A 144,179-nucleotide genomic window follows, 5' to 3' on the forward strand; every position below is an offset into this window, starting at 1 on the left:
AGTTATTTAACAGGCATTTGCCAACCCCCAGGTATATACTGTCAGTTTCTGAATTTATTGACAAGAACAGTTATGCATTACTGTAATATTTACTTAGAACATGTTAGTTTACAGGACCTTAGTTTAAAATTTGCTTTAAAATATTTCATTAGTTTGTTGCTGAAGATGATAAAATCACATCTCTGAAAAATCCTTGAAGAGAGCCCTTAAAGGGACAACACCCCTTTCCTGCCAGATAACTGGACAAATGAGTTTTCCTTCTTTACTTCCGACTAGTTGATGAACTAGTTTTAAGAGAACCCTCTAGCAAAATCTATACCTTAGGGTACATCTATACTACCCACCAGGTAGTGTTAGAGGATTGATTTATCATTTCTCATCTAGACCGATAAATTGATCCACGAATCGATGACCGCACTCCACCTCGGCAGGAGGTCATCAACGTGGAGTCAACGAGGGAGCTGCTGCAGTCGACTTGCTGCCATGAGGATGGCCAGGTAAATTGAACAAAGATACTTTGCATAGCTGAAGTTGCATATCTTAATTTTAACCCCACGCTAGTGTAGCCCAGGCCTTAGTAAGATATAAAATCCTTTGTTATGTCTAAAATCTTTGGAAAGCTATTTTTTTAAGTTGGTGAAATTTCATAAAGATGACTATTGTTATGGAGATCACACAAAGTAAATTAGTGTTCCCTTTTTCTAAAGCAGTGAATGTTGTTATGAACACACTAAATCTTTGTGACTGATTGTTTAAAATAATGTCTTTGTTTCAGTGAGTTAAATATGTAGTAATCTGGAATGATTACTTTATGAAGGCTTAATAGTACCTTTAAAATATAAAATCAGCTTAGAAATACTGATTAAGAAAATGTAAAACAGAGAAGAGCTGCATCATGTATTCCATAATATTTAATGTTGTACTCAGCAGGACAGCTGACTTGCTCTTACGACGAAGTTTTTGCAAATAAATCTCTGACAAATTTCAGAGTATATCAAAAAACTGTGACACTTTTTCTTCCCAAGTTTAGTGCTTTCAATTTGTTGCTTTCTGCATGTCCAGTTTTCACTTTCTGTCATGCAGTGGAAAACATGCTCCATTTTCTTTAGAAAGAAATTGCAGAAGAGTGGTTTTTTGGTTGTTTTTTTTTTCCCAAATGTCATTTGCTTCATTTGAGTTCAGGGATTTGAGTGGAAGGGGGTGATCATGGAGGAGTAGGAAGATAGTGGGGAGAGGGCAGAGCCTGGCCAGAGTGGAGGGCGGGGTCTGGGACACAGCAAGGGTGGAGTATAGGCAGGGTCACAGGTGGGCTGGGGAACTAGCCTCCCCAAGCGGTAGCTTCACTCACTGCCCATGACAGCAGGTAAGAGCGGGTTGGCTCCCAGACACCCAATGCGCATTGCAGTGTCCTTAGGTAGAGGCCATATTCACAGAGCTGAATGCATTGACGCCACGCATTCTGCATGAGGGAGAGAGGGTAAAGGGATCTCTGTGGGGAACTGTGACTGTCTGCCACCATGAGACTTGGTATCCTTTGCTGCCTCGTCCCTCCCTCCCAGGCTGCGAGTCCGGGCTACTGTCGGGCATAGGGGGACCAGTTTAATAATACTGAGTAGGGTCCCATAAATCCAAAGGATGGCCCTTCCTACTCTTAGAAATCTCCAGTGATGGAGATACTACAGCCTCCCTAGGCAATTTATTCTAGTGCTTAACCACTCTGACAGGTAGTTTTTCCTAATATCCAACCTAAACCTCCCTTGCTGCAATTTAAGCCCATTGCTTCTTGTCCTAACATCAGAGGTTAAGAAAAACAATTTTTCTCCTTCCTTCTTGTAACAACCTTTTTTTTGTACTTGAAAACGTTGTCATGTCCCCTCCCAGTCTTCTCTTTTCCAGACTAAACAACCCAATTTTTTCAATTTTCCCTCATAGGTCATGTTTTCTAGGCCTTTAACCATTTTTGTTGCTCTTCTCTGGACTGTCTCCAATTTGTCCACATCTTTCCTGAAATGTGGCACCCAAAACAGGATACAATACTCCAGATGATGCCTAATCAACGCAGAGTAGAGTGGAAGAATTACTTCTTGTGTCTTGCTTACGACACTTCTGCTAATACATCCCAGAATGATGTTCGCTTCTTTGCAACAGCATTATATTGTTGACTCATATTTAGCTTGTGGTCCACTGTGATCCCCAGATCCCTTTCTGCAATACTTCTTCCTAGGCAGTCATTTTCCGTTTTGTATGTGTGCAACTGATTGTTCGTTCCTAAATGGAGTACTTTTCATTTGTCTGTATTGAATTTCATCCTATTTACTTCAGACCACTTCTCCAGTTTCTCCAGATCATTTTGAATTTTAATCCTATCCTCCAAAGCACTTGCAATCTCTCCCAGCTTGATATTGTCTGCACACTTTTTAAGTGTACTCTCTATGCCATTATATAAATTATTGATGAAGATATTGAACAGAACCAGACCCAGGATTGATCCCTGCGCGACCCCACTGGTTATCCCCTGTGAACCACTGATAACTACTCTCTGGGAATGGTTTTCCAACCAGTTTTGCACCCACCTTATAGTAGCTCCATCTAGGTTGTATTTCCCTAGTTTGTTTATGAGAAGGCCATGAGAAACAGTATCAAAAGCTTTACTGAAGTCAAGATATACCACATCTACTGCTTCCCCACTATCCACAAGCCTTGTTACCCTGTCATGGATGGATATATTGAAAGAGATTATAAGTGCATGTTACTGGCCACAGCTAATTTTGGGCTAAATTCTGGTTGGCCTTTAAAGTCTCTATCGCTATAAGCTATTCTTTCTATTGCCTGGTTACCCTTTACATGATACATGTAAGGGACTAAATGAATTCCAGTCATTCCCTACTCCTGCAGGGCCACATAGCACCCTAAAGATGGAGGCACAGCCAAAGCTCCACTCACTGATGCTCTGGGCAGTGGCTTTGGCTAGCAGCATGGAGGGTAGCAAGCTGTACCTCACAGCTGTGTCTCAGTGAACATGCACAATTCATGAATAGGAATTGTCAGGATAGGCTGTTTTTAAAAGGCAGTAATTTGAAGAGTTAAATACCACTAAACAAAGCACAGGATCCCAATTTTTTTAAATAGGCTTTGCAGCCTTGCTGTTTTGAAGGATACAAAGCAGCACGTTATTCTGTCCCAGAAATATAAAAAACCTTTGTTATTCAACAAGCTATATGAATTCATTCATATGCCCCTATAATTAAAATAATTCATTTTTCAAAGTGTTTTAATTTTCCTTTTCTAATACATTTCAGACAAAACCAGAATGGATTTTGTGATGTTAATTAATTATTGAACAGTTTGAGAGGCAGCTGAAATTCAGCCCCAAATGTCTGATAATCAAACCCACTATAGACCATCTTTTTGATTATAAACGCATTCTATTCAGAACAGATTTTTCTTGTCGTAAGTCCATATGCATATAAAATCAACAAGAAATAAGCTTGCAGTGAACATCAAGTTTAAAATGTATTATGATGGACACAACCTAGCTTATCCCTGAGCTAGATCCAAACTGAATAGTGTAGATGGAACATATGGGAACTGGATAGCACCCAGATGCTACACTATATGGCACAGCTATTCTGTTTTATTTTTAACCACCAGACTGTTATTTGAACTGCAAAGATAATATGTAGGAGAGGAAAAGAAAGATTACCTTTCCAAGCTATGATTTGCTGTTTTATCCCTGCAAACAAGAAAAATGGAATAACATCTAGCTCAGATACAGCAGTAAGTTTATTTTTCCCTTTTCTAACAAGGAACCCTACTAAATTTGGTTTCTTGACAGAGAAGAAGTTTCATTAGTAATAGGTTTCTTTGCCATCAGTGGTTATGATTTTGATAGGGAGAGGGATTTTTTTTTTATTGAGACATTTTGGATAAATTATGAAGTTCTGATGTCGTGAAAATTAACATTATTTGGCTAGATGGTAGTTTTGCCTAAGTCATAGTTCTGTGTGTGTGTGTGTGTCCCAGCATTTCCACACTTCTACTTAAAATGTTCTTGTCTTTGCTAGTCAACTTTTGCTGTACATTGAGTGTTACAAATGAGTCAGAAGAGTCTCTGCTATATTGTGAATTTGTGTATGTTTGTGTGTTTGTTTGCGTGATACGATGCTCTTGGAATGCTGGGCTACACACACAAAAACACAAATTCACAATGTAGCAGAGAAATTGCAGATGCTCCTCTGACTCATTGGTCACACTCAATGTACAGCAAAAGTTGACTAACAAAGACAAGAACATTTTAAGTAGAAGTGTGGAAATGCTGGAAAAACCCAATTTATGATAGCAGCAAAGAATCCTGTGGCACCTTATAGACTAACAGATGTTTTGGAGCATGAGCTTTCGTGGGTGAATACCCACTTCCTCAGATGCATGTAATGGAAATATCCAGGGGCAGGTATATATATGTGTGCTAGCAAGCAAGCTAGAGATAACGAGGTCAGTTCAATCAGGGAGGATGAGGCCCTGTTCTAGCAGCTGAGGTGTGAAAACCAAGAGAGGAGAAACTGGTTCTGTAATTGGCAAGCCATTCACAGTCTTTGTTCAATCCTGAGCTGATTGGTGTCAAATTTGCAGATGAACTGAAGCTCAGCAGTTTCTCTTTGAAGTCTGGTCCTGAAGTTTTTTTGCTGCAGGATGGCCACCTTAAGGTCTGCTATAGTGTGGCCAGGGAGGTTGAAGTGCTCTCCTATAGGTTTTTGTATATTGCCATTCCTAATGTCCGATTTGTGTTCATTTATCCTTTTCCGTAGAGACTGTCCAGTTTGGCCGATGTACATAGCAGAGGGGCATTGCTGGCATATGATGGCGTATATTACATTGGTGGATGTGCAGGTGAATGAACCAGTGATGGTGGACTAAAGGTAAAAAATCCACTGCTATCTACATACTACACGGACCACAGTGAGAGAATATGTCATACTCTATCAAAAAAACTGAGGAACCACCTGATCAGCATCCTATACAGCAAACAGGAAAACATCAAAAAAGAGCTCTCCAACCTGGAGACTCTCATTAATAACCAAACTTCTATACAAACGGACTTCACTAGAATAAGACAGGAGATCTACATTACTCACTTCACCTCTCTTCAAAGGAAAAAGGACTGTAAGCTGTCTAAACTCCTACCTGCCACATGGGGCCACAACAGTGGTACCCCTAACCCACCCAGCAATATCGTCAATCTATCCAACTACACACTCAGCCCAGAAGAAAAGTCTGTCCTATCTCGGGGACTCTCTTTCTGCCCTGCCACCCCCACCAACATGATACAGTTCTGTGGCGATCTGGAAGCCTACTTTCGTCGTCTCCGACTCAAAGAATACTTCCAGGACAACACTGAACAGTGCACTGATACACGGGTGCCCTCCCACCAACAGCACAAGAAAAAGAACTCCACATGGACTCCTCCTGAGGGTCGAAATAACAGCCTGGACCTATACATTGAATGCTTCCGCTGGCGTGCACAGGCAGAAATCGTGGAACAACAACATCGCTTGCCTCACAACCTAAGCCGTGCAGAACGCAATGCCATCCACAGCCTCAGAAACCACCCTGACATTATCATCAAAGAGGCTGATAAAGGAGGTGCCGTTGTCATCATGAACAGGTCTGACTATCAAAAGGAGGCAGCCAGACAACTCTCCAATAACAAATTCTACAGGCCACTTCCCTCAGATCCCACTGAGGAATACACTAAGAAACTACAGCATCTACTCAGGACACTCCCTACACTAACACCAGAAGACATCAACATACCCCTAGAGCCCCGACCAGGGTTATTCTATCTACTACCCAAGATCCACAAACCCGGAAATCCTGGACGCCCCATCATCTCGGGCATTGGCACTCTCACTGAAGGACTGTCTGGATATATGGACTCTCTACTCAGACCCTATGCCACCAGCACTCCCAGCTATCTCCGCGACACCACTGATTTCTTGAGGAAACTACAATGCATTGGTGACCTCCCAGAAAACACCATCCTAGCCACCATGGATGTAGAGGCTCTCTACACAAACATCCCACACACAGATGGAATACAAGCTGTCAGGAACACCATCCCTGATAATGCCACAGCACAACTGGCTGCTGAGCTCTGTGCCTTTATACTTACACACAACCATTTCAAATTTGATGACAATATATATCTCCAGATCAGTGGCACTGCTATGGGCACCTGCATGGCCCCACAATATGCCAATATCTTCATGGCCGACCTGGAACAACGCTTCCTCAGCTCTCGTCCACTCACACCCCTTCTCTATCTATGCTACATTGATGACATCTTCATCATCTGGACCCATGGGAAGGAGACTCTGGAAAAATTCCACCATGATTTCAACAGCTTCCACCCCACCATCAACCTCAGCCTGGACCAATCTACACGGGAGGTCCACTTTCTTGACACCACGGTGCAAATAAGTGATGGTCACATTAACACCACCCTATATCGAAAACCCACCGACCGCTATGCCTACCTTCATGCCTCCAGCTTCCATCCCGGGCACATCACACGATCCATTGTCTACAGCCAAGCACTGAGGTACAACCGCATCTGCTCTAACCCCTCAGACAGAGACCAACACCTACAGAATCTCCACCAAGCATTCTCAAAACTACAATACCCGCATGAGGAAATAAGGAAACAGATCAACAGAGCCAGACGTGTACCCAGAAGCCTCCTACTGCAAGACAAACCCAAGAGAGAAACCAACAGGACTCCACTGGCCATCACATACAGCCCCCAGCTAAAACCCCTCCAATGCATCATCAAGGATCTACAACCCATCCTGGACAATGATCCCACACTTTCACAGGCCTTGGGTGGCAGGCCAATCCTTGCCCACAGACAACCTGCCAACCTGAAACATATTCTCACCAGTAACTGCACACCACACCATAATAACTCTAGCTCAGGAACCAATCCATGCAACAAACCTCGATGCCAACTCTGCCCACATATCTACACCAGCGACACCATCACAGGACCTAACCAGATCAGCCACACCATCACTGGTTCATTCACCTGCACATCCACCAATGTAATATACGCCATCATATGCCAGCAATGCCCCTCTGCTATGTACATCGGCCAAACTGGACAGTCTCTACGGAAAAGGATAAATGGACACAAATCGGACATTAGGAATGGCAATATACAAAAACCTGTAGGAGAGCACTTCAACCTCCCTGGCCACACTATAGCAGACCTTAAGGTGGCCATCCTGCAGCAGGACCAGACTTCAAAGAGAAACTGCTGAGCTTCAGTTCATCTGCAAATTTGACACCATCAGCTCAGGATTGAACAAAGACTGTGAATGGCTTGCCAATTACAGAACCAGTTTCTCCTCTCTTGGTTTTCACACCTCAACTGCTAGAACAGGGCCTCATCCTCCCTGATTGAACTGACCTCATTATCTCTAGCTTGCTTGCTAGCACACATATATATATACCTGCCCCTGGATATTTCCATTACATGCATCTGAGGAAGTGGGTATTCACCCACGAAAGCTCATGCTCCAAAACATCTGTTAGTCTATAAGGTGCCACAGGATTCTTTGCTGCTTTTACAGATCAAGACTAACATGGCTACCCTCTGATACTTGACATCAATTTATGATGAAAATTAAAAATTTGTCCATTTTTGCCTGATTGTTTTTTGGTTTTTACATATATATATATATATACTTGGTGACTACTTTATTTTTGTAGAAGTATCCAGTCAGGCATGTAGTAAGGTAGTGTAGGTATTTCATCTCTACCATGATCTGCTGGCTTCCTGGGTGGGTGTATTTGCATCTGCATAGGTTACAAAGGCCAATTCCCAGAAATAAGTAACCTAAAAGATCATTCTTATTAACCAAAAAAAAGTTAATTAACAGTAATTAATTGAGCACATCCATTCTGTGTATTGCATAAGGGGGTCTGGTGGAAAAAAAGAGTGTGATCATGTAATTAAATAATCTTTCATATATATACACAAGAGGGTTGAATTAAGGTTGCACGAGCATCCTTAATTCTGGCATTTCCTAACTTTTGAGTGCTTGACTTTGCAACCTTAACATTCTTTTAATGTAGTATTTTGTGTGTGTGCATATAATATTTTATTACTTTCTATTCAGTACTTACTGGCAGGTTATGACTGAGCCTGCACAGAGTACAAAGGGTGAGAGGGAAAAAGGTCCTCCTCTGTCCCATTACACTCTTCTGTAAAGACCAAGCACAATTTGGCGGTGGGACACTGTGATTGCATTAGCCACCCAAAAATGGAAATGAGGCCACAACCTGGTGCAAAGAGTACCATACACAGCATTCGCTCCCAGGATGGCGAAGTTTCTGCTGCAGAATGTGTTGTGTAGAATTCCCTGTGAGCCTTCTCTCTGAGTCTGCCAGAATTCTTCCTGTGGAAACCTGTTCTGAGGCAGTCCTTCATTCTGTCCTTCACAAGATGCATCTATTAACTATAATCTAACTCTCATCTTCTTATGATTTTCTTTTCTCTGTGCTGTTCATATTCTCTACGGTATTTTGCAAATTCAGTATAATGTTTGAAAAAAGCACTTAATTGACATTAGTTAGATATTTTTATTAAAATGAGTATTGCGATGTATTGTGTACATATTTTCTGTGAAGGAACTAAGTTTTGTCTGTATAAAATGACTTGATGCTCTTAGGGCATTCTCTTCAAAGATCTTTGCTCCTCAAGCATACTAACAAACAAGTGGGAAAAGAACAGTAACAGGAAACTTGGAAATGGCAGAGCTGCTTAATGACTTCTTTGTTTCGGTCTTCACCAAGAAGTCTGAAGGAATGCCTAACATAGTGAATGCTAATGTGAAGGGGGTAGGTTTAGAAGATAAAATAAAAAAAGAACAAGTTAAAAATCACTTCGAAAAGTTGGATGCCTGCAAGTCATCAGGGCCTGATGAAATGCATCCTAGAATACTCAAGGAGCTAACAGAGGAGGTATCTGAGCCCCTAGCTATTATCTCTAGAATCTCTCTTGTGTCCCATGATTTTCCAGAAGACTGGAAAAGGGCAAATATAGTGCCCATCTATAAAAAAGGAAATAAAAACAACCCAGGAAACTACAGACCAGTTAGTTTAACTTCTGTGCCAGGGAAGATAATGGAGCAAGTAATTAAGGAAATCATCTGCAAACACTTGGAAGGTGGTAAGGTGATAGGGAATAGCCAGCATGTATTTGTAAAGACCAAATCATGACAAAACAATCTGATAGCTTTCTTTGATAGGATGACAAGTCATGCGAATAAGGGAGAAGCGGTGAATGTGGTATACCTAGACTTTAGTAAGGCATTTGATACGGTCTCGCATAATATCCTTATTGATAAACTAGGCAAATACAACTTAGATGGGGTTACTATAAGATGGGTACATAACTGGCTGGATAACTGTACTCAGAGAGTAGTTATTAATGGTTCTCAATCCTGCTGGAAAGATATAACAAGTGGGGTTCTGCAGGGGTCTGTTTTGGAACCGGCTCTGTTCAATATCTTCAGCAATGACTTAGATATTGGCATAGAAGGTATGCTTATTAAGTTTGCAGATGATACCAAACTGGGAGGGATTGCAACTGCTTTGGAGGATAGGGTCATCATTCAAAATGCTCTGGATAAATTGGAGAAATGGTCTGAGGTAAACAGGATGAAGTTTAACAAAGACAAATGCAAAGTGCTCCACTTAGGAAGGAACAATCAGTTTCACACATACAGAATGGGAAGAGACTGTCTAGGAAGGAGTATGGTAGAAAGGGATCTAGGGGTTATTGTGGACCACAAGCGAAATATGAGTCAACAGTGTGATGCTGTTGCAAAATAAGCAAACATGATTTTGGGATGCATTAACAGGTGTGTTGTGAGCAAGACATGAGAAGTCATTCTTTCGCTCTACTCTGTGCTGGTTAGGCCTCAACTGGAGTATTGTGTCCAGTTCTGGGCAGCACATTTCAAGAAAGATGTGGAGAAATTGGAGAGGGTCCAGAGAAGAGTAGCAAGAATGATTAAAGGTCTTGAGAACATGATCTATGAAGAAAAGCTGAAAGAATTGGTTTGTTTAGTTTGGAAAAAGAAGACTGAGAGGGAACATGATAGCAGTTCTCAGGTATCTAAGGGTGTCATGAGGAGGAGGGAGAAAACTTGTTCACCTTAGCCTCTAAGGATAGAACAAGAAGCAATGGGCTTAAATTGCAGCAAGGAAGGTTTAGGACATTAGGAAAAAGTTCCTAACTGTCAGGGTGGTTAAACACTGAAATAAATTGCCTAGGGAGGTTGTGGAATCTCCATCTCTGGAGATATTTAAGAGTAGGTTAGATAAATGTCTATCTGGGATGGTCTAGACAGTATTTGGTCCTGCCATGAGGGCAGGGGACTGGACTCGATGACATCTCAAGGTCCTTTCAATCCTAGAATATATGAATCTATGAATCTGACATTTTTGTTGTAATTTTCATAGCTAAGGATCCAAATGAGGGGCCAGATCTACCGTGCAGCATCTGCTCCCCTTTGCAATTTAAGTCAATTGGACCTCAGAATTCAGAGAGAGATCTTGCAGGATTGAATGCCAGCATTGTGTATGAAAATTATTTCATTATAATGAAAATGGGAATAGATTTTTCTCCCAACAGTTAAGGATTTTCTTTTTATTTCTTCCATTAACGGAGTCAGGTAACTCTTTTGGGGGAAAACCAAAAAGGGTTCTGAAGATTCCCTTAACATATCCACAGATCTTGTGATAGATACTACAACACATGCAATACTACCTTTTTATTAACAGTATTTATTTTATAAATGTTATCTGTACTTCTGTGAACAAGGAATTCTATACTGGCTCCATGGGTGAGGATTACTGAGCTTCATCCAGGAGCTAAAATCAGTAGGGGGTAATTACTACAGACCTGGGACAGATAAGCAATTCCAGAGAAGTCCTGGTGGGGAGGGGGATTGCATATACTTGTTCAGACTAGGTTCAAGAAGCCCAGGAGACATGAGGTTATAAACAATAGGGCAAGCACTGCTGGAAGGATTTGAAGTATTTTAAACTCTACCAGATTCCATATGTAGAAGATGGGTGATCTCTGGTAAATTTAGCATGAGTGTAGACCTTTTATTGTTTTATAATATGTTTTTTCTGTAATGCTTATTTCCTAAAAATGAATGTGCTTTTCTTTGTGAATGCTGGCTGGTCTCTGCTAACGCTGTAATCGGGTCCGGCTGCAGGCACCAGCGCAGGAAGCAGGTACTTGGGGCAGCCAAGGGGGAGGGGCGGCACATCGGGCTCTTCAGTGGCAATTCGGCGGCGGGTCTCTCAGTCCTTCTCAGAGGGAAGGACCTGCCGCCAAATTGCTGCTGAAGAAGAAAGCAGCAGCGGTAGAGCTGCTGCTGATCACGATCATGGCATTTTTCTTTTCCACTGCTTGGGGCGGCAAAAACCCTGGAGCCGGCCCTGGCTGTCATACCCCCAAGAGAAAACAAAACTGCAGGAGCTGAGCTAAGGTTAGACTGCTGGGAAAATCACAGTGAATTGTGGGAGATGGGGCAGAAGCCTAAATTCCTCCTGTGGAAGGAGAGGAACACAGTTCCCTGCCATAGGGAGGTGGCTCTGGTGGCTAAAAGCCTGAGACCTAAGGGGCCTCCCTTGTGCAGACCTCACAGGGTTAAGAGGTACAGTTACTCTGAATTGTGACAGATCTCAGGGATATTTAGTGCAGAAGTGATTTGCCACTGTGCTTTCTCTTGGGCCACTACAATTCTCCTCATACTTTGGTATTGTTGGGAGATCCAGTTATATTGGGGTGTAAATGTAATTCATCAAGCTATTATTTTACTCAGCTATTGAAATACACCGAAATGTTGGGTTTTAATCTCAGTTTGGGCCTTTTTCAGGTACAGGAATCAGTTTTAAGCATCTGAAAATGACTCTGATATTCCTTTATAACAACAGTAAGGATTTATTATGTTAATGCCTTTTTCTACCTCCTTTCCTATATGTATCACAATATGATTTATGAGAATTGGTATGTCTGCATATTCTGTGAAATATTATAACATACAACAGACAACGAGGAGGAGGAGGTCTGATGATCTTAATATTCCACATTGCAGTTGGCCTGTTCTGTCATCCTGTCCCCCCATATTCAGGAAGTTGTGCCCCTAGATAGCAGTAGGCGTAGGAATTGCCAGTGGAACCAAATGCAGAATATTAAAAATGACCCATAAACTTACAGATTCTTCATTCTTCTGCCAAGGCTTATAACTAGAATAAAAAATGGCAACAACATATTTTATTGTAATGACAGACTGTAACAAGGGGGGAAAAGGTATAAATCTCAGTCATTATTTTGACAACTTCAGGGTCATAATCTTTTTACTTGCCTTCAGATGTTGTAGGATAGAATTAAAAAATTATACTGAAGTTGTCATATAAATTAGTTAATTTTATATGATTTTTACATTAAGGCTGCAATGCTTGTTACTAGAATAGAGTGTGTGTTGTATTTTCTCCACTCATTTCAATTTTAAGACTGTCATACAAATAGCTTACATTGAAGAATGAGAACTGATTTTCATTCTTTCTTGTTCTCATCTTCATTCGTATGACAAAAATCATCCGCAAAGCAGAAAACAGTACAGATGTAATCCATTCTAATGTCACATGTAATCCATTCTAATGTCACAAATCATAAAAAGAAAATAAGAAGGTAGCAATTTATGTTTATGACATGCCTAAATTACTCATGAGAATAACTACATTTTGTATCATTTCAAATTCCTATATGAACCTCAGAATGGTTTTAAAGTAATTCATGTGCAAAACATTGTAACAGGAATACAAAATAGTAGCTAACTATTCAGTTTGGGAATATTTAAAACTGCAAATATTAGGGCCTCCACAGATATTACATATCTGGTTGGTATCTGGCAGGGTATCGTAAAGTATGTGGAAAGTTTTGAAGAACATTAATTTTATAAATAAGAGCCCTCATAACAAAATCCTTGAAAGTGTGCAGGAATATCCCTCTGAAATACATAGGCCCAAACATATAGATTTTTATATTTTGACTTGTGCCAACTGGAGATTATTAAGTACAGTAAAGATACTTAATCACTCCAGTCTTCACTCACCTTAAAGTGGAGTTTATTTAAAACAAAAAATATTTAGGCCACACAACTAAGCACTCATAAATTAAGAAATAACAAAGTTAAGGTTATGCATACCTCAGGAGGAGCATGCATTATGGTAATATTTCGTTACACAGTGACATATTTATCAAATAACATCATATTATATCTTTTTCCCTTTATACTTTCCAATGGCACTTCTTAGAAATGGTGACATTCATGATGGGACACAGACACAGAGAAGTCCTCCCCTTTCACACCCTGCCCCACCTCCAAAACCATGGCAGCTACTCAGTAGTACTCCAAATGAAGAGCTTCTGAAGGTCCCCAGGGAGGGTTGGGGAGCAAGTATTTCCATCTCTTTTTATATATACATAAACACACATGCACAAACTCCCTCTTCTTGCGGTAATAGAGAGGTCATTCAGAGTTTATGAAAACAAAATGAGTAGATTTATGTGCTTACTCTTGATTAGATCATTCACACTTCAAGCAATTAACCGCTATTCCTTCACTTATAGTATATAATATTTCATTAGTTATTGTTTGACAGTGAACTCAGACACCAGAGCTATTGTGTGTTCACAAGCTTGTGAAATGTTGACTAGCCTGTATTTTATATCTAGCTCCTGTCATAACTTTAGTCCCAGATTTGGACCTTAGCGTCCAAAATATGGGGGTTAGCATGAAAACCTCCAAGCTTAGTTACCAGCTTGGACCTGGTACTTGCTGCCACCACCCAAAAATTTAGAGTGTTTTGGGGCACTCTGGTCCCCCTGAAAAACCTTCCCTGGGGACCCCAAGACCCAAATCCCTTGAGTCTCACAACAAAGGGAAATAATCCTTTTTCCCTTCCCCCCTCCAGGTGCTCCTGGAGAGATACACAGACACAAGCTCTGTGAATCCAAACAGAGTGACTCCCCCTCTCCGTTCCCAGTCCTGGAAACAAAAGCACTTTCCTCTTCACCCAGAGTGAATGCAAAATCAGGCTAGCAAATCCAACACACACAGATCTCCCCCTGATTTCTTCCTCCCACCAATTCCCTGGTGAGTACAGACTCAATTTCCCTGAAATTTCCCAGAAAAGAAAACTCCAACAGGTCTCAAAAAGAAAGCTTTATATAAAAAGAAAGAAAAAATACATACAAATGGTCTCTCTGTATTAAGGTGACAAAATACAGGGTTGATTGCTTAAAAGAATATGAATAAACAGCCTTATTCAAAAAGAATACAAATCAAAGCACTCCAGCACTTATATTCATGCAAATACCAAAGAAAAGAAAACATATAACTTACTATCTGATCTCTTTGTCCTTACACTTAGAAACAGAAGATTAGAAAATAGAAACTACTTCTCCAAAGCTCAGAGAAAACAGGCAGATAGACAACAAAGACCTCAGACACAAAATTCCCTCCACCCAAAGTTGAAAAAAATCTGGTTTCCTGATTGGTCCTCTGGTCAGGTGCTTCAGGTGAAAGAGACATTAACCCTTAGCTATCTGTTTATGACACGCCCCCCAAATTGCAGACAGTGGGGAAGCTCACTGGCGGCGATTTCCTTCTAGAACTTTAAAATAAACAGATTACTACAACACATGCACCTTTACATATACTACTAAGTATATAACTAACAGACTTTTACATTTTAAGAACACTTTTTAACTACTGAATTCTGGGAAACTCTGATGGGAGAGTGCATCAGCAACTTTGTTAGAAGCTCCTGTGATGTGTTGAATTTCAAAATCAAAATCTTGGAGAGCTAAACTCCAACGAAGAAGTTTCTTGTTGTTCCCCTTGGCAGTATGAAGCCACTTTAGTGCAGCATGGTCAGTTTGTAGTTGGAACCGCCGTCCCCAAACATATGGGCGTAGCTTTTCCAGGGCGTACACAATGGCATAGCATTACTTTTCACTGACTGACCAGTGACTTTCCCTCTCAGACAGTTTCTTGCTGAAAAACACGACAGGATGGAAGTTGTGATCTGTTGCTTCCTGCATGAGCACTGCTCCTATACCACGCTCAGATGCATCCGTGGTTACTAGGAATGGTTTGTCAAAATCCGGGGCCCTGAGCACAGGGTCAGACATGAGCGTTGCCTTAAGTTGGGTAAAGGCCTTTTGACACTCATCAGTCCACTTAACTGCATTTGGCTGGGTCTTTTTGGTCAGGTCGGTCAATGGGGCAGCGATTTGGCTGTAGTGTGGTACAAATCACCTGTAGTATCCGGCCAAGCCGAAGAAGGATTGGACCTGTTTCTTTGACCTTGGGACAGGCCACTTTTGGATAGCATCCACCTTGGCCTGTAGGGGGTTTATGGTTCCTCGACCCACCTGGTGCCCCAGGTAAGTCACTCTGTTTTGGCCTATTTGACACTTTTTGGCCTTAACAGTTAGTCCGGCCTGCCTGATGTGCTCAAAGACCTTTTCCAGGTGTAGTAGGTGTTCGGGCCAGGAGTCTGAAAAAATGGCCACATCATCGAGGTAGGCAACTGCAAATTCTCCCAGTCCAGCAAGTAGACCATCTACCAGCCTCTGGAAGGTGGCGGGTGCATTTCGAAGGCCGAAAGGAAAGACATTGAATTCATACACCCCCGCATGGGTGACGAATGCTGACCTCTCCTTGGCAGGTTCATCTAGCGGTACTTGCCAGTACCCCTTGGTTAAGTCTATTGTAGAGATGAACTAGGCACGTCCCAACTTCTCCAATAGCTCATCGGTGCGTGGCATTGGATAGTTGTCCGGATGAGTTACCGCATTTAGCTTACGGTAGTCCACGCAAAAGCGTATTTCCCCATCTGGTTTGGGTACCAGAACCACTGGAGATGCCCATGCACTGGTAGATGAGTGGATTATACCCATCTGTAGCATGTTCTGGATCTCCCATTCTATAGCAGCTTGGGCATGAGGAGACACCCGGTAGGGTGGCGTTCTGATTGGGTGAGCATTACCTGTATCAATGGAGTGGTATGCCCGTTCAGTCCGTCCTGGGGTGGCTGAGAACAATGGGGCGAAGCTAGTGCACAGCTCCTTGATTTGTCGCCGCTGCAGACATTCCAGGGTGGTTGAGAGGTTCACCTCTTCCACGCCACCATCTTTTTTCCCGTCGTAGTAGACACCGTCAGGCCACTCAGCCTCATCTCCCTGGACTGTAAACTGACAAACCTGTAAGTCTCTGGAATAGAAAGGCTTGAGAGAATTAACATGGTACACTTTAGGCTTTAGTGAGGAATTGGGAAATGCTATGAGGTAGTTTACAGTTCCCAGGCGCTCTTGGACCGTGAATGGCCCTTCCCATGATGCTTCCATCTTATGGGCCTGTTGCACCTTCAAGACCATAACCTGGTCTCCTACCTTGAAGGAACGTTCTCTGGCATGTCTGTCATACCTTTTGCTCTTCTTGAGCATCCTTTAGGTTCTCTCTAGCAAGGGCTAAAGAGTGTCAGAGGGTGCTTTGTAGGTTGCTTACAAAGTCCAGAATGTTAGTTCCTGGAGAAGGCGTAAACCCCTCCCATTGCTGCTTCACCAACTGTAATGGCCCCTTAACCTCGTGACCATACACAACGTTCAAACATTGGAAGAACTGCACCTCCTCATACAAATGGAGCAGTTCTTGGATGGTGTTCCTTATTGTTTGACAGTGAACTCAGACACCAGAGCTATTGTGTGTTCACAAGCTTGTGAAATGTTGACTAGCCTGTATTTTATATCTAGCTCCATATCTTCTTTTTGTGTTATAGTGGAACATGTCAGATAAGGCTTGTCTTGCTTGTCACTTTTATTAAGCACAATGATTTTTATGACAATTAGATGCCTTGATAGATATTTTACATGAATAGTGCTTGACTCTGATTTTAGGTTAAAGTATATATCAGTTTCAGGGCTACTAATTTTATTGCTGTACTTTAACGTGTAATACATAACATTAAATACCAATTTTCTAGAGTCTCCTGTTTGTCACTGGTAATTACAATTTGCTGACTTTCTCCTAGGTTGAGGATAATTATTTATTTTGTGAGGTTTGTTTTTTTCAACGTGGTAATGATTGCCAATCTGGCAATGATAAGCTAAAGCAATGAAGAGAAATAATCAAATGATTATTAGTTAAAAGGATACTGGTATAGGGTAGACTGAAAGTTAAGTTGAAATCTAATTTCCAAAGCAGGTCAATGATGACAGTTCAAGCCCCAAAGACTAAGGGGAATTTTAGGGTCACACACACTTCTGCACACACAGAAAGAGAAGACAGCTAAATCTCTGTTAAAAAGAATGGGGGTTAAATCCTGTCCCTAATGAGGGGAAAGGGAGTTTTTCCATTGAATTCAGTGGAGCCAAGATTTCAGCCTTCTGCCTTATTCCTCTCCCATTCTGGCCTTTCCCTGATCTTCATTTTTGTGGTGGAAACTTTTTGCATTTTAGGTCACATGGGAAAACTATGTATGCATCGTCTTACTGGCCTGCTTTAGGTCTCTGATATCCCAGGTAGATCAGCAGGGTTGATGGAGTCATAAAACCAAGTCCTGGTAATTCATACAATGTTAGGAATCTCATCTGTAGTCAGGTAGCAGATGTTTGATAAACTTTATAATATGTATAATTTGGCTATATTAACATTGTAAAAGCAGTCTTACTATCTGGAATTTCTTCCCTTTGCTATATTCAGCTTAAATTGTGATTCTACCTTTTGTTATTCTGTAGAGATGGCATTCAGGGCTTTTATATTTATTGTTCTCAATGACCTCATATAGAATCTCTGTTCAATTTATTATTTTAAAGATTATATCTGAGATCTTCCTACCCTTACAAACTCAGCCAGGAATTTGAAAACTGAAGCTGTTTTGTTTGTTTGTTTGTTTGTTTGTTTGTTTGTTTTCTCGAGCTTATGCATCACTGATCATGAAGATTCTGCCTTCAGAACTCAGTTAACAACAATTCTGTTGAAACAGAAATTCAATCCACTTCACTTTCTTAGCACTCTATTAGCTCTGCAGTGCTAACACAAAGTAAAAGTAGATGCCATTTATTTTAGATATTTTAGTAAATTACGGTAATCAGGTACGATTCTGAATGCACTTGGGTAGCAAATGAGAGTAAGGAGGTGTCATGTTTTATAACAGAACTAAGCTTTAATGCCGAACAAATGCTAGTTTTTCCTTGTTTACCTGTCTGTTTGTATGTCTGTCCATCGTAAGTATTTTCAAGTGCCCACTGTCAAAACATCTAGTGTGTGTACATACACATAACATTTGAGATTAATTGAGAATTATGACTTTTGTAATAAACAATACTTTGAACTAACACATTTTTTTCTTATTCATAGAGCCCTGTTCATATTACAAACAAATATTTGAAGATCTCTAAATTACAATATGTAATATTTAGTCAAGGCTATTCAGAAAGCTATAGTAAATTAGAATCTCCTGTTTTGTTAGTAAACTGTTACTATTCCCCTCTTGTTGTTTTATGACTAATAGAGATTATCTTCGGCTATCAGACTACCCTATGTATTCCCTGATTGAATTTTGGCACAGAAACTCTATAGATCGAGTGGATGAAATATACCACATGATGTCATCTTATTTGCCTGAATTTCATTATTGTAACACTCATGCTTTGTTGAAATCACAGTTACTATGATTTTTAATGTATTTTTCCAGTTATAGAAAAACAAAACTAAATAACAACAAAACAAACAAAAACCAGAATACACCTTGAAATTTAACAGCAGAAGGGGTTGTTCATTGAATACTTGAAGTCCATGACAGAAATGTAAAGAAAATATGAAGAATTTTAGCCCGCTACTGTTTCTTACCAGTGATTGTCCGCACACTGTCTTATCTGCAATATATATAGTAGCACTATGTATGTTTTGATAGGTAAGGGATTTAAATCATAAATGAAATGTGCTAAAGCTCACGTGGTCAGATAAACAAGTTAATTAATCTAATGGTTAAAAAGCCATGTTGTTTTATATCATTACCAATTACTTTGTCTCCAATATATAACTAATGGAACTATATGTCAGGAGTAAGGGCCCTCAGCTAGACTGCTTACCTGATAGCTTAACCTGCAGGCAGTCTAATGAGTGCAGCTGGGCCATAGCTGAGTTGTCTGATTGGCCCAACCACCTGACTGGCTGAAGAGATCAGCAGATCTGCTCTTAATACCAGCAACAGCATTAGGGCCCTATGTGCTTAAAGCATTTGTCTGCACCTGTGTTTGCTCCTGCTGTGTTCCAGTCCAGTTCCACACTCACTGCTACCTGGGATCCAGCTCTGCTCCTGCCTTCCCTGAATCCCAGTAAACTGGTTCTGATCCTTAGATCAGGTTCCTGGCTCTGATTCTGGCTTGACTCTGGTTCTGACTCTCGCTTTTGTTTCGCTCCTTGGACTACCTACTCTGACCACTAGACAAGATTGCCACAGCCTGGTACCTAACAATTTACACTAGCTGAAGCTCTGCTCCTAAAATTTTTTAGACTCCATCAGCAGATTGTCCTGAAATTGCAATTTTAAATTTTAAATACTATGTTATGAAATAGAAGTGGATTATTAACTATATCAATGAAGCCTATTTTGTCTAGTATTCTGATCATTGTTCTTTTGGCAAGTACTATGCATCTTTTCACAGAAGAAATGGGCCTGAGCCGCAGCTCTAGCTCTGAGCTCCTGTTCTGGGTTTGTAGAATAGTTTATTCAAATCTACCTTTACAGTAGCCTCAGTCTCAACATCCCCAAAGATTGGGAAAGTCTGGCTCCTGATTTCAACCTCCAAGTTCAAGACTGTTTGGATGCTGTGGTTCAGCTGTGCCCTTTAGGTAGACAGGTCTGATCCAAACAGCATATCTCTAGCATTCACATAAAATTTTACAGACATTCATTAATATTCCTCATAACACCACTGTATGCTGAAATTGTTTTCCATTTGACAGATGAGGAAAACCTGAGGAAAAGAAGTATGTAAAAGACTTAATGCCAAATGGGGAGTCATTTCTTTGCTCTGACCACATCCCTGACAAAGACACAGTCTTCCTGGTGCACATGCATTGTGTCCAGACTGCAATGTATGTTAGTCCAACACTACCGAGAACTAAAACTCTGGCTGCCTCATCTTTCCTACTACTGTATCAAAAGACTGGCAACTATAGAGCAAGGCTTATACTCATTCACTTTTAGGTAAGTGTTTTCTGATGAGACAAATTAGTATTGGAATTCGGAGGGCAGCCTTGCTTTAAGGAAACTTAAACAATCCAATACCCTTTCTTTGGTTTGACAAACATCTGGGTGCCTGAACTCATAGGCCATGTCTACATCTAAAATTTTGCAGCGCTGGTTGTTACAGCTGTATTAGTACAGCTGTATAGGGCCAGCGCTGCAGAGTGGCCACACTTACAGCAACCAGCGCTGCAAGTGGTGTTAGATGTGGCCACACTGCAGCGCTGTTGGGCGGCTTCAAGGGGGGTTCGGGGAACGCAAGAGCAAACCGGGAAAGGAGACAAGCTTCGCCGCGGTTTGCTCTCGCGTTCCCCGAACCACCCTGCAAACCGCAGGGAAGGAGACCTGCTTGCTCGGGATTCCGGGAATGAGAGAGCAAACCGGGAAAGGAGACCAGCTTCGCCGCGGTTTGCTCTCGCGTTCCCCGAACCACCCTGCAAACCGCAGGGAAGGAGACCTGCTTGCTCGGGGTTCCGGGAACGAGAGAGCAAACCGGGAAAGGAGACCAGCTTCGCAGCGGTTTGCTCTCGCGTTCCCCGAACCACCCTGCAAACCGCAGGGAAGGAGACCTGCTTGCTCGGGGTTCAGGGAACGAGAGAGCAAACCGGGAAAGGAGACCAGCTTCGCCGCGGTTTGCTCTCGCGTTCCCCGAACCACCCTGCAAACCGCAGGGAAGGAGACCTGCTTGCTCGGGGTTCCGGGAACGAGAGAGCAAACCGGGAAAGGAGACCAGCTTCGCCGCGGTTTGCTCTCGCGTTCCCCGAACCACCCTGCAAACCGCAGGGAAGGAGACCTGCTTGCTCGGGGTTCAGGGAACGAGAGAGCAAACCGGGAAAGGAGACCAGCTTCGCCGCGGTTTGCTCTCGCGTTCCCCGAACCACCCTGCAAACCGCAGGGAAGGAGACCTGCTTGCTCGGGGTTCCGGGAACGCGAGAGCAAGCCGGGGAAGGAGACCAGCTTGATTACCAGAGGCTTCCTCCTTCCACGGAGGTCAAGAAAAGCGCTGGTAAGTGTCTACATTGGATTACCAGCGCTGGATCACCAGCGCTGGATCCTCTACACCCGAGACAAAACGGGAGTACGGCCAGCGCTGCAAACAGGGAGTTGCAGCGCTGGTGATGCCCTGCAGATGTGTACACCTTCAAAGTTGCAGCGCTGTAACTCCCTCACCAGCGCTGCAACTTTCTGATGTAGACAAGCCCATAGTCCTTTTTCTGTCACCAGAGAATAAGTGTCCATGTGTGAATGGTCATAGCTCATTTTGATTTACTTGGTCTGTAGGGCTTCTTGATGAACTTACTACCTTGCTTTATACAACTGGGCATTCATTATTGCTTATATTGTATTTATTTATGCACAAACAGCAGACAACAATTTACTGTGGCATTACAATGACATCAAAGAGAAGGTGAACTGGCAGTAACATTATTGGGATATTATTGTTACATAGCATGCACATTACATTATAGTAGCTTTATTGATAGTACAGTCACTGTACATTATGATAACACTTGCAGACATATTGCTGTTATAAAGGTAGTATATTGCCATTATGCTGAAGATAAAATTTGGTCAGAACATATTCCAAAACAATAAATAAAAAAAATCTTCATAATTTACTAATCAATGAGTGGCAATACAGAAACTATAGTCACTCAATACCATACTAATGGGTAGCCTTAAGAAAATCTGGATGGATAATTTTACATGCAAAATGTACAGTAAATCAATGCCATGTTTGCAGTTTTAAAAGCACAAAAGTCAATATGTGCTACCCATAATAAATAGAATTTTATTACTCTGTATGGCATCACATTTATTGCCAGATCTGGTGAGTGTAATCCAATGTGTAAATGACACCATGATTTAAAATATCTTGGGGAGGGAAGGGAGTTGCATAAGTAAAATCTTGGCCATAACAATTCATTAGAATTATGTTTCTGCACTTGGAGGTGGAGGAATTTGAAGAAAACAAGGAAACGACATAGCAAAGAAGTTGGAACTCTTACAACAAGAGTCTGTTAAAAGCTGCTCTTGCCATTTAATAATAGCACCCACCATAAAGGCTCTAGGAATAAACAAACTTCTAAAGTCTGCAATGTTTTAACTATGGAAGGTCAGGTAGCATTCACTACATCGAAATGATATTTTTCTTTCTAGTTGGCTTTGCCACAGAGTAATGATGAACCAGACCCAGATCAATTCAGCATTCAAAGATATTCAGTAAATACAATCAAACATTTCACAGTCTAGATTATATATGAAACATCTACTTTTAGTATTAAAATTTCAAAACTGGTCCCCCAAGACTCTTGTGGGCTGCACGCTATATCAGACTGAATACATATAATCAAATGCACATGGTCAGTGCAGAATGTGGTTTTGACTGAATCATGCAGACTGGCATAGAAGTTTTGCAATTTTGGAAATACTGAAAGTTCTGTTCTATCCTGAGCCATGACTCTGTAGAAATGACGCTGGGGAAGGGTGGTGGCCTGGGGTTTCCATGTTCAATGCAGTGCAATGATTTCTACCTCAAACTTGCTCAGTTTGCAAGTAAAAAGATTTTTTAACTGTGTGCCCAATAGACACACCCCAGGCTCTGACAGTCAAATTTGATTCTTTCCATCTCTTGTCACATCACCAGTAATAGAGCTTATGCCATTAGCAACATCTAATCATCATCATCTTCAGATTATGCCTTCAGTGGCTCCTGCAAACTGCATTAGCCATCAGCATAGCTCGAAAAGGTGTCACTGAAGGCATAATCTGGAGACAATGATGTTGCATGGGTGTCTCCATAGGCATAACTGGGCCTGCAGAGCCTCTCATGCTGGTGATGTTGCACGAGATGGAAAGAATCCAATTTGACTGTCAGATTCCAGAGTCATTTTGTGACTGTTAGAAAAAGCAAGTTTTACATGCAAATTGAGCAAACCTAATAGTTAAATCTCTAGATTGTAAATGTGGTGAATACTCTCATAAGCTACATAGAAATTAATGAGTTACACTGAATATGAGCCCTAATGATGTTAATTACCTACTTGACAATACTATATTTAATTTCCTGTGAGATCCTTAAATGAAAAGTTTTACAATAAGTGCAGAGTAACATTATGGGCCCAGTTCTTGAATCCATTCTGGTTTCTTTGAACTGCTCTCTGTAAGGCCCCTGGCAAGCCATTTCACCTGACTTTGAGAATTTCCTTGTATATGAGGAAATCTCCCGAGTGGTGTATTTTATCCCAGAATTTGACATTCCTGCATGTACCCCAGAATTTGACAGTACTGCAGTCAGCAATTTTGTATGTTCAGCCACTGCCAGCTGAAAACCAAACACTGCATAGCTAGGAAAATCTTGGTCCTTTGTGAGACAAGGTCCGACAGCTGCATACTTTCAGTTTAATCAGAATGGGAGGATGGGACAGAAAGTTAACAAGCATGGAAAAGAGTGAGTGAATAGCAACCTCGGTTTTAATGCCCATGACATATTGTTGTTATGACTAGAAAACTTTTGATAAGAGATAATGAGTAGTTTAGCTGAAATTAGGAGAATTGGTGACCCACTAGGAATCACTATAGATTATGTGCTTAGATGAAAGAATATGCTTTGGAGCAGTCTGAGGAGCTTTCTTTGGGCAAGGATTGGACAGCTAAGTTCCTGAGCAGCTAGCTGGAAGGTGACATGACTGGAAGGCTGACTGCTAATACCTCAAAATCATTTCTGAACTCTAGATAAATATACTTGTTTTGAAACGCTCTAGTATCAGAGGGGTAACCGTGTTAGTCTGGATCTGTAAAAGCAGCAAAGAATCCTGTGGCACCTTATAGACTAACAGACGTTTTGGAGCATGAGCTTTCGTGGGTGAATACCCACTTCCTCAGATGCATGTAGTGGAAATTTCCAGGGGCAGGTATATATATGCTAGCAAGCAAGCTAGAGATAACGAGGTCAGTTCAATCAGGGAGGATGAGGCCCTGTTCTAGCAGTTGAGGTGTGAAAACCAAGAGAGGAGAAACTGGTTCTGTAGTTGGCAAGCCATTCACAGTCTTTGTTCAATCCTGAGCTGATGGTGTCAAATTTGCAGATGAACTGAAGCTCAGCAGTTTCTCTTTGAAGTCTGGTCCTGAAGTTTTTTTGCTGCAGGATGGCCACTTTAAGGTCTGCTATAGTGTGGCCAGGGAGGTTGAAGTGCTCTCCTACAGGTTTTTGTGTATTGCCATTCCTAATGTCTGATTTGTGTCCATTTATCCTTTTCCGTGGAGACTGTCCAGTTTGGCCGATGTACATAGCAGAGAGGCATTGCTGGCATATGATGGCGTATATTACATTGGTGGATGTGCAGGTGAATGAACCAGTGATGGTGTGGCTAATCTGGTTAGGTCCTGTGATGGTGTCGCTGGTGTAGATATGTGGGCAGAGTTGGCATCGAGGTTTGTTGCATGGATTGGTTCCTGAGCTAGAGTTACTATGGTGCGGTGTGCAGTTACTGGTGAGAATATGTTTCAGGTTGGCAGGTTGTCTGTGGGCAAGGACTGGCCTGCCACCCAAGTAGTTCTAGATTAAAGCACTCTGGTTTATATCACTCTATTGATATATTTCTGTCACCACCTAGAGAGAACCAGTTAAGTTACCGCTGTTTTGGGTTCCAAGAAAACCCAGGTAATAGTGTGGACCACCATTGCAGCAACTAGGTCACCCTCTTCCCAATCCTAACAAGACATGTCTGGGCAAAATGGGGTGATCCACAGTAGCCAAACATTGCTTTGGAACTGCAGACAGCCAAATGCAATTCAGAGCAAGACTGATCCGCAGCATGACTCCTGCCAACCCAAACTGTGGAGTAATGCAAAGGAGCTTAGAGCAGATGGGCTTGAGGGAAACAAAGTTAGCTCTAAGTCTGTCTGGGCAACAGCTGAGATTCTGACTGTGTAACATATTAATGTAGTTGCACCTCCCTAGACCTTTTGAAGAAAAGGATTTGGGATTGACTGTAGCTCCTGGTAATTGAGAACTAACTTTTTTTGAAAAAAAGCGATTTGTGTTACAAGTGGTGCTATGGGGAAATGGGAATGAAAATATCTGATTGGAGACAAGGCTCTTGCAGTGAAGTACTGTCTGAAAGTGACAGTTTAGTGTCAGTTTCGATGTGCTTGTGCTGCAAAGAGAGAATCCAAATGGGAAAAAAAATGTGGTTGAAGAAGGAGAAAGCAAACAAAGAGAAACAAAGCACCTTCACTTTCCTCTGCTGCCTTCAAGCAAGCCTTGAGCCTGTCTTCTAAGAGAAGAATTCAGTCAGTAAAAATGAAAAATATTGACAAAGGGCTACATCACTTCCTCCCTATTGCTCCCTCCCATGGGGGGGGGGGAAATGCAAGAGGCCACTAAGAGAGGGGAATAGTTTTTTCAGTCACAGATTTCCTCAAATGTGATGGTTTAATAGCTTTGGGTTTTTGAAACTGCATCCCCTCTCAATCCCATAGTTACAACTACAGTCTTACTTGGCTTCCTTTCCATGATATCTGATGGGTCCATTTGCAATAGTTCAGGTGTAGCCACAGAGGAGACCTTCAGGAAGTAACAGATCTCAGCTGTATTTTCTGCCTGGATTTCCACATAGAAATCGAGCCACAGAATAGACCAACTTCTCTGTGCTCCAAGCCCATCCCCTTGAACTCTGAATCACCTGCTTTATGGTGCTCCTAGTAAATTTCACCTATGCAGGGCCAAGCAAGCTGCCAGGATGGCAGCCATAAACTTTCCATGTTGCAAAGGGAAGATGCATGCCCAGAGGGCTCCTCTAGTCACCTAAATCAGATTGAAGGGAGAAATGGTCTTCAGAATAGAAGTAATGTGTTAGTTAAAACCCAGACCATAGATTTGTCTTTAGGATGTTGCAGCCCGCTCACTACAGTATACCCAGGCTGCAATTGTGGCTGGTGCTTATGCAAACTGTATAGGAGGAGGGCTATTTACCTCTCTTCTGTGCATCCACATACCAACCCGGATTGTTGTGGCTGATTCTTATTTCTGTCTCTAGGGCCAGCAGTTGTATAATCAATAATTTACTGAATGTAAGGCTGTTTTATAGCTGATCGGAAAATGTCAAAATATTGACATTTATACACACAAACATACACACACACTAATAGGCAAAAACAGTTTCATGGAACGTTTTTGCAGATTTGTTTGTTTTCTATATTTTGACCAGCTCCTCATTCTTACATTGCTCTATTTTGCATGGAATAAATCCTTATTATATTGTATTGGATTACATTTGAATAGAAGTTTTGCCAGTAAATTATCTCTTAATATTTGATAATGTTAAAATTCACAGATGCATAGTCTAGACTTTCAAGAAATTCTAAAACTAACGATAATATTTTAATCCCAGGAGACTCAGAAATTAGATGGAATTCTCCCATTGTTCTGAAATGCTTGTAAAAGCAAAGCATTTTTCATAAACATGGCATCAAACAGAGTTAGGGAAATATAACTGTCATGATGCCATCCTCCCCTTCCTCCCCCTGCCCAAATAGAATAGTAAATACAAAATTTCAGATTACAGAAAGCTCAAAGACGAATAGAGTTGTATGTATGCCATGGAAATAATTTAAGTGATTGAGCAAAATGTATTCAATCTAGGTATCAGAATTATTTGTTTCATTTCTTAACCAAAACATAACTGTAGTAAGTAGAGGCCCTAAGATATAAACCTTGGTATCAGAGGCCCGGTATGAGGCCTGAGGCCTAAACTAAAGTAATGGTCAAGACTTTGCTAACGTAAAGCAAAGTGAAGCTGTGAGCCAGAGGCAGGCCCTGCTCACACAAGCTGGCAAGGAAAGGGCTGATGCTGCAAGAAGATACGTACCTAAAAGGTATTGAACACTAGATATCAGAACATTCACATACTTGCACATTCCACACAGATAACAAGGAACAGGCTGATCCATCCCAATGACAGGGCCAAAAGGGTAATATGATGGATAGCATTGCTTTGTTCCAACCAACATGTACAAAGTGAGAGGTGTCACCTTACTGCGTAGAGGGGTTGTACCTTGCTACGTAGAGGGGTTGCACCTCAATATGTCAGGAGTGATGTGTAACTTGTTTGTACCTGTGTATAAGAATGCATCCCTGGGGCGGTGTCTTTGTCCAGCCAAGGAGGCAGTGGAAAGTCCCACCATTGACTGAGCTGAGTCCATTGTCAGGGAGCACATATGTACTGGCTAGCTGCACCTTAGTAGCACCTTGGACTATGTTTGCCGGGGAGCTGGAGACTGTGTTTCTCTTCTACAATAAACTTGGCTGATGTGCCTTCGTACCTTACTAGTGTCTGTGGTCATTGGGAGTTCCTTTCGGGTCTGCTGTGTCAGCTATCTTCGAAGAGCTGGGACAGCACACAGAGGGAACACACGCACGCAGCCGAGTGATATCAACATTGAACAGAGCAGAGCACCACACCGGTAGCATCTGACGACAACAACAAGTTTGTTTTTATCTGAAGCATCACTGATAAGAAACTTAATTGAGCAGACATGGCTATTGCTGACAGTTTCTTCATATTCTTGAATAGCTTTTGCTACTGTAATATTTTGCTATTAAGCATTTCTATCTACACTCCACCTTCTCAAATTAGCTTTAAGGACAGAATTGCAATTAGTAATAATATTATTGTTCAGTATCATTTATTATTGCCACCTTATGCCTTGATCCTGAGAAGAGCTTTGCATATTCTTAACTATATGCATCAACTTAAATTTGGACTACTCACAGTATGTAAAGTTAAGCACATGTCTCTTCTTTGGTGGTGGATAAGTGCTCCTTGGGGACATCTGCTTCAGCTCTGTAAGCAGCAGCAGCAGAAGCTGCCACCATGTCATACACCGCTTGCTTACTTTTTTCCTTTGAAGCAATTTTCTATGAGGAATCTTCATATTTCCCTGCAAAAACACATTCCCCCTCTTCCATTTTTGTGTTTTGTTGTTGTTTGTTTGTTTTTTGAGGAGTCAGGAGCATTTTTGCATGATTTTTGCTGGACAATTAGACTGAAAGTGAGAGATTCCATAAATCTCTGCTACGTCACTGAGCACATCACCTGACCTTCAGGTATGTATTTCTATTTGAGACATTTCCAATGCCAAATTAAGTTGTGATCATATGATTATACTGGTATTCCTACTATTAATTGCAGCACTAAAAACATTGCGCTAGAGGTTGGTTGTCCCTCCTCAAAGACACCACCTATCTCTTATTTTCTAGACAACTACAAATGTGGTTGTCATAATCTTGTATGTTTAATTATAATACAGGATAATACAGGAATCTGTAAATTCTGATTTCAAATGAAAAAGAAAAATCCAAAAAATGTTATTTGAGGTGAATTTATTTTCACCAGTTGTGAATAAAATAATATACATCACAGACCCATCCATGGTAATAGATAGCTCAATATCTAAATAAGTACTTTGCCTCAGTTTTTAATAAGACTAGTGAGGAGTTTAGCGATGATGGAGGGATGATAAGCGGAAATGTGGATATGGAGGTGGATATTACCGCAACTGAGGTAGAGGCCAAACTTGAACAGCTTGATGGGACAAAATTGGAGGGCCCGGACAATCTCCATCTGAGGATATTAAAGGAACTGGAGCGTGAAATTGCGAGCCCGTTAGCGAGAATTTTTAAGCAATCGATAAACTCGGGGGTTGTGCCGTACGACTGGAGGATTGCTAACGTAGTCCCTATTTTTAAGAAAGGGAATAAAAGTGATCCGGGTAATTATAGGCCTGTTAGCTTGACGTCTGTAGTATGTAAGGTCTTGGAAAAAATTTTAAGGGAGAAAGTAGTCAAGGACATAGAGGTCAATGGTAATTGGGACGAATTGCAACATGGATTTACTAAAGGTAGATCGTGCCAAACCAATCTGATCTCCTTCTTTGAGAAGGTGACGGATTACTTAGATAAAGGAAATGCTATAGATCTAATTTACCTCGATTTCAGTAAGGCGTTCGACACGGTTCCGCATGGGGAACTGTTAGTTAAATTGGAAAAGATGGGGATGAATATGAAAGTTGTAAGGTGGATAAGGAACTGGTTAAAGGGGAGACTCCAGCGGGTCGTATTGAAGGGTGAACTGTCAGGCTGGAAGGAGGTTACTAGTGGAGTCCCTCAAGGATCGGTTTTGGGACCGATCTTATTTAACCTTTTTATTACTGACCTTGGCACAAAGAGCAGGAATGTGCTAATAAAGTTTGCGGATGACACAAAGTTGGGGGGTATTGCTAACACGGAGAAGGACAGGGATACTATTCAGGAAGATCTGGACCACCTTGTAAACTGGAGTAAGAGTAATAGGATGAAATACAATAGTAAAAAGTGCAAGGTCATGCACTTAGGGATTAATAATAAGAATTTTAGATATATGTTGGGGACGCATCAGTTGGAAGCGACGGAGGAGGAGAAGGACCTTGGGGTATTGGTCGATAGCAGGATGACTATGAGCCGCCAATGTGATATGGCTGTTAAAAAAGCAAATGCGATTTTAGGATGCATTAGGCGAGGTATTTCCAGCAAGGATAAGGAGGTGTTAGTACCGTTATATAAGGCGCTGGTGAGACCCCATCTGGAATATTGTGTGCAGTTCTGGTGTCCCATGTACAAGAAGGATGAATTCAAACTGGAACAGGTCCAGAGACGGGCTACTAGGATGATCCGAGGAATGGAAAACCTGCCTTATGAAAGGAGACTCAAAGAGCTTGGCTTGTTTAGCCTGGCCAAAAGAAAGCTGCGGGGGGATATGCTTGCTCTATATAAATATATCAGGGGGGTTAACGTTAGGGAGGGAGAGGAATTATTTAAGTTTAGTTCTAATGTAGGCATGAGGACGAATGGGTACAAACTGGATATTAGGAAGTTTAGACTTGAAATTAGATGAAGGTTTCTAACCATTAGGGGAGTGAAGTTTTGGAACAGCCTTCTGAGGAAAGTAGTGGGGGCAAAAGACTTATCTGGCTTCAAGACTAAGCTTGATAAGTATATGGAGGGGATGTTATGATAGCATAGTTTAATTTGGGCAATTGATCTTGGATTATCATCAGATAAGTCTGCTCAATGGTCTGCGGGGAGATGTTGGATGGGATGGGAACTGAGTTACTGCAGAGAATTCCTTCTTGGATGCTGGCTGGTGAGTCTTGCCCACATGCTCAGGGTTTAGCTGATTGCCATATTTGGGGTTGGGAAGGAATTTTCCTCCAGGGTGGATTGGCAGGGGCCCTGGAGGTTTTTCGCCTTCCTCTGCAGCGTGGGGCATGGGTCGCTTGCTGGTGGATTCTCTGCAGTTTGAGGTCTTCAAACCAGTTTTGAGGATTTCAATAACTCAGTCCTGGATTAGGGGTTGTATAAAAGTGGATGGGTAGGGTTCTGTGGCCTGCCTTGTGCAGGAGGTCAGACTAGATGATCATATTGGTCACTTCTGGTCTATGAGTCTATGAGTCTATGAGTAATAGCTGTGTAGCCGATAAGTGTATTGCTGACAACAGCTTAGTCTGAAAACTTGAGTTAAAATGAGTCAAATGAAAATGTCAGTATTTAAATCTAAGATAAAATATCTACTAATGAATATTTTAAAGCTGAATGTGGCATCCTAATCTGAAATTATGAAAACTAAGATGAGATATGTATGCTCTGGATTTGGTATTCTCTAATGAAAAAATAATGAGCATCCTGGAAGCTAATGTGATTGAGTTTCAAAGACACAGAATATCTTGAGGACAGTATTTTCTTTCGGTATCTCAGGATATTAGGTAAGCAATGGTGCTCAGGGAATGGAGGAAATTCAGTTTGCAGAAAACTGGATCCACAGATTACTAGAGGTTGAATCTGACAGGGAATTGGCGATAGAAAGGGTTCACATTATAGTGTCATTTTGTATCAATCTCTTCTATGCTACTTATTTGAATCCCTCTCGGTATCCTAAAAATAACCCAGAAAGCAGCATGTACTCATGCCTCCTTAACTGGGATGCTCAGGATATCATTAGATATCTGAGAAAGGTACAGTTCAAACATGAAATTCCTTGATACGGGATTCTTCAACTAGCAAGGTTCTAGGTTACTGTCTTAATGAAAATACACAATCAGCAGAGCAGTCCACTTTGGCAAATGAAATTTCTCCATTGTCACAATAGAGTAAAGGCAGGGAATCCAGATTGAGTAGGCACTATGGAAGATGCCATATCTGTGTAAGGTGTTTTGTTTTTTTTTCCACTGTGGATTTTACTTACCACTGTTGGGTTGGGGTTTTTCTGGGTGGTAGATGGAATCATTTAAAATTGAGATTCTGGCATTAGCATTCCTAATGGGAAATTGCTATTTATTTCAAATGTTCACAGAGAAGAGTGATTTGCTGAAGCTGTTAGTGGTGCAGGGTTTTTAATTTCTTCATTTAACCTACTATGCACTGCCTTGTGTGATAATAACTTGATTAAACAATGGACCATGGTGGGTGTTTTTCCAAAAGTTCTGAGAGTTGAAAGAGGTTTGGTGGCAGAACATAAGTGGCCTAGGGAGAAGCCATAGTATCTGTAATGACATGGACCACTGGTCCCAGGATCCTCATTTGGTCAATGAAGATTTTATTTTATTATAGATAACAATAAATCATGTGCCTAAAATTACATGTCTCTCAAAAGCACAAAATATTATCTATAAAAATACTTTGAAAGTCTCGGGCAGCTGGAGATTGACATGGCACTTGAATTTTTTTTCTTCTGAACTCCATAGAGCTAATTTCAGAACAAATTAATTTTTTTAAAGTTAAATAAGATCCTTGTGTAGATAATATTCACTGCCATAGATCTTATTATGACATATGACTATTCATGTGTGCATATAAATTTGGAATTAATGGAAACCAGAGAGATGAGTCAGCACTGGAGATTTATTTCTTCTCCAATACAGTATAAAGGAATCTCTGAGAAAACAGAAAAATGCCTATATGATTTATTCTCAGTTTAGGAAACCCCACTTAGCCTAGGCCTGGGTGTCTTTTAAGAACACAAAGTAGGACATATAAATAATTTTGTGTATTTTTGTTTAAAAATTAGTAATTCACAGCTTTGTTTTATCTTCCATGAGAGATTCATAGATGGTGGGGCAGGAAACTCCATGAGATTCTATTATCTCCTCTTTCCTTGGTACCCTTTTCCCCATGGAAAGGGCAAGGCACAGAAGCTTGATCTCCAAAACCTGTGAATCTTGCATAGCTGTCCTGTTGTTCCTATTCCTAAAACATGGGTGACTCCTTCATTGGCTAATTCCCCCACAGTTGTGCAAACCACAGTTGCGACTGTTTAAAGAAACAACACTACCTTCCAAATAGCTATTGATTGTACTTTTATGGCCCCCAATATTGTAGCATCTCAGTGCCTCGCGATCTTTAATATATTTATCTTCACAATAGCCTTGTAAGTTTGAGATACTAGTGCTCAGGCTCTAAGGGTGTGTCTACACTGAAATTAAAAACTTGTGGCTGGCTCGTACCAGCTGACTCAAACTCATGGGGCTTGGGCTGAGGAGTTGTTTAATTGTGGTATAGATGTTCAGTTTCAGGCTGCAGCCTGAGCTCTGGGATCTTCCCACCTCTTAGGGTCCTAGAACCTGGGCTGCCTCCAGCTCAAGTCTGAACATCTACATAGTAATTCAACAGCTCATGAGCCTGTCAGCTGGCATGGGCCACTCACAGCTTTTAATTTCAGTGTGGACATACCCAAACAATCTAAATGACTTACCCATGGCCACATAAGAAGTCTATGGTAGAACTGGGAAGATGCATAACCTGTAGATATCCAAGTAGGTAAGGGCACACACTGCGGAAAGCAGCTACTTCCTAGCTGAGCACTTTCTCAAATTCCCCTTCAGGCCTACCTATGTTCAAAGATTTCCATAAAGGAGCATCTGCTGATTTTAGAGATGCAGGGAGCATACTGTGGAGTCATCACCTTAATATATAGCTGATAGTGCAGAACCATTATTAGAGGAAGCAAAGATGAGGAAAAAATTAGATAATACCTTTTTTAGCTCTGGAAATAATACATTGAAATATGACATTAATTCCATCTTTAGCAGTAGAGAAGGTAACATCTTATTTCCAAGCCAAACACTATGCAGAAATTAAATCTCAAATTGCATGTCAAGTATTTTCAATCCAAGCAAATCAGATTGAAATTAGGATTTTCTGCTGACAAAGGAGAACCCACAACCAGAATTTGAGGCAGGACTTGGACTTGGAAATGAAGCAGGAATTATTAATGGGAAATTCTATGGCTTGTGTATTATACAGGAGATCAGCCTAGATGATCAAAATGATCCCTTCTGGCCTCTATTGATCTTCCAGCAGTTTGGCCATATGAGTAACTTGGTTTAAAAACAAATCCATAAATCTCCATAAAGACTCCTCTATCCTAGACACCAGTTGCTTTTGTCAGAAGAGCCACTACCATCTCCCTTACATCTGAAGGCAGAGCCACTACCAGCAGAAGCACAGAAGTAAGGATGGCATGGTATGGAATTGCCAACCTTACTTCTGCGCTGCTGCCTAGAGAGCTAGTCCCTCAGTCAGCCACTCTCCAGCCACCCAGCTCTGAAGGCAACAGCGCAGAAGTAAGGATGACATGGTATGGCGTTGCCACTTCTTAATTCTGTGCTGCTGCTGGCAGGGCACCACATTCAGAGCTCGATACCTGGCCAACAGTTGCTACTCTCCAGCCAACCAGATCAGAAAGTGTAGAAGTAAGGGTGGTAGTACAGTGACACCAACCCCCCAAAATAACCTTGTGAACCCCCCCTCCCCCCGCAACTCCCTTTTAGGCCAGGACCTACAATTTGAGAAATGCTGATCTCCTCCATGAACTCTGTATAGTATAGAGTAAAAGCACACAAAACACAAGTTTTCACAGGGAGAGACCTATTTAATGGTCTGTGACACATTTTTCATGGTCATAAATTTGGTAGGGCCCTATTGCTGAGTCTGTATCTCACTAAGCTGACTGAAAGTATCAGCTGTCTCTTAACTAGTGAAACAACGTAAGTTCTCTTCAGTACATAGCATAAAAAGGAGAAGAATCAAAGAGGTTGCTTTGTTCTTTTTATGTATTAAATCTGTGTTTCATGGATTCAATATTGAATGGAAACTGCAGGAGGTTGATTAGGCAACGACAACATATAATAAACAAATTCTATATACTTCAATGAAAATTGTTACTATATAGTGACTGCATAATAAGACCCACTGCCCAAAATATTTAGGAGTCCATTATCACTGAGATTTAGAAAGGTACTTAGTTCATGCTAGCAGAGTCTACATGGGACAGTTACAGCACAACGCTTTAGTGCACGCTGTGAGGCTGTATACACAAATCCTAAATCTTTAGTAAAGAGCGCTAAAACCTATTTCTGACACAATGCCTGTAAAAACAAAATCCAGCAACAACTAAACAAACAAGCATAAATATACCAATAATTAGCAGTGCTACCTGTCTTCTCCATATCTGTCTTTTAAGATGTAAGCTTTTTGAGGAAAGAATTGTCTTCATCTTTGTTTTGTATACTGCTGAACACTTTACATTAACAATTATTGATATGAATAATTAATACATTTCTTGTCAGCTTGTATTCATTTGGTTCCACTATAAGCTTTGCACCTATAGACACAATTAGCAGTTAATCATAAAAGTAGCAAAGAATCCTGTGACACTTTATAGACTAACAGAAGTTTTGGAGCATGAGCTTTCGTGGGTGAATACCCACTTCGTCAGATGCATCTGACGAATGCCACAGGATTCTTTGCTGCTTTTACAGATCCAGACTAACACGGCTACCCCTCTGATACAGTTAATCATATTTAACATTATTTGTACTACCAGTAATGAATGTCTCTGAAAGAACATTGCACAGCATTAGTTATAACTAAACATTCTATGACTTACAGCCGGGGTGTTGCTATGATAATCCTCCCCCCACCCCACCCTTCCTGGAAGGTTTCCAAACATTATGGATGGCAGTACAAATCCCTTAAGCAGAACTGACCTGAATAATTCAGCTGGTGCAAATTGTTCTAGATTCTTGACTTTAGTGTGACTCTACTGATTTATATCAGATGAGGATCTGACCTAATTTGCATGTTTTTGTTTCTTATAGAACTACTTATTTATTGCAGAACATTTTATGTACTCAGATAAGGCAGTAGACTGATAAGATAGTAGGAAAAATTAATGTTGTTCACTAGTCTCCTATTGACAACTCCAATTAAACCTATAATAGGTTTGATCATAAACATGTTGTCAATCTTAATTCCATTTTTAAGGGACTGTAATTGCATAGTAAGACTTTGAATGAGGAAATGGGTTTGAAATGGTGATAGGATATGAAGCAAAAGTTTCTAGATCCCCAGTGGGAATGATATGAAATTCTTCTTTTCCTACTTCTGCAGCTAGAGAGAGAGAAGAAACTCAATTAAGAAAGAATTGCGTTTCTCACATGAAAGAGTATATATAATCTCCAGAAATTAGTTATGCTTTTTGCTTTCTCTCTCTCAGCCCTTGAAATCCTTCTGCTTGAAGGTCAATATGAGCATGTTATCTGCTACCTGTCCTGATGAGAGAAATTATGAGACTCAATTTAGTGCCGGAATGTTTTATTAATAGACTTTTCAGTAGCATTTCTCACAGATATAAACACTTGACAGTTATTAGTGAATTATTTTCACAACTCCTCTGCGAAATAAGGATGAACTACTATTATCCCTATTTTACAGTTGCAGAATTGAGGCACAGAGAAATTTGGGGGGCTGCTCTGCAGCCCATTGAAGTCCAATAGAAAATCTGCCTTTGGCTTCAATTGGCTTTGGAGCAGGCTCCAATGGGCTTTATCTAAGGTCACACAGGGAATCTGTAGTAGACGCAGACATCAAACTCAGATCCCTTGAATTACTGCCCAGTATCTTAACCTAAAGGTATATCTACACTACAGGTGCTATTAGTGGCAGTTGCAGCACTTCAACTACCCTGCTGTAGCACTGTAGTTAGACAGTATAGCAACAGAAGGTTGTTTTTTCCCCATTGCTGTAGTAAATCCTCCCCTTTGAGAGGTGATAAGTAAATAAATGCAAGAATTTGTCTGTCAACTTAGCTGCATCTACTGTGGAGACACTTCTTATCAAACTGTCTGTACTGCGCTATCTTGATTATCACTTCAAAAAGTTTTTTTTCTCTTACTTATTTGGCCTATCAGAGTTGGTAAGACAACTCCCACTTTTTCATGCTCTCTGTATGTGTATATCTCCTCAATATATGTTCCATTCTATGCATCTGAAGAAGTGGGCTGTAGCCCACGAAAGCTTATGCTCAAATAAATTTGTTATTCTCTAAGGTGCCACAAGTACTCCTGTTCTTTTTGTGGAGATTAGGTTGACCTAAGATGCAAAGATGTGAAATTTTTCACAGCCCAAGGCAATGTAGGATGACCTAAGTTTTAGGAGTATAAGAAGATTATGTTCACCCCGGAATATGCTGCAGCTCCTTAGGAGGTGTCTATACAGTGCTTCCAGCCTGCAAAAACTACTCCATGGAGCAGACATTTTATTTTAGCCTGTTTAGTTTCCTAGGATGCCCTGTGTGCTCCTAGCCCACTTCAGGGTATCAGTCCAAAAACTTGTCCTGTCAAAGATTTGAGGCAAGTGACACTATTTTTCAGAATGGTTACTTTGTAGCCTGACTAAAACAGCTCCACTGCTCAAAATTTGTTTTAGCCAAGAGCCAAGTAAAAATTACTATATACAAACATCTTTTGTCAAACTCCATGCTAGGATCAGAGGCCACTCAAGACAATCTGGCACCTTAGAGCAAATTTCAGATTTTAGAGATTTGCTCTTCCGAATATGCACTGCTGCATCCATGGCAGTAACAAAACCACAACTTGGTGGCAGCCTACAGGAGAGTTCTCTCAGGGAAATAATCAAATATCACCTTTGGGGTATTCTCTTGGGGCTTAAAAGACATGGAGCAGTTGCACTAGCTTAACTAAAGGAGTGGTGTTGCACTGAGCTACTTCAATTGTTGCAACATATGTGTGTATGTTTAAATCTGGCTTGCATCAGTTTGGCTTGCCCCTGTTAGCTGTTTGACAAGCTAAGCTCCTCTATACTTGGTTTAAGTTGATGCATGAGTGTCCACATACAAAGCTGAACCAGTTTAATTTAATCATGCAGTCTCACACATTTTAGTCAAGATGATACAACTGTGTTGTAGACCCGGATTGGGGGCACATCTACTAGGGTGACCAGATGTCCCGATTTTATAGGGACAGTCCTGATTTTTGGGTCTTTTTCTTATATAGGTTCCTATAACCCTCCATCCCCTGTCCCAATTTTTCACATTTGCTGTCTGGTCACTCTAATGTCTACACTGGCATAGTTACAGCACCAGCAGTTACAGCGCCACTGAGAGATCACAGAAGGAAAACTGCTGTTGTGTGTTCACATTGACAGCTGCATGAGCAATAGTATGTTCACACTTTTGGCACTTGCAACGCTATTTGGAGCGGTGAACTCTGAGCAGCTATTCCACAGAGCACCTCTTTCTCTTTTGCCACTAAGACTTGTGGGAATGTGGAGCGGTTTGCTGCAAATCCTGGGTCCAGTCCCAATGCCCCATGATGCATTGCTTTGCATCACAGCAATCCCTGTGCTTCCATCTGTATTTGGCACCATCTTTCAATGGTTTTTGTACTGCGTGCTCCGCCTCTTTCGGGCTGCAGGAATGGATCCCGAACCACTGACCAGTATGCTGCTGGCTCTGACCAACACGTCACGAGTGGCAGTGGAATTATTCCTTAAACTGCAAAGGCAAGAGGAGCGCGACATTGATCTCGCCACACAAAGTAACTACGATATTAGATTGCTTGTGGCATTCATGGAGGTGTTGACCTCAGTGGAACATCACTTTTGGGCTCGGGAAACAAGCATTGAGTTGTGGGATCACATCGTGATGCACGTCTGGGATGATGAGCAGTGGCTGCAGAATTTTCGCATGAGGAAAGCCACATTTATGGGACTGTCTGATGAGCTCTCACCAGCTCTGTGGCACAAGGACACGAGAATGATAGCTACCCTGTTGCTGGAGAATTTACTGAAGTATCTACCTTTTCCCAGAACAGTGTTATAGAATCAAAGTTTATGAATAAATTGAGAATAAACTAGTGCAGTGAGGTCTTTCTTAGAACCTGAAACAATATATCTGAGAAGTGTGAACTGTCTTTCTTATGTGATATTGACTCTAAGACTTAAAGATGCAAATTTCATTGTTGTGTTAACTATTTCAGTGCTGTCATTTTAATACCTAATTAAGGTGCTTGTTCTACAAATGCAAACTGCCTCTCATACCTTTGCAAAATGCTCAACTGTCTCATATCCAGATGCCAAATCCTCCTGCTTCCTTCAATAATTTATATTATTTATTTAAGTATTTTCAATACTAATGACTGCAGCACATTGACAATTACAAATTTAGGAGTAACAAACTATTTAATTAACTATTAAATTAATTGGAACTGTCCATATTAATTAATAGTTACACATAGTTACAAACTATTTAATTCCAATTTGAATAGCACAAAGAATGCTATCCTTGTATTATTCATAATCATCTTTAATTTAATGGAAATTTTTTGTTGTTGTTTTTTTTAATCTGAAACTACTGCAGAAAGTTAAGTCTTGGTGCAAAACTTAGGTCCAGCTTGATGCAGAGCCCATGGGGTCTTGATTTTGGTCCACGGGCAGGAGGTAATCATTGATGAATGAGACCATAGCATTCTCAGTGATATTCCCAGGTTTAAAGATATATGTAAACCTAGGAGCTACCTCAATTGCTTTTCTGTCTTCTTCTCTATCTCATTATTAGTCCTGTGTCACCCCTAAGTCTGTATCAGCATTACTGCATTCTATTATCCACCCTCCCATTGTATACCTGTGTTTTGGATTAATACCTTGCCCCTCCAATAGATACATTTGTATCTTTCATAAGGTTAAAGAATCACACAGTGTTCCCACTAACTTTCTGATATAATACAATGAGCATTTTTCCAGCTTCTAGAGTTTCCTTTCTGTTTTAAATTCTGCCTTTTTCTCCTGTTCACCATGATGCTTGTGGCTAGGGTACTTTTGTTGCTAATTCTCTTTCTATCATTATACTCTCAAGAGCCCTTTGCCCCTAAAACAAGCATGCTTTCCACTTAAAAAAACAACCACCTTATTACTTAAGTCCAGCCACCAATTAAAAAAACTGACAACTATGTAAGACAGGTCTGTTGAAATATAACTAGTATTGAAATTCATGTATGCTAGACTTATTTTCTGCTAAAATCTATCAGGAGCATCTACAGTATCAACAAATAACATCCAGTAAAATAGTAGAACTGCAGCTGATACTGCCAAAGCTTTAATGCTCCATTTATATTTTTCCTTACAAATATATGTCACATTTTTTTGCTGTTTTACTTGTAATGTAAAGAAAAATGTGTAATTTTAGAATATTTACATAGTCACGAGTAATGCAGAAGCAAAGACAAAGCCTTCATGAATTGGAAAAACGTTAGATTAATTGCAGGCCCTAGCTCACTTAGTTACACATCAATATTGAATCACTACTTCACTCTTCCAAATGACTGAAGGCTCTCCATTATTCAGGGGACATCTTTAGCTGTCTCTCTTGGTAGCAGCAAATGACATTTATAGGTCTCTGCTAAAAAGCTGTCTAAATCTGAAAGCAAATGGCGCAACAGCACCATGACAGACCCAGAAGATCATTGGGAAGTACCTAATCAATCACATGGGTGTGAGAAGAATGCATGATCTCTGAATTCACTTCCAACAAAATATATTCATATGTAACATCCTCACAGGCCAAATTTTGATGTCACTTGCCCACAGATATAACTCAATTTAATTTGACGAAGTTAATCTAAATTTACACTGGTATAAATGGTATCAGACTATGGCCAGTTCTCCACATGGTAGTCTACATTCTGTCATTCCTAGGGCTCAAATAAACAGCTAACAAGGAACTACCTTTCCAGTCTGATGGATCTATCCATCTAAAGGCCGTGAATAATATTGTATGTGTGGGTGCATGCACCAACATGTATACTCTTCACTTTCTTTTAAAAAGGTTGGTCCCACTTCCTTTTCAGTTGGTGCTTTTCAGCACTTTCAAAAGTTACATGAATTGTCTCTGCCTAAAACACAGACATACTGACAGAAAGAACAGTCTGAAAGGGGTTGGGGTGGGGGGCACTCTACTGAGCTGCTGCCGTAGGGTTTGAGAGCAGAGAAATAGTTTTTCTCTCTTTCCCCATCAGTGTGTCCTGGTTTAATTGATGGGTCTGGGTGAGATGCATTGCAGATCATGTTGAATAGAGAACTGAATCATTCAAGCTGGCTGAGTCTTTTAAATGGGCTCAGTGAAGAAAGGGTCCCAAAGATACACCTTTTATATTTTAGTGGGACTGAATTAACAAATTATTAACTGCTTATTATTTCTACTGTGGTAGCCCCAATAATAAATGTTGAGCTGATTAGTGTAGAGCTGGTCAACATGATTTGAATTTTTCAAATGTTAACAATTTTTTTCAGAGTTTTCGGGTAGGGTGTAGTTAAAATTTTTTCCATTTTTTGACCTGCGTACAGAGCTGGCCACTTTTATTTTAAATTCAAACATTTCATAATTTTTTTTACCATTTTTAAACCTGCTGTAAGTTAGTGTAAATGTGTATGTACCTCTCCTTTCTATTGGATGGATTCAAAACTACTAAACTTTTAGTCATAGGTCCCTAATGCCAACAGCTAATGATGATTTTCCCTGTATTACAAGCCCTATGTTTCTGGAGCAGCGGGACCAGGGTTGTATCATCACTACTGCCATGAAGTTCCAAATGGCCATAGGGCCTGATTGAAGTCAATATAAAGGGTCATATGGACGTCAGTAGATTTTGGATCAGGGCTTTAGTGTGCTGAATAGTGACCTCCGTTAAGAATTAGGTGGCTGCAGATGTGCTACAGTATCTTTTGTATACTCCTATTCAGTAATGAAACTTCAAACTGCTTGTAATTTGTTTTGTCTCATTATAGATAACTATTTTGTATCTTAGCCATTACTCTTGATTTTCAGTAAATGAGCAGACTTTACATTTTTATTTGATTATTTTAATCTATTTGTAATAAGAATACAGTTGTGTGGGTTTTGTTTTGTTTTTCAGATATTGCCATTGGAAATCTGAATTCTTCTTCTAAGTTACTATATCAGGTAGAAATTAAACAGGTAATGGATATAGTAATGATCACAACATCATATAGCGAGTTTAGAGATTGTACTATGCCATGCATAGTTAGCATACAGCTAACTGAAAATGAGGACTTATGGATAATATATCAAATTCACTTTAACAAATCAGTTACTTACTGCAATGGTACACGAGCTGTTAAGGATTGCTTTCAAAACATGTCCTTCTTCCCTCGGAACACAGGTAATTATCAAGACAGGCAGGGTGAAAGTCCTAAACCATGAACTCTGTGGTCAGATTTCCTAGACCAGTGGTTTCCAAACTTTTTTTCATTTACAGATCCCTACAAACTTTTGAATGGACTTGCAGACCCCTTTGGAAATATCAGGCATAGCCTGTAGACTGTAGGGGTCCACATACCACAGGTTGGAAATCACTATCATAGACATGTTTGAAGACTGATTGGTCTTTTGGCCTTATTTTGTATGACAAGCATTGTTGTTTCTCTTTAGTATTTGTATAATGGATACAAGCAAGAAATAGAAATTTCTAAAACTTTCCCAAAACTGGAATGTGGAGACATCAAGATTTTTATTGTACTGTCTACTTGAAATGAAAAGAGATCAACCCATTGGTGGATCTAGAACTGATCCTGTGGTCCTGGTGTTGGCGGACAACCAGTATTCACAACTGAGACAGGACATTATTACAATCCTAGAATCCAGTAGATTTCAGTATAACATGGAAACTGCAACTGGCAAAGGTAATATTCCAAGTCTTATCAGTAAAGGAAGGGGGAAATATGCACTATTTATGGAAAATATTTTAAAATTTGTAAATATGGATCTATTGCACTGAGACATTTTGGACAGACAGTATGTGGATTACAGTGTTCTCATGGCTGGTTTTCATAAAGCCAATGAGGACATTTTGCTTAGTGCTCACGTAAAAGGCTTTCCATTGCACCTGTATAAGAATTTAAGCCTTAAGGACTGTTGTGTAAACCACTGTTCTCCTTTACTTCATATTACCAAAGCTTCAGAAATTGTAACGGGTCTACTGGCTGGAAAGGACTGGACAATTTCCAGATTAACCATTTCCCATTAATCAATCTTACTAGCGCAAATAAAATCACCGGGACAAGTCCCACAAGGCATTTCCAGAGTTATTTTACATGCTACTGTTGTTTGAGATTTGGGACCTCATGATGGGATTCAGCGAATTGTCTTTGGCAACAACTTGAACTTTTGGCTGCACAAGCTAATCTTTATAGATGCTGTCTCTTTCCTGTCAGGGAAAAAACTCACATTGTCCTTCAATGGTACATCCTTGAGAACATAGATGACATCTTTTTTGGGAAGGAGGGTATGAGGATATATGTCAAGGAAGTGATGCTAAGAACGAGAATTTATTAAAGAGTATAATCTTAATTGCTGTGGCTTATAGAGTAATTACATTTTACTGCAAAAAATATAGTGCCAAGCAGTGATTGTGAACTATCAACTATACATACAATGACTACCTCTAGCAGTAATGTCAAAGGCACAGATCCTTAGCTTCATGTTTGTCTCTTCATGTTTGTCAGCTGAGGATCTGGCCCTTGCTTGCCTAGCTGTATCTAGAATTTAAGAAGCCATACATCTTTGCTTACTTTCTGTTTATGTACATACAGTTAAGTTTCTGATAAATTGTAATGTTCAAAATTCTGTATTCTTACTATCACCAGAATAAATTAATCTATGCAAATTAAATCCTGTTGAAATAAATGTTTTTTTTTTCCCCTCTGACTTCAATAAAGCAAGATTGGAACTGTCTATATTAATGTTACATACATTTAACAAATTACATAAACTAAAAATGTTGAGCATAAATAGATAAACATTGTACTCAGGTTGATATTCATTCAATATAAAGATTGCATAGAGCCTAGAGATAATATAATTGAAGCATTGCTATTAGGTTTTTAAAAAATTGCAGTGATAATATAAGAACATTTGTTGTGCCGAGTTCTCATAAGCTAATGACAGCTTCACTTATGTAAAAAGATGTGCACATTTTACAGTAGTTTGCTAAAATAAAGATGAGGTAACATTTTCAATTTTATTCAGATTAAGATCATATATATGCACCTTGAAATTCTCACATTAGTTAATTTTAACAAAATTAACATTACTCAGGAACCAACCTTCAGCCTTTACCCATGTAAGTAATCCTTAGTCAAACAATAAATAATGGACTTTTCAAGGACTAATCATGTGAAAATTGGACTTCTTACATGGGTAAGAATTACTCGTGAAAAATATCAACTTAATCCTTCTTTGTTAATTTGTTTTCTGACAACCATTTTATTAACACAGCTAGTTATTTGTGCAGTGCTAACAGTGGGCAGATTCCTTCCTAGGTGATCAGTTTATTCCCCAAAACTTAATATGAATCAAATCATGTGACTAGGGACAGGAAAAAGTATGAGTTGGAAAAGATCAGAAGTTATTCTTCCACCTTGAGAAGTAGACTCAGTCCTTATGTTAGCATGTGTCAGGAACATTTTTCGAGCCCTGGCGATTAAGAAAATCTCTTCAGAAAGGCCTTGTCCTATCTGTCTTTCCTCTTTTTTGGTCCTTTGGAGATAACTGCCAAAACCATTGATAGTTATTTTAAAGATTATAAAGCAGCTCAAACACTGATTACTTCAACAGAACCAATTCCTATGAGTAGAAGTGTCAGCTTTTGGAGAATTTTATAAAGTATTTTCAGCAAATCAGTTTTCCCTCTGCCAGGCAAAAAGAAGCCTACTGATACTGAGTACCTCATTGCTGCATGTGGGTTTGGGGACCAAGGGCCTTATCTTGAATGGGCAGGACCTGCACCGTTTCAGAGCCTCTTTGACTCTATTAAGGCTGCATGCAAGGATAAAGTCCGACTGGCAGTCTTGGGGCCTTAGAACGTGACATGTCCTAGAAAAAACTCTTGTCATGAGCCATGCCCAGGTATAGCTTGTTAGGTTTGGACATCTGGGGTGAAATTTTCCACTGAAGTCAGTGGCAAAACTCTAGTAGGAGTGCAGGATGTCAACCTTCATATTCAGTAAAGATATTCTTTACATTGGATGTCTCCTCAAACAGTATTTTAAAGTAGCATTGTTGCTATATCACAGAGAGATATGTACAGCAAAAATCTAATATTTGAACTACAAAAATGAATTTAAGGATGAGAACGAAACAATATTTAAGGTTCTCTGTATCAGTACTCTTACTATCTGTTAGTTTCTCAAATTAGCCTTCAATGTTGTGAGCATGTTTGGCCTTATCTGCATTGTGCACTAGCACTGGTTATGCGTAGCACCGATGGCCAGGTTGTCTAAATGCTGAACTCGCTAGGGTTCTCAGACTGATGATCTAGTCCTAAAAATTCAATTTATACATAAACTCTGCATTCATATGAGCTGCAAAAATTACAGATAACAGACAAAATGTTCAAGAGCCTAAAATTAGGGGCCTAAGTCTATATTCAGACATCAGAAGACTGGATTGTCCAAAATGCTTGAGTGATTTAGGAGCACACATTGAATTCAATAGGACTCGTGCACCTAAATTATTTAGGCACTTTTTAAAATGTCATTTTTAGCTGCTTAAATGTGGATTTAGGTGCCCTAGTTAGGCTCGGGCTTTTGAAAATTGTGGCCCTTTTCTTCAAACCTGTATGACTCATGCTCTAATATTTTGACCTGTGCTGTATTTCTCATTACTATTTACATAGATGCATATGTTCATCAGAGAGATCATCAAGAATGGAAAAATCATGAAAGGGACTCTTTGGGTTTCCATACTCTCTTGTTAAAAATCTGCCACCATGCTGAAGAGAAGTTTTGGATGTTTTCTTGCCTGTCATGTAATTGACCCTACTCTGTGGACTGTTAAATTATCCTGGAGATTATAAATATCAGAGAGAGAAAAATATTCCCCCCCTCTTCCTCCAAAAAAGCAGTTTGTTGCATTTATAGTGGACCAGATTGTGTCCAGATGGTAGAAACTTAAAAAACATCGCTGGAGGAGAAAAGCCCCAGATCCTCCCTAAAAGGTCTTTTCCTTCTTTTTAAGTTCCATATGTTGAACACTCTGCGGAGACTGTCGGAAGCCTGCATCCCGAGAAGGGGAAAAAAACCATGGGCAGGAGTCGTAGGCCAAACTGGATGAGCAAACAACTCAGAGAGGGGATTGGACAAAAGCAGACAGCTTACAGGGAGTGGACGAAGGCAGGATCAGTAAGGAAAGCTACCTTGGTGAGGTCAGAACATGTAGGATAAAGTGAGGAAGGCTAAAAGCCGCATTGAACTGGACCTTGCAAAGGGAATCAAACCAATAGTAAAAGGTTCTACAGCCACATAAATAAGAAGAAAACAAGAAAGAAGAAGTGGGGCCGCTATACACTGAGGATGGAATGGAGATTAAGGATAACCTAGGCATGGCCCAACATCTAAACAAGTACTTTGCTTCAGTTTTTAATAAGACTAGTGAACCTTGTGATGATGGAGGGATGATAAACGGGAATGTGGATATGGAAGTGGATATTACCGCAACTGAGGTAGAGGCCGTACTTGAACAGCTCGATGGGACGAAGTCGGAGGGCCCGGACAATCTCCATCCGAGGATATTAAAGGAACTGGCGCGTGAAATTGCGAGCCCGTTAGCGAAAATTTTTAAGCAATCGGTAAACTCGGGGGTTGTGCCGTATGATTGGAGGATTGCTAATGTAGTTCCTATTTTTAAGAAAGGGAATAAAAGTGATCCAGGTAATTATAGGCCTGTTAGCTTGACATCTGTAGTATGCAAGGTCTTGGAAAAAATTTTAAGGGAGAAAGTAGTCAAGGACATAGAGGTCAATGGTAATTGGGACGAATTGCAGCACGGATTTAGTAAAGGTAGATCGTGCCAAACCAATCTGATCTCCTTCTTTGAGAAGGTGACGGATTACTTAGATAAAGGAAATGCGGTAGATATAATTTACCTAGATTTCAGTAAGGCGTTCGACACGGTTCCGCACGGGGAACTGTTAGCAAATTGGAAAAGATGGGAATGAATATGAAAGTGTAAGTTGGATAAGGAACTGGTTAAAGGGGAGACTCCAGAGGGTCGTATTGAAAGGTGAATTGTCAGGCTGGAAGGAGGTCACTAGTGGAGTCCCTCAAGGATCGGTTTTGGGACCGATCTTATTTAACCTTTTTATTACTGACCTTGGCACAAAGAGCGGGAATGTGCTAATAAAGTTTGCGGATGACACGAAGCTGGGGGGTATTGCTAACACGCAGAAGGACAGGGATACTATTCAGGAAGATCTGAACCACCTTGTAAACTGGAGTAATAGAAATAGGATGAAATACAATAGTGAAAAGTGCAAGGTTATGCATTTAGGAATTAATAATAAGAATTTTGGATATACGTTGGGGGGCGCATCAGTTGGAAGCGACGGAGGAGGAGAAGGACCTTGGGGTGCTGGTTGATAGCAGGATGACTATGAGTCGCCAATGTGATACGGCTGTTAAAAAAGCAATGCGATTTTGGGATGCATCAGGCGGGGTATTTCCTGCAAGGATAAGGAGGTGTTAGTACCGTTATACAAGGCGTTGGTGAGACCCCATCTGGAATACTGTGTGCAGTTCTGGTGTCCCATGTTCAAGAAGGATGAATTCAAACTGGAACAGTTCAGAGACGGGCTACAAAGGTGATCCGAGGAATGGAAAAACTGCCTTATGAAGGAGACTCAAAGAGCTTGGCTTGTTTAGCCTGGCCAAAAGAAGGCTGCGGGGGGATATGCTTGCTCTATATAAATATATCAGGGGGGTTAACGTTAGGGAGGGAGAGGAATTATTTAAGTTTAGTACTAATGTAGGCACAAGGACGAATGGGTACAACTGGATATTAGGAAGTTTAGACTTGAAATTAGACGAAGGTTTCTAACCATTAGGGGAGTGAAGTTCTGGAACAGCCTTCCGAGGGAAGTAGTGGGGGCAAAGACTTTCCTGGCTTTAAGACAAAACTTGATAAGTATATGGAGGGAATGTTATGATAGGATTGTTAATTTGGGCAATTGATCTTGAATTACCACCAGATAGGTCTGTTCATGATCTGCGGGGAGATGTTGGATGGCATGGGAACTGAGTTACTGCAGAGAATTCCTTCTTGGGTGCTGGCTGGTGACTCTGCCCACATGCTCAGGGTTTAGCTGATCGCCATATTTGGGGTCGGGAAGGAATTTTCCTCCAGGGCGGATTGGCAGGGGCCCCTGGAGGTTTTTCGCCTTCCCCTGCAGCGTGGGGCACGGGTCGCTTGCTGGTGGTTTCTCTGCAGCTTGAGGTCTTCAAACCAATTTTGAAGATTTCAATAACTCGATCCTGGGATAGGGGTTGTTATAAAATTGGATGGGTGGGGTTCTGTGGCCTGCCTTGTGCAGGAGGTCAGACTAGATGATCAGATTGGTCCTTCTGACCTATGAGTCTATGAGTCTATGAGTCTATATTGTCAGTTTTTTCAGCATGTTTTTCAGAAAAAAACACTCTCAGTAAAAGAGCAGCTTCATATGTTTGTTGCCCAGTAATATTGCCTCCTTCCTTGGTTCTCCTTTCTCTACAAGTACATGCCTCAGATTACATTGGTTTGTAACAAGCTAAGGAGGAAAACATTTGTTAAATTACTAGCAGTATTTCACTGTTGTGATCTTTCCCTACTCTCACTTGTGGAGCTAGAAGTTTAGTTCCAGAGCCTTCTGTGGTGAATATTTTCCAAGATGGTTTGCTAGCTTTCCTGGTGTATTCAGCTGCCAAAACATCGTTAGTTTTCCAAAATGAAAACAACCAGTAGTTGGTTGAAGAAGTTCCTTCTTTTTGTTCAAGGGCAATAAGATTGCTTGATCAGAGATTTTTTTTTTACAGTGTTGTTGAATATTATAAGGTTCTCTGCACCTGTTCAGCAGCTAGCTAAGCAGCCTCCTGTGGAAGGAGTTCCATAGGATGCCCTTTAAAACCTCACCCTTTGGTGCCAGGTAGTGAGAAATAGATGGTGCTATAATAAAGTTGATAATATTGGTCTATGTAGAGAAATAGAGAAGTCATTACAGATAGTCTTATAAAGAGGCTAATACATTTTATTAACACGTAGAAATAAAAAAAAACACTGGATGGAATCTGACAAGATATGTGAAATTACTTTTTGTCATTTTAATTAATTTGCACCCATGTTTGGTAGATAATTTCGTGCCACAAATAATTGATCAGAGACTGAAGTAGAAATGAACAATTCAGGCTGTGGTTTAAAGGGAATTAATTCTTAATTAAGTTGGCTTACTTTGGATTTTTATCTTTAGGGAAAATCAGCTGCTAAGCATTTGAGATATCTTCACTTAATTTAATATGAGGAAAAGCTTTCATGAGAGATTTAAGGCACTTTGCACATTAAGTAGATCAGGATGAAGTACCTGAATCAAAGGTCAGGAACAGAATTCATGTTGACATTTAGGAGTGTAGTATATTACACTTTTCAATATTACAGAATCACCACTGGATGGGGTCGATCTCAATTTATGCCAAGGAGTGAAGTAAAGCTGTGAAGTCCAGAAGTCTGTGTTTGTAAAGGAAGACATGAATTAGTCCAAAAGAGATTTTTGTGTGTGAAGAAATGCTCTTTTTTGTTTTCCTTATATATTTCTATTCAGAATTTCCAGAAAATTGTAAATAAATTTTTGTCTTTCAAATACAATATGCAGATATCTATTTTAATTTTTTTTTTACTGGCACTTTAGACATTGCTCAGATAAGTATTACTTCCTTAAATTCTGCATTCAGACTTATACTTATTCACTATCACTTGTTAACAAATGGATTTTTGTGCTAATTTTCAGACCTACTTTACAACACAGTGGCATCCCTTTGACCAGATCAGACTCTTGCAGGTTGTTTCTGTTAGGTAAGTTAATGATGGAGTTGGAGATCTTTGATGCAATCCTTTTATTTACAAAAAATGTACAAGACGTTTTTTCCCTGAACACAAGAGGAATCAAACAGCAGGAGACAGTTTCTTTGCTCACAACTCCAAGCCATTTTTAGGCAGCACTCAGCCCTAAAAGTTCTGTTTCTCAGCTTTTCTTAGGGCCATGCTCCCGCACATAGGTGCTGATTCTGAGAAAAATTAATGGGTGCTTAGCACCCACCAGCAGCCATGCTCCTCTCCCTTCCCCCACTCCTGCCCACTGGCAGCCCCTGCTGATCAACTTCTCCCCCACCTCCTGAGCACGGCGGAGCAGCTGTTCAGCAACATGCAGGAGGTGCTGGGAGGGATGGGGAGGAGCAGGAATGGGGCACACTCAGGTCAGGGGGCAGAATGAGGTAGGGCGAGGGTGGAGTAGGGCCAGGAAGAGGCAGGGTGGGGGTGAGTCCTTGGGGGGAATGAGTAGAGTGGGGACAGGGCCTGGGGATGAGTGGGGGTTGAGCATCCCTGGGGAAAATTAGAAGCCAGCGTCTGTGATCTAGCACTTATTTAGGCTGTGTCTGGTGTCCCCATGCTGCATCCTTTCTCAGCTTCTCTGGTCTTCCTGATATTTCTCTCACAGGCACACAAACCTTTACAGGACAATAGCCAGCAAAACCCCTTCACCCACATGTGCCTTGCATGGGCCATTGTTTTGGGAGGTGAGCTGCCCATGTTCTGGGTGGAAGTTCCTATTGTTTAGCTATCTAGTTATGTAAGGGAGGTTAATGGTTCTCACAACTATTTTAAATGAAAGGTGGTGGTTCTATCTCTGTTTCAAAGAGGTTTAACCCAACCATAAACCTGGAAAAAGACTATCTAAAAATGAATATGAAGGGAGATTTAGATATGTATTTCAAGTAATTGCAGCATTTTCTAATGATACATTTCAGAATTTATTTTAAGCTATAAATATATAGATCTCTAAAAATCTAGTAGCATCAGCCAAGGTGAAAAAAGAAGTACACTGACGGATTTACAAGCTTTTAATGTGTAATTATGGACCATATTTTTAAATGTATTTAGGTGCCTAAAAATTTAGATAGACTTGCTAAATTGACCCCCACTGCATCGATTGCAGCAGCGTCGATCCCCGGCAACTGTAGATATGGCCAATTGTCTATGATGCTTACCTTCCACCCTGAGGAATCCCTTTGCAAGAAGTCCCCACTATTCAGCTGAAATGGCACAGGTATATTAACATTGTTGCATGCACAGAGGTTAGTACTGTCCCTGTTGTTTTTCTGTCCTGATGTATTCGCCAGCACAAGGAGAGGGTTGTGATGTAGTTGATTCTGATGTGCCCTCCCCCTCTTGCTCTCTCATCTCTGTCTAGACCACAAATTTATAAAATTAAGTGTGTAACATGATTAATTTCTTAAAGAGTTTGCAGAGATCAGGAACTGGGGCAGTCTGCCACTTATGATTTTATTGCATGTGTCTTGAAGTTATGTATTAAAAAACAACAAACCCTGTGAACATTTAAAGCAGAGGTAGGCACCTATGGCATGCGTGCCAAAGGCAGCATATGAGCTGATTTGCAGTGGTACTCACACTGCCTGGGGCCTGGCCACCAGTCTGGGGGGCTTTGCATTTTAATTTAATTTTAAATGAAGCTTCCTAAACATTTAAAAAAATCTTATTTACTTTACATACAACAATAGTTTAGTTATATATTATAGACTTTAGAAAGAGATCTCTAAAAACGTTAAGGTATTATTGGCACACAAAACCTTAAATTAGAGTGAATAAATGAAGACTCGGCACCACCACATCTGAAAGGTTGCTGACCCTTGATCTAAAGTATGCTTCTAGCCCTCTTGGTTGTGAAGAAAGGCTGGGAAATGTGAATCCTAAAGACTCAAAAGACAGAAGGCAAATAAAAAGACCCAAACTCTATATTTTTAAAAATCTTATGATGTTAAGATAATCTCATGATTTTTTGGGCATCACCCAATTTCTTAACTCTTGGGTTGTCAGCACTGCTGAGGACACAAAGAGAAGTTTAAGGAGTCTGAAGTTGAAGATGTTTCTTGGCGCTTCCTGGATAAAAGGACATTTTCTCATTGCCACCAAATGTGTTCTTGTAAGTGGAAGGCATTGAATGAAATTATTTCAATAGATACAAAAGCAATTTTAAAACTTCTTAGAAAAAGCACTCTTTTCATTTGTTCCTTTTCAGGCTGCAAGGCAGTTGCAAAATAATAATTTAAGAAGGAAAAATAAACGAGATAATAATATACCATCCTTTCTTTCACCATATGAGAGTGGGCCCTTTTAGTTTTCATGTTCTCCCCTTGACTGACAAAGGAAGTTCTTGTATTTTCCTTGGCACTTATCAGCCTATTAATGACTCCAGCTAGAGGTAGTTTAACCTTTAATTAAATACAATTTTCAGTTTTTTTAGTACGTTAATGAGACAGCAAAAATGAATTCATTGAGAGAGGAATGGATATCTAGACCTTACAGCAGTGAAAGTTAGAGGCTCATTAGCAGCTAATTATGCAAAACACAGTAGATAAATAAACCTATTATGATGTAAAAAAAGCCTCAGTGCATTACCTAATGACATAAAATGTTTACAGTCTATATTGGGTAAGATATAATGTCTTACTGAAATTATTAATGACAATATTTAACAGTAACACAGCTTGAATCACAATTGCTTTACAGGTACAAGCTTGAAGGCAAGGAATATAACCACAAACTATAGTTGCTGGTTCTGTGGTCAGTATGACAATCTCAGAAATATTAGAAGGAACTTGTATGTTTTATGGATAGCAACAGTCATTTCTGAATAGGGCAGAGTTAACATTTGGTATTATAGCCAAGATTTTCAAAAGTGACTAGTGATTTGGAGCTAGATCAACAGAGGGAGTTAGGTGCATTTTGCCACTTTAGGCATATAAATTCAAAATTTAAATCCTCAAAAGCCCCACTCGTGTCACCTAACCTTCCCAAGCTCCTAAGGGATTTCATCAATGGAAAATTATTTATTTAGTTATTTATTATTACATGCGCACAGTCCTCACACCCAGGCCTAAAACTAAGCCCAGGCAGGATCCTCACCCTGCCTATTTTGCCTATAGGGTCCAATCCAGTAGCCAATCTACTGAGACCACCTAACAGACTGGGCTCCATACAAAATGCCACCAATGCTGGAGGACGAAGTGTTGGTGGTACCCATTCCACCTTATTTTAGCCCAGTGATTAGAGCATTCACTCAGGATGTGGGAGACGCAGTATCTGTTTCTCCCTCTGGCTGGTGGGAAGCAGGGATTTGAACTCATCTCCCACAGGACTACAGAATCATTCTCACTCTGTCTCTGCTTTAATGCATATTTAATTATTTATTTATTCAAAGTGGAATGGCCTCAACAGAACAGATTGGAGAGAGCCCCACATTAAAATATCCCATAGTCCATTGGGAAGTGGGAAACCCAGTTCAAATCTTTCTCCTCAATAGGCAGAGGGGGAAATTAGATAAGGGTCTCCTATAACCTGAGTGAATGTTCTAATCACTGGGCTAAAAGTGATCAGGGAGGAGTTGTCATGTCGTCCTCCTCAGCCATTTTGTGTAGAGTTAGGCAGGTGCCTGCATTGTTCTTCCAAGAAATGGTAAGGTGCCTCTATATCTGGAGAGGGCACCTAATTCTCCCTATGCATTGTATCATGAGCATAGCGACCTAATTCAAGGCTGTAGATTCCACAAGGTGGTACAGTGCCTAGAAATTAGGTGTTTCAATGCTGGGTGAATCTAGCCCATGATGCTGTTTTTGGGTCCAAGTTGATATATCTTAAAAGATCCTGATTATCTGAAAGTACTGAGCAGCCACCCTCTGAAAACCAAGCCCAGGTGTCTCAAGTCTGGCACCCCAAATCACTAGTTACTTTTGAAATCTTGCCCACATGTGACTTAGAAAAAAAAGTGGTTCAGTAGATATAAATAGCCATAAAAGTGTACACAGCCAGACTGAAATGTACACAAAACACAAAGTTGTTAAAGGTAATTATTAATTTACAAAGGCACACAGATGCTTGAGGAAGATATAGTTGAAACAATGGTTTCCATAATGGGTTCAACAACATCCTTGGTAAAACAAAAACTAAAGATTTTTTTTCACTGCCAAGCAGACAAGTGGGAGACTAATAATAATAATTATGAAGAAACAAGATTATGGAAGTCCCACTAAGATTAAAGATGTAAACTACAATATTAAAATATGAGGACATAGATATAGTACAGTGAGAAACAGTCTCAGTAGTAGTGGAGGTATGACTGAAGGAAGATATTAAATTTAGGGAGACAAATAATATACTGAATGTGGAGCTGATCTAGCACATCACAGTTAATTTGGATATAAGTAGGAAAAATATTGTGGGGGAAAAAAGAGAGGGTGAGAAGGGAGATGAGAGGTTTATGCAAATAGAAAAGGCCTGTAAAATGACTTGACCATTAGTCATGATGATTCCAACTACCATTATATTGACTAGGAACCACAGAATAAAATAGATGTTTAAAAATACAAAAAGAGCTATTTCCTTGCTCAGTTTGTTCAGAGTCAACAAGCTCAGAGCCTGTTCCAGAAAATTGTTTTTTGGTGTGAGTACCAGGATAGAAGCAAATGATGGTCTTGTTATGGGTACGTAAACTGAACTGCTTTTTAGCTGTTCTGTGCTTTATTTTTCACCTGTAACATTTGGTTGTCTTGTCTATAGGCATTTTTTGTGCCACAGAGTAAGTCTTCCATTCTTTATTGCATCCATTTATTTTTCTGAGAAGCACTGCATGCTGGATAAATTAAAAAAAGGAGACCAGAACAGCCTCAGTTGTAGGCTACAGCTAGGAAATAGTAGAAGTTTTGTTACTTTGTTTCTGTACATAAGATAAATGCTTTATTAGGAACTTAAGATCACTATTGCTGATCAGTAAGATATCATATTTTTATGCTATATCTTATGGCATTCTCCAGCAGAATTGATATTAAATTCTGTGGAATGGTGTGAAGGGACATGCCCTCACTCTGATGGAAGAAGAGACTAATGAGCTCTTCTGGGCCGTTAACAAGGTACACCTGCAAAGTTTGTTCTGCCTAGAGGTAGAGGAGCTTAAAAGTGAAAATCTACCATGTGCAAAAAAAAGGAGGAGGGCTGCCCCACTCAGAGACTAATGACAACAGAGATAGGTCAGCTGAGAAAGAGACAGTATGTCCCCAGAGGAGGGACTGGAGATAGACCCCACTAAGACTCTGATAGAACAAGCTCATACAGCTGATTCCAGAAAGACAGCCTGGGAGACAGGCCACCTTTTCTTTCTCTGTTTCCTTCTGATTCCCTCTCTCATAAGGAAAAGAGAGAAGAGAGGATCTTTGTGTCTTTTTATTTGACTCAGGGAACCCCTCATGTGCTATGAACTGAGGGGAGAGGACAGCATAAATGACTAACAGTGGGGTCAGCAGGGGGTGTGAGGGATCCTCAACACCCCACAAATGGTCCAAAATATTACCTATAGGCTATTTCTAGAAAGGGGGTTCTGTGATATGGACACTGTAGATATGTGCTCTGCACGACATTGTAATCTGTCCCCAAAAGGCTAACTATGTCTGATGAATTAGTTCAAACTCACGATGAGTTAGTTCAAACATAATTTGTGCTTGTATTCCTGTTGTCTAAAATAGACAAAATATGTACATTTTTGCTTGTAATATTCTTCTCTGCCTCTGTCAAAATCTGAAGATATTCTTACTGAACGAAGAGCTGGTTAGACTGCTGCTTTTTATCTAATCAAATCCTCAGAGTTTCTGTGTTTTTAAATAAAAGTTAAGGATTGGCTAAGGAATTCCAGGTAGGTGCTTTGTGATTCTTCAACACACAACAGGCAATTTAGATCTGGCCTACCAGGGAAGTTAAGTTTCAGAGTGGTAGCTGTGTTACTGTGTAACAGCAAAAAGAATGAGAGTACTTGTAGCACCTGAGAGACTAAAACATTTATTTGAGCATAAGCTTTGTGGGCTAAAACCACTTCACTGGATGCATGCAGTGGAAAATATAAGAAGAAGATATATATAAACAGAGGACATGAAAAATGAGTGTTACCATACTAGTTATAACAAGAGTAATCAATTAAGGTGGGCTATTATCAGCAGGAGAAAAAAAACTTTTGTAGTGATAATCAGGATGGCCCATTTCCAACAGTTGACAAGAAGATGTGAGTAACAGCAGGGGGAAAAATTAGCATGGAGAAATAGGTTTTACTTTGTGTAATGACCCATACACTCCCAGTCTTTATTCAAGCCTAGTTTAATGGTGTCCAGTTTGCAAATTAATTCCAATTCTACAGTTTCTCGTTGGAGTCTGTTTTTTAAGGTTTTTTTTTTGTTGGCGTATTGTGACTTTGAGGACCAGGGAGGTAGAAGTGTTCTCCGACTGGTTACTGAATGTTATAATTCTTGACTTCTGATTTGTGTCCATTTGTTCTTTTGCATAGAGACTGTCCGGTTTTGGCCAATGTACAAGGCAGACGGGCATTGCTGGCACATGAGGCATAAATCACATTGGTAGATGTGCAGGGAAGTTAGTGTGTAGTATGCTAGAGTGTGGATTTAAAGCATGCTAGCTACTTTGTCCTAACACCCTGTGTGGACGCTCTGACTGTGCACTAAGAATGCCGTCAGGCTGTTTAGTTTAATACACTTTAAAAGTATATTAATCTAATATGCACAAAGGCTTCACTAAAAGGTTCCCTGTCTCATAACAATATTGAGCTTAATCCTATACACTTCTCGTGTTGAGAAAGCAACTGAATCAACAGAGTACAATGTGGTACAAATGAGTTTTAATGAACAGTTTTAAAAACAGAAATAATCTCACAGCATTCCTTGATTATGAGTACCTGCATTATTAATCACTGTAATTATGTTGCTATTTTAGTAGCACCTATATACAGTATCACAATCCAATACAGGGGTCTGAAGGTGGCTGGGATTCATTTAGTGCCTGGAATTCTCATTTAAGACACCTCTTTCCTGGAGGCAACCATACATTGGCCTGCAGCCCTTTTTCCATAACCTGCAGTGGTGTTCAGGTCCTTCCATATAGTACCCCTATTACGGGCCACTGCAGGCTGTCCACCAGTTGCAGCTACCACTGGTCCCTTTGCCAGCGACCAGCTGTTTCCCAGCCTGGCTCTCAGCTCTTCAGTCTACCTCGAAGCTGCTTGGGTTTCTTTCCACAGCCAGATTCCATGATTCTGCCTCCACATCCTACTCAACTACAGCCTTTGTCTCCCTCCTGAACCAGGTCCCCCTGACTTTGGCTGGAGGGATTATGGTCTTCAGCCCTCTGCTAGCTGGATGTTGCGATGGGAGTTAACACAATGCCCACTAAGGAGACAAGAGGTTCATTAATATATTGATGCTAACTTTGCAAAAGAAAAATTCAGAAAGTGAGAATTGGGAAGAGGTAGAGAACAAAAGGCAGCCAGATAACTAGAAACTTTCTAAATGGGAAAAATACACAGACTGGTATTATAAAGTTTGATGTTAGAATACTAATTTTTATTGTTTATGGCTGATATGGAAGATGGTGCTAGAAGGCAAGATACTTCAATTTGAAGACAGTAGTATATGAGGATAGCAAACCAGAAGAAGAAGGCATACAGAAAGATTTAGATCATTTAAGTATCTGGATTAATAGAGTGAAAATGGCTAACTATTGGATAAACAAAGGTAAATGTTGAATAATGAATCCTCTTAGATCAAGGAATTAAAGATATGCTATCTGCTAAAGAGAAATGTGCTGTAGTATTCTGGCCAGGAAGATGATTTAGCAATTATTAAGTCCCTCAAATCAAGAAAGTATAAGCATTAAACCAGACTGACATATACCAGAACATACAGTTTATTTTTTTTAAAATTCAGTCCAATGACCGATTAGAATATTTACACAAATTTGTAATATGCAAACCACAGACACAAAATGATTGATAAATTTCTGCCAGGCTTTTCAGAGTTATCATTACTAATTGGCTGTCTCGTGAAATAAAGTAGAGGGAGGGGGAAAATTCCCAAACTTCTTAGTTTTGTGGAGAAAACAGATACGATATAGACCATTTAAAGTTCTTAAAACATTCAATATGGAAAATGTGCACAGTGGAGAATCTTGCAACAAAAGCAATAAGAATGCAGTGTGGCTAGGTACAAGTCAAATGGAAATAAGGAAACTAAGAGCGGGTACCAATGGTCCCAGGAGTGTCTCTCTTACCAGGATATGTACAAGACCTATGAGATATGTATATACAAGCGATTAGATAAAAATCTACAACTTCAAAGTTAACCAACACAAAGTCTTCACATAGATCTCATCAGAGAGACATGTACAAACAGATGTTCTTTAGTTAAATTAATCCATAGCATTATAATTAGCTCATATTTTTTTAAAAAAAAAGGTTTTAATCTTGTTCTTTTATGTTGAAAGTTTCCCTGAATGAATCCACTGTTTTGTTTTTTTCATTCATCTACATTTTTGCTCTGCATCCAGTAATTAGATTTTTCTTTAAAGACTCCAGTCCTTCAGTTCTTGTTTACAGGAGTATCAACTATTGGTTTAAATATTCCTGCTTAGATAAGGGCTTCAAGATCATACATTTAAGGCTAGATTGGCCTTAGCCATGGTGGGTGAGCAGAGGGAAGAAAAAAGAATTATTCCCCCACATATTCTTTCCTTTCTGCTCTACAAGGAACATGAACAATTTCAGTGTTTGTGGGACTGAGCCTCCTGACTCCTTCATAGCTGGAAAACGTTCAGAAGGGGTTTGAGAAGAAGGATGCAGCAACATAGAGTGAGCCAATCTCCATACCTTCTCCTGGTGGTGATGACACATTATACATATTCCCCCTGAGTGCTGGGGAGAGATTATGTTCCATTACTGAGGGCTGGTGCCTCTCTGCCCTGCCTCAGTCCAGCCCTTAATCTATGACATGATCTTCTGGTAAGTGTGATGTTTTGATTGTATCCAATTTCTTGTTCATTAGTTAAGTCACTGAAATATTGTCTGTGCAAATTCACTTCAGAGCAAGCATTGGGGCGAATTTAGTAGTATAGTAGTACTATATAGTAGTAACTCATATTTTGGGACACTTATGTAACTCCAGATTAAAAAATTGCATATACAGCTTCTAACAGTACTGAACAAATTGCATTGTATGCCCCATCTGTTTTTTTCCCTCTGGATTTAAAGGAGAGGATACACATAGGATGGGGAATTGTTGGAAGTATTATGGAATATTTTGTTTTAATCAAGGACTGTTGGTCTATAAAGACCGTTATCCTCCTCTTGATATAGGAGAGAAGGAATCACCTTCTACAGCAGAGGAGGAGAAGCCTCTTACCCCTAAGGCTAGGAGATCTGCTGCCACCACTGCAAATAGGAAATGTAGAGTAGTGGTGGCTGGACACTCTCTGCTGAGGGGGACGGAGGCACTCATCTGTCTCCCTGACATTCATCTCGAGAGGTATGCTGCCTGCCGGAGGCCTGTATAATGAGATATTACAGAGGCATTGTCGAGGACTATCCATCCCTCTGACTACTACCCCATGCTATTCATCCATGTGGGCACAAATGATATTGCAAGGTGTGACACTAAGTGGATCAAGAGTGACTACAGGACTCTGGGAGTATGGGTGAAGGTATGTTGGAGCACAGGGGTATTCTCTTCAGTCTTTCCTGTCAAAGGTAGGGGACCGAGCAGAGACAAGTGCATCATGGAGGTGAATATCTGGCTGCAAAGATGATATCACCAGGATGGCTTTGACTTCCTTGACCACAGGATGCTATTCCAGGAAGGACTTTTAGGCAGAGATGGCGTTCACCTTCCTAGGAGGGGAAATACCCTATTTGGACACAAACTGGCTAACCTAGTGAGGAGGGCTTTAAACTAGGTTCGACGGGGACAGTGAGCAAAGACCACAAGTAAGTGGAGAACATGGAGACCTGGGAGATGGGTCAGAAATAGGAGGGAACGTGGGCTATAATGGCAGAGAGAAAGGAGGGTCAGGGCAAAACTGGGAGGTAAGATCAAATCAATATCTTAGATGCCTATATACAATGGTAGAAGTATGTGTAATAACAGGAAGAACTGGAAGTGCTAATAAATAATACAACTATGACATTGTTGGCATCACCAAAACTTGGTGGGATAATACCACACGATTGGAATGTTGGTATGGATGGGTACAGCTTGCTCAGGAAGGATAGACGGGGAAGAAGGGAGGAGGTGTTGCCTTATATATTAATAATGTTATACACTTGGACTGAGATGGAGATGGACATAGGAGACGAAGTGTGAGAGTCTCTGAGTTAGGCTAAAAGGGGTAAAAATCAAGGGTATGTCATGCTAGGAGTCCTACTACAGGCCACCTAACAGGTGTAAGAGGTAGATGAGACGTTTTTTAAACAACTAACAAAATCATCCAAAGCCCAGGATTTGGTAGTGATGGGAGACTTCAACTATCCAGATATATGTTGGGAAAATAACACAGAGGGGCACAGACTATCCAATAACATCTTGTTCTACATTGCAGACAACTTTTTAGGTTGAAAAGCTAATGGGGGGAAGCTCTTCTAGATTTGATTTTAACAATGGGAGGAACTCATTGAGAATTTGAAAGTGGAAGGCAGCTTGGGTGAAGTGATCATGAAATCATAGAGTTCACAATTCTAAGGAAGGGTAGAAGGGAAGTACAGCAAAATAGATATAATGGATTTTGGGAAGGCAGATTTTGATAAACTTAGAAAGCTGATAGGTAAGGTCCATGGGAATCCAAAACTGAGGGGAAAAACAACTGAGGAGAGCTGCAGTATTTCAGAGGGACACTATTAAGGGCCCAAAAGTAAGCTATTCCACTGGCTAGGAAAGATAGAAAATGTGGCAAAAAACCACCTTGGCTTAACCATGAGCATCTTGCATGATCTAAAAAATAAAAAGGAGTCATATAAATAATGGAAAACTAGGACAAATTTAAAAAGGATGAATATAAGCAAACAACACAGGAATGCAGGGGCAAGATTAGAAAGGCAAAAGGCACAGAATGAGCTTAAACTAGCTACAGGAATAAATGGAAACAAGAAGACTTTTTATCAATGCTTTAGAAGCAAGAGGAAGACCAAGGACAGTGTAGGCCCACCGCTCAGTGAGGAAGGAGAAACAGTAACAGGAAACTTGGAAATGACAGAGATGCTTAATGACTTCTTTGTTTCGGTCTTCACCAAGAAGTCTGAAGGAATGCCTAACATATGTGAATGCTAATGGGAAGGCGGGTACGTTTAGAAGATGAAATAAAAAAGAACAAGTTAAAAATGACTTAGAAAGTTAGATGCCTGCAAGTCACCAGGCCTGATGAAATGCATCCTAGAATACTCAAGCAGCTAACAGACGGAGATATCTGAGCCTCTAGCTATTATCTTTGGAAAATCATTGGACACAGGAGAGAATGCAGAAGACTGGAAAGGGCAAATTAGTGCCTGTCTATAAAAAGGGAACTAAAAACAACCAGGAAACTACAGACTAGTTAGTTTAACTTCTGTGCCAAGGAAGATAATGGAGCAAGTAATTAAGGAAATAATCTGCAAACACTTGAAAGGTGGTAAGGTGATAGGGAATAGCTGGCATGGATTTGTAAAGATAAATCATGTTAAACCAATCTGATAGCTTTCTTTGATCGGATGACAGTCATGCGAATAAGGGAGAAGCAGTGGATGTGGTATACCTAGACTTTAGTAAGGCATTTGATATGGTCTCACATGATATTCTTATCAATAAACTAGGAAAATACAATTTAGATGGAGCTACTATAAGTGGGCGCATAACTGGCTGGATAACCGTACTCAGAGAGTAGTTATTAATGGTTGTCAATCTGCTGGAAAGGTATAACAGTGGGGTTCTACAGTGGTCCTGTTTTGGGACCTGCTCTGTTCAATATCTTCAGCAATGACTTAGATATTGGCATAGAAGGTATGCTTATTAAGTTTGCAGATGATACCAAACTGGGAGGGATTGCAACTGCTTTGGAGGATAGGGTCATCATTCAAAATGCTCTGGATACATTGGAGAAATGGTCTGAGGTGAACAGGATGAAGTTTAGTAAAGACAAATGTAAAGTGCACCATTTAGGAAGGAACAATTAGTTTCACACATACAGAATGGGAAGAGACTGTCTAGGAAGGAGTATGGTAGAAAGGGATCTAGGGGTTATAGTGGACCACAAGCTAAATATGAATCAACAGTGTGATGCTGTTGCAAAAAAAGCAAACATGATTTTGGGATGCATTAACAGGTGTGTTGTGAAAAGACATGAGAAGTCATTCTTCTGCTCTACTCTGTGCTGGTTAGGCCTCAACTGGAGTATTGTGTCCATTTCTGAGCACCACATTTCAAGAAAGATGTGGAGAAATTGGAGAGGGGGTCCAGAGAAGAGCAACAAGAATGATTAAAGGTCTTGAGAACATGACCTATGAAGAAAGGCTGAAAGAGCAGGCCGCAGAATCTCACCCATTCACTTCAGTAACAAACCCCTAATCTATGTCTGAATTACTGAAGTCCTCAAATTGTGGTTTGAAGACCTCAAGCTGCAGAGAATCCTCCAGCAAGTGACCCATGCCCCATGCTGCAGAGCAAGGTGAAAAACCTCCAGGGCCTCTGCCAATCTGCCCTGGAGGAAAATTCCTTCCCAACCCCAAATATGGTGATCAGTTAAACCCTGAGCATGTGGACAAGACTCACCAGCCAGCACCCAGGAAAGAATTCTCTGTGACATGATAGCAGTTTTCTGGTATCTAAAGGGGAGAAAACTTGTTCATCTTAGCCTCTAAGGATAGAACAAGAAGCAATGGGCTTAAACTGCAGCAAGGTCGGACATTAGGAAAAAGTTGCTAACTGTCAAGGTGGTTAAACACTGGAATAAGCTGCTTAGGGAGGTTGTGGAATCTCCATCTCTGGAGACATTTAAGAGTAGATTAGATAAATGTCTATCAGGGATGATGTAGACAGTATTAGGTCCTGCCATGAGGGCAGGTGACTGAGTTCAATGACCTCTCAAGATCCCTTCCAGCCCTAGAATCTATGAAAGAGGTGAGCATATGTGATTTTTGATTATGTGAGAGAGACCTATTTGAAATGTTGTAACGTTGATCGGGTTTTTGTCTTCATATAAAGCCTTTCAGGAAGATCCCCTTTTTAGTTAAACACAGAATTTTTGAATCCAATAATTTATGTCCGGTGCTATACAGGTCAGCCTAGATGATCTAATGCAATCCTTTCCAGGCTACTGTACTCCATTCAAGAGCCTGACTTGACATGCATACCCCAAGTTTCACCTCACTTTAAAACTCAGACTTTGGCTTCAGCCCTGCATGGCAGGCCTCAGGCTTTGACTTTCTGCCCTTGGCCCCAGCAACTTTAACTCTGGCCCTTGCAACCCCATTAAAACAAACTAGCCCACAATCTTAGAACTGCTGATATAGTATGTAGAACAGTATAAACAAGTCTGCATGAAATTTTAGTTTGTACTGACTTCGCTAGTGCTTTTTATGTAGACTGTGGTAAAACTAGGCAAACAATTAGATGAGTAGATATCCTACCTAGAAGACCTCTACATACTCTGAGAGGTACACATACCCCTAGTTGAGAAGCACTGATCTAATGGTCCCTCTTGGCCTTCAGTTTTTTTCATCTACTTTGCATAAGAGTATATTCTTTTGGAATCCCTTTTCTAGATTACTGTATCAATGCTAAGCGCTAACCTGTGGCAGTGTTAAAGGGAAGCATGACCATGGGATAATGTGCACTCCTGGGGAACACAAGGAGGGGCAGTTTGAGGGTCTCCTATCATGCTTTGATCCTTATGTGCTCTCCATTCCCACACCTTCATTAGGGTCACTAACGATCTGTCTCCAAGGCAGTGCCTCAAGATACAAATGATGTAGCAGCCAAAATTGGAAAGTGATTAAATATACCCTTAGCTGTCTTGTTCCACCAATTCAAAGAATTCCCCACACATTTCACAGTTGTGTGGCTTGAGGAATGAAATTCAGTGGTTTTTTTATTATTATTATTGTTTATTATTATTTTTCTTGCAATCTCCCTTAGCCTTGTTGTAGAATACTGTGGTACCAATAAAGTCATTTAGGTAGCTTGCTCATTTTCAAAACCTGTGCAGTTAAATTATTTTTACAGCTTTTAAATTGGATGTTTTGGAAACAGTTTTATAATTTCTGCTGAAGTTAGAACAGAAAGGCAACACTTGATATTTTCCTGCTTTCATTTCTAAGTAGAAAGTCTGTTTAAATGGTCAGGTTGTGGTTTATTAATGTAAATTACTTTGTATATTCTGTTTTGAGACCAGCAATGGAATTATCTGGTGAAAAAAGCTCTGTAGATTAATCTTGATTAAAACAGTGATGGATAAAAATGCTCTGGGTGATTGTAATATGATGATGCAAATATTATCTACATGAGAAATCTTAGCTAGGATGAAGCTCAAAGTCCTTTCCTTGTGATTTCTTCATTGTCATTTATTTATTAAGAAAATATGCTTCTGTTTTATTGCCATGAAATGGATTGAGTAGAACAAGGTCTTTCTCAGCAGTGTAAGACTCGTAGCGGCTGCAGCTGCACACAAGTTATGCATGGGGCAAAGCCAGGCAGGCACTGGGGTGGTGATATGGTCCCTGGTCCAAGATGATGACAGTGACTGGGAAAACTAGAACTCTTGACTTCTGCCCACTCGCAGCAGTATATTTAAATTGGAAGTTTGATCACACGACCCCAGAACGTCCCAGTTATTCTCTGTGAAGCAGATACAGATACTGGTAAATTTTCGGTAGCAAATATGATCTATCTCCTACCTATTCCTTTAATTTTCTGTTATCAGTGTTGATGTAATGAAAAGCTAAAATAAAACTATATTGATCAAGAGATGGATTTTTTTATGCTTGGAAATTTGTTAAAGTATGCTTACTAATCTGGACTTTGTTGCAACCTTTACTCACTGTGTAGCTTAATTGAAGTTAATAGAACTATTCACATGAGATAGGGCTCAGATGAATAAAATGTACACCATATAGCCTCTCTTTTGTAACAAATAAAGGTATGAATGTAGGTACCTTAAGAATTAAAATTAAAATATTTTTAAGGGAGATTTTTACATGGGCAGTATAACATTTTCACCTGGATTCTGTTGTAAACTTTATTTCATAGGCAGTGCTTGAAACTCAATTTCACTTTCAGTCTGATATTTTAAGATAAGTTCTATCACACAGGCAAAATAACATGAAATCATGTATACCTTTATTTACCTTTCAGTCAAGATTTCACATCTACTATATTTGCTTTCTATATTTACCATATTAATACTATGACAAAAAGCTAGAGAGATCACACAGTTTTATATGATCTTCAAGTAGTGCTTTCTTTTTCTGAGGAGTTCATACTTTTTCATTGATTGCTTGATCTGAGAATTTTCTCTTAAAATTATGATACAATAATCAGTTCTGAAATTGAAATCCAGCACATTAACAGATAAACAAAAGCAACAAAAGCCCTCCTCCCCCAAACCAACCAACCAACCAAAACCAAACAAATAAAAACCACACACACCAACCAACAACTCCTGAACACTGTGTGACATTTTGGGAGGACATTCTCAATTGTTCACATCACCAATGCCAAGGAAATCCACAAGGAGATGGTTAAAATGACTGTACATCTGCTTTGTATTTCAAGAGTGTCACAAAACAGTCAGGGTCTAGCCCACATATATGGTAATTGGCTAATAATGATAAAGCATCATGTAATAAATATTATACAAGAAAAATAAATTGAAACTGAAGCAATGAAATTTACAAGTTTCACTCTAAATTATGGAAACTATTTTAAGAAACTACAGGTGATTTTTTTGTGTTTGCCATGTATTAAATGTTTGACCCTTAGCTCACGTAATGCATCCTGATCAGGGCCGGCGCTTCCATTTAGGTGGCCTAGGCAATCGCCTAGGGTGCCAGGATTATTGGTGAGCGGCGTTTTGCCGGAGGGGGCGGCAGGCAGCTCTGGTGGACCTACTACGGTCGTGCCTGCGGAGGGTCCCCTGATCCGTGGCTCTGGTGGAGCTGCCGCAGTTGTGCCTGCGGACAGTCGGCTGGTCGCTCGGCTCCGGTGGACCTCCCGCAGGCACCACTGCTGCAGCTCCACCAGAGCCGCGGAGCAGCCGACTATCCGCAGCCACAACTGCAGCAGCTCCACCAGAGCCCCGGGACCAGCGCGTGGGGCGGCGAAATTGCCGTGTGCCTAGGGCACTAAAACCCCTAGCGCCGGTCCTGATCCTGATGCCCTTACTTCTATGTTTATCTACTCTGACATTAAGGCCAAAAAGTGACTGGCCAGTGAATGTGCCAGTGTGAATGTGCCAGTCAAGGAGTGGGGAAGGATTTGCCAGTGAAAATTCAGAAGATTGATATTATTCCTAGTAAATAGTTATTGTAAGCCCCATTTTACAGATGGAGAAAACTAAAGATCTTAGAGAATATGTACTTTTCAGTGCTGCATTCTTCTAGTTGTTTAGGCATAGGTCTGGGACTCAGGAGATCCAGGTTCTGATCCTAGATCTTTTACTGACTTGCTCTAGAATTCTAACCATGACACTTATCCCTTCTCATACTTAGTTGTCTTATCTGTAAAATGGGGCAAATATCATAATAGTAAATCTAATAGACTTTGCAAGATCAGGCAAATGGGTTCTAGAGAGGACCTGAGGTTGATGTGTTGTTTTGGCCCAACTATAGCTGGAGAAGACACCATCAAATTATAGCACCTTGATAGAGCTGGATTAATTTTTTTGTATCATTTTTTCAGCCAGCTCTGTTTACAAACTCCTTTTACCCAGCTTTCCTCACGCAGTCCAGGAGACCTTGTACTATTCTATTGGTCTCATTTCTTCCAAGTCTATAACAAAATATTCAAATCATCTTCACTTGTGAGCCATATAGAATGTCAAGCTGCAAAATTAAAAAATAAATTCACTGGAGTCTCGGCCTCTACCTGCCTGAACCGGAGAAAAGATTTCAAAATACAAAAGGCAAATGAGAGTTTTAGGTCTGAAAATTGTCAGGCTGTAACTGATACTTTGAGAGGGAGACATGTCACTTATCTTTAGATAAACAACTTTCTGACTTGCCCAGTGAAGCAACAATTGTTAGGTTCTTATAAATGTCTCATCCTTTTAAAAGTGGTGTTCAAGTATTTGCCTAAATAATTTCCCAAGTAAATGAATTCCAAAGGTTAATTGGACACTATAAAATACTTATTCCATTATAGTCATATTATTTTCCCCACTCACTCTTGCGTTCGGACAGAGTGCATATGGGAGCTCAGTTGCCTTTTCCTATGCCATTTATTGTTTTGTATATCCTTTTCATGTTCCTGCTTTCTCTTTGCAGCAGGGTAACTCATAGGAGCATTTTTTCATCTCTCTCCTACCCCATGCCGTTAATCATTTTATTTTTCCATCTCTGGAACTTTTCTATTTCAGCTACTGTTTGCCCATATCCCATTACAGACATAGGTGAAATAGAAAAAGCTAAGAGATGAAAAAATAAAATGATCTTTCAGGTGTGATGAACAAAATTGAATGCTGTTTCAAAGGTGAGCAAGGATCATTGATTTATACTATCTCACCCTTTATTAACCCACAGAAACACACTATTAGCCTGCTTCCCTACAATGGAGCAGTGATCTCACTGAGTTTTCAGCAGTGATTCCTAGATCCATAACCTAGAAGTTTCACCTAATGTATGTGAAAAGTTCAAATTGTTTTTTCAATATGAATTAATTTGCTCTTATTGTCACTGGACAAAATTACAGCAGATTTAATACAGAGAGCCCTTTTTATGAAATCCTTTTAAGATTCCTCATAATCCTGAAATTTGCACTAACCTGAATAAAGCAATGTCACCAGCACATTTCATCACCTCACCACCAAATTTATCTTTCAGGTTATTAATAAATATATTGAATAACATTTGCCTCACTGCTAATCTCTGAAGTAAGCCACATGTGATGTCATTATTAAAGAGGGAAAGATATTTATTTCTACTCTTGGATTCCTGTGTCCCCAGTGATTTAGCTGTGACTGTAACATTAGAAAAATTTTAATGAAATATATGAAATTATTTCAAGGGAAGAATCTGAGTAGCCAGGTTTATCTAATGGAGACGTGGTTGGAGACCTTTTTTGGGTGGTGAAACGGAGTTTATACAGAAGAGGTACAGGGGACAGAGCAGTTTCATGAACTAATCTATTTTCTTTGCCTGTGTCATAGACAGATAGTAAGAGTTAATAGAACAGAAGTGCTTCATATCTCTTTGCCTGAAAAGAGTTAACAAGAACAGTGAGCCTGGCTGTCACCTGATCAGAGGGCCAATCAGAGGACAGGATACTTTCAAATCTTGAGGGAGGGAAGTTTTTGTGTGTGCTGTTAGTTTTGGTTGTTGTTCACTCTGGGGGCTCAGAGGGACAACACGTGCAACCAGGTTTTTCTCCAGTCTCCCTGACACAGATTCTTATAGATCTAGAATAGTAAGTACTAGGCAGATAAAGCAAGTTAGGCTTATGTTTGCTTTCTTTATTTGCAAATGTGTATATGGCTGAAAGGAGTTCAAATTGGTATTTTGCTGAAAAGATTTGAATTTGTTCTCGTATACTTAGGCTTGGAGGGTATTCCCAGTGTCTATAGCTGAAAGACCCTGTATTTATTCCATTTTAAATTTACAAAGATAATTTTTACTGTTTTTCTCTCTTAAAAGTTTCTTGTTTAAGAACCTGATTGTTTTTTTTTTTTTATTCTGGTAAGACCCCAGGGGACTGGGTCTGGATTCACCAGGGAATTGGTGGGGAGAAAGGAAGGAAGGGGGAGAGAGAGGCTAATTTCGCTCTGTGTCAGGATTACTTTCTCTCTCAGGAAGAGTCTGGGAGGGGGAAAGAGAAGGAGGGAGGAAGGTGAATTGTCCTCTCTGTTTAAAGATTCAAGGAGTTTTGAATCACAGTGATCTTCCAGGGTAACCCAGGGCGGGGAAGCCTGGGAGAGGCAACGGTGAGGGAAAGGGTTTTCTTTCCTTGTGGTAAGATCCAGAGGGTCTGGGTCTTGGGGATTCCTGGGCAAGGTTTTGGGGGGACCAGAGTGTACCAGGCACTGGAATTCCTGGTTGGTGGCAGTGGTACAGGTTCTAAGCTGGTAATTGAGCTTAGAGGAATTCATGCTGGTACCCATCTTTTGGACACTAAGGTTCAGAGTGGGGAATTGTACCATGACAACCTGGATATAATAACATGATGGCAATATCTACATTTTATTGTGAACACTAATATATTCATGTTAGTATTAAATACATCAAAGGAATAAAGAATCCATAGTCTATATGTTCAGCTTCATAGTGACCATTCCTGTTGTCAGAAGCTCCCTAACAGAACAAGACTGGATTGATTCTGTTCTCACACCAGTTAAAATCAGGAATAACTCCACTAAGTGTAATGGTTTTACACCATTTTACACCAGTGTAAAAATGGTATAAATAAGAGCATGAATCAGGCTGAAGATGTTGCAATAAATTACTCGGAAACTTACATCATCTGTAATATTACTAACACATTTATTTGGTCATAAGCTTTCGTGGGCTAAAACCACTTCATCAGAAGATAGGCAAAGGGTGGGGTAAAGAGACATAACAAACAAGCAGAGTGAACAATGTGATGGATGCCAAACAGCCACACTAGGCCCATGTGAATACCTGCTTACATTACTAGATCCTTAGTTTAAAGAAGATTCAGGTGCTCAGGATCTGATTGCAGCTGTTGGCTCAGGTTACTATGACTCAGGCCTGGTCCACACTACAGCGTTAAATCGATTTAAACAGCATTAAATCGATTTAATGCTGTACCCATCCACACTACAAGGCTCTTTAAATCGATTTTAAGGGCTCTTAAAATCGATTTCTGTACTCCTCCCCAACGAGAGGAGTAACCCTAAAATCAATACTACTATATCGATTTAGGCTTAGTGTAGACGGAAATTGAAGTTATTGGTCTCATTCTTTTACTGAGCTACCCAGAGTGCACCGCTTCGGAAATCGATGGTAGCCTAGGACCATGGACGCACACCACCGAATTAATGTGCCCTAGTGTGGACGCGTAAAATCGATTTTATAAAACCAGTTTTATAAAACCGGTTTTAATAATTTCGATTTTATGCTGTAGTGTAGACGTGGCCTCAGTTCTGTTATCCTTTTCTTTTAAAGAAGGAGAAATTTGCAGTCCTCAGAGCACTGAATACAAAGCATTCGGAAAGCATTTGTTGCTTTCAGACCAGTCATACAAAATGTATATCTTTTTCATATAAAGATTCAGAAATACTCTCGTGTGAACAGATCCTGTACACTACGGATGCTTAGTGCGTCAAGTTTACTCAGCTCTGAGGATCCCAGTAATGAGTGAATGGAATGGGAAATGAGGCAGAGGCTGAAAACAACAGGAGAGGGAAAGTGGTACTAATTATGGGCAGCAAGAATTTTTCCAGTGCTTCAGGTAAGCTGTTTCCACAATCTCTTTATTATATTTTTCGATTTTTTTTAGAAATATCTAGCATTTTTGGTCTTTGCATTACAATATTACACATTGTTGTGTCGGCTATCCCCAGTTCCATAACAATAAATCAGTTATTTGTCTTATTTTACAAGTGAAAGACATACTGAAATGTAATCATGACAAAAGTCAAAGAATTCTCTGAGTAACAAGTTTTTCAGAATTGATTTTAGGGAACTTTTTTTCTAACCACATTTTTGAGGGAAGTGTGTGTGTACTTAAAATGCTTTACTTCTTTTATAGCTCCTAATGAAGAGATGCATTTGTAATATCCAGGCTTTTGAAGAGGTGTTTTTCAGTTTACACCTCAGAATCAGCCCCATTATGTTTTTTTATTATTATTATTATTATTATCAGATTAACTTCTTCACTGTTATTCTCTGCTGAAGCCTTTTGTGGGTGACAGCACTTTGGCAGTTCTTATGGGAGTAAAGTATTAGATACATTGGACAGCACCAGATGTGTCTGCCATACTATACATATGATCCACCTGGATATAGGGGAGTCCCTAGTGAATGTAGAGCAGGCTTCTACATTTTCTTCCTCACAGCTGCCTGAACAAGGGGTGTATCAGAGTGGGTGTTGAGGAGATGTAGTGCTGATGGTCCCTTGGGATAATAGCAAGCTGCCATATTTTGGAGAACCCTCAAGGCTTTCCTAACTTACATTCAAAGCTGAAACCAACAGAGAATTGGGGAATCATCACCTGCCTTAAAGCTCACTTAGTCTGCTGCCCCCTGCAGAGTCTGGAAGCAGCTGAGAATCTAGATCTGCTGTGGGGTTGTTGGGAGTTTGGTTTTATATATCAAACTATATTCTCTTTTATATAGTGATTTATTGGTCTGTCTTGTCATCTAGAAAATCGTATACCTCAAATTCCAATGACAACACAGCTAATGTTTTTATTAGTTCTAATCATTATTTGACCTTTGCAAAAGAGGACTTGGGAATATTGCAGTCAGAGGGTGGCACAAATAAAATTTTTTTATACAAACCCAGAGAAGAGGAAATGGACATTTTGAGGCTGACTTAGAAAGAATGAAGAAGACTGAGGTTGTATAGAGGGCTGACATGTGGATCTTACCGCTCTCAGGGATTCCTGGAGCCCTTGGTTCTGTCAGGAACTGTAACTGTTGAGTAATGATTTTCCCAGAGCCATCTGATAATGGAAGCAAACAAGGGATCTTGAAAGAGTTCAGCTAACTGTTTGCTGTATATTTCAGGAACATGGTATTCCGACTGAGATTTGCTATGTGGTTGCTCCACATGACATTGAGGTCTACCCTGTACAAGTTCAGCTTTACAAGACCTGGAAGAAAGTTGGGGGTATCAAAGTCACGGTACAGAAGAGTGTCTGCATCTGAAACCAGAACAGCACTGTCAAGGTTCCTTCCTTACTCTGAACTTTAGGGTACAGATGTGACGACCTGCATGGACACTTCTAAGCTTAATTACCAGCTTAGATCTGGTATCACTGCCACCACCCCCAAGCACTATCTTTTCCTTTGGATTGTTGTGAGGGACTTCACCAATTCCCTTGTGGACACAGACCCAAACCCCTTGGATCTTAAATCAAGGAGAAATTAACCATCCCCCCTCCTTTTTCCCACCAACTCCTGGTGGATCCAGATCCAACTCCCTTGGATCTTAAAACAAGGAAAAAATCAATCAGGTATTTAAAAAGAAGGCTTTTAATTAAAGAAAAGAAAGGTAAAAGAAAACTCTCTGACCATCTGTCTGTCATGTTCCTTTTGGATCTCCTCAGCCCGGAGTTTGGCTAATTCCAGCTCCTGTAGTATGTTTTTTTTTTCTTTGCTTGACATGTTTCCCTGCTCTGCGTGAGCTATCTTGGTTTGCGAGGTAAAAAACAAACAAACAAACCAACCCACAGATTTTAACTGGACTCCTCAGAATGAGAAGAGACCAGAAAAACTGGTTTGCAACTTGTCTTTTGCAAACTGTTAATTACCCTCCAGCTAAGCCCAGCTGGAAATCCTTTCTAACAAAGCCTTGTTAGAAAAACCTTTATCTGTTTGCCTTCAGGGTATCTCTCCTTCACTGCTTCCCCAGCATCTCAAAGGAGGAAAAAAAACCCTGGCTTTTGGTTCCTAAAAATCCCTTACCATTGTTCACCATGTCAAGGTTCCTTCCCTACTCTGAACTTTAGGGTAGAGATACGGGGACCTGCATGGACACTTCTAAGCTTAATTACCAGCTTAGATCTGGTATCGCTGCCACCACCTCCAAGCACTACCTTTTCCCCTGGGTAGTCTTGAGGGAATTCACCAGTTCCCAGGTGGACACAGACCCAAACCCCTTGGATCTTAAATCAAGGAAAAATTAACCATTCCCCCCTCCTTTCTCCCACCAACTCCTGGTGAATCCAGATCCAACTCCCTTGGATCTCAAAACAAGGAAAAATCAATCAGGTATTTAAAAAGGCTTTTAATTAAAGAAAAGAAAGGTAAAAGAAAACCCTCTGGGAGAGATTAGCATACCAGCTACTCCCACAGACACAGATTCAAAACACAGGATGTTCCCCTGGGCACAAATTTAGTTACACAAAAAAAATACCCAAATACCCAATTTTGATGATTCCCTTAATGGTACCAAGACAAGTTACAAAGAAAATAAACATAAACCTATTTATCCCTTTCTAAAACTTACTACTCTAATAAGAGGCTGGTTCCTTGATCTTTTTCACTCTGGCTGAAACTGAAACTCTAAAAACAAAGGAAAACTTCCCTCCTTCCTTGTGAAACATCTTGTTCCCCATTGGTTCCTCTGGTCAGGTGTCAGCTAGGCTAGGTGAACTTCTTAACCCTTTACAGGTAAAAGAGGTATTAACCCTTAATTATCTGTTTATGACAAGCACAGACAAGGTTTTATCCACAATGGCATCATGGTTAATTATCTCTACATATGTATATAGTTTTTTCACATGTTGACATGTTTTCTTGATTAGAAATTTTTCATTATCTTTTCAGCATTTTCCTGAATCATTAATATTATGGGATGATTGTGCAGTTCTTCTCCCTTTGCTCTATCTTTGCCATGTATCTTTCACATACAGTATGGGAAATAGCCATTTAAAAATAACTTTTGTTATATACAAATGGACATGATTCATTGCACTGAAGGAAACTAAAGTCTGCCTTTCATTGATAGTTAGTGCAAGCTATCTGGCATGGTATAGAGATAGGTATGCACAAGTGACAATGATTTAGTACATACTCTAGGTAGCCTTATGTGGTGGCTCAGACATAAATTAAAAATGCTGCACCCTGGTTGGACCCCCTGAAGTTGGGCAGGGCCCCCCAGAGGATTCACCGATGGGCAGCCTCCGCTGCCAAATTGCCGCCGAAGACCTGGCACTTCGGCGGTAGGTCCCGGGGCGGAAGGACCTCCCGCCATGGGTCTTCGGGGCACTTTGGCAGTGAGTCCCGGAGCAGAAGGACCTCTCCCCTCCAAATTGTTGCCAAAGATATGGAGCGGAAGAAGCTCCGGGGGCCTGAGCCCTGCAAGAGTTTTCCAGGGGCTGAGCCCTGCAAGAGTTTTCCAGGGCCCCCAGAGCGAGTGAAGGACCCCGCTCCAGGGGCCCCGGAAAACTCTCGTGGGTTCTACTGTGGGGCCCAGGGCAAATTGCCCCACTTGCCCCCCCCCGGGTAGTCCCAAAGTTGGCAGTACTGCAAACTGTTCTCCACATTTGGGAATCCTCACTGGTGCAGCTGCCTTTGTGGGTTCAGGAGGTTGCAATTTATACCTTTTTACCTCAAAAGGTGAATCCAGTCCAAATATGCTTAACTACCCATAATGGCTTTTAAATCCCGATTATCCATTTCTTAAAAACACCAGGGGAGAGTTCTGGGGAAATTAGGGATGCTGTTGTAGACTGATTCAGTCCTAAATTTACATGCATTTATAGATTTTCATTGCTATTTCTTCAGGTACTTCCCTAACAAACTTATGATCCGTTCACACATGTGATATCCACAAAGAATACGTTGGTGGTCCAAAAGAACTAGACAGAAGCATCCAGGGAGGGGAACTTTTCTTTCCAATTGTTCTTAACCCAGTAAGTATTTCAGATTTATTTATCTCAGTAATAATTATTAATGGTAATTAAAAATACCACATATGGTGTAGCATACCAGTGAATGATATCAAAGTTAATTCATCTGTGCACCTGGCCTAAGCATCTCTCAGAATGTTAGGATGATACAATGGCAAGCAAATTGCTTTTCAAGGGCTGTGAATCAAGATTGTTTAGGGGTGTTATTTAAACTGGAAGCTGAGGGAAACCTGATATTTACTTAGGAATACTCAGATGAAATGATGAAATCTGCTTGCCACTGCATGAATACAAGTGAAACTGTGTACATTCAGTAATAGGGGATAAATCAGCAATTAAGATTGCACAGGGGAAAGTAGAGGAGGAATTCAGTAAGGTCACATAGTTTCAGCAAAAAGTACAAACATTACAAATACAAATATTAGTTTGTATTTAGATTCAGCTTACAGGGTCCCAAAGTGCTTTATAAACTTCCATAACACCACCATTTCCTGCCAGAGAAGGGACTGAAAGACAAAATGCGGGATCTGCTGAATTACAATACTGCTAAGCCATTATGACAATCAGGCTTGTGTTAACAAGGAATGGAGGAAACACAGTTACAACAGTTTTCATTTTTTCTGAAGGTGATTAAATGCCACCTGAAATATCAAAGATTAAAACAATAACTTAAAGGATTTATACAGTGCTCGTCAAGTGTAATAATTTAAACCAAATAAGATAATCTATTATGGTAATATGCTGGCCTTCCTACTAGAAGCCACATATAGGGGAAAAGTCTGCCACGCAGTGAGTTTTTTAGCCATTCTTCGAGTTCTGGGCAGTTCAGTTTAAGGAGGCCATGGGGGACTGGGAGGAGGAGGAGGGAGTCTCATTCTGGAGTACATTTTACTAATGATCCAAACCAGTTTCCACCTATTGCATGATGGGCACTATAGCATATGCACAGAAAGGACATCTCCCCTTAAATGTTTTATTAGGTATGGTGTCTACTGGAGAGCAGGGCCAGTGCTTTCATTTAGGTGACCTAGGCAGTTTCCTAGGGCACCAGGATTTGGGGGGGTGGCATTTTGCCATCCTGGGTGGCAATTCGGCAGCGGGGGGTCCTTCCATGCTCCGGGGCTTTGGCAATTCGGCTGTGGCAGGTCCTTCACTCGCTCCGGGACCAGCCGATGAAGTGCCCCAAAGACCGGGAGCGCGGAAGGACCCCCCCACAGCAGAATTGCTGCCAACGACCTGGGGCGCGGAAGGACCCCCGCCTAGGGTGCCAAAAACCCTGACGCCACTCCTGCCGGAGAGGACCGTTATCAAGAGTCCAATTTAGGAGTAATAGGATTAAGCACAAGGCCACATGATAGAGTGTATTAAATTAGAATTCAAGTAAGAGGCAGCAATTAGCTGTGCTGCGCCAGGAGCAGGCTACAAAACAAATTGTGACTCAGAGTCACATTCCTCCCTGCTTTCTTATTGTCCTGCAAGAACAGTAAATTCCATCAGTCCTTTTAGTAGCTTAGTTTATTCCTCTGCTTCCTCTCTGCAGCTGTCTACTTCTCTGTGCACCCAGCCAGGGCAGTTCCCATTCTGCATCCCTGCTCCCCTCTCTCCCTGGCCACTTACTCATATTTGGGGACTGTTAGATAAGTTGCACTTGTTCTCCTCCCCAAAGCCAGTCACAATTTGGACAGGACTGAGCAGAGGAGTTAAAGGTGACCTTTTGCCTTCTTACTTCCCGGTGCACCTGAGTACGGGCTATGAACACCTTCAAATTTGTCCATGTATGCACATGCATTCAGTAATGTATTGTTTAAAGGTTAGATAAATCATGTTTTAATCCACTGGCAGTCTGAAAGGGTTAAACTATGAATTACATCTTCAAAAGTTTATTAAATTGGTCAGTGCATTCTAGTTCAGTTGGTTCAAGCATTTACAAATAACTCTGACTGCCTTGCTTTCTGCTGAACTCATTTAGTTTGCATATGTGACACTGAAAAGAGGAACATTTCAGACATTTTAGGTCAGATTCCCCACTTCCATAAGCAGATACAGTAACAACAAAACCCCAGATAAAAACAGCATGTGAAAGGTGCAAAGTTTGGAGGCAGAAAGCAAGAACCCGCATGCATTGTTATACTTGTATCATACCATAGCACCTAGGACCTCCAGTCATGGACCACTGTGCTAGGAGCTGTACAAACACAGAACAGAAAAAAAAAACCCACCTGGACATTTTTATGTGAGGTGATCTAGCAATACCATACAGGAGAGACTGATGAATAGATGGGTAAGAGAGACATATTACATATAGCCTGATTTCTGTTTTCATTTACATCAACACAGAGCAGAGGAGAATTGACTGAAGTCAAAGGGGAATCAGGCCCAGAGAGTTTAAGAACAAAATCTAGATCCTAGAGATTAAAAGGGTCCTTCTCACATAGTAGGACAGGCTTGTAAAGGTCAGTGCACCAATAGAAAAAATAAGTGCATTTTGCAAGAGGTGGAATACCATTATAATGAATGTTCCCTGTTGGAGTACTAAGCAGCTGTGGAATTTTCTCCGTATATTGCTGGAATGAAATGCATTATGATATAAACTAGTATTCTATTTTCTGCAGTGCAGTTTGTCATGGTGCAGTACCTAATAGTCTTCAGTGTAAATGCATTTTATATCCTTGTTTTAAATTAGGAAACCTCTCATATCCCCAAACTTCCTTTTGGTTTTCTTGGAAATGGTAAGTTTTCAAGTTAAATTATTAGTTCATGGTGTTACTAACTACCTTTATTTCTTGGGGCAATGAAGTCATAATTATTGGTTTGCCCAAAATAGCAAGATATACCCAAATTTCTTTCAGTTTAGTATAAGCAGGTGACTAAAAATGCACAGATATGTAGCCTTTCCATTTGTTTAGCCTATACTCATAAGAAAAAATATATGCAACAGTAACCTTTATTCATAAGAAAAAGTATATGTGACAGTTTGGGATAAGAGAAATATTGAAACTCAACAATATTACCCCAGCTTTTTAGGCTTTTTATCATATCAGTCTCATTTCTGAATGGTTTAAGTTAAGTTAAAACTGACTGCATAATAGTCTCCTCCCGCCAGTGTTTGTGTTTATATTAGATTCATTGCTTCTTGCAAGCTTTTACTTACTGTCATATTATATTTTAAGTGTCAATAAAACAGGAGAGTATGAATTATAATGTAATCTTTCTCCTTTTTATATTGTAGCACATTAAATACTTTGACATTATATGTATGAAATATACCAATGTAATACATTGGCATTGATCTGTCTAATTTTGCACAGTATTAACACAGTTTTATTGGAAGAATATGGGTCAAGATGTCCTTAATCTTCATTATGGCTTTGATATTGGTGTATATGTAGGTAGAGCATGACTAATTTATATGTCACTAAACCATACACATGCAAATCCACATTGACAGAAAATTGTCAAGTCTTCTAGTTCAGTGAAGCAGCAATCAGTGAAGTGCTATAGCAAATATTTGGGCCAGGACCAGGCAGAGCCAGTTCCTTGACTTCAGGTTCCTGTGGGCAAATGGGAGAGCAGTATATAACTGGCCTTTCCCTGACAGTGACTTAAACTGGTGAGAGGATTATATGTCGTGAACATGCCATCTCCTACTTAATGCTGCTGTCACAGAGGCACTACTATGCTCACTCCTTTGATGGCAGGCCCACTGTGAGAGGGAAGGGGATCTCCATGGCCTGTTTCAAGAGAAAAAAAATGGAGAGGTCTGTAAGAGAGGCCCCCAATAGTGCTCTTATCAGTGGTGACTAGGACTCATTCTTGCCTCTCTCTACTCATGATGGTAATACAACTGCTGCAGGCAAAATCATGTCCTCAGTTACCCTATACACACAGCAACATTTTCAAATTCTGCTCCCAGTTTCACTTGTGGTGCCCAGTGGGTCTGAAGAACTTGAAGGCAATGAGATTACATTATAGTAACTGATACATGCATACAAAAACTTCGAGTAACTCAATTCCTATGCTTAACAATGAATAAAGAGGAAAATATTTTTCTGGCTTGTTACCAAAATGAGAATTGACCACCGTGTAATGCATATACCTGGCCACATTAATCTTTAGGGGAAAATTGTACTTATGTACGTGAGAGCAGAATTTGTCTTATTGTCTTAATGTATGAAACAAGACGTACTTTTATGGTACGTATTTAAAATGGGAATATTGTCTGCATCATGATACCAGGAAAAAGCTCATACAAAGCAAATTGGTTATGTGCATAGAGAAGTTGTTCTATTGGCAGGTAGTATTCTATGTAAGGAAAAGTGTAAATGTTGATATTCTCTTCAGAACAGTGTGTTAAATCGGTTAAATTATTTCCAGCCATAAATCACATGTGCTGCAATATTCAAGAAGTGGTTTAGGAGGGAGGGGAAAGAATAATTCTTTGTCAGTGAAGTACTGCTATTAGAAGAGGTTGCTAAAGCATATAACAATATAACCATGGGGATCCATTTTTATCATGTGCAGAATACCCAAGATATTTAATAAGTCATTACAAAGATTGATTAATTTAATAAAAATGCAAGCTCCTGTGTAATATTTTATTCAGCTCACTGTAGCTTAAAATTGCATTTTATTTTTATTAGCTATATTACTTAATTATCCTCAAAATTGCTCATTTTGTTTAAATTAAAATATTTTTTTCCAGAGAAATATAATAGGAGTATGTTTTTTTTTTAAATAACACCCAATTATAAAGGCATTTTGAAGTTTGCTATTTTACCATGTACAGGTGCCAAATCAGTGGGCCTGATTCTGCTCTATTACACTGGTTTACAGCTTTGCCACTAGCTCTGAGCAAGGCACAGTGAGTAGCTGCTCTGCCCCAGAAGCAAGTGGAGAATCAGATGCCAACTCAAAGGGGCTCCAGCCCTTGCTCTGGAGTATGGGGAAGAGAGAAGGTTGTCTTCCCTACACCTGTATCACCTGATACATATTATTTCCCCTGGGTTCCCACTCATCTTTGGTGACTGGTATATTGGAACTGGGAGGAGTGGAATCAAGGCTCTTCCAGTTCTCCACTCACCCACCCACCCACCGATGCAGGATGGGGGCTAGCATCCCTGGGGAATTTACTTTCTCTGCTATGATGCAGGGGAGCAAGTGAATGCCTAATGTCTGCTTATTCCCTTGTGTGGGCATGCAGGATGTGTCATACCTGGCCCTAAATCAGGAGTAACCTAATGAAGTCAGTTAAGTTACCCCAGTGTAAAATTGTTATAAGTGAGCACAGAATCAGGCTCACTGTTTTGTACTTTCTCCTAGTATTTTAGTATAGACTCATTGAGGTATATTAACATAAACAGAGATTTTCAGAAACCAAGTTAAGTAAAATCGCTTATGAAGAGTCCCAGATCCTCAGCAGATATAAACTGGCATATCTTTATTACTTCACTACAGCAGCCGAGGATCTCACCTATATCCCTAATACAGTGGGGGAGAAATATATAATATATATATATAATCAGTGATTTTTGAATTTGTTAAGGCAAAATGACTTTAAAAATCAAGCCAGTATATATGAGAGATTAGGGCTAGAAGACACTTCATATATGATTAAAATAATCCCCCTACGTTTCACTTAAATTTTCCTTTGCCTTATTCCTTTTCATGTGTTTATCTAATCCTTTATTAACACTTCAGTTGGTGTAAACAGGAGATTCTCTATACACCAACTGAGGATCTGGCCTTTCTTTTATTCTTGATGCCTTACCACTCAATGCTGTTCCACTGTGAAGTGGCTGTTATGGATTATTACAATTATAAAATTTCATATACTTATGATGTTGTGACCAGGGTCCCAAGGAGTCACACTAAGGTTACTCAATTAGGGTGAACTGCAAAGGATGGGGTAGACAATCCCCAAATCTGGTGGATAGTCCAACACTTAGATTTACCAAGACAGCATAAAACAGCTTCTATAATACTTTACTGGTTACCCAGAAGCTAACAACACAGTTCCCTTAAAGTATCCCAGCTGTAAGCCTCCACCAAAACAAGTCAAATATGATGAGGATTACTGAAAATCTTATTCCTCCTATAAGAAAGTTCTACCAATCTCAAAGGATTGGACACATTGTCTTCCAGGATAGTGAATATTCCAGATCTTACCCAAATACACGCTTACAGCCAATTCTTATTAACTAAACTAACATTTATTAAGAAAATAAGAGGGAAAGAGAATTGGTTAAAAGATCAATATACATACAGACATGAGTACAGTTCTGAGATCAGATTCATAGTAGGGATGGTGAGCTTTGTAGTTGCAAGGAGTTCTTTCAGAATTAGTATATAGATTATAGTCCAATGTCCATATTCAGGGTGATCCAGGTGAGACTGGAGATCTCAGTCTTAAGACTTAAGCTTCCCCTGCATGAAGCAACAAGCAGATCTGAGATAAAAAAGATCAGGACCCAGGTGTTTTTTATACAGTTCCACGCCTTCTCTTGATACCTCGGAGTCCTTAGGCAAACAATAGGCAATTGTGGAGACTTTGAAGTAGACCTATTTCCTAAGCATCACCAGTGATTTGCTACAGGGATTTGGCAATTGCCTGTTTTTTCCATCATTCACAGGTGATTTGCTATACATTTCAAAGAGAGATGTAATATGTCACAGTAATATTACTATGCTTACAGTTCATTTAAATGTTAAGATTTCCTTTTGATCTCTGAATTAACAAAATACAACATAGACAGGGACTGTTTGATTACATTGTTAACCTCCAATATATATATATGTAAACATAAAAAATACAAATGTTCTTTACCAATATGTCCCTAAAGGTTAAATCTGGGTCAATTATCCTGCATGATGCTTAACACTTTCTGGCTATGTGTCACTTACTTCATACAGTAAGTGATACCTTCTTTAAAATGTATGCCAGGATAAGGGTCAGTGTACACAGTAACTACTTCTTCAATCTCAAGTTACAATTTTTGGTTAATCACTACTTTGGGAATTTGTAACTGACTTTTGGTTGATGTGTTTTTTGAAGTTCTGCGGTGATCCTTAGTAGCAATTTTACCCAAGGGAGAGTGCCTTATGTCAAATGTATTCAGTTACCACTGGGTGACAGTTTTACATAATCAGTGAGTTGTTTTAATCATTTTTATAAAGTCTTTGACTTTGTTTTCCAGAGACTGGCTGTTATGGCATAAAAAACTGGGAGTACTTGTGGCACCTTAGAGACTAACAAATTTATTTCGGCATAAGCTTTTATGGGCTAGAACCCACTTCATCAAATGTATAAAGTAAAAGATACAGGAGCAGGTATAAATATATGAAAGAAAGTGGGGTACTTTACCAAGTGTTAAGTCAGTCTAAGGGGATAAATCAATTAACAGCAGGATACCAAGGAAGGAGAAATAACTTTTGAAGTGGTAAGAGAGTGGCCCATTACAGTTGACAAGAAGGTATGAATAACAGTAGGAAGAAATTAGTATTGGGGAAATTAAGTTTAGGTTTTGTAATGACCCAGCCACTCCCAGTCTTTAGTTAGGCCTAATCGGATAGTATCTTGTTTGCAAATTAATTCCAGTTCTGCAGCTTCATGTTGGAGTCTGTTTTTGAAGTGTTTTCCTTGAAGAATTGCCACTTTGAGGTCTAGTATCAGAGGGGTAGCTGTGTTTGTCTGGATCTGTAAAAGCAGCAAAGAATCTTGTGGCACCTTATAGACTAACAGACGTTTTGGAGCATGAGCTTTCGTGGGTGAATACCCACTTCGTCAGACGCATGAGTCTTTGAGGTCTGTTATTGAGTGACCAGAGAGATTGAAGTGTTCTCCTACTGGTTTTTGAATGTTGTTATTACTGATGTCAGATTTGTATCCATTTCTTCTTTTGCGTAGAGACTGTCCGGTTTGGCCAATGTACATGGCAGAGAAGCATTGCTGGCACATGATGGTGTATATAACATTGGTAGATATCACACTTAACACTTGGTAAAGCACCCCACATCCTTTCATGTATTTATATCTGCTCCTGTATCTTTTACTTCATACATCTGATGAAGTGGGTTCTAGCCCACGAAAGCTTATGCCCAAATAAATTTGATAGTCTCTAAGGTGCCACAAGGTGGTAGGACTGGATACAGAAACTAGGGCTATTTTTGATTCACATGTGCCTTTGTTCATAGATAAATCAGTTTAATAAAACTTCTTAATAATGTAAAGTGAATGTATTTTATTCCTGCAGGCTGAGTAGGATGGAGAGTAAGAGGCTCCAGACACAGTTATTTGAGAGCTACAATTTAACTAATCAGATTAGGCAGTATTTTATCATACAATTATTGTTATACACCTACAGGCACTTTTTTATTATTATTAAACAGGTGCGCCATTGTACCTATGAAAAGTGCATATATAGATGAGGTTGATTATCTGAGTTTCTGAAATAAGCTGTTGCATGGGAAAGATAAGCTTTCATGAAAAATCATAATTGCAAAAAATTATGTACTGCCACTGCCATTGTTTTTGCCTGCAAATGTTGTGGCCCTAAGGCCCTGAACAGGTAAGCATCACCATTGAGAAAAGATCTTTAAGCACATGCTTCAATGATTCTCTGAATTATGACCTAGCGTAGGTGTTTATTTCTCCATAACATAATAAATTGTCATCCAAAATGTTATTTCACACACACACAGACACACACGCCCAATCTTCCCCAATGCCATTATAAGTTACTTCACTTTACCTAGAATTAGGTTGACCAGATGTCCTGATTTTATAGGGGCAGTCCCAATTTTAGGGTCTTTTTCTTATATAGGCTCCTATTACCCCACACCCCTTGTCCTGATTTTTCACACTTGCTGTTCGGTCACCCTACCTAGAATCGGGAGATAACTGATATTTCAGATAATTCTTTGGTGTCCTTGGTAAATGTTGACTTTCATTAAATGCTGATTATTATATTCTTCATTTTTTAAACACTTCCACCCCCTATTACACTGTTTTCTGAAAAGGGTTTGGGTAGATTAGCAATGCAAGGGAAGACTTTCAGAAACAAAAGAAAAAAACCCTAAAGGTTCTCATTCACTTTTAGTAAGATTCTGAAAAAGATTTGGGGGTTGTTGTGGATAATCAGCTGAACATGAGCTCCTAGTGAGATGCGTTGGGCAAGATAGCTTTTGTGATCCTGGGATGCATAAGCAGGAGAATCTCATGTATGAGTAGAAAGGATATTTTACCTCTGTATTTGGCACTGGTGCAACCAATGCTAGAATACTGTGTCCAGTTCTGATACCTTCAATTCAAGAAGGATGTTGATAAACTGGAGAGGGGTTCAGATAAGAGCCTTAAGAATGATTACAGGATTAGAAAACGTCCCTTATAGTGATAGACGTAAAAAGCTCAATCTATTTAGCTTAACAAAAAGAAGGACAAGGGGTGATGTGTATAGAGTCTATAAGTACCTACATGGGGAACAAATATTTGATAATGGGCTCTTCAATCTAGGTGAAAAAGGTATAGCATGATCCAGGGACTGAAGCTAAAGCTAGACAAATTCAAACTGGAAATAAGGTATACTGGATACTCCTATTCAGCTGAGTATCCCTGATGAGCTTCGAATGTTTTTCAGAGTCACTGCTACCCAGGACAGAGTCCCCAATCCTGAGAGTATGGCCTATATGCTTTGTTTCTAGATGTAGACATTTAAATTTAGCCATATTAAAGCCATTTTTTTGCTTGTACTCAAGCAATTCAAAAGGTCACACTGTATTAGTGATCTGTTCTCATCATTATTTACCGCTCTCCCAATTTTTGTGCCATCTGCATACTTTATCAGTGATTATTGTTTTTTTCCAGGTTATTGATAAACATGTTAAGTAGCATAGAGCCAAGAACTTAGCCCTGCAGAACCCCACTAGAACCATGATTCCCTGTTTATAGTTTTATTATAAGACCTATCAGTTAGCCAGCTTTTAATCCATTTAATGTGTGCAATGTTAATTTAATATTGTTATAGTCATAGGCAAATTAAGCTTTTGTGGGGCCCTGGACTAGAGCAAATGCGAGCTCGACCCACCCCTTCCATCTGCAGTCCCCCAACCCCACTCCCACTGTGCTTCTACCGGTAAAATGAGCACTGGGTGGGCCGAGCAGGGCGAGTCCCCACACCCGAACCCCTCTCCCTGGTAGGAGCACTGGGCAGGCGGAGCATGGCAAGCCCCTGTGCCCCAACTCCGTTCCCTGGCTGGAGCGCTGGGTGGGAGGAATGGGGCAAAACCCCACGCCCAGACCCTGCTCCCTGGCCTGAGCTCCAGTCAGGTGGAGATGGTTGGAGTGTGGGGGCACCTCAATTGGCCATGGCCCCTGGGTATGGGCCCCATTGGCCCAGTGGCTAATCCACCACTTGTTCTAGCTTTTTTATCGAAATGTTGTGTGATACCAAATTAAATTCTTTACAACAGTCTAAGTAAATTATATAGACAGTATTATGTTTATCAAGTAAACTTTTCCTTACATCAAAAAAAGTATCAATTTGACAAGCTGTATTTTCCATAAACCCGTGTTGCTTGGTATTAATTATCCTCCTTTAATTCTTTATTAAATTAATCTATTCCTATATCAACTGTTCCATTCTCACACTTGGGATCAATGTCAGACTGACAGGTCTGAGTCATTCTTTTTATTCTTTTTAAATATTGGCACAAAACTAGCTTTTTTGAAGTCTTCTAGAAGTTCCCTCATGTTCCAAGACTCACTGAAAAATTAACATTAATGGTCTGGAGAGCTCATCAGCCAGCTTTTTTAAAATTCTTGGATGGAAGTTATATGGATTTACTGATTTAAAAATGTCTAGTGACTTCCATTTAACATCCTCTTGAAATATTAGTGGAATCAAAAGAGTGTTATATGATGAAACTACCTCATATATTCTCCCACTCCTCAATACAGAACATACATAGAAATATATATTGAACACTTCTGCCTTTCCTGCATCCTGATTTATAATACTACCCTTTCCATCTAGTAATGGGCCATTATTATTGTCAGGATTCTTTCTGTTCCTAACATACTTAAAAATCTCCTTCTTACTGTCCTTAATTCTGCTTGTCACAGATTTCTCCTTATGCTGCCTTGTCACTTTATTATAGTTCTTAGATTCTGATTATATTCATTACTATCAACTTCCTCTTTCTTTCATTTGTTATAAATTATTTTTATAGCTGCTTTCACTTCCACTCTAAACCAGGTTGATTTTTAATATGGCTTTCTCTCTCAATTGTGTGGGTTGTTTCTTTTTTGGCATCTAGACAAGTGTTCTTAAGCAATTTCCAATTATTATTAACATTTTTCTGTTTAATCATCCCAATTTGGCTCATAACAGTTTTCAGCATTGTGAAGTTGGCCTCTTTTAAAGCACCAAGTATATGTATTACTGGTCTGGACTGTATTCTGCTTACACATTATAAATGTGATCAAATCATATACCTACTTACTATTATACATACTATATCAAGAAACCAAAGAGAGCCACCGGATAATTCAAACATGAGAATTCAGAGAGAAGAATTTCTATTGTAATGGCTAGGAGGAAAAAAAGACAGAAAAAAAGATGATCATTCTTCATCCTGAGGAAAAGCCTCTTGAGATCTAGTGCTTTGGGGAACACTTTTCAGGAACAACTCATCTCTATGAAGTTATGACTGGTAATACTGTCAAAAATCAACGAGAAGTAGAATTCTCTCCTGTAAATGGTAAATGCTGATGGAACCCAGTATAGTCAATCCCCATCCCCGGCCCCAAGATTACAGAAGTTTTTTGAGAAGAAATCTATGTGGAGTTAAGGCATTTTCCTATCTCTACTCCCTCCTCCATTTCCCCATTTTGTACATTCTCAATAGCTTTACTTAAAAGGGGCTGAATAATGTTGCCTCTTCATTTACATTGTGCACAAAAACAAAATACACAAAGGCCTAGAGTAATGACTGAAAAAAATGCCTCAGGAGACTGGATGTCTGGTAAGATGTTTGTTTGTAATGCATTCATCATAAAAGGTCAACTGAGACAGAAACTGTTTTCCACTGTAATCCTGATTTTACAAGTAATTTTGCATACTACTCAAGTCTTCAGTGGAAGACAAAATTGTCTGGGCCAGAGGGCTTAGGAAAAAAATTATGAATACTGTTACAGTTTATGAAATCCCATTGAAAATATATTGGGTGAGATTCAGCTTTGTTTTGTACAGGCAGAAACACAGGAAAGAATATCTTGTGATAGAACAGTTGCTGGTTGGAACTGGGCTTATGGTTATGCCATTAAAGTGAACAGAGCAAATATCAAAGGGAAAAGTGGGACTATCCGATGCTATATCAGCCAACAGGAATGAGTCATTTATTATGAAATATGTTAAATGGATATATAAATGCTATGTATATTAGTATGTATTAGTAAGTTTTAATAAATTGAAAAATATTACACACACACAAAATAAGTGTACTTTGAGATAGATGGAAGAAGGTTGTTTTTACTTTTCCTCTTGACATACAAAATGTTACATTAGGTAATCTACTGACATACAAGTTTTATTTATTTCCTTCTAATTCACTAAATGCAGCTGTTCTTAGTGATTAATGCTAAGGCCTCAGTGCTGCAAACATCTTTGCAGAATCAGGGCCTAATGAGGTCAGAAGAATAAGGACTTTAACAGATATATTAGTGATGGTGGAAAAGAGGAAGGAGAAAACACCAGAGCAAATAGGGTCATTAGTAAATAAGGAGGGAGAAAAAGTATAAGTATTTTAAAAGCACGTAAGTGACTAAGCCGCCTGAATTTCATTTTCAGAAGTGATTTCGGCAATCAGAAGCATGCATTTCAGTGAAATTCAATGGCTCCTAAGTGTGTAAATCATTTTCAAATATGAGTTGGACTTCTAAGTCACTCAGGCATTTTTTAAAACATTACTTCAAATCAACAAATATCCTAAAAGCCGCAAGCTCCTAAATTGTTCCTTGATATGTCTTTACTGGAAAAATAAAGAAAAGGAGAATAGAAAATGAATAAGTAGAGCTTGGCATAAAATTGGAGATTGTTTCGACAGAACATTTTGACAAAAACAATTTTTTGGTTGTTTCACTGAAACATGGAAAACTTTCATGGAAAGTTCAGATTTTTAATTACAAACTGAAATATTGTGGCCAGCTGAAAAAATTCAGAATTTGTCCAGGAGTATATGTGTAAATACAGCACGTTTCACTTAAAATATATGCAGAGTCTGCATCACTGATTTCTCTTTTACTGGGAAGCAGACCCCTCCCAACATTTTCTACCATGTGACAAAGGGATGGTTTGTATTAATTTGGACTGCTTGGACCTAAAGAGTCAAAAGTGTTAATATGACCCTGCACTGTCCAACCTTAAACAAGGTTCAGGGCTTGGTATACAGAGCCCGCGGCTTGCTTAGTATCATGGCAAACATATAATTAAAAATTGTTTTAAGATACTGGGGGGGAAAAGGAAAAAACAGTTAACGCCTTTGAAGTGTAAGGTATTAAGAGAGGGTTTCATTTTAACAACATCCTTTATCACCTTTCTCTTTAGCTGTAGAAAGAAATAAAGAAACCTTGCCGGACAATCTTTTAGATGGTAAAATGAGGAAAAAGTTAGTTGCAATGGGCTGGAGTGGTTGTTGTTAAAGTTCAATCCCATTTCTTAATAGACAAGACAAAACAAACACCCACAAAAGGGGAAAGAAAAGAACAGCAAAGTTAGAAAATACAGCTTCTGTCTCTGGCGTTGACTTTCACTTGCAACCTTCCTACTGGAAAAAAACACAGTCACAGTATATGGTCATATATTGGAGTCACCCTCCCCAAGACTTGACAAACCTTTACCACCAGCAGGTTGTTTAGGGCATTGTTTTTAGTTGCCGCTCTGGTCACAGGCTTAAAGGAGTGTTGCAAAATATGCAACCATGACCAGCTAAGCCAGACTCTTATTAGACAGAAAAAAAGAGAATAATAGGAAACAGAATAAATAATGTGGGGAAGGGAAAGGACTCCTGGGCAAGGGTAGACAAAGTTTCATGTCCCAGGTGGTAGTCAGGATTTAATCAGAGCCAGTGGAGGTAGTAGTGTCTTACTCACTCTCTTTGGCCTGGTCTGGTCAGGACATCTCTCAGGACTAGGCTGGAGTAGGTCTGGGGTCTGAAGATGGTGGTGTGGCAGCAGTCCTGATGGTGAAGCTAACTCCTTCTCTTTCTTTTGTCTTTCAGTCCGCCAGTGTCATGGTAGTCAACTTTTTCCCCCAGAGACTTTTCTTAAGAACCCGCCAAAAGAGTGATAGGTAGAATAGCCCATCCCCTTATTTTTTCCCCCATCAATCAGGCTTAATTTTGGACACACCAGTTTTGGGTAGTTGACTTTCTGGCTTTATCTTAGTACAGTCCTTGAATTATATTAATAGGCCGTTTGGTTTGGATTTAATTCAATCCCTCCCTTCTTTGCACATTTTCCCGTCAACATTTGTTGTTATAAATCAGGAGTCTGCAACCTCTGGCACGCGGCTCATCAGGGTAAGCACCCTGTCAGGCCAGGTCAGTTTGTTTACCTGCTGCGTTGGCAGGTTTTGCCAATCACAGCTCCCACTGGCCACGGTTCACTGTCCCATGCCAATGGGGGTGACAGGAAGCGGCTTCCTGCCACCCCCTTTGGCCTGGGACGGCAAACCGCAGCCAGTGGGATCCGCGATCGGCTGAACTGTTATAAGTTGTTGTAACATTTTATGAATGTTTAATCACTGGCCATAGTTGAGCTCACAATTAGGGTAAATTTGAAGGCCCAATTATTACAACAGGTGACACCAGTGTCAGAAGAGGGATGCTGTTGTTGGAAGAAGAAGATAATAATACTCATGAATTATTTATATATTTTTGTAATAAAGTCGAAATATTTACAATCTATTTTCTTCATTGTTTCCTAAGTTCTATGGAGGCTAGGAAATAGGGGAAATGAAAATCTACATGCACTCTTCAGATCAAGTGCATCAGTTTTATTTATCCATCTATCTATCTCTGTGTTTATGTCATTCTCATAACTGAGGTATCTGAGTACCTCAGTTTATGCTGCACTTTAAATAATTATCACACTGAGTGCTGCCAACATCCTGAGGCTGGCCTAATGCACAGTGGTACACCCACAATAGATATTAGTTGGTTATGTTTGGGTGGTGATAAAATCAAAATTGTTCTGCTTCTCACCCAAAAATGCAGAGGGGGTCTAGGAAGTATTTTCTTCTGGTCAGAGTATGGATAAGGAATATTAAATAGTTTTGCAGAGAGAACTTTATGAAAGAAAACTCAGTGTCAAACCCATGCATACAGTCCCTCTGCTGCTTCCAGATTCATGAGTTAGAAAATAAAAGCTCTTTCAGGTAATTTCATCAGCTATTTCAATGAGATGATTTTACATATTGTAATTAGTGGCGTGAAACACACTGCCAGCGAAAGGCAGGAATATTAGTTAAATCATAAGTACAAGACTTTGAGAGATTTCTCACTGATGCGATCAATGCAATATTGTAACATTTATTTTACAACAATGTACTTGAATTATATTTGTGTTAAGAATCTACTTCTATTTTCCAGAAAGTTGATGTTAAAAAATGCAGAAATTAAGATAAAAAATCTAGTTCAAATTTGTATATGTTATGCAAATCAGAATTTTCATGACCCATTTGTCCAACTATGGGAATGAGCACCTGGGTTTGTACATCTTTGTGAATCTGGACAATGTTCTTCAGAGCTGGACCAACTTGCAAACTTTGCCTCCAGTTCAGCTGGCTCACAAGTACTTTGAGTTTTTTTCCGGCGCAGAAGGACCCTCCTTGGCAGGTATTGCAGGACTAGCTCTTTCTAGCTGCAACTGTACTTTTAAACAAATAATATAGAATTCTAAACCGAAGGGTGAGAGCTTGGAAAACCTCTACTAAACAAACAAGGCTACAGAAAGTCTTTGCTATTCAGCCCTCACATATGAAGTCCAGTATATTATGGGATTTTTTTGGTCAACATATCTCAGTTCAGATTCATATCTAAATTAGTCATCACAGGGGTTCTCAAACTTCCACAGCAAGAACCACAACATAATGAAGACTGTCTTGTTGCTCACCTGCTCTCCCATCACAGTCCTGTAACATGAAGAAAAAGTGTATGTTTAACTGTCATAAAGCAACATTCATAAAAGTCATTACTGCTTTCTAACCTCCTCCTTCCCATCATACGTTACATGTGTTTGGGATTACTCTTGCCCAAATATATTAGCTAAAGGTGGTCTAAACATTTTTAAAAAATGCAACAGCAATACATTCTTGAAGTTGTTCTTATTTTGTACGGTCAAAGTGGATTATTTTTTCTCCTCCCTCCCCCCCAGAATTTGTTGTGAGTTTATTAATTTTAATTGAAATTGTTATCAAAGTGGTTATTACAGTTTGTGTGTGAAAATCCAAATTTTCATTAAACAAACTATATCAGCCCAATCAGAAATATACTTTTGAAAGATGGTTATTTTTCCTCTCCCATTATTGAATTTCTCCTTCACGGACACTCCTAGACCCCCTGTTTTTGTGTGCAATTAATCTTTTGATTCCATAATCATATATGAACATAAGAATTGCCATAATAGATGAGACCAATAGTCCATCTAGCAAAGTATACCATCAGCAACAGCAGCCAGTACTCAGTGTTTCAGATGAAGCTGCAAAGAATCATGGACTATGCACTTATGAGATAAACTTTCGTCAGGAAAAGTTTCTTCCTATCTGCTAGTAATTAGGCATCAGCATATGCTCTGTAGTATAAAGGTTTGTATCCCCTCTAATACTCTTGTTACTTTTAAAAAATATATTTGCTTTTGGAACTCTGGATAGTCTTATTTTCCATATAAATATCTAGTCCTTTCATAAATTCTGCACCTCTTGCTCCCAGTGATATCCTGTTCCATATGGCTCCCTTCTGTTTGTCCCTGCCTGACTTCCATGTCACACATTCTGAGTGTTCTTTTCCACTCCAAGGGCTCAGATTTCCCATGAACCAGGAACCATGCTAGTAACTATTTCCTGTTAGTTCAGCACATTTCATAGCAATCATGAAATGTGTTAAATATATTCAAAAAATCACTAATGATTCATACATGCGGATTCACTACTTATACCAAAACGATCATGTAAAAAAATTGGGAGCTGTATCCTGAAAGGTGTGGAATGCTTTCAATTCTCCTTGGAAGTCCCAGAAATTGTATAGAATTAAACAATATAGTAAAGCCTTTCATTTATTAGTGGAACAGGACCTCAGAGTTACTTAATGTAATGAAGGGAAATAGCGGAAGAGGAGAAGAAGAAGAGTTTCTATCTTTTAAAATCAGAACATGGTTACTTAAGATATAAAGATACACTGTACTATATTGTATTGTACACGAATGAAGTTGTAGGTACAAATGTTCCAATAACAGCTATAATTATTCCGAAAATTAAAGGAAAGCAAAAAGTGCTGGAGAGGGAATGCTTATCAGGCACTTTATACAACATTAGGTGCTACTTTTATTGCATGATAAGCTGTGCAATCCATGAGTAATAATATTTCTAAACAATCTGATTCTTTTGATATGTTTATACACTGCGTTTTTAATGTTTTGTGTAAACACCCCACTTACTAGTTAGTTAATGATAAAACAGGTGATTAAATAAAGGTGCTGGCTTGATATGATTGTCACAGCTATTCATGGCTCAGCTTCAGTTACCAATAATGTTTATTTCATGACTAACATAAGACATAATGAAGCTGTTGGGATGAGTCTGAAGATTCTAATAAACAGATACAACCCAATGAGCTGTTTCACATGGAATGGAAGCCATGGGTACTAAATAGGAAGGAACAGACAGCCCCTGCCTCTGCACACACATTAAATAGAGTAGCAACAACACTTGGACCTGACTGTCAAAACATACTTTTTGCAGCCAAAGAAGAAGAGTTGCTCTGATATCGTCTTTTGAAATCCAAAACCATTATTTCAAAGCAGCATCCATAGAGAAGTTGTTTGATTGTCCATAGTAAGGAGACTTGATGCCACTGGTCCAGCCATTTGCTCCAGTGCTGTAGGATAAGAAGCAGGAGCTGTAGAGAAGTCACCTAAATCTATCCAACCCAGAGGATATTGAATAGGAAAGGTAGAGAGAAGGCCAACTAGCCACTATCTGATGACCCATCCTCCAGAAGACAACTGAAAGTAACAAGCAGAGCCCAGGGCCCATCTGTCATTTGAACCTTCAATTTGAGTTTTCAGGTTTGACAGAATGAAGCACAGGAACTCCAGTAGCATGCAAACTGACCAGATCTGGCCACCCTTGCTTACAGTACTTCACAAGTAGTCTCACTGATATCAGTATGGAATAAGCAGCACGCTACTACTGAGCACAGATCTGACTTTGGATATGCTGATAAGGTTTGCTGAAACTTGTGCAAATCAAAGATGCCAACTTTCATACAGTCCTACATGAAACCACTACTGTCTCAAAACAGGGTGTGTCCTTGGGTGCTGTCACAGTTCAGGACAACTGCATTCCATTGTCCAGCAAGTGCACCTGTTCTCAGGCTTCTGGCTTAAAGGGACAAAATTGGAGGGCCCAGACAATCTTCATCCAAGAATATTAAAGGAACTGGCACATGAAATTGCAAGCCCATTAGCGAGAATTTTTAATGAATCGGTAAACTCAGGGGTTGTACCATACGACTGGAGAATTGCTAACATAGTTCCTATCTTTAAGAAAGGGAAAAAAAGTGATCCGACACTGTTAGTTTGACATCTGTAGTATGTATGGTCTTGGAAAAAATTTTGAAGGAGAAAGTAGTTAAGGACATTGAGATCAATGGTAATTCGGACAAATTACAACTTGGTTTTACTAAAGGTAGATCGTGCCAAACCAACCTGATCTCCTTCTTTGAGAAGGTGACAGATTATTTAGACAAAGGAAATGCAGTAGACCTAATTTACCTTGATTTCAGTAAGGCATTTGACACGGTTCCACATGGGGAATTATTAGTCAAATTGGAAAAGATGGGGATCAATATGAAAATTGAAAGGTGGATAAGGAACTGGTTAAAGGGGAGACTACAACGGGTTGTACTGAAGGGTGAACTGTCAGGCTGGAAGGAGGTTACTAGTGGAGTTCCTCAAGGATCAGTTTTGGGACCAATCTTATTTAACCTTTTTATTACTGATCTTGGCACAAAAAGCAGGAATGTGCTAATAAAGTTTGTGGATGACACAAAGCTGGGGAGTATTGCTAACATGGAGAAGGACCGGGATATCATACAGGAAGATCTGGATAACCTTGTATACTGGAGTAATAGTAATAGGACGAAATGTAATAGTGAAAAGTGCAAGGTCATGCACTTAGGGATTAATAATAAGAATTTTAGATATACATTGGGGACACATCAGTTAGAAGCAACAGAGGAGAAGGACCTTGGAGTATTGGTTGATCACAGGATGACTATGGGCTGTCAATGTGATATGGCCGTTAAAAAAGCTAATGCGGTTTTAGGATGCATCAGGCGAGGTATTTCCAGCAAAGATAAGGAGGTGTTAGTACTGTTATATAAGGCACTGGTGCGACCTCACCTGGAATACTGTGTGCAGTTCTGGTCTCCCATGTTTAAGAAGGATGAATTCAAACTGGAACAGGTTCAGAGATGGGCTACTAGGATGATCCGAGGAATGGAAAACTTGTCATATGAAAGAAGACTCAAAGAGCTTGGCTTGTTTAGTCTAGCCAAAAGAAGGCTGAGGGGGATATGCTTGTTCTTTATAAATATATCAGAGGGATTAATATTAGGGAGGAAGAGGAATTATTTAAGCTTAGTACCAATGTAGACACAAGAACGAATGGGTATAAACTGGACACTAGGAAGTTTAGACTTGAAACTAGATGAAGGTTTCTAACTATTAGAGGATTGAAGTTCTGGAACAGCCTTCCAAGGGGAGTAGTGGGGGCAAAAGACATATCTGGCTTTAAGACTAAGCTTGATAAGTTTATGGAAGGGATGGTATGATGGGATAGCTTAATTTTTGCAATTGATCTTTGATTACCAGCAGATAAGTATGCCCAATGGTCGGTGACGGGATGTGGGATGCGATGGGATCTGAGTTACTGGAGAGAATTCTTTCCTGAGTGCTGGCTGGTGAGTCTTGCCCACATGCTCAGGGTTTAGCTGATCGCCATATTTGGGGTCGGGAAGGAATTTTCCTCCAGGGCAGATTGGCAGAGGCCCTGGAGGTTTTTCGCCTTCCTCTGCAGCGTGGGGCATGGGTCACTTGCTGGTGGATTCTCTGCAGCTTGAGGTCTTCAAACCACAATTTGAAGACTTCAATAACTCGGACATAGGTTAGGGGTTTGTTATAGAAGTGGATGGGTAGAGTTCTGTGGCCTGCTTTGTGCAGGAGGTCAGACTAGATAATCACATTGGTCCCTTCTGACCCTAAAGTCTATGAGTCTATGAGTCTATGAGCACCTCCTTTGGGCAGAGACACATGTCTATCTTCCTCCTGACTGGGGAATTTCCAGGCTGCATAGTTCCCTGCCTGTTCTGAGAGTTCCCCAATAAAATCAGACTGCTGTACCAGGCCTGCTTTGCTTTTCTCCTCAGATGCTATAAACAGTATAATTGCCACAATTAGAAGTTATCACACAGCTCTTTCCAAGCAACTACATATATTCTTAAAGTAAAACATTACAAATAAAACATTAAAACAACAAAAGAACGTATGCACATGCTAATAAACTTACTAGAGATCAGTCCAACTCCAGCAAAGGCTCTGGCCACTAACAACCCTTCCAATTCCACTGTCATGGGGCCGGTGGCCCTTTAGAAGAATTAAGGCCTACTTGGCCCATGCCAACTCCATGGGCTACCTCTGGGAATGATCAGGTGTTCCTGGTGGTGCCGCTTTAGCTAATTAGAATTGGAGCAGCTGAGTTAGTAGGAGAATAGTATAAAGAGGATGTTACCCTAAATAAAGAGAGGTCTCTCTGGTCAATGTCTGTGTTTCTGTAGGTGCTCATATGTGGGGAAATAGATCTTTGTGGTGGGCAACAAGCCTTGAAGTAGGGTTAGGGTGACCAGATAGCAATGTGATAAAAAGGGACAGGGGGTGGGGAGTAATAGGTGCCTATAAAAGAGAAAGCCCCAAATATTGGGACTGTCCCTATAAATTCGGGACTTCTGGTCACCGAAGTTAGGGTTGATGGTTAGAGCCACTACTGTCAGAGTGCCTGGGGGAAGGGGGATAATTAAAGCGTTTCTGTCAATAAGCTGGGGGGCTGTCTATCCCTAAAGCAGGAAAAATTGTATGCCAAGACTTGCTTCCAGGGAAGGGAGTAGGAAGGCTCTTTCTCTTGATTTAATGGCTGTTGATAAATGATGTCTCCCTTGAACAGGATTGGTAGAAGCAAATCCTGAGTTGAGACCAATTTCTATGACAAAAAGGTGAAGTGGAAGTATGGCATGGTGTCTGGGTCTGTGCCCTTCACAAGGCTTTTTTCCTGTGGTCACAAGTTATTAACCACTTCTAGCTCACAACAAGCACAGCCATGAATCTGAGAGTCACTCTTTTATCCAGTTTGGGCCTCTGGTCTGGTCCTAATGTAACAGGTGATCAGAAAGCAAATGGTTTCTCCTCAAGTGCAGGTTCAAATGGATGGGTCAAGAGGTGAGTAATTTGCATTTCCCTCCTGCCAAGTGTGTTCTAGGAAGCTCACTCAACTGAAAGTTCAGTCTTGGCTGGGCTATTGTTCTAAGAGTCCTTCAAAGCTCATAATACTTCCCAGAATTTATGTTCATCCTGTCTGCCTCTAAAAGAAGTTATGTACAATCTCACAATAGCACATGAATACTTGCATTTTTATACAATGAACCAAGATACTTAAACTTAGTTCAATAAGGTGCAATTGATTCTTCTTCAGGTCTGACAAGCTCTGTGTGGCTCAAGAGCATGTCACTCTCACCAACAGAAGATGTTACCTCACCTACCTTCTCTCTCTAATAGCCTGGGATGAACATGGCTACAACTACATTAGTTTCCTGCAATATTTGTCATATTTGTCCACCCATGCTGAGACAAAAAACAGGAAACGGTTTCACAAAAAAAGTAAAATTTTAAATCTTGTATTGTTTACCATAGTTTAATATTAATTTCTACTGTGATTAGTATGTTGATGAACTTGTCATCTGGTGTGAGGAAGCAACAGTCTGGTGTGTATAGTCCAGGGATGGCGGGTCAGGCTATCACTCCCTTACCTTGCCCTGATGTAAAATGGAGATAATACTACTTGTCTACCTCATGTCTTGAGGCCTATTTCATAAATATGGACTAAGTATTGAGATCTTCAGACCCAAAAGCTAAGTAAAAATATGTATATGTAAAATTAATAATTGGAGTCTATTTTTAGTATATATTTTTCTTTGTTCTTTTCCAGGTACATGGACTTCTTTCTCATTCCTGTCAATGCAAGTAGTCACTTTCTGTTCGAGAATACACCACTTTCATTCAGAGGACATTCCCAAATGATTGGCTTTCCTGGTCATGGAGGCTAAGATCATCACCATTCCCATTGGATCAGGCATACTCCTGGTATCAGGTATAACAGAGCATCCTCTTGTTGGTCACATAGTGGCTTTTTCTTTAATGAACTATAGAAGAAGTGCAATGTAACTGCAGTAAAATATATTAATTTAACTCCTCACTATGTCTAATCTGAAGCAAATCAATTTTATTAATGAGATATATTTAGCACTGCCGAATTCCACATTCATGTTCAAATACCTCTTATACCTACATGTCCAAATCCAGAAATGGTGCCTCATATGGATGTGCAAATTGCAGATTATGCTTCCCCTCTCCATCTGAAGCTTAGAGGTCCTGAATATCTCTATTGTAGTGTCCTGAAGAGGAAACAGTGTACTTCCATAAATGGATATGCTCTCACCTTCATACTCAGATTTATATTTGCAAGTTCCGTGAACATTAACTGAAAATTTTTGTATTAATCTTCAGGCATTAAGAAGAGATTATACACTTAGGGTTAAGCATATGAGTGGAAAAAAGTTATTTTTTCCTGTCTCCAGACAGTTTAGTTTTCTTTTATGATATGTTGTGGAACAGCAGCAGTGGCTACTCACTTCAGAAAATTAGGGCATCAAAATTATATAAATCACTGGATCCATAACAAAAGTTATTCCCTCTCCCTAAAAATGTCTATTGTGTTTTTCTCCTCATTAGACATTTTTAGGGAGAGGGATGACAGGAAGAATCAAGGGCTGTTCTCCCTACTGGGATACTGACTAGCCTCCAACCTCGCACATCATGCAGATTCTGGCTGGGAGAAAGTGAGACTGAAATACAAGAATTACCATCTTGCATTTTATTTATTTAGTTATTTACTCTTCTACTCAATATAGTACTGTAATTATGTCACAATCACAACTTAATGCCTAAAGAAATTGGCATGTTAAAACATATCTATTGTAAGGAATGCAAGTGCAGATCTTATTGGGGCATATGGTCTCTCGTCTAAGAAGTCTAACTAGAGTTTTGCCTACAATAGAGTTTTATTTTACCAGTCTCCACTGTAGGTAACACTGATTACAACAGTGGGGACAAGAAGTCTTCCACTTTTCAGCTATGCTATGGCTATTGACAATGGGAACTCTAGTAGCAATCAAGCCTTTCTGGGTTCAGCAGCCAGTTCAGGGACTGATGGTAAAACCTGCTTATAGCTAGTCCAATTGACACATATTGAAATTAGCTGCATGAGCTAGAAAACCATCTACCTAACATTCATATTGCTGAAACTATGTTAGAAATAGTAGGAATTGTTGTAAAAATACAAAATTTTAAAGGGGACAGACTGAGCTTGTATCTGTCGTTATGATGTTAATTGGGGTTTTGTGTTGGTTTTTTTTAAATTAGGGGTGACCAGATGAGAGGCAGAAAATATCGGGATACATGGGGTGAGGGGGGTTTGGAGATGTCCACCAGCAGAGCAAAAAATAAAAATAAAAAAGAAGCTGATTTCTGCTGACAGAGCGAAATAAAAAAAAATGCCAAGTGCTGCCAGAGGAGAGAAATATCGGGACAAAGATTGGGCGGGATGCAGGACAAACACCTAAATATCAGGACGGTCCTGATTTTATCAGGACATCTGGTCACCCTATTTTAAATACAACTCTACCCCAATATAACACGACCCAATATAACATGAATTCAGATATAACACAGTAAAGCAATGCTCCAGGAGGCGGGGCTGCTTTACCAAGTTATATCCAGCAGCAAGCCTTGGGCAGAGATTTAAAGGGCCCGGGGCTCCCCGCAGCTGCCGGAGCCTGGGGCTCTTTAAATCACCGTCAGAGCCCTGTCGCCGCTACTCCAGGGCTCCAGCAACGGGACTTGGGTGGTGATTTAAAGGGTCCTAAGCACCCAGCAGCAGCCAGAGCCCGGGCCCTTTAAATCACTGCCTCAGCCCTGCCGCTGCTACCCCACTGCTATCCCTGTATAATGCGGTTTCACCTGTAACATGGTCAGATTTTTTGGCTGCCAATGACCATGTTATATCAGGGTAGAGTTGTATTACAACATCTTGTTTAGAGTGCAGATTTTTCCAAGGCCTGGAAACATCTAGTTTAATGATAACATCACAAGAAGCAACTGAGTGAAAGCTGAGCTATGGAGAGTGGAATGAAATTTTGGTCAAACTGTTTAAAGCTTTTGAAGTTTCAGTTTTTTGCTAATGGCATTTAATATCAATGACTAGTTAACATTTTGAATAAAAGAAGATGTTCAGTCACGTAGACTTCCTGATGGTCTACTAACAAAACTAAAGGAAACCAAATTTTCCATTCCTAAGAATTTTAAAGCAAAATAAACAAACTTTGTGCCTTTGTTACAGGTCTCAAATAAGAAGGAATGGGGGCAAGCCAATTTTGTTTTTTTAAATGTTGGATCTCTTTAAGACATGAAGACATTTCTATTACATCTGTTGACACTTAGCACACAGAGCAAAGTCACTGACCAGACCAAACTTAGACTCTGTATTCATTCTGCTTTTAGGACCTGATCCAAACCCAATTAAAGTAAATGGAAAGATGTAGATCCGGCCTTTAAATATTATCTGATTAACTGATAGCAGATCTACTTATGCTAGCTCATCAAAAGTGCTTATCTGCTTGCTGCTATTAAAATGAACTTCCAGAAGAAAATATATGAGTTGCACAGTGAATTTTGGAAATTTGTGAATCAATTAATGTATTATCAGTGATTGATTAAATTTATGTAGTCTCTCAGGATGATGCAACATTAAATGTGCATTTACTTCATGAGATATACCGACGCTTCAATTCAGGAATTATCTATTTTCAGAATAGCATTTAAACGTGGGCTTACCTCTAAATATGTACTTAAATTACATTGGATTTATGTGCTTAAGCAGTTGGTTAGGCCAGTCTATTCAGTTCAGCACCTAAGTATTTTCTAAATCAGAGCCTAAACCTGAAGAAAAAAATCTATTCATCTTTTCTTGTCTATGTTTTCATTTCACCAACTCTAGGCCAGCTGTGTAATATTTTTAAAAATGATTCAGACTGAATTTTTTTTATTACACATGTGGCTGTCAATTTCACTTCCAGCTGGCACCATGAAAATCCGCATGGAGAAGCAGTTACCTTTATCATAAGTTTAACTTGACAGCTACTCTGCAGCACTTTCAATTTGAATCCATTTTTTAACAAAAGAAGTGCCAGTCCAAATGTGTTGGGGAAAATGATATTTTATAGTGAGCCTGTATGTACTCTATCCTGCTCCAAGTCAGTATCAGGATCCCATAGTGCTAGGCCCTTAAACAACACAGAGATAAATATTATACTGTAATGGTACACCATTACCTGCACCTTCCAGTGCTAAATTAGTTAACAATATAAGGCTCAGTTGACCATTTCAGCAGACCTATGCATTGGAAGCTGCACTGCACCAGAGAGAGCAATGGCTGTAAGTATGGAATTCCCTGATGCATCATTGCATTGCATTGCATATATGTGAAGAGTGAGAACTCAAGACTGCAGACTGTAGTGTGCAGCAGCAAAGCCACTCAAATCAGATTTGTCCTATTTGATCTTTGCTTATTCCACAAGTCTCCAGCTTCCTGTTCTGCTGAATGCTTTTATTGTGAAGCAGCAGGAACCTAGCACCTGAAAAGCTTTGAGTCATGGGAAGGTGAAAGCTTGAGCATCAGTAAAAGCTTTTTCTGCTTGGAGTGTAAAGCTATAAACTATGCATATTCACCAGCTCCTCATTTTCCTACTTCCTGCCCAGGTCTACTCCTGAGGCCTGACCCAGTCTCCATTCCTTGCTTTAAGTCACAGGCTTTGTCACCTTTTGATGCCATGTCAGAAAGATCATCAGTGCATCATTTTGACATCAATATTTGTCTCCAGATCTCCAGAATCTGTTTCATTCTGTTTTCAAAATGAAACAGAACTTTCTAGCCTGCCTGGTTGCAAAGAGAACCTTTAAACAAAATTAAGCGTAATCTAATGCAATGATATCTGCCTGCATCTACATCAGGGATCAGCAAACTTTGGCACGCGGCCCATCAGGGAAATCTGCTGGTGAGCTGGGCCAGTTTGTTTACCTGCAGTGTCCACAGGTTTGGCCAATCATAGCTTCCACTAGCTGCAGGAGATTATGGGGAGCCACTGAAATAGAGGAGGATAGGAAGGTGGCACACAGGGAGATTCTGGGGGAGAATGCACACACGCTTGTATTATTCCAAGGAGCCTGGTGTACAGGAGCAACAAATAATATTATTTATTATAGAATCCGTAATCTATAAACTCTAGTGAGTACCCTACCACCATACATCACCATATATAAGTTCTACCAACAGTCCTGCTCATAGTCTTCCATCCTGGTTTGATGAGGCTTTGTTTCCTAGGGCTGACTTAAAAGCCCCCTTGAGCTCTTATCTGAAACAGACAAAGCTGATTAGAAATTCTGTAACATTTTTTATATCTTCATATTGAGTTAGTATGTGTCTAAAAGCAGAAGAAATTGCACTCTCTAAGTATTTCACACTGTTCTCTACTGAGTATGTCACATTTCAGGTCAATGCATCCATTCCATTAGCAGAATGTCAGCAGTAGTAGCTGTGCTTGGGTTGTGTTTGACTCACAAAATCTGTAACTCAGCAAAATGGAGCACATTTCATATTTTTATGAAATGTTTCCAGTACTTAGTTTGAACCCTTTCACCTATCTTTCCTTAGGTGCTGTATTATCTCCCATTCTGAAAAATCAGTCCCAATAGGAATGAATAAATAAATATAACCTGTTTGCAAAATGTTTTTTATTATCTCATTAATCTATTTTCTGCTTCTCTCATATCCTGAGGATGTGGATAGAGAATGGAACTGATTTATGAAAAGGACTTGATTTATGAAGAAAGATTAAAAGAACTAAATAGATAGTACTTTGCTAAGCCAAGACTAGGGGGAATATAAACCTCCACTGTGCCGTATTTAAAGAGTGGAAATGTGAGAAAGAGAAATTATTTAGTACAAAGGAATATAACTAGGATCAATGGAATTACATTTAGTAAGAGTTTAGGGTGAGGTGGTATTTACCTTACTCAGGTTGAACAGCACCTGACACCATGAGTATTCTCACTGAATTCTGTGGGATTTCCTGCTAAGTAAGATGCTCATCAGTGTTAAAATACATGTCAGATTTGGGCTCAGAGATATGAACATTTCATCAAGGATTATGTTATCATAATACAGTCTTCCCTGAGTAAGTGTTGACCGCAGGGCTGACTAGTGGTCAAACTATGGTTGAGTCAAGACTCCACCCACTCCTCACCACTTGCCCCAGAGAGGAAAAGGCAACACGCTACAGTGCTTTCCTGAAGATCAGCAAAACTGTTGACAGCACAGATTATATTCTTACCTTTTTGTATATATACTCCTCTCTTTTGTTGTTTAGGTAAGGGAAGATAGTGAAGTTGAGATGGTGTAGGTTATGAGTTACAGTATGGTACATGTATCAGAGCGGTAGCTGTGTCAGTCTGGATCTGTAAAAGCAGCAAAGAGTCCTGTGGCACCTTATAGCCTAACAGTTGTATTGGAGCATGAGCTTTCATGGGTGAATACCCACTTAGTCGGAAGACATGCATCCGATGAAATGGGTATTCACTCACGAAAGCTCATACTCCAATACATCTGTTAGTCTATAAGGTACCACAAGACTCTTTGCTATTTTTACAGTATGGTACATATGACTTGTTAAAAAGTTATATGATGGACTGGATCAAAGATAATGTGATTAAATGGCTATTTAAAGTCAACTAAATGGCAGGGGAGTGTCCTGCCAGTAAGATTTATAAGACTAGGAAATAATCAACCAAAGGAACAACATGGAAACAGTGTTCATGGTCAATCTAAAATGAAGAAAGCGTTAGAGAGAGCACTGTTAGGAACAATTCCCTATTGACTGGCAGACCAATGATACAAATGTCATTCTACTGTGTATTTTTCCATCATTGATAACTATTAACATATTAACTAAAGAAACTCCATATTCATATGTATGACATTGATTTCAGATTTGATCTGACATCTCGTAGTTTTCTAGCCATCAGCTCAAACTCAGCATAGCTAAAACAGAACACTTATTCTTTCTCCCCAAACTCTCCCAGCTATTTTCTATCTCAATCACTGTGGACAACATCACTATTATGCTTGTTACTCAGGCCCATAACTTGGGTGCTCTCTTCAACTCGGACCTCTTTCAAGGTTGTCACATCCAGGTTATGTCTAAAACTTACAGATTCTTTCTTTATAGCACTTTAAAATATGACTTTTCCTTTCTGTCTGCACAGCTAAAACTCATCCAGGCTGTCATCACCTCTTGTTGGTTATTGCAGCATCCTTTTTCTGGCCTAGACAAAGGCAATCTTGGCCCGCTCATATCCATTCAGAATGCTGCTGCAAAGATCATTTTCCTATTCTATCGCTTTGATCATGTCACTCCTCTCTTTGCATCACTCTGCTGGCTCCCACTTCTCTATAGGATCAAATATAAGCTCTGTATATTCAGCTTCAAGGACCTTCACAGCCTTTCCCCACACTATCTATCATCTTTCATTCAATATTAAAAACTCAAATCCCACCTCCAATCAGCTCATGATGCCAGCCTCTGTTGCCCACTTGTTAAAATTGCAAACCAACACTTCAGTGCTTTCTCCCATTCTGACCCTCAGATTTGGTAGGAGCTGCCTGCAAAATCCTTCTTTAAAACTCTGCTTAAGATTTTCCTTTTTCACGATGCCTAGAAAATCTTGACAACGGTTAGAAATTGGTATGCTGAACCAAAAGGGGACTCATGCCAGTCCTTCACAGTTTGAATCTGACCCCGCTATTTCTTATGTACATGGTACTCCTTATGGTATATCATGACAAATAATAGTTTGCAGTGTAACAAATGGAAACACTGAACTGTACATGTGAGATGGGACTATTTATGTGCTCAAAATTAAGCAAATGCTTAACTGCTTTGTTGGATAGGGACCCTAATGCATAAAATAGTAACAGATTAGGTTGTGTTCAGTGGCCTGGACTTTCTTTTAATGCACACTGTTCATGAGTGTATTACATTGGGCAAAGCCAATTCCTGACTTCACTGTGAACAATGGTTATCAGACATATCAAACAAACCCAAAGAGCCAGTGACAATTTAGGCTGAGAAGGAAGACTTATTTTCAGAAGACTGCATTTCGTGTTTGATTACAAATTTGATGTGTAGTTAGTAATACCTCATATAGGACATGTTTTGGGAGGGGGGAAGTAGTGAACAATGTTCTTTGTGGATTGTCAATTACCTTTGGGATTGCTTCTTTGAATATAGGCGTTCTGGAGCTGCTGCAAAATTGAGTAGTGGGGACATCAATGGTACAGCAAGATATCAAGTAGCAAAAGCTGCTATGCTGAAGATAAAGCAGAGTTAACAGATCCAAATGAGTGGAGTGAGATAAACAGCTTTCTGAAACCAGAGAATGATATAGCTTTGTTAGGAGATTTGCAGTCATGTTAAAAACAGGGTTAGAAGCATTAGTGAAAAGAAGGTTCTTCAAAGGAAGCTTCATGAAAGGTGCTGCAAAGGAAAGCAAGGCTTTATTTTGAAGACACAAAAATAAATAGAAGTTGAAGAGAAGCAGAAGAAAACAGTGGGGTGGAGTGGGGTGAGGAGAAAGGTTGGGACCCCGAATCCTGACAGAGTGTCTCTGAAGTCACATATATAAGATTGGCTTTTCTAAAATGGGATATTATTTGTGAGTTCTGCCACAGTTCACGCTTATTTCAGTTAAATGGTAATACTGTGAGAGGCAGGTGAGAGCTGAGCAAAAGGAGCAGCAACACAGAGGCAGACACTAGAGAAAGCGCGTATGGGCAAACATCTGTAATGGTAAAAAGAGTCATCAGAATAAGACTGACTGAATGAGACCACTGAGTTTTTGTGTGTGTGGGGGGGTGTATCTTTGAGGACAAAGAAAGAGGACAAAATGAACCAAGAGAAGTCTGAGTCCCTAAGCCATGAAGAGCAACCCCCCTATAAAATAGAAGGATTAAGGAAAATGGACATCTGAGTTAAAATTAAATAACTGATTAACTGAGATATTAAAATGAACAGGACTAATAACTTACTTAATCCAGTTAATTCATTATTTTTTAAACTCTCTATTGCCAATTTATTATTAATTCAGGAACTTGATTTAAGGGCAAAGTATGTAGTACTTTTCAAGGTTTACCTAAGTATAAAATGGCCAACATTCACTGACTCTGAACAAGACAATTACAGTATAATTAATTGTTCATAATTTATAGTGATATCCTTGTCACTAGTTAACTGTTATATTCAGTTTTTATAGCCCCATACTCAGAAGGATAAGTAGTATACTATAGTAAACTAAGTAGTTCCTTTTACTTATGTTACATTGGCATGAATCTACTGGCTACATCTACTATTGAAAATGGTGAAATGATCAGGGATTGATCTTTGGAGGACTGGTAAAGGCACAATGAAGAGAGATCCAGGAAAAGGGGGACGTGAACCTGTAGGTCAGCAACAGAAGAAAAGTGTGGTGGAAACATGAAACAGAATGTGACTAAGTAGGAACATAAGTATTGCCATGATGGATTAAACCAATGGTCCATCTACTCGTGCCTCCAGCAGTGGTCAGTACCCGATGCTTCAGAGGCACATACAAAAAACCTGTAGCTGGCAGTTATGGATTAATCTGCGTAAATGGAATATTTCTCTTAATCCCCATTTAGTTAGATGTTGGGGTTTTGCCCTGAAGCATGAGGTTTTATATCCCTACCAAAACTATTTTTTAAATACTTAGTGATATAATTATGGATACTCTTGTTATCCATAGAAATATCCCAGCCATGTTTGAATCCTGCTAAGCTCTTGGTTTCTGTTATATCTTATGGCAATGAGCTAGCCTAAAACTGCTGAAAGAATGGATGCAAAAAGGAGACACTTTGGGAATTTTGGGCCAGATTTTTAAGGTATTGAGGCAGTTAAAGATGGGAGTTAGGCATCTAAGTATTTCTGAAAATCTACTAGCCACCAAGTGTTTCCTTATGTGCCTCCCTTTAAAAATCTGCCCTCAAATTTGACTGTCATATTTATCTTATCTGTTCTAATCCTTCCACCAGCTCACTGCTACAATGATGTAAATGTGAATGTGAACCATTATAGCAAGCATTGCTTAATGGATATTTTGCAACGAAGAACTGGTATTCATTTAGTTTATTTACCCTCAGCTACTTTTCCTTTTCACATTGTTGGAGTCACTGTCCCACCCACTCATATGCGAGCGGAAACCACCAGCAGTTTGGTAGACTTTATACATTATCTCTTCATAAATGCACATCATTTGAAAGATCATTATGTCTACTTTAAGATGAGGAATGCTGGGGACCTGTCACATGGTGCTATCATAGAAAGGGGGCTAAACAATTACATCAAGACATTAAGAAGAGCACTTTGAAATATTTGCATTTGTTTCTGTTAGTTTAATGATTATGTATTATTTCAAGAGAGAGATTTGGATTTCTTTGTGACCTCAAAGAATCACAAAAGCAATTTGAAGGATAAAACAAATTCTGATGATAAATTTGTACTGGTATCATTGAAATGTAATAGTATTGGTGACTTTTCTACTCAACATCATTATCATCATCTTCTTCATCATTGTGATCTCTGTCAAGAGTGTGCGGGTTATGACAGTATTGCCTTGGCACGTACACAGTTCTGTGCAGGGAAGATTGATCTGAATACAGGCACAGTTGATTGTGCAGCAACCTATACTGGTACAGGAATCAATTAGGTCTTGAAGCAGCTCATATGCCATTGGGCCTTTGAAGAATACAGGAAGTAGTTAATCATTCACATTTTTGCATCCATGTTTTGATAGTGATCCAATATTCAGTATACCTCTGTGTTCAGACATCCAAATCTTTGTTTATCAGGATGCTTTTTTTACATGCTCTTCAAAACTGTCCTCAAGTGGTAAGAGTTTGGCCAGTGATTGCTCTTTTTTATGATTAGTTTGAGGTGCAAGCAATTCAGGTCTCTTTGGGTATCCTTGTCTTTCTGACTCTGGTCATTCAGCACTGCTACCAACTTCCTTGCTGCAAAAATTATGGCTTGTTCATAATTTCCTGGTATTTTTTGCATCCAACATTAGATCCTGTCTGCTGCTGTCTTTCTGCCATTTTCACAATTATTGTTGTCATATCTGTCAAACAATTTGATTACAGAATTAGCTTTGTCAAATCCTTTTAGGACTGACCTCATTCAGTTAATCAAACATGTGGAATTTGTTTTCAGCCATCATTAGTATAACAGGTATGGTATCTCTGATTAACACTGGTTTCTTTGTTTCACACTCTTAGCTCTTGGATTCTTTCAGTTTGAGCTTCCACCTGATGCCCTAATTCAGCTGTCTGTTCTTCTCATTGTTTCAGCAGCATGGAAGAGGAACTTGTGCATAGGTGTTATTGGGGTGACTAAGAATAATTGTCATTTAAATATCATCTCTGCATCTTGCTAAGGAGAGGGCTCTGCCAAAAACAATTTCTGGACTGATAAGCTGCTGTGATTGTTCTTCTCTTGCCAGACTTAAGTTTGGTCTTCTTGGCCATGTCAGCATACGTTTGATGCAATATTTCTTGACTGCGCTGAAGAAGCTACATGTACCATCAGAATCAAGTGCTGCACCTCTCACAAATCTCTTATTTGTTCTTCTCCAACATCTGCTGTTTTCAGTTGAGAGTCTTGATGTTACATGCAGTCTAGTAGATAAGTTGATAAGTGGCTGTGATTCAGGGTCAAAGCTGTTAATCAGGCTCACTTGCCAGAAAGCCATCCACAAAACATTTGGATGACTTAAATTCCTGCTTCAGATTACTAACTGCTTTGATAGCATCAGCTAATGTTATTGCACTGTGTAAAACAATGTTAACTTTCCTTGTCCTTGCTGTGCACAGAATTAAATTGCAGAGCCATCATGTTTTTCTAATCTTGCCTGTAATTTACTACTGGAATAGCTTGCAGTTTCTACATCTGAGGAAAATAGGGCTTTATATCTTTGTAGTCGCTTGGAGAGGATAAGACATAAGATAATTGTCTATCTTTTCAATCAGTTGATAAAATGCAGTGTCATAAGGTGACTGTACTGATGCAGTGTAACCAGATGGTTTTGCTTTAAGATTCATTTTATTCAAGTAGGAAGAAAGGCATGTTGAGTGATAAACTGCATTCTCAGCAATCAAGTCTTCCACAGATATTCAGCGCAACATGTTATCTCCTCTTCGAAGTGCTGCCTTCCTTAGATTGGTTGCTCTCTCAAATGCTTCTATTTTATGAAGTTTTTTTGTCTTTCTTGTTTTACTCAAGCAAACAATTTGACAGGACCAAACACTGAAGGTTGTGCTTCCTCTGGTGTATATAGAAGCAAGTGAACATGATGCTTTCTTATCAGATTCAGGGTTAGTTTTCTTTCCTGTATTCAATACAGCTCTGACATGAACCAATTTCAACTAGTTCATGTATTTCTGAAAGCCACCATTGTGATAGAGTATTGGTGGCACATCATCTAAACTAGAAAACTCATCCACTAGCAGCCAGTACAGTTCATCTCTCCTGACTTCTTCTGTCAGCATTACAGAATTCTGTGCAGCACTGGTGGCTTTTGACAATTTTGTAATCCATTAATTTTTCTTGACAAATAACACATTTTTAAAAAGTTTGTGGAGCGTTCTTTTCTCTTTGATGTAAGCTTTAAGGGGCTTTTATCCTCCATGTCCATATACTGTAATTTACTTGTGGAGGTAAATTCCTAAAGAATATTGATAGCATTACCACCATTTTTCATTTTGCATATGTGTAAGGATTGGTGCTAAATTAGGTATAAATCAGATCTATTTTTAGTATCAAAATTGCCATTTTTGTTTAGTGAGCACTTTGATTGAAGCCCAATATGAATCTGTGTGTCTAACGCTAATCCTAGCCTGCGTATAAGTGTCACTGAAATTAAAAGCTAGTTTCTGGAATATCTCAAAGGCTAGTTCTGCATGCATATGCATTTACAAATTAAAACTTTCTACCAGGCAGATAAGGTGCTACATTGTATGGACAAAAGCTTACAAATAGAGAAGCATTACATTATGAAGTCACATAATTTTACATCTACCCACTATGCAGTACAAACTGGGGGCATGCAATTTATTGCTACTGGTGTAAAACCTTCAGTGTGAGACTGATCTGGTCAGGAAATTTCAACTGAAAATATAGAAAACAATTATAATCACTAATGAAGTATTTTGACAATTAAGAATATTTGATGTGAAAACATTTCATGTTAGCATACTGCGAAATGTTGATATTTGTCATTTTGGGCACGTTTAACAGTTTCATCATTTTTAAAAAAAATATTTGTGCATGCAAACCAATAAAAATCTTTTAATACATTGTTGTTTGGTAGCCTCTGACTAATAATTTCAGCACCTTAATGTGGTATTTAATTTAAAAAGTAAAAACTAATCAGTCATGTTGCAGTGTTTCTGGACCTGTAGGAAAGAAAAAAAAAAAAGAAACAGATGCTTTTCAATTGTAGGTACTATTGTTTCACCATGCCTACAGGCTTACAGCCCCACCTGACAGCTTTACATCATACCTCATCTAAATTCACATAAAATTGGGTGTGTGTAGGGTGGTTACATTAAACTCAAAAAATATGTCTTTTTGGAGAATTGCCACATGCCTATCCTAACAGTAACTATTTCTTCTAAATTTCTTATGCTTTATATCTGTAAGAAGCTTAGCAGTCTTGCAAAGCATGCAAAGGCAAAATGATGGTATGATGGTATTTTTATATAGTGAAACCAGCCTTATATGACATCACAAGGAACTGACAAAAATCAATTGCTTAAAGGGGGTCTTCTAATAAATCAGAGCAGAATTGTGCTCAGTAGATCATACTGTCATTTGGTTTAAATTGACATATTCCATTGACTTTAATGAAACTATGCCTATTTGCACCACATGAGGATTTATCCCAGTATAGATGGTGAAACTTTGGAAAGGTTTCTTAAGACAGCTTTCATAACAAGGATGGTCTCTTATAGAGATTATATGGTATAGTTTTAATTTTTATTGGTCAAAAATTTAAAAGTATGGTTATTGTTAATAGGAATAGTGTTTAGTATTATACGTTATTTATATTGCCATAGTGCCCCAAGCCCCTGATGAAGTGGGTTTTGCATTGGGTGCAAAAAATGTTCAGGCTTAAGTTGGTTCTGTTCTCCTCCAGTAGGGTACTTCACTGTATAGGAACCTCTGATGAGAGTGCCCTGTATTCCAGTTCCCAAAGTTTTGTCATGGGCTGTGTTATTGTCACTTGTCAGTGGATCATACCTTTGTTGGCTAGACTGAAGAGCCAACTGTTATCAAACTTCTGTTCCACATGTAGCTATTTATAGATTGTGAACAAATCATCTGTTAGTCTTTTCTTTGATAAACTACATGGGTTTAGCTCCTTAAATCTTTCACTATAAGGCATGTTTTCCAAGCCGTTAATTATTCTTATGACTCTTCTCTGAACCCTCTTAAAATTTTCAATATCCTCCTTCAATTGTGGACACTAGAATTGGGCACAGTATTCCAGCAGCTGTCACATCAGTGCCAAATATAGAGCTAATATAACCTCTCTACTCCTACTTGATATTCCTTTGTTTATACTTCTAAGTATTAATTAGCTTTTTTGGCCACTGTGCTGTATTGAGAGTTCCACTGTTCATCCACTGTGGCTTCCCAGTCTTTTTCAGAATCACTGATTCCCAGGATAGAGTTCATCTTCCTGTAAGTTTGGCCTCAATTCTTTATTCCTAGATGCAGGATTTTACATCTGATCATATTGAAACACATGGTTTTTCCACTTGCCCAGCTTACCATGAGATCCAGATTGCTCTGTATCAGTGACCTGTCCTCTTCATTATTTATGACTCGCCTAATCATTGTCATCTGTAAACTTTATCTGTAATTATTTTGGTTTTATTCCAGGTCATTGTTAAAAATGTTAAATAGCATGTGGCCGATAATAGATTCCCATGGGACTACTCTGGAAATATACTTGATTGATAATGATTCCCCATTTACAATGACATTTTGAAGACTATCATGTAGCTCATTCAGGACCTTGAAATAAACAGAGGAGTCAGTGAAGGACAGTGGACATGTCGTCTTGGCATATTTTCTGGCACAGTAGGGAGACCATCAACTGTTTCACAAGTTAGGTTTACTGAATGACCTCAGTGTTTAGCCATATGTAGGGTAAATTACAGTAGTCCAGTCTTCAGGTGATAAACAAATAGCTCACAATAGGCAGGTCTTCATCTAAGATAAAAGGCATATTCTCTTATCTAGCTGGAAGTGGAAGAAGGTGTTTCTAGCAAATGACATTCTTACCTGAATGTTAAGGAGCTGTGATTAATAGGAGCCTAAGACTTCCCACTATTTTGATTTTAGGAGTGTGGGTGCAGGTGCCTTTAATGGATGATACAGAAAGTGCCTGAGTTAGCACATCAAAACAGTCCCCTCTTCTTGCTATCATCATTTCATCTTGTCTGAGTTAAGCTTGACCTAGTTGTTTTTCATCCAAGTGTTTATTTCTCACAAACATTGTGACATTTGTGTGATAGTGGTGTTCATAGCTTCAAAATGGAAGTATAAACCTGGATATTATCATTATGCAGAAGATATTGGAGTCGAGAGAATTTTACCATCCCTCCTGCATGTCTCATACATGTGTTTAATTGGAGAGACGAGAGAATTGATTCCTGTGCATTTACAAATATTCATAAGAAGTTGAGATCAAGCAAGAAACAAAATCTTCAGCAATGTATTAATTGATGACATTGCTATTACCCATGATTTTTATTTCATAAAGGGCACTAGTTAATATTAATGATTCATTATAAAATAAAAAATAATGTATGACAGCCTTAGTTATTTTCCTTTTAAAAGCTATTACTGTGCATGTAATATGCCTTTCCTCTGGACATAAATAGCAACAGGCAAATATAAAGTAGAAATGTTACATTGATATCATGTCATGTTTAATATGGAACATTGTGGCATGGAAGTGCCACAAATATTATCAGAATGCATGAATAGGAACAAATGCTTCCTCTGGGGTCATTGTAAAGGATAATGCAGAATTTATTGTTGGCATGCAGTGATGGAGCACATGGATATATTTTTTTTAAATGTGGTGTCCTGGTTTTGTTTCTCTTTGAAAGTCATGTATGTATTTATACATTTCTGTTTTTGTTCACAGAGGACTGGGTACAAAGATGTTTGTAAAAATACTGTAATGTTAAAGAATACACTTTCACAGAAGCACATGAGGACCTATCCATGCAGCTCCCATTAGCATCCATATCAATTTTGCCCAAGTAAGTGTAAATTAAATAAAAAGTCGAGGAAATTCAGTTAAGACTTCCTTAATTAACCATGATGGCTGTCTTTAGCTGTTGTAGCACATAAGTAATGCACGAGATACGCTAATGTGAGTTCCCTAGTATGGAATACCTGACCACAACAGGAAAAAATATTGAAGAATAGCCCTACTTCCATTGTATACATTTGTTATCACATTCCTCAGAGGGATACAGTTCCTGCATGGTGTGAGATAATTGCACATATTTCCACAGTCGGCAAATATTATATAAACTGTAGAGAACTGAGTGGCATGTTGAATATTTATTGGAAACCAAATAAAACTGTCTTGTCTGCCATGCAAGAAATCAGTTGTGTGTGCATGTGTGTGTGAGTAATTTATGTGCATCTGTATAAATATATAGATATAATTATGACATTGCATAGAGACAGAGTAGATGGGAACGAGGGGAGAGAGTGTGTCAAATCCTACTATATTAGACTGCTCACTGTAAAATGGTGTACCGTATAAATGAATGTTTATAATTTAGTTCAGTAGAGCAGGAAGCTAGTATGCTTACAATAGTGGAAGCTGTTACATACAAAGAAAATCCTAAAAGTGCATAATCTATTTTATTTGAAAATATCTCTGACTGCTCATACATTGTTAAATGAGATCAATGTATGATTGATGGTCCACAAATCCAAATGTATGTTTCCAGATTATCCAGTAGCATCTACAACCTAGTCAGGAGACTTCCTTGACGCCAAATGCTACATCATTTCAAAACTGCTTACATGCTGATTGCCTGAATATATTTTTAAAAGCTATTCATAATCATAATTAAATGTCTTTATCACTGTTATAACAAATATCACTCACAGTGTAAGAGAAAATATTAGGCTAGCGTTCCAACTTGCGCTCAGCAGGAGCCCTTGGTATTATTCTGAATACTCTTGTTCGGATTTTTTTTAAAATCAGAAATCTGATTTTAATTTGGAATGTCCTGGTTTTAAAAATTTGACTCAGATTAAAATATTTCTTTCTGGGTGGTGTTGTTCTTGTGGTTCTATTTCTATGCACTCAGTAAAGAAGTCAGCCATAGAATATAATATAAAGATAGATGGCTGGATAAATGTAGAATATTAATATCTGTGTTTGTTGCTGAGCATCTGACAGCTGCCAGATTTGTCTATGTGCATTTATCTACTACCCTGTACCATTTATCATCTGAAACACACTTTAAAATAAAGTATATGAAAGATAATATGTAAATTAGGCCTGTTTTAGGCAATCAGGACCTTGAATCATTCAAGAGCCGTTAACATTAAAACATTTAAAGAAAAACTTATTTTATTTTTTTGTAATATATGCATGTTATTTTGTTTTAATTTTTAAAGCTGCAGTTCTATAAATATAGCAGCTGAGGCAGGGGTGGGGAAAAATTAGGCTAAAATTAAACAGTAAAGGAGAATAAAGAGAAATGTGAGAGATGGGAATTTATGTGGTGAATATGGAGAGGTGGGAACTACAATACAGTCAGATAATGGGGTTCACAGTGCAGCACTACATACAGATGAAGGGAACGAGGGGAAAGTGTGATCTTGAATGGCAGGGGTAAATTCTAAGTTCCTTGGTGTTGGTACTGATTAGAAAGACTGCAGAATAAGTCCCCTCCCTTGCCAGCCCCATTTAGGTGAATAAAGTGGGTCTGGCTGGAAAGAACCTGCCCTAATTGGGGAATGAGAGCCAGATGCCAGCCCAATTAGCCCAGGAGAAGAGGCTGAGAAGAAGGAAGCCAGGGTGATGAGATGGAGGAGAGTGTGTGCAAGGGGAAAGCCTGTCCCTCCTGGATCAGACTCAAGGAACCTAGAGCTGTGTACACTGTATGGTGAGAAGGTAGTGGTAATGCAGAGCTGTAAATAAAAGCACCAGTGGTTTTAGAACCAGAAGATCTCTGAGTGACTTTATCTGAGCCTAGCAGAGGCAAGAGCCAAGGCAGTCAGCTGGGCTTGGCTACACTTGTGTTAAACACCTGTGCCAAAATAGCACATGGGACCCTGATATCAGACCCTTGAGGTTAGCTGTCAACAGTTCTTCTGTAGTAATTCTAATGTCCTCCTTAATAGTGAATCTGATCTCAAATAAAAGATTTGTAAAGTGTTGGATTTTCTCACTCATTCCTTTCCAGATTAAATTTAGTCTAATGAAGCTGACCTAATGACAATGGAAATTTCTAGCCTAATCAATATTTTCAATGTATTGTAGAGATCTGACCTGATACAATGTGTCTTATGTCCATATCTTACATTACATCTTATAAGGAGACACTGGGTTGGCATTTATTTATATATGTACAACACTGCATATGCAAGGACTTGAGTGAGAGTTTTTCTCACGAAGTGCTCAGCTCAATTGTGTTTTCACAAATAAAATTGTAGGAAACACAAATTGAGGCTGTTCAGAAAAGTTCCTCAGATAAGGTTCCTTTTCCAGTTACTAGTACAGTTTTTGTGCTATCAGATTTCTAGTGTTACTGGTTCTGTTGCATAGGGGAGAGATCTTGGGATTCTCTCCAAGACTTTTTCTACTCGGCTTATCCAGACCACTTCAACCAGTTCTTTGAGATCTGAAAACTCAATATGAATCTAGATTTACTGGATCAGGCTACCTTATTAGTCACATAGCTCCATGCCCACACTGGCCAGGTCCAGATGCAGGGGGGTTAAGCACAGAGTGATACCATACTTCAAAATCTTGTCATACGCTACATGATTTATATAATTTTTTCCTTGCTACAACCATATATACTTCTTGAATATAATTGGTATGGACATCATACAGCTCATATAAGGAACAGTTGATAGAGTAAAGACCAGTAGCTTGTTTCCTCACCTGATCTACATTTCAAGCATATCAGTTCAGGATGTTTCCATTTATCTCAAAAAGAACAGGAGTACCTGTGGCACCTTAGACTAACAAATTTATTTGAGCATAAGCTTTCATGGGCTACAGCTCACTTCTTCGGATGCATAGAATGGAACACACAGACAGGAAATATTTATACATACAGAGAACATGAAAAGGTGGAAGTATGCACACCAACAGGAAGAGTCTAATCAATTGAGATGAGCTATCAGCAGCAGGAGAAAAAAAACTTTTGAAGTGATAATTGAGATGACACATAGAAGGTGTGAGGAGAACTTAACATAGGGAAATAGATTCAATTAGTGTAATGACCCAGTCTCTGTTTAAACCTAAGTTAATTGTATCTAATTTGCATATTAATTTAAGTTCAGCAGTCTCTCTTTGGAATCTGTTTTTGAAGTTTTTCTGTTGCAAAATTGCCACCTTCAGGTCTGTCACTGAGGGTTAGAGAGGATGAAGTGTTCTCCCACTGGTTTTTGAGTGTTATGATTCCTGATGTCAGATTTGTGTCCATTTATTCTTTTGCATAGAGACTGTCTGGTTTGGCCAATGTACATGGCAGAGGGGCATTGCTGGCACATGATGGCATATATCATGTTGATAGATGTGCAGGTGAACGAGCCCGATGGCATGGCTGATGTGATTAGTCCTATGATGGTGTCACTTGAACAGATATGTGCTGTGGAAGGAAGACAGAAGCTCAGGAAGTTGAGACATGATGGAGCTACTATAAGGTGAGTGCAAAACTGGTTGGAAAACCATTCCCAGATAGTAAGTATCAGTGATTCACAGTCATGATGGAAGGGCATAATGAATGGGGTCCCACAAGGAACAGTTCTGGGTACAGTTGTGTCCAAAATCTTCATCAATGATTTAGATAATGGCATAGAGAGTACACTTATAATGTTTGTGGATGATACCAAGCTGAGGTTTCAAGTGCTTTGAAGAATCGGATTAAAATTCAAAATGATATGGACAAACTGGAGAAATGTGACACTGTTGCAAAAAAAGTCTTGGGGATAGCAGGGAAGTTGTAGATGTGGTATATCTTGACTTTAGTAAGGCTTTTGATACTGTCTTGCATGACCTTCTCATAAACGAACTAGGGAAATACAATCTCGATGGAGCTACTACAAGGTGGGTGCATAACTGGCTGCAAAATCATTCCCAGAGATTAGTTATCAGTGGTTCACAGTCATGCTGGAAGGGCATAATGAATGGATCAGTTCCAGGTCTGGTTCTGTTCAATATCTTCATCAATGATTTAGATAATGGCATAGAGAGTACACTTATAAAGTTTGTGGAAGATACCAAGCTGAGCTTGTAAGCGCTTTGGAGGATAGGATTAAAGTTCAAAATGATCTGGAAAAACTAGAGAAATGGTCTGAGGTAAATAGGATGAAATTCAATAAGGACAAATGCAAAGTACTCTACTTCGAAAGAAACAATCAACTGTACACATACAAAATGGGAAATGTCTTCTAGGAAGGTGTACTGCAGAAAGAGATCTGGGGGTCACAGTGGGGCACAAGCTAGAAACACTGTTGCAAAAAAAGCAAATGCCATTCTGGGATGTATGAGCAGAAGTGTTGTAAGCAAGACACAAGAAGTAATTCTTCATGCTATTCCGTGCTGATTAGGCCTCAGCTGGAGTATTGTGTCCCATTCTGGGTGCCACATTTCAGGAAAGATGTGGACAAATTGGAGAAAGTCCAGAGAAGAGCAACAAAAAATTATTAAAGGTCTCAAAAACATGACCTATGAGGGAAGATTGCAAAAATTGGGTTTGTTTAGTCTGGAGAAGAGAAGACTGAGAGGGGACATGATAACAGTTTCAAGTACATAAAAGATTGTTACACAGAGGTGGGAGAAAAATTGTTCTTAACCTCTGAGGATAGGACAAGAAGCAATGGGCTTAAACTGCAGCAAGGGTGGTTTGGGTTGGACATTAGGAAAAACTTCCTAATTCTCAGGGTGGGTTAAGTACTTGAATAAATTGCCTAAGGAGGTTGTGGAATCTCCAGCACTGGAGATTTTTAAGAGCAGGCTGGACAAATACCTGTCAGGGATGATCTAGATAATACTTATTCCTGCCTTGAGTGCAGGGGACTGGACTAGATGGCCTCTCGAGGTCCCTTCTAATCCTATGATTTTATATTTGGGTTTCTTTTGGGGACAACTTTAACTGTATCTATTCAACTTCAATTCCATCTGGGAATTTTTTTTAAATAATGGTTTAAAACAGGGGTAGGCAACCTATGGCCCGCGTGCCAAAGGCAGCACACAAGCTGATTTCAGTGGCACTCACACTGCCCGAATCCTGGCCACCGGTCCAGGGGGCTCTGCATTTTAATTTAATTTTAAATTAAGCTTGTTAAACATTTTAAAAACCTTATTTACTTTACATACAATAATAGTTTACTTATATATTATAGCCTTATAGAAAGAGACCTTCTAAAAACATTAAAATGTATTACTGGCATGCAAAACCTTAAATTAGAGTGAATAAATGAAGACTCGGCACACCACTTCTGAAAGGTTGCCGACCCCTGGTTTAAAATATCATACATCAATTCTAAACAAACAGAATGTCGCCATGTGATATTTCTAATAATTTGAAAATATCTAGTATCAATCTTAAATACTTTATTTTAAATTTTAAGGCCAAATTCACGAATATGCTCTTTCCCCCACCCTGGAGCAGCACATAGCAAATAGAGAAAACTGACCAGATTTTCCTGTTCCTGATTCCATATTCCTCTTCAGATGTACTTCCGTGTTCCCCTCATTGCTGTCCCCCAACATTCCCCTTCCCACATTTGGGCTATGTCTACACTACACACTACTTCCAGGAGCTTGGAGGGTATGTGTAGCTACACACCTCAGCCAAAAGCAAGCTGTGTCCACACACTTATGTCCACTCAAAGCTCTGGCAGGGGGAGGTCCCACTGCCTCCCTCACAGCTAGAACCTTTCCCCACTATTGGCCTTATTCCTGTGGTGGAGAAATCCTGTGGCATCTGGGAGGCAGCAAGACACTATATGACTAAAAGTAGCCATGTAGATTGGAAGGCAGAGCTTGGGCGAGTAAAAAACCATGTAGGGTATGTACTTAGTCACATACTCACACGTCAAGTGGGTCTATACTCACCTCACCTAAGCCTCCCTGTAGCACATAATAGCCTAGTCTCAGGTGAACTGTTGTACTTTGGTCTAATTTCAGTTGTTGGTTTTAATGTGCAGGTCATGGGTAGTGTTCATGTTCTGTGATATACAGGAAGTCAGAACAGATGACCTGGTGGTCCTTTCTGGCCTTGATCTCTATGACTATAACTAAGCCATGCCTCATGTAGTGTGGGGATTTAAGTAGTGGGGGGCTGCTCCTTAAACCCCCACATCCTCCTACATACAACGCCTCCCTAATTTCCCTCTTGTCCTCTCTCACACATTGCCCACCCACACACATCCAAGTTTCCGCTGACCGGCACATTCCTAGGGTATGTCTATACTATGTGATTATTCTGATTTTACATAAACCGTTTTTTAAAAACAGATTGTATAAAGTCGAGTGCATGCAGCCACACTAAGCACATTATTTCTGCGATGTGCATCCATGTACAGAGGCTAGCGTCGATTTCCTGAGCCTAGCTATCCTGTAACTATCTCATAGTTCCCGCAGTCTCTCCCGTCCATTGGAATTCTGGGTTGAGATCCCAATGCAAAAACAGTGTCGCAGGTGATTCTGGGTAAATGTTGTCACTCAAACCTTCCTCCGTGAAAGCAATGGCAGATAATCATTTTGCGCCCTTTTTCCCTGGATTACCCTGGCAGATGCCATAGCATGGCAACCATGCAACCCGTTTAGCCTTTTGTCACTGTCACTGTATGTGTACTGGATGCTGCTGACAGACGTGGTACTGCAGTGCTACACAGCAGCATTCATTTGCCTTTGCAAGGTAGCAGAGATGGTTACTAGCTATAGTTTGCAACTGGAAATTGGCAATGATGGTTATCAGTCCTTTTGTACTGTGCTGCTGTCATGGGTGCTCCTGGCTGACCTCGATGAGGTCAGCTGGGGGCGCATGGACAAAAATGGGAATGACTCCCCAGGTCATTCCCTTCTTTATGTTTTGTCCTGCCTAGAATATGGGGCAAGTGTACTAGAGAACCAAAGAACACAGCCGCTCCAGGTCAGAGCCTAGAGATCCCACAGAAATGATGATGCAATTCTAGGGGCTGCCCCTGTAACAACCCCACCCGTTGCTTCCCTCCATCCCCAATCCTCCTGGGCTACCATGGCAGTGTCCCTCCCATTTGTGTGATGAAGTAATAAAGAATGCAGGAATAAGAAACACTGACTTTTTAGTGAGATAAAATGAGGGGGAGGAAGCCTCCCACTACTATGATAGTCCAGGCAGTACATAATCTTCATTAGACATGAAAGGCGGGGGCTGATGGAGCTGAGGCCCCAGTTGCTATGATGAGGACGGTTTTCAATCCTTTTGCACTGTCTGCCGGGAATGGCCAGGAGTCATTCCCAATGTTGCCCAGGCGCCCCCGGCTGACCTCACCTAAGCCAGCCAGGAGCACTCATGGGATGATGAGGACAGTTTTCCGCCATTTTGCACCCTCTGCCATCAGGAAAGGAAGGAGAGGGGATGCTGCTGTTCAGCGCCGCAGCACCGCGTCTACCAGCAGCGTGCAGTAGACATACAATGACATTGAAAAAAGGTGAGAAAAGATTTTTTTTTCCCCTTTTCTTTCACTGGGGGGGGTTAATTGATGACATATACCCTGAACCACCCAGGAAAATGTTTTTGACCCTTCAGGCATTGGGAGCTCAGCCAAGAATGCAAATGCTTTTCGGAGAATGTGAGGACTGTGGGATAGCTGGAGTCCTCAGTCCCCCCTCCCTCCTTCCATGAGCGTCCATTTGATTCTTTGGCTTTCCGTTACGCTTGTCATGCAGCACTGTGTTGAGTCCCTGCTGTGGCCTCTATCTGGAGATTTTTTCAAATGCTTTGGCATTTCGTCTTCTCTAACGCAGCTCTGATAGAACAGATTTGTCTCCCCATAGAGCTATCAGATCCAGTATCTCCCATACGGTCCATGCTGATCAGCACTCCATGCTGGGCAAACAGGAAATGAAATTCAAAAGTTCGCGGAGCTTTTCCTGTCTACCTGGCCAGTGCATCCGAGTTCAGATGGTTTTCCAGAGCGGTCACAATGGTGCACTGTGAGATACCTCCTGGAGGCCAATACTGTCGAATTGCAGCCACACTAACCCTAATCCGACATGGCAATATCGATTTCAGTGCTACTCCCCTCGTCGGGGAGGAGTACAGAAATCGATTTTAAGAGCTCTTTATATCGATATAAAGGGCTTTGTTGTGTGGATGGGTGCAGCGTTAAATCGGTTTAATGCTGCTAAATTTGGTATAAACACGTAGTGTAGACAGGCCCTGGGCACATACACTCAGCCTAATTTCCCACTCTTGCCTTCCCTGTGGAGCAGATATAGTGTAACAGGAAGTTTTGATTGTTGTTTTAAGGATTAATGGGTTTTTTTTTTTTTGCCAGTATTATTTATGAGTGAAAGTTTCTTCTTTAAGGGCTGACAAATAATGTTGAACTACAGAGGATCCCATGAAAAATCATCCCTTTCCAAATGGCCTTCATCTCCTCTTGTTCTCAGTGGGATTGATCCCGCAGGCTTCCTACAGGAAAGTGGTGGCCTCAGGGCCGGCGCTACCATTTAGGCAGCCTAGGCAATTGCCTAGGGCGCCAGAATAATTGGTGGGTGCCATTTTGCCAGAGGGGGGCGGCAGGCGGCTCCGGTGGAGCTGCCGCAGTGGTGCCTGTGGAGGGTCCACAGGTCTGCGGCTCCGATGGAGCTGCCACAGTCGTGCCTGCGGATGGTGGACCCGCCCGCAGGCATGACTGCAGCAGCTCCATTGGAGCCGCAGAGCACTGGACCCTCCACAGGCAGGACGGTGGCAGCTCCACCGGAGCCACGGGACCAGTGTGCGGGGCGGCCAAATTGCCGTGTGCCTAGGGTGCTCAAACCCCTAGCACCGGTCCTGGGTGGCCTTCTTTGTCAAAACTACCATAGCCTCCCATTGTTTCCAAAAGAGTGAAACCAAGTTGCCTCCTGGGAAGATGGTGACCCATCATAGCCATCTCAGCATGGAAATGAGGTCAGTGGTATGTGGGAAAGATGTTGCCAGGGAGGCAGCTAAGATTCCATTCCTCAGAGTATGGGGAAAAAAATGTATATATCAGGGAAGGGAACCACTCAATCTGGCCCTTACAGGGTTTTGATAATTAAGCTAAACATGGGATACCATCATCCACAGCATCTTTACTGTCAGACCAGACCCACTACCCAATTTGTCTAAGTTCTCTGAATTACAGTTTTATATTTTTTAAGACTAAAATACTTTAAAAAACTACAGTTTTCTATTTAGGCTGAAATTTCATATAGGCAGTGGGAACCATATCCTCTCTTAAAACTGTTATTTACATATATTACTTTCTCGTGGCATTCATCCTATGTCTTTCTAGTGCTAGACTTCAGAGATCACTCTTCTACTAAGTACACTTAGTTGATTGTAAATTGTATTGCCAGAGTAGTCCATTTTTGTACATGTATAATAGTAGCAGAAGCTCATATTTTCACAGAGGGGGAAAATTCAAAGTCTGAATCGTGATGGGTTGATGAATTAGAATTTAGGATTCATGAATTGGGATTAGCTCTTTGGACCTGAGATATGGATATTTGTAAAATTGTGTTAATGACTATCACCTACAGAAATCCCCCTTTTGGCCTGAGTACAGTGCAATCCAGAAATGAGTCTGTATGCTGTAAAAAGCAATCTCAGAGGGCTAGATTTTGCCATCTTTATTACACAAAGTCATAAATCAACAGTACTGCTCGATATGAATCAACACATGAGAATCTAATCCAAGAATCTTGTCCTGAACATTTTTATGACAGTAAAGGTAAATGATCTATTTTGCCAACATATAAAAGGACAGTGTCCAAGTAATAGAAATTCTGTGAGACTATAACTTTTATCTTATTTTATTTTAGAATGAATTCAGGATGGGGAAAAAAAATTGTGATAGGTAGAAGCTGAAGTAGATTAATATCCTTGCTTTCTACTTGAAAGATTTGTCCCAGGTCACCAGTGAGATCCTGCTGGTTTCTCAGTGGGCAAAAATCCACTGTATAAAATATATATTCCATAATTCAGCATTGATCAGAGTCCTTGAGGTAAAAAATACAAGGAAACTAAATTATTTTTTCACTACAGAAAATTATTTTTTCACTACATTTACTTAAGGTTGAGGTTTGGTCAAGTGGCATTAAAATGCTACATTTTTATATCTCTGTCATATCGGGTTTGTTTCTAATGAAATTTTTTCAATTTCTAATGCTAGCAACACTTCGCTACATACAGATACCTAATCCATTTATTTTGTGTTCTGAAAAATAAATTCCTAAACCCCTTGCACATTAGATTTTATCAACCCTTAATGGAAGTTAGATTTTTTTTTAAAGTGACTTCTGTAATAAAAAAATGAAACTCAAAAGTTGGCATGTATTTTTTCTTGCTGTCATGTAAACTCTGTTCACTTATTAAAAATGAGACAGTTGTAAACTAAAGGCATCTTTAATGTACTCAAAAATAATTCAGACAGACAGCAAGCTGTGCTGTTTGGAATTTTGCAAACACTTGCAAAGTTAAACACTTGCTTATCCCACACAATAATTCAGACAGATTATCTGCCATCAGTCCAGTGACTGCAGCTGGTGCAAAACAGCAGCAGTTTGATCAGCAAAGAAAAATACAAGAAAACAAATTTAAACATGAATGTATTTGTTAGATGGAGAGGTCCATTCCATATTAATGAATGAAAGATTAAGAATGCAGGAATCTTTGCCATTCAGAGTGCAGAATTCTGGGTTTTGGTCTCTAAATGTCTACAGATCTTTGAAAACTTTGCTTGATTTTCTGACCCATCAATAGCTCTTGTAATTTAATTTTGTACTAATGAGATTGCAATATTGAGACATGCATTCTAAACATCTCAAAGACTTTTAAAAAGAAAATCAGCCCCAAACATGCACTTTTTATATCAGCTTTTCGTTACTTCATATTTTTTGCCAAATATGTGTAATCATTGTTTGCTGCCTTTTACATTGATGTAGATAGAATGCAGATGAAGAAAGAGCTTTAAACGGTACAAAGAATCAATGAGCTAAAACAGGATGTGCTTGCTAGATGTATTTGACTAAACAAACCAGACATTATTTGATATTTTGCCAAATGAGAAAGATTTACGGTTACAGATTCCTCACCTCACACCATCAGTTAATCCTGCATTTAGCTACAGCATTTTGAGTCTTTTGAATTCTCTAATACATAACTTTTGTGGCAAACAACAACCAAAAGATATCACAACTGTTTTAGCAGGCATAGGTTAAAATGATAATGTTAAGGTGAGAAGTTGGAAGAGACCTTTTTATGTTAATTAAGTAGTGGCATAGTGTATTGTGGTAAATTTTAATTTGAAATGCAGACACAGAAGTAATTTAATTCCCAAATCTAAAATGTTAGAGAAGTCTATTATCAAAAATGATAAAATTAGAGGTTTTTTTTTTCAAAACAAACAAACAAACAAACAAAAAGCCACACACTCCTCTTCCTAGATTCCATATAGCTACACTCAGGGAGTTCTGAAAATTCCAACTTTATTAAAAGAAATAGCTAAGTAGGGACCATAAACCTTAATGCATCCACAGACTGACATCAAGTCTGAGATTGCAATAAAATAAATAATAAATAATTATAATAATAAAAAGCATAGAATCATGCGACTGGAAAGGACCTCAAGAGGTTATCTAGCCCAGTCACCTGCAATCATGGCTAACCTGCTCTTAAAAATCTCCAGTGCTGGAGATTCCACAACCTCCTTAGGCAATTTATTCAAGTACTTAACCCACCCTGAGAATTAGGAAGTTTTTCCTAATGTCCAACCCAAACCACCCTTGCTGCAGTTTAAGCCCATTGCTTCTTGTCCTATCCTCAGAGGTTAAGAAGAACAATTTTTCTCCCACCTCTGTGTAACAACCTTTTATGTACTTGAAACTGTTATCATGTCCCCTCTCAGTCTTCTCTTCTCCAGACTAAACAAACCCAATTTTTGCAATCTTCCCTCATAGGTCATATTTTTGAGACCTTTAATAATTTTTTGTTGCTCTTCTCTGGACTTTTTCCAATTTGTCCACATCTTTCCTGAAATGTGGCACCCAGAATAGGACACAATACTCCAGCCGAGGCCTAATCAGCACGGAATAGTGTGGAAGAATTACTTCTTGTGTCTTGCTAACAACACTTCTGCTCATACATCCCAGAATGGCATTTGCTTTTTTTGCAACAGTGTTTCTAGCTTGTGTTCCACTGTGACCCTCAGATCCCTTTCCGCAGTACACCTTCCTAGAAGTCATTTCCCATTTTGTATGTATACAATTGATTGTTTCTTTGGAAGTGGAGTACTCTGTATTTGTCCTTATTGAATTTCCTCCTATTTACTTCAGACCATTTCTCTAGTTTTTCCAGATCATTTTGAACTTTAATCTTATCCTCCAAAGCGCTTACAAGCTCAGCTTGGTATCTTCCACAAACTTTATAAGTGTACTCTCTATGCCATTATCTAAATCATTGATGAAGATATTGAACAGAACCAGACCTGGAACTGATCCCTTCAGGACCCCATTCATTATGCCCTTCCAGCATGACTGTGAACCACTGATAACTAATTTCTGGGAATGATTTTGCAGCCAGTTAGGCACCCAACTTGTAGTAGCTCCATCGAAATTGTATTTCCATAGTTCGTTTATGAGAAGGTCATGCAAGACAGTATCAAAAGCCTTACTAAAGTCAAGGCATACCACATCTACAACTTCCCCGCTATCCCTAAGACTTGTTAGCTTTCTTTGACAGAGTATCAGGTTGGTTTAACAGCTATCGGGTTGATTTATTCTTGACAAATCCATGCTGACTCTATTTATCACCTCATTATCTTCTAAGTGTTTGCAAATTCAATTCCTAATTATTTGCTCCATTATCTTTCCGGGTACAGAAGTTAAAATGACAGGTTTGTAATTCCCCGGGTTGTCCTTATTTCCCTTTTTATAGATGGGCACTATATTTGCCCTTTTCCAGTCTTCTGGAATATCTCCCATCTTCCATGACTTTTCAGAGATAATTGCTAATGGCTCAAATATATCCTCAGTCAGCTCCTTGAGTATTCTAGGATGCTTTTCATCAGACCCTGGTGATTTGAAGACATCTAACTTGTCTGTGTAATTTTTGACTTCTTCTTTCCCTGTTTTAGACTCTGATCCTACCTTATTTTCACTGGCATTCACTATGTTAAACATATTAAGGTATAGACATACACAGTTAAGGCAACAGGCAACCTTAACTCTATCCTGTACTGGTGGGGTGTGTGTATGTGGTGGTGGGGGGGGTGAATGAAAAAAATCTAATGTCTAAAAAACTAGTTTAATCTAATCTTGTACTAAAGCCACTATTATACTCTAATCATTTTAAGATTAACCTTAAATCTTTAAATTTTGTGGGTTGATTTTATTGTATTTTTTTATGGAGGGTGATAATTATAACATCCCTGTTATGTATTTTACTCCAAATACTCTTAATCTTAGCTTTGATTTAATGTAGTTTTATTCTGGCAATATAAACTAAAGACTAATATGACAAATGAAAATTCCATGATTTAAAAAAGTAAAAATTCCAAGAATTTCTAAAAATAAACAGTTTAATGTCAGCATTTTGTACTGTGGTTTGATTTACTGAGTCAGGACCCCCATGCAATCCATCTCAAATGTTGGGAGAAGTCTGATTCATGACTAAACTTCACAGTTTAGGCCTATCTGCATAATGGGACTGAAGCCCAACATTCCAAAACTGAAGGAAAGTGAAGATTCAGATATGAGTCTAAATTTTGTAGATTGGGGTCATCTCCATTTATAGGGCCATATTCTGATCCCCTTAGTCACGTGGACTGTACCATACTCCATGAGTATCCCCATTGACTTCAGTTGAACTACTCATGAAGTAGACTGCTATTCAGAATGTGTAAGTGTGTCAATCTAGCCTATTATGTTCAGTAACAATATCTAGAATAGCTGATCAAACTATTTCCTGCAATTTGTATTAGACGCTCAATGAAATAGTGCATTTGTATTTCTACTTTATTTCTGTTCACAAAGTCTATATCCTTTGCCTATTGAAACCAAAATGTTTAGTTAATGATTCCATTCCAAACCCTTTTTAAAACAGGCACCCTAATACTTCGATTTTTTTTAACTTGTCAGTTCCACTCCAAAATACTGATATTATACCATTTGATTTTATCAGATAACCAGCACTGGCTGAATTCACCCTTTGCGTCATGGCTAATTATCTCTTGACAGCACCTTTGAGTGAGGATTATTGTTTAAATAATTCTCAGGTCTTCTGTTAGTACTTCTATTGCTAATCATAACTCAACAGAGTGAATGCAATGTTTATACTAATACAAGATAGAGAGAGCATTTTATAATTAAGCCCTATATAGGTAGAATATAATTACCATGCATTACCTTACTTTGTTTTTATATGCTATCACTACACTTCAAACAACTTATACAGCTACAGAGACAGAATACGTGATAGTATGTGGTGGGTGTGTGTCTGAGGGAAAATTTTAGTGACATAAGAATGGGATAATTTTGTGAGTGACAAAGGTGAACATTCCAAACCTGTACCAACATTTTGTGCAATAAATGTTATTTTAGAAGCATTTTAGAATTTTCATTTTTTATTGGTATTGCATTTAGTATCTCTCATCCCATAAACTCAAGTTGCCTTATTTATGTACAGCCCTCAGAGTGACAGGAATATTAGAATAATTTTTAGAACTTCTGTTAATGTCTAAAATGCTGTTTCTCAACACAAATATGACTGTTTTACTTTCTGATATCTCATGAACAAAAGCTAAATATGAAAGACTTTACGATCATGGGAACAGCAGGTGTTTTTTAGCACTGATGGATTGTGAGGTACTGGAATTTAAACCTGTTGTTGGTCCAGCATGATGATGTTCCATGTATATTGTCAGTTTTGGAAAATGGACCAGTGTAACTTTGGGAGAAAATGATGTATTTAGGAAAAGAGAAAATCATAATTGAGGGAAGGTTTTAGTTTCGTTTCTATTATGGAGAAGTGATAGACTCTCCATAAGCAAGTTTACAGCCAGCTTCTATTGCAAAAGCCTTTTTATAGCCTCCCTATACCTTTGACTGAGAGAACCCATGTTGCCTGAAAATTGCTGGATTTATTTTAAAGTTTCTGCAAATTTTGATTTTTTTTATTTACAAGTCATTAAAAATTAACTTGCTTTCAAATTTTACTTGTATTTAACATTACTTAATCTCTCTTTAGCTCAAACTAGTCTGTTACTACACCTCCAAACTATAGTTAAAGCTCATTGAACCATAATGCACCAGTTTATTTGAAGAGAATAGGCTAAGCAAATGTATTAACAAATGGGAAAATTCCTTTATTAAGAAAGGTTTCTCTTATTCCTTTATTAAACAAGTTATTAACAATTGTTTCTTGGTAGTTTGGAGCTCAATGTTCTTTCCATTGATTTCAGTAGCAATTATGGGTCCAATATTGCTCCAATTATTATCAGTAGGATTTTGTTTTTTCATTCCATCTCAACTATTTACAATTTTTTAAACTGACTTCATTGATTCAACCAGTTCTAATTAGGATAATGTATTACCTTTTTGCATAATGCAAAAACAATGGGACCCAGGATGAAAATAAGGAGTAGTATATTTCGAACTGTTAGAAGGAAATGTTTTTACACAACACATTTCACCTAGGGAACTCATTACCCTGAAGATACTACTGAAGACAAGAGCACAGTGGGATTCAAAATCACTTATATGGATAATACTAATATCCTCATTTACACCAGCAGGATTAAAAATGCATAAAGGATATTAAGCCTCATGCATCAGCACATAAACCCTCCTATAAATGTATGGCATTAGGAAGAAAGCTTGTCTACAGGAATGTTATTACATTTGGTTCTGGCCACTGTAAAATACAATACAAGTATCTCCATTAGCTTCAGTGGGACAATTTGTGTAAGAACTAGCATGAAAGTAATGGAGAATCAGGCTTCTAGAAAGCAGCTAGTTTAATAAATCAGAGATAACAGAAAGTTCTCTAGCAATGTCAAGAGGGCTTTCTATAACGTACTTTATGAGAATATGATTCCTTCATGACTTTCTTATTTAAAGGGAGCATCAGATGACAGGACATTTTTGAATGTTGATAAGAAAAATCTTAGAGTATATACATACGCATAAATGGTCCATTGTGGTAGTACACCAGTAGATGTGCCTTCATTATATTTCTGTGATAAATATCTCCCCTGGATAGCTGCAATTATCAAAGGACTTGATTAAGGGATTGATTTGAATGAAACAGCATAATTGACCCAGGAGGAAAGATGAATTAATATGGACAACAAAGCCTTTAAGTAAGCATGATATATTAGGAGGTAGCACTGGGAAATGTCCACAGTCATGATTCATTATTTTGTAGTCATCTTTTGATTGCAAAAAAGGAGATTTGTGTTTGTTACATACAGTACTTATATTTTGCTGCATAACAGCCTTCATAGTTTTAAAGTAGTCTTCAAAAGGTTCAAACAAGGATGTCTTGCCTTGCTCATCCATAAGCTCATGCTGCATATTAGTTTGACACAAAAATTTGTAATGGACACTTAGCTGGAGTCCTTTTTGTGAGCAACAATAAACAAAGTATAAGTTTATTGGAATAATACTTCAGTTTGTCACTTTTTATTGAGGGGAAAAATGAGAGAGACAAAAACTTTATGAAATATTGAAATTCAATTTCTGAAAGATTCAAACAGCATTTACACTTTTCCATGCTCTATATTTTTAAGTGCAAAATGCCAGGGATATATATCTTTTGTATTTGCTATTTAATGCCCGTATGAACTAATGTTAATACTTACACTTCTATAGTGCTTTTCATCCTGAAATCACTTTACAATATTAACTGAGGAATCTTCACAACATTCCTGTAAGGTAGATTAGTTTTATTATCCCTATTTTGTACATGGAGAAACTCAAAAGTAGGACAAAGAAATCAAGAAGTGAAGTACAGAGTGAGTGTCAGGGTCAGACAATGATTTAAACTCAAGAGTTCCTGAATCCCAGTTCTGTGTTTCGACGCTTTGGCTGTATGTATGTTGGTAGACTGCTCCTCACTTTCTAATGTGATTGAGTATCTTTGCCTTTGGCTTCAGCTAATAAAATGTTTCTACAGTGAATTTAAATATGGATTTGTGTGAAGATCCAAGATGTAAGAGTGACACAGTCTTGGTTGTGCATGTAAAGTTTTTAAAATAACTTTGATTTCTGGATTGTGCACAAGAAAGGTAAGAGTTTAGATTAGGGGAAGACACAGAAAACGTATAGTATTTGGAAACGTCTTTTAATAATGTTGAGATAGACTATGCCCGGCCCTTGTACAGGTGATAAAGGATTCAGGGGCATGTTCAAGGAAACTTCCTCCCAGTTTTGGCTTCAATGTAAGGTGAGACACAATACAATTCCTGTGCACAAACTATCTCCTTCTTATGGTCTATGGGGGCTAAACTAAGGGAAGAGTTATATCTAGCATCCTCAAAGATGGTACATTTGCCTTCATTGATGTCATTTGCATTGAAAGGTGATATGGCTGTTACCTCTGCTACTGCTGCTAATGCTTCCAGAAGGCTGACATAACACACTTTGCCACTAATCCTGCATAACTTCGCTTTTTCATTTTAGTTTTGCTGGAAAAACAAAGTGAATTATCTTAATAATTATTTAGATCACTGTCAAGCAAAAATTCCTGTCCCTAATGTATTTTTATTTTGAAAACACTTTTGCTACTTTAACAGAAGGCATAAGATATGCACGTTGGATGTAATATGAACATTTTCTGCTTTGATTAATAATGAAAGTGTCAAGGAATGATTTTGGAAAAGGTTATTGAGTCAGAAGTCAAGATGTGATATCAGGCTTCTGACAGAGTGTTTACAGAATTAGTGAAATAAATAGAGCTAGCATCACTAAAATCTTTCTTTCTCCCAATGATGCCTGCTCAGTTTTCTCCCTGCTAGACTTTCCCATATATAATTTCACATTTCGCCACTATTTCCATCCCTGATTTGTCATGTGTACTGTCTGTAAGTGACAAGGAAAGGATGCTCAGGTCTATCCAATTCATAGTAGCACTTGGGAAGAGAATGTCAAGAGCATGGAGGATCTTCTCAGCTTCCTAAAACAATAACCCGACATCCCTGCTGATGAAATTCTGAGAGCGCAAGGGTTTTTTTAGTGCTGTCCTGGCACCTGCATCTTTGCTGGGCTATATGAAATGTCCTGGCTGCCTCCAAATTGCTTAACTCAATCACCAAAATAAGCATTGGAATGGAGGAATTGTGTTAATTTCTAGAACGTACTCCTTGCTTCAAGGAATGTCATATCTAAAGTTAGCATTTCAGCTACTTAAGGCAAGGCGTGCAAATTAGTTGAATGTTAAATTTGACCTAGATGAATGGGGAAAAATCTTGAATTTTATGATCTGCAATAATTAACACTCTAATCTGGTATAAAATTCTGAAAAAATTATACAGGGTTATCTTAAACAACAAAAATGTTATTTTAACCAACTCCATAATTTTTTATTATAAGACCTAATTTAGACCAGGTGTGGGCTGGTAAACAAATAGGACCCAATCTGGCATTACCCCACTAGCTCCTCCAGTTTTGCTGAAATCAGTGGGAATGTAGGGTCAGAAGGAATGCAAGAACAAGCATATAGAATTCAGACTGGTTCCCAAGCTTCTTTCATTGACACATAGAACTACACCCCTGGCAGAATCAGGAGCTGAGTGATGCTTCCCTGGGATGATGTTAAAGAATGATATGGAAGATAGCACCATCCTCCCAAACTCAACTAAGCGATAGCAGCAAACAACCTTTGGCTTGGAGACCATCCTTATATTAGAGTTACATAGACTTACTAGTTGTGGAGCCTTCACAACACTCATGGAATCTGTTAACTTCATCTAAAGACAAGCAAAATGTCTAGTATGAAATAACTTTAAGTCCCTCTTCAGAACTGACCTTTACCAAAACTGCCATCTGATAACTGTTTGGCAGGTCAGAACATAAGAATAGCCATACTGGGTCAGATCAGTGGTCCATCTAGTTCAGTATCCTGTCTTCTAACAGTGACTGATACCAGATGCTTCAGGGGGAATGAACAGAACAGAGACTTACAAAGTGATCCATCCCCCTGCCATCCAATCCTAGCTTCTGGAAGTCAGAGAAGAAGTTGTGGTGACTGCTACTGATGGTCTGTGTGCACAATTGTAGACAGTTTATGCTAAAAGTACCCTATTATCTGATAATATTAATGAGTAAGTTATGATCCTTTGTAAAGAATATCTTCGATATTGTACAGCAATCATCCTAAATATATAGGGAATTAATGAAATGTATATCTCTAGCTCTCTATGTCTGCTTTGAAAAGTTCAAACTATATCTTTAAGTAGAATACTGTAGGCTCCTTTGTGCATAACGAGTCTTTCCTAATTAAAATATTTCATTTGTAGATAATTGCAATTTAAAAACGAATCTTTCTACTGTAACAAGTAGCTCTACTCTGTTGACATATTTGGCATAGGAACAAAAGCTTAAATGAATGTGCCAAAACTAAGCTCACTGACACTAATTCAGAAGAAATGAACATTGAAACAATTTATTTTTGATGGGTCAGTTCTTTGTGCATGCTTCTTTGTGCAATCCTGTCTAAAATAAAATTGTATTGAAGTTTTCATATATCAGCTAGTAGGGGTTCTTTGAACTGGTACTCAGCCCAGAAATGCTCTGTTACGGCATCAATTCCAATTTCAGTTTTTATTTCAATTCACTAAGCATCATGTTTTTCTATGTACTCTCTAGGGATCCCAAACAATCTACAAAAAAAGTCTATTTTACTGCCCTCGTTATGGTGTTGCTTGATGCTTCAGACTAGTTAGGTGCACAAGAAGTAAAATACTCAGCATGAGCTGAAACTTAAAAAAAAAAATAGTTACATTTTCAATTGTAAAGAGATGGGTCCCCCATTTTGTTGTTGAAATTGCTGTGAAACAATAAGAGACTGTCCAGCTACCTTGCAGATTGAGCCCTACATCTCCTACAATCTGGTTCTGATCCAGTAAAGTACTTAATCCATGTTTAACTTTAATCGTGTAAATAGCCCAATTGAAGTCAGTCATATGATTAAATTGAGCACAAGCTTACATTCTTTGCTGGATTGGAGTCTCAATGGAGTATCATTTAAATGCCTGTCAGGATGTATCCAGATAAATAGTACAATAAAAAGCTTATTTACTGTAAGTGTTATTTTATGGTTCTTTGTGCTCAGTGATAAATTTATTACTAAATAAAGGCAATGAGGGAAAATGCTGTGAACCAGAAGAGGGATAGAAATGCTGCATTTAATTCTTATTTGTTTTCATTGCAGTATAAAGTAGACAGGAAAATTGCATATTTATGTGATGACTGAGCCTGCAGGGTAGGAGGATCCCAGAGCTTGGGCTCCAGCCTGAGCCAGAAGTCTGCACAGCAGTGAAAGGGCCCTGCAGCCTGAGCCCAGTGAACCTGAGTGAGCTGGCATGGGTCAGCCATGGGTTTCTCTTTGTTGTGTAGACATACCCTTATTAAGAATTCAATTGGCCTTAATTCAGTTTAATTTAATTAACTTCCAAGGTAAATTAAGATAAACTGAATTTTAAGGCCACTTGAATTCTGCATAAGAGAGTCCACAAGGGGTTTAGTGTAGTATAACTAATCTACATTTAACATTAACTTGGATTAATTTTCTTGCATCTCTCAGTGTAAACAAGTTTGCCTAGAATCAATAGAATAATAGAGTTCAGAAGTGCTGACTCCTAGGTCCTGGGTTGCTAAAGCATAGATGCTAATGCTCTAGGAATATGTGGGCCAAACTGATCTCTGATGTAACTCACATTGTGTGTGAATCTGGTGCTGTGGATCCAATTGTCTCCTCAGATATTCTTACGCAACATCCATAGATATTAATGGGAATTGTGCATGCATATCTAAAGGCTGATTTGGACCCAAAATGACAACAACTTCCATTTAAAGAAAACAAGAATTACTTTTGTTGTAATAGTGAGGAGTCTTCCAAAAGTCAGATTAGAAATATAAACCAGAGAGCAGGTCTACAATTTTGTCCTTTTGAGTATCCATTCCTAAATTGGATGGAGAGGAAAATAAATGGGAGACATAGTTCATCACTTCCTATTTATGGACAACTTGTTACTTTTTGTCAATTTACTATGCATGTATAGATGTTACATAACTGAAAGAGTGGGAGTTGGAAGAATTAGGATTGTTTTAAATCATTATTGATCTCATTCCATAGCAACCCTTCTAAAAGTAACCTTCAAATACTTTACTTCTCCCAGTGAGGATTACTTGCTGTTAAGTAAAATATATATAAAGTCACAAGGCATTGTGAGTGCTCAAGAAAGCAACCCAAGAAGACGGACATTGCTGATGTGGTTTGAATTAAACAGAAGGGCACACATAGTTGTAAAACAACAGGTCTTTAGTTTTGCTGGATTCAAAGAAGAGAGCCTTTCCCCACTAGTACAGCATGAGCAAATGATGAGGAAAGTTCATGTTAAAAGAACTGTAATTCTAGGAAATCTATTTAATCTAAAGATTAAAAAGAAAATCAATAGGCAAGGGAAGTATGATGACTTTGATCTTTTCTCTAAAGGTCACATAGAAGTGTACACAGGGCCTGTGTACTCTGTAATTTTTAATTTGTCACAAAGTCCACTGCTCACTGTGGAATTCTCCTCCATAATCTAATTTTCCTTTTATTTAAGTTTCTAGCCTTCATAATCGGTAAGGTAAAGTGTCTTCCTGAATCAGCAGATAGCCTGAAACATTGGCTTTGATAACTGTGAATTGCCACATTGGTTTCAATGGGGCATTGTCTCTGAAACTTTAAGATGGTAATTTAGATATTGACATTTAATTATTTCACTGCTGAGTCTGAACTAGACTGTGATGCCTTTATGCATACTGACTAGGACCTTTGGAGTCTAAGGGACTACTTGTAGAAGAAGGTACTATTCAGCATGGCTATTAGGTATAACTGTTTTATCAGAAACATCCAGTTTATCCAAGACATTCAGCCAATATGCTTATCCCACACTCTGCAGCTGTCTCTCATGCTTTCTCATGTACCAGATGTCCTAGCTGTCCCCTTTCCAGTTGTCAAATTGTCCAGCTTCCATTTTGACAACATCTATAATACAGGGATGTATTGTCAATACAAAAGTCTGTGGCACTCTGAAAACTGACAAGCTGGAGATTGTATGAAATGGATATAATTTAATATTTAAAAATATTTACTACTTTACTGGGAAGACAATGGTGATAGTTTTACACTTGGTGAGGTTTGAAAACTGTTTAGTTAATTTTTTATTGCATTTGGAAAAAAGGTTTTTCAGGAGTTTGAACAAAAGTCAAATACATCTAAACTATTTCGGAAAGAGTTAAAGGTGATGCACATTTATTTAAATTAGGACACAGTAACAGTCATTTTAAAACATAGTTTTCTTTTCTTTTAGATGCCCCAACCCTGATAAAGGGCCCTTCTAGGACTTCCAGTGCTGTGTTAGCTGCTGCCACCCCTTTTCATTTCACATCACTGAGGAGCAAATTATGCCAGGATCATGTATCAGTGGTAACATGCTAGTCAGGTAAAGGGATTTTTGTGACCTCTCTCCTCTCCAGCACACCCAGACAGGGAGGAGGTATAATTCAATCCACAACCTACTGGTAATCAACACAATTCTGTGCTGTACGGCTTTCCTCTCTAGCTACATCATTTCACATAAGGTAAATTGAGAATTTTACATAAGGTAAAGTGGCTGGGTAAATACAGAAGTAGGACTGCTGATGTTCAGGAGGATTAATAGATATGGGCTTTTGTAGTCTAAGCTCTGAATATACAAGTCTTTTTTCCTCCTCCAGTTGTACTATAGCCTTCCAATAGGAGTAGTGGAGACAAAACAACCTAATTAGTTTAAAGACAGGACTTCATAAATTTATGTGTGGATCATATGATGGGATTGCCTGTGATAGCAGGGAACTGGACTTGTTGTTCTCATGTACACTCTAGCTAGCACTAGCAATATAGCTACCATGACATCCCCATCTATTATACCTTTACCAGTGGCTCAAGCCACAATTTTCAAACATAAAAAGAATCATTTTCATCCTCCTACAATGATCAATTTCAAGATCCCAACTAAGAAACCTTGAATTCCAAGGTTTTAGTTTTTATCTTTGAAAAATGTAAAAAAAAAAACTGATTTTTTTTTGGTGTGTGTCTCAAACTGGTTTTGCAAGGGAAGTGAGTCAAAAACCATGAAAAATGTCCCTAGCAAATTTTGTTTTATATTGAAATTGTGGATTTTGCTTTTGAGCATTTTGATTTTTGCCTATCTAATTGAGTTTGGGGGGGTTTATGTTTGTTTTTAACAAGAAGCACATTGCTAACAGCTAGAATGCAAAGATCACATGACTTGTGCCTGGGGTTAGTCTTCTGGGCATGAAGAAAGTCACTTCCACTTTGGTGCATACCAGCTTTCAGTCTGTAATTGTCCTCCATGACTATATTTAAACTTCTATTTATTAAACCTACAGTTCTCAATGAAATAAGAGTCAATTCAGAGCTGGTGAAATTGGCTGATCATCCCACCAGACTGTTGTTGTTATATTACCATGCTTGTTTTTCAGATTGAAAGAGATCACATGCATTCTTTTGCAATTTCCTAATATAATGCTTTTTTAATTTTTTTTTAATTAGTCTTAGGGCATTAACAAGATTTTAACATAAGAACAGCCCGACTTGATCAGATCAAACATCCATCTAGCCCAGTTTCCTGTCTTCCAATAGTGGCCAGTGCCAGGTGCCCCAGAGGCAATGAACAGAACAAGTAATCATCAAGTGATCCATCCACTGTTGCTCATTCCCAACTTCTGGCAAACAGAGGCTAGGGACACCATCCCTGCCCATCCTGGCTAATAGCCATTCATGGACCTATCCTTCATAAATGTATCTAGTTCTTTTTTGAACCCTGACTTGGCCTTCACAACGTCCTCTGGCAAGGAGTTCCACAGGTTGACTGTGCATTGTGTGAAGAAATACTTCCTTTTATTTGTTTTAAACCTGCTGCCTATTAATTTCATTTGGTGACCCCTAGTTCTTGTGTTAGGAGAAGTAGTAAACAACACTTCCTTATCTACTTTCTCTACACTAGTCATGATTTTATAGACCTCAGTAATATCTCCCCTTAGCCATCTCTTTTCCAAGCTGAAAAATCCCAGTTTTATTAATCTCTCCTCATACGGAAGCCGTTCCATACCCCTAATAATTTTTATTGCCCTTTTTTGAACCTTTTCCAATTCTAATATATATTTCTGAGGCGACCACATTTGCCCACAGTATTCAAGATGTGAGTGGACCATGGATTTGTATAGAGGCAACAGATTATTTTCTGTCCTATTATCTATCCCTTTCTTAATTATTCCCAGCATTCTGTTCACTTTTTTGACTGTCACTGCACATTAAGCGGATGCTTTCAGAGAACTATCCACAATGACTCCAAAATTTCTTTCTTGAGTGGCAACAGCTAATTTAGACCACATCATTTTATATGTATAGTTAGGATTATGCATTCCAATGTGCATCAGTTGCCATTTTGTTGCTCAGTCACCCAATTTTGAGAGAACATAGAATCATAGACTTTAAGGTCAGGAGGGACCATTATGATCGTCTAGTCTGACCTCCTGCACAACGCAGGCCACAGAATCTCACCCACCCACTTCTGTATCAAACCCCTAGTCTGTCTGAGCTATTAAGTCCTCAAATCATTGTTTAAAGACTTCGCAAAGAATCCTCCAGCAAGTGTCCCATGCCCCACGCTGCAGAGGAAGGCAAACCCCCCCACGGCCTTTCTGCCAATCTGCCCTGGAGGAACATTCCTTCCCGACTCCAAATATGGTGATCAGCTAAGCCCTGAGCATGTGGGCAAGACTCACCAGCCAGCACCCAGGAAAGAATTCTCTGTAGTAACTCAGATCCCATCCCATCACAGGCCATTGGGCATATTTACCACTAATAGTCAAAGATCAGTTAACTGCCAAAATTAGGCTATCTCATCATACTATCCCCTTCTTAAACTTATCAAGCTTAGTCTTGAAGCCAGATATGTCTTTTGCACCCACTGCTCCACTTGGAAGACTGTTCCAGAACTTCACACCTCTGATGGTTAGAAACCTTCATCTAATTTCAAGTCTAAACTTCCTGATGGCCAGTTTATATCCATTTGTTCTTGTATCCACATTGGTACTGAGCTTAAATAATTCCTCTTCCTCTCTGGTATTTATTCCTCTGATATATTTATAGAGAGCAATCATATCTCCCCTCAGCCTTCTTTTCATCAGGGTAAACAAGCCAAGCTCTTTGAGTTTCCTTTCATAAGACAGGTTTTCCATTCCTCGGATCATCCTAGTAGCCCTTCTCTGTACCTGTTCCAGTTTGAATTCATCCTTCTTAAACATGGGAGACCAGAACTGCACTCAGTATTCCAGATGAGGTCTCTCCAGTTCCTTGTATAATAGTACTAACACCTCTTTATCTCTACTGGAAATACCTCACCTGATGCATCCCAAGACCGCGTTAGCTTTTTTCACAGTCATATCACATTGGCTGCTCATAGTCATCCTGTGATCAACCAATACTCTGAGGTCCTTCTCCTCCTTTATTACTTCCAACTGATGACTCCTCAGCTTATAATAGTTCTTGTTATTAATCCCTAAATGCATTACCTTGCACTTTTCAAACCCTGAGTTTACAGGTCCATTAAAAATTCTTGCTAACAAGCTTGCAATTTCATGTGCCAGGTCCATTAATATTCTTGAATGAACATGATCTGCAAATTTTGCCACATCACTGTTTAACCCCTTTTCCAGATCATTTACGGATGTATTGAATAGGACTGGCCCCAGAACAGACCCCAGGGGAATACCACTATTTACCTCTCTCCATCCTGAAACTTTGTTTCTGATCTTTTAACTAGTTACTAATCCATGAGAGCACCTTCCCTCTTATCTTGTGGTGGCTTAGTTTGCATAAGAGCCTTTGGTGAGGGACCTTGTCAAAGGCTTTCTGAAAATCTAAGTACACTATATCCACTAGATCCCCCTTGATCACATGCTTGTTGACCCCCTCAAAGAATTCTAGTAGATTGGTGAGGCATAATTTCCCTTTATTAAAACCATGTTGACTCTTCCTCAACAGATTACGTCAATCTATATGCCTGACAATAATATTTTTTATTCTAGTTTCAACCACATTGCCCAGTACTGATGTCAGGCTTATAGGCCTGAATTGCCGGGATCACCTCTGGAGCCCTTTTTAAAAATTGGCATCACTTTAGCTATACTCCAGTCATCTGGTACAGAAGCTGATTTAAATGACAAGTTACAGACTGCAGTTACTAGTTCTTCAATTTCACATTTGAGGTCCTTCAGAACTCTTGGGTGAATACCATCAGGTCCTGGTAACTTATTGCTGTTTAATTTATCAATTTGTTCCAAAATCTCTTCTAATGATACCTCAATCTGGGATACTTCCTCAGATCTGGGATGGTTCCTCAGATCTATCACCTTCTTGGATGGGAATGGTAAAGCTTTGGCAATAGGTAAGTAAAATTGTCCTTTATCTGAGGAAGGATTTGTTCTTGTTCCCAACGAAACAAGGTTTCCAGAAATAAAGTGCCAAGTTGCCTTTTCTACACTTCCTTAAATGGGGCTACTCCTAAAATGTGGGACAGTCACTTCAATAAGCAATTAGAGGTAACCACAGACCCCAACTATCATGATGATCATTTTCATTGTTTGAAATCAGCTGGCCCAAAGAGTAGCCAAGACATTCAACAAACTGGTCCTCCTGTGACTGAGATGTAAAATTGTAGAGCCTATATGTTCCTCAGAATTTCAGTACATTATAGAGTAGCTGTACTTTGTAGTTTCTCCCCTGGTCATTGAAGAGAGTTTGAGTTATCCCATACCCATCTAGAATCTGTGCGATAGAGCTTGTGTCAGAATCTATGCTCTCCAGTCATTTAATGCTACAAATTCAGGATATTTTTAAAGAAGTTTATCCTTGGACAACAGTTTCTAGGGCTGACCAAAAATGTTATATTTTGTAATTTTTCAAAATTTCCTGTTAATTATTTTTGATCAAAAAATCAAAATCAAAACATATTTTTTTATTTTCAGAATTATTTTTTCTATCTTTAATTTTTAGTTTTTCTCCCTTCCTCCCTATTTTTCCTTGTTTAGTTCCCTTTTTCAAAATGACAAAATGAAAAATTGAAAACCAAAAATGTTTATTTATTTTTTTGTTGAAAAACTGAAAACATTCAAATGACACACATTCTCCTTCAAAATTTTATTTTTAAAAAGCCATGTTCCCTCAAAGTTTTGACTCAAAATTTTCCACCATCTCTGCTGGCTTCCTTGTGCATTTGCACAACCTATTGTGAGAAAGCGTATTTACTTTGTAGCTCTCAGGGTTGGTTTTTTTTGGTTTTTTTTTGTGACCAGCATGACAGGATAGATGTAACAGCAAAGCTGGTAAATCAGTCATCTCCAACAGAAGCAGTATAAGTAACATGTAAATGAGTATGGCATCAGCAGTGAAGTTCATTTTCAATGGGTGGGGTCTAACATAGAAATATTATTCTTGCGGAATGATATCCTGCACTTGACTGCTTTGAACTTTGATATTTCCTGAATTATCAGTGAGTTAGTTTGCAATCTTTTTAATGGCAGTGGAAAGAGAAGATTATTGACTTAGCCAGTTCCTCAGAGCATATCCCCTTTTAACCAATATTATTTCAGTTTTGACTTCTTTCAACTAGTGTCAGCTGCTCTTCATCCAATTTCTGATATCTTATTGGGACTGTAACATCCTTGTGATGGTGTTGGTTGTGTTTGTGAGAAAGAAGATATACAAGAGTGTGTTTTCTGCATATTGATGGCATCGAAGTCTGTGGTATCTTACTACCCTTCAATGTGGTCTCATGTAGACATTAAAGAGGGAATGTCGGAGGAGCAGGATAGATCTCTGTGTGACTGTACAGATGAGGATTTGGGGGAAGATGAACAACTGCCCGTTTCTACTCTGAATCTGGAGAGGAATCTCTAGAGCCATTGTAGTTTTGTGCTATTCGCTGCAGGGATGTCATGTTAGTGAGCCTTCAGTACATTGTGGTTAACTGTGCCAAAAGCTGAAGAGTTAAGCAATAGTAGCTTTGAGCTGTGGTCTGCTTCCATTGCCATGAGGAGCTTATTATGTTTTGGTAATATCAATAAGGCTGTCCCCAGGTTGGAAACCTGATTGTGAAGTATCCAGGAAGTTGGCAGATGTCTCGTGGTGGTGGAGCTTGGCTGTATCTACACTCATGATTTTTGGATACAATTTTCAAAAGATTGTAAGTGAGTTAGGAATTCCCAGTGGGTATGTTTACACAGCATTTTGGAGTGACGGAGTGAGCCACTTAGGTGGGATTGACAGACTTGGATTAGCGGGGCCCACGCTATCACTCTAGAAATGACCTTATAGACAGCATTTTGAAGTTGCAGCTCAGACTGGAGTCCACACTGTTACCTAAGCTTCAGAGCCTGAGATCCAGCTCAAGCTGCAACTTCAAATGCTGTGTAGACATACCCCTTGACTTCCAATGAGACTGGCTTCTAAGTCACTTATGAAAATGGGACTAAGCCTCATTGTAGGTCAATGAGACTTTGGCTTCTAAGGCCTTAGGAACTTCTGAAAATTTGAGCCTCTGTTGACAACAATCAGAACAACAGTGTGTTACCAGGAATGAAAAGAAAGCTTGATAGTTTCTATAAGGCAATGGTTCTCAACCTATTTACAACTGTGGGCAGCATACGCAGCTCTCTATGTGTTATGTAGGTTGCAGCCACACAATATATATACTATCTGTATGGCCTTGAGGATATCACATGGACCACAGCTGTATGCTGATTGGGCCACAAGCTGAGAACCACTGCTCTAAAGGAATAATTGTAGAAAACAGCTTCCATAGACTTTGTACAGTTTATGCTGAACAATTTGGACTACAACAGAGACAAGACATGGCAACTCTTGCCATCTTTTTTGCAGAAGGTCACAGATCTTTATAGTTAGATAGAACCCAAAAATATCAGGTATAAATAACAGAGTAAAGGCTCATAAACCTTATCCTTATAATATACAAGAAATGGCACTTTTAAGTACGTTGTTACAAAAAGAAAATCAATACTTACTCATCAATCTGTGGTTGAGAGTTTGTTACCCTCCTGCAGTTCAGTGATGATCACTAAATCAGTGTCCCTTTTTAGCAATTAAAATTCTTCTAAATGTGAAAATTGTTCAAATAGATAATATCCAGAATAGCTTAAATAAAGCTTTCAAATTACAAAGATTATTCAATTGCAGTCCAAACAACATCATTTTACTTTATGCAATTTTTAAACTCTTTTCTTATATCAAAGATATTACATGGCACAGTTTTATAAAACAACAACCCTTCAGATTCAGCAGTGATGAATCGCCTCTGACATCGCCAGAATGAATGTGGGGAAGCTGGAAAAAATGATTCAGCGAAAGAAAGAACAAATATGATAACTTTAAGAAAATCTCGTGAGAAAGCTATAGAAAGTTTAACATTAACTCCTGAATTTCATGCAATCAATTAAAAACCATAATATAGCCATATTTTGCTTAATGATATTCCTACTCAATGGCCCCTACACAATATATCCTACTAAAAATTCAGTACTCACATTTGTATTAACACATAATGGATCTTAAAATATTGATATTTAATGTACTCTAGTGTTTACCTGTATCTTAGTACTAACTATGAGAATTAGAATGTGCAATATCACAAATACTGAAGTAAATTTAACTACCAGGAATAATTAACATCAAGATTTTAATGGTTTGTATATAACATGTAGACTAGAATTTGAGGAAAGTGAAGTTAGAAATAATGTGAAATGCTACTGAAGCATTATGGGTGAAATTCTGTCTCAGTTATGCCTATGCAACTCCTTGAAACTAATGAAGTTACCAGGTTGGAACTGAGGGTAAAAATGCATTGCTCCAGAATATCTTTAACTGAAATCTTCAATGGAAGAAAAACTATTCATGATACTTTACCCATATTGTTCCTGGTTTTGAAAAAAAATCTTTAAAAGGGGGGAAATTAAATGGATCCTTGATTCCCAATATTAATCAAACTAACTGGCATCTTCTAAATCTAAAGGAAAAACTGTGAAAACCAGAGTGCTAAAAGGATATCTTATCATCTAAAGTTAGAAATTCTTGGAAATAAAAACCAGCAACTCATGGGTAAATCACTTTTTGGTATCATTCTTAGATAGATGGATACAATTTTAAAATGGAAATTATAAACCTATGAAAACAATCACATAAGGATGAGAAAATACTGTATATGCCTGGGATTCATGTTTTTTACTTAAGAGGACTCTGGTTTCAAGTTAACACCAACAGCTCCCCCAAAAATCCATATACCAAGTTTTTAAAAAGCTAAGGATAAAAATATGTATGACTTCAGATTTCTACAGCCATCCAATCAGAACCAACTACTACAGTAGGGTTTCTGGTTCCATTTGGAAATTGCTGAACTTGTGAAAGAACAGCATTTGCAATTTCAGCACCATCTCATGCAAACCTGAATCCTACTGCTGATTTGACTTTAGAACTGAATTCCAGTCCTCAGTTTTTCTATCTAATCTAGATCCAAACACTGCCTCCTCATCCCTTTCCCAATTTAAACATTAATTTACTCCCTTATAGCATTTTTTCCCTCATTTGATGCTTCAGTGAAGCCATAATGTAGGATTTGTGCCATAACATCCATTTCCATGGGATATGAGAGAAATAGTACCCAATGTCCAAGTTATCAACTGATGCTCAACGTTAATGAATATCCCACACTGCTTCACTGCTGATTGACACTTGACAGTTGTTTTTATTCTCCCCCCACTGACAATGTGGCAAAGTCAGTCAACGTGTTGGTTCATCCTGTAGTTTGCTGCATCAGTCAGACTCAGTAGTAGGCATCAATTGACAGGGAAACAGAATTGCCATGCTATTAAAGATGGATGTGATAATAATCAGTGGGTCACACTGATGGGGGAGTGGCACTACATGTGAAAGAAAGCATAATGTCAAATATAGTAAAAAATTTAAATTAATCAAACTGTACCATAGAATCCTTATGGATAGAAATTCCATGCTGGAATAAGAGTATAGCAGT

The 144,179-nt window shown here is 39.3% G+C and overlaps 1 pseudogene; it reads left to right on the forward strand.

The window, feature by feature from the left end:
• The first annotated feature begins 408 nt into the window (after positions 1-408).
• LOC115652688 lies at positions 409-97,148 on the forward strand (annotated as a pseudogene).
• Positions 97,149-144,179: the final 47,031 nt, after the last annotated feature.

Source organism: Gopherus evgoodei, chromosome 5 (genome assembly GCF_007399415.2).
Source record: "Gopherus evgoodei ecotype Sinaloan lineage chromosome 5, rGopEvg1_v1.p, whole genome shotgun sequence".
NCBI classification, from domain to species: Eukaryota; Metazoa; Chordata; order Testudines; family Testudinidae; genus Gopherus; species Gopherus evgoodei.